General features: G+C 38.2%; 10 protein-coding genes and 2 long non-coding RNA genes across 17 annotated transcripts; 5 read left to right on the top strand and 7 right to left on the bottom strand.

Annotated features, from left to right (window-relative positions):
• Positions 1-27,859: 27,859 nt before the first annotated feature.
• Positions 27,860-28,387, bottom strand: LOC126601985 (uncharacterized). The gene has a single exon (XM_050268755.1). It carries the CDS (start codon positions 28,385-28,387, stop codon positions 27,860-27,862), a length of 528 nt encoding a protein of 175 aa, XP_050124712.1.
• A 9,242-nt stretch (positions 28,388-37,629) lies between these two features.
• On the top strand, positions 37,630-39,088 carry LOC126610407 (uncharacterized). The gene is made up of 4 exons (XR_007618513.1): positions 37,630-38,048; positions 38,543-38,600; positions 38,684-38,750; positions 38,871-39,088. It is a non-coding gene; the product is annotated as an uncharacterized LOC126610407 (long non-coding RNA).
• A 15,592-nt stretch (positions 39,089-54,680) lies between these two features.
• On the top strand, positions 54,681-56,676 carry LOC126586611 (AT-hook motif nuclear-localized protein 22). The gene is made up of 2 exons (XM_050251519.1): positions 54,681-55,102; positions 55,189-56,676. Exon 2 carries the CDS (start codon positions 55,335-55,337, stop codon positions 56,286-56,288), a length of 954 nt encoding a protein of 317 aa, XP_050107476.1. The 5' UTR covers positions 54,681-55,102; positions 55,189-55,334; the 3' UTR covers positions 56,289-56,676.
• Positions 56,677-61,986: 5,310 nt separating this feature from the next.
• LOC126605471 (kinesin-like protein KIN-UB) lies at positions 61,987-69,453 on the bottom strand. Its single transcript, XM_050272883.1, has 19 exons — positions 69,113-69,453; positions 68,811-68,911; positions 68,540-68,662; positions 68,261-68,446; positions 67,927-68,148; positions 67,623-67,776; positions 67,283-67,432; positions 66,985-67,073; positions 66,450-66,653; positions 66,091-66,210; positions 65,425-65,556; positions 65,189-65,320; positions 64,714-64,852; positions 64,521-64,613; positions 63,700-63,825; positions 63,429-63,554; positions 62,895-63,038; positions 62,642-62,770; positions 61,987-62,560 (listed from the first exon to the last, which is right to left on the bottom strand). The coding sequence occupies exons 1-19, from the start codon at positions 69,282-69,284 to the stop codon at positions 62,400-62,402; spliced, it is 2,703 nt and encodes a 900-aa protein (XP_050128840.1). The 5' UTR covers positions 69,285-69,453; the 3' UTR covers positions 61,987-62,399.
• An 18,956-nt stretch (positions 69,454-88,409) lies between these two features.
• Positions 88,410-89,003, top strand: LOC126601975 (uncharacterized). The gene has a single exon (XM_050268747.1). The coding sequence runs from the start codon at positions 88,410-88,412 to the stop codon at positions 89,001-89,003; it is 594 nt and encodes a 197-aa protein (XP_050124704.1).
• Positions 89,004-95,838: 6,835 nt separating this feature from the next.
• On the top strand, positions 95,839-98,499 carry LOC126599939 (4-hydroxy-tetrahydrodipicolinate synthase, chloroplastic). Of its 3 annotated transcripts, none has more exons than XM_050266435.1 (4): positions 95,839-96,191; positions 96,395-96,478; positions 97,015-97,943; positions 98,227-98,499. In XM_050266435.1, the coding sequence occupies exons 1-3, from the start codon at positions 96,106-96,108 to the stop codon at positions 97,940-97,942; spliced, it is 1,098 nt and encodes a 365-aa protein (XP_050122392.1). In that variant the 5' UTR covers positions 95,839-96,105; the 3' UTR covers position 97,943; positions 98,227-98,499. The 3 variants fall into 3 exon arrangements, with proteins under 3 accessions (XP_050122392.1, XP_050122384.1, XP_050122376.1); XM_050266427.1 differs by having other exon boundaries at positions 98,182-98,499; XM_050266419.1 differs by having other exon boundaries at positions 98,169-98,499.
• Positions 98,500-100,738: 2,239 nt separating this feature from the next.
• LOC126599960 (uncharacterized) lies at positions 100,739-101,950 on the bottom strand. 2 transcript variants are annotated; one of them, XM_050266457.1, is made up of 3 exons: positions 101,798-101,950; positions 101,597-101,753; positions 100,739-101,486 (listed from the first exon to the last, which is right to left on the bottom strand). In XM_050266457.1, exons 2-3 carry the CDS (start codon positions 101,701-101,703, stop codon positions 101,255-101,257), a joined length of 339 nt encoding a protein of 112 aa, XP_050122414.1. In that variant the 5' UTR covers positions 101,704-101,753; positions 101,798-101,950; the 3' UTR covers positions 100,739-101,254. The 2 variants fall into 2 exon arrangements, with proteins under 2 accessions (XP_050122414.1, XP_050122404.1); XM_050266447.1 differs by having other exon boundaries at positions 101,597-101,950.
• A 7,921-nt stretch (positions 101,951-109,871) lies between these two features.
• Positions 109,872-116,118, bottom strand: LOC126609426 (uncharacterized). Of its 2 annotated transcripts, none has more exons than XM_050277375.1 (13): positions 115,719-116,118; positions 115,327-115,496; positions 115,143-115,246; positions 114,846-114,926; positions 114,379-114,482; positions 114,193-114,279; positions 113,122-113,324; positions 112,339-112,540; positions 112,205-112,255; positions 112,007-112,105; positions 111,842-111,901; positions 111,577-111,701; positions 109,872-111,255 (listed from the first exon to the last, which is right to left on the bottom strand). In XM_050277375.1, the coding sequence occupies exons 1-13, from the start codon at positions 115,932-115,934 to the stop codon at positions 110,052-110,054; spliced, it is 2,706 nt and encodes a 901-aa protein (XP_050133332.1). In that variant the 5' UTR covers positions 115,935-116,118; the 3' UTR covers positions 109,872-110,051. The 2 variants fall into 2 exon arrangements, with proteins under 2 accessions (XP_050133332.1, XP_050133333.1); XM_050277376.1 differs by having other exon boundaries at positions 111,577-111,698.
• A 405-nt stretch (positions 116,119-116,523) lies between these two features.
• LOC126584473 (uncharacterized) lies at positions 116,524-120,595 on the top strand. The gene is made up of 5 exons (XR_007610024.1): positions 116,524-116,582; positions 117,503-117,574; positions 118,561-118,623; positions 119,649-119,712; positions 120,364-120,595. It is a non-coding gene; the product is annotated as an uncharacterized LOC126584473 (long non-coding RNA).
• Positions 120,596-121,516: 921 nt separating this feature from the next.
• On the bottom strand, positions 121,517-123,483 carry LOC126600844 (peptidyl-prolyl cis-trans isomerase CYP18-1). The gene is made up of 5 exons (XM_050267528.1): positions 123,359-123,483; positions 123,151-123,225; positions 122,509-122,670; positions 122,199-122,357; positions 121,517-121,938 (listed from the first exon to the last, which is right to left on the bottom strand). The coding sequence occupies exons 1-5, from the start codon at positions 123,359-123,361 to the stop codon at positions 121,855-121,857; spliced, it is 483 nt and encodes a 160-aa protein (XP_050123485.1). The 5' UTR covers positions 123,362-123,483; the 3' UTR covers positions 121,517-121,854.
• Positions 123,484-124,726: 1,243 nt separating this feature from the next.
• Positions 124,727-129,488, bottom strand: LOC126600834 (uncharacterized). Of its 2 annotated transcripts, XM_050267506.1 has the most exons (7): positions 129,075-129,483; positions 128,073-128,479; positions 127,871-127,985; positions 126,664-127,341; positions 125,918-125,995; positions 125,285-125,374; positions 124,727-125,126 (listed from the first exon to the last, which is right to left on the bottom strand). In XM_050267506.1, exons 1-7 carry the CDS (start codon positions 129,417-129,419, stop codon positions 124,854-124,856), a joined length of 1,986 nt encoding a protein of 661 aa, XP_050123463.1. In that variant the 5' UTR covers positions 129,420-129,483; the 3' UTR covers positions 124,727-124,853. The 2 variants fall into 2 exon arrangements, with proteins under 2 accessions (XP_050123463.1, XP_050123472.1); XM_050267515.1 differs by lacking the exons at positions 124,727-125,126; positions 125,285-125,374 and adding an exon at positions 125,421-125,718 and having other exon boundaries at positions 129,075-129,488.
• Positions 129,489-141,229: 11,741 nt separating this feature from the next.
• Positions 141,230-142,784, bottom strand: LOC126610092 (fasciclin-like arabinogalactan protein 8). Its single transcript, XM_050278064.1, has one exon. It carries the CDS (start codon positions 142,684-142,686, stop codon positions 141,409-141,411), a length of 1,278 nt encoding a protein of 425 aa, XP_050134021.1. The 5' UTR covers positions 142,687-142,784; the 3' UTR covers positions 141,230-141,408.
• Positions 142,785-143,325: the final 541 nt, after the last annotated feature.

Here is a 143,325-nt window from a genome sequence, read left to right as displayed (position 1 = left end):
CTTCTTTTTTTTTTATCCTTTTCTTTTTGGTATTTAAACGGCCGCAAACCATGTCATTTTATGTTAATTTTTTTTTTTTTACAAAGAAAGACAAAGAAAAAAGTGTGAGAAAAAGGAAAAGTAAATTCTGATAGAACATGTTAATCATTTTATGTTGACTGTTGTAGGACATTTGTCAAACTGACATTACAAAACATACATAAAGGTAAAACAAAATTATAAAATTGACGAATTATAATAGAACACATGCATTACTATATATGACAAATGAGTCATATTTATCGTGGTTGTGTCATTGTCGTGTCAAACTCGTAATTTTAATAGGTCATGTCATGACATTCGAATTATTTTAATAAGTTTCAGAATTCAAACTTAAACACGATCCATTAAAATCTACGAGTTACACGACCCAACCCATTTGAACCCATTAAAAACAATATATACTTTAGTTCATAATCAAATAAAAGAATTCATACGAAATCACAAAATATTAGCATGAGTTCGTAAGTTCCTTTTTGTCACATAAACGCCTTAGGTTTTGCCCAACAAACCTTTGTCACACAAAGCTCGTTGCACAAGGTTTGGTTTGACGAAAATTAGAAAGCTTTGGGCAATAGCAATTTGCTCGACAACAATTTCGACGAAAAGACCAAAAAAAATCTGACATGAAAATTTTGCCCAAAAAAATGGTGGGAAAGAACTCTTGCGGATGAAAAACATATGATTCATCGGGCAAACCTTTAAAATGGAGGGAAATTTGACTCTTTTGGTAAAAACTTCGGGGAAAGTTTTTGGGCTTGCCCGACAAAAAAAGTGATATTACCCGACTGATTGGGGTACCTTTGCCCGACAAAATAGTACGTGAAAAATACACAAGGAACATAGTATGTGAAATATACATGCGTGTATGATTCAACAACCTTGCTAAAAAAAATGCCAAACTTAAAATTTGCCCATTTTTTTATTCATACTACTTATTTATTTTTTTACCAAAATCTTAAAAAATAAAAAACTAGTATGCCATTCAATGTATAACTGGAAAAAAAAAATTGTTGGCATTAAGTAATTTTTGCAAAAAAAATTGTTTTTTTTAACATCTACTTATCATCAAAACATATCTCTAATTAAAAAAATAACGATTCAAAATAAAAACCTCCCCACGTTCCCTTTCTCTCTCTGTTTCCAACTCTCTTTCATATATTTTTTTTTCTTTTTAAATCTTTTATATGTACACACATAATATGTGGGCATTCTGACACACCCTGACCCGAAATGTTCAATAGGACTCCAAATCGAGCTGTGTTGACCGACACCTAGAAGGTGACGAAGCCATAAAGTGTGCTGATGTGGAAAAGTGTGAATAAATTTGAACCTAAGAGTGCCTAAATACCAAAGTGCGCTGGTGAGCAAGAATGATCCCACTTCACACGTGACGATAAAGCATAAGTAAGTACAGTAGAGTGGATGAGGATTATACCCTAGGAAGTAACCACCTATCCTAAGATTTGCCAAGAATCCTCGTCGATATGAACTTTCAGCAAATTAAACCTGGAGGGGCGCAAAACTAGAAAGTGTGAGTGGGCAAAAACAAAGCTTTTCAAAACCATTTCAACATCAACGATAGTAACCCCTCGCGCATAAAACCTGTATAATTTCACAGAAAATAGAATATATATATATATATATATATATACATATCTAAAAACCATGCTCATAATAGTAATATTCAAAAGTATGCCATGCCAAATGTCTCAAAATAACTGAATAAGTAACTCAGGTGAATTAACTCATGAGAAATAACATATCAGCCGGATCCACCTAAAGTGGCATGTACAGTTGAATCTATAGCTCAACAAGTATGCCTGCACACGAGTCGGAACCACCTAAAGTGGTCTGTACAATAGGACTGAGTGTAAATAAATACGCTCAAGTGCTACGATCCCTTGAAGACTGTGCGAATAATCGCGGGTCACCTACGAGTCGGAACCACCTATAGTGGTTTGTACAACAGGCTTGTGCACCTAACTTGGATCCAAGGTGAGCGTATGGTGCGGGAGGTGAACATCACGTGAAGGATTGTGTCCTAACCACGAGCGGGAGCACTAACACCAGGGTGCATGTTTATTAGCTCTTAATGCATCTCAACATACTCATCAACTCACATTAACAATCTATAACTTATCTGGTACTTACCTGAGCGTCCACAGCGTCAAATCACAATATGCATAGTATACTAACTCATAATCTAAGTATAAATCATGAGGCATGGCATTTCAAAACATAATTCCATTAAAACGCATTTTCTAGGAAAAATACCAAGCATACATATATATACTGAAAACAAAAGCCCACTCACCTAGAGTTCACGCTACAACTCCCTAGCACAACCATAGAGGCCACTCACCTAGAGATCACGCTACAACTCCCTAGCACAACCATAGAAGCGTCACGAACGATTGGCGCCTAGAACAATTATCAAATCACAACTCAGAATTCTTATCAATAAAATATGTAACTTACATAAAACACATCCCTACGTAGTTTGATTTGGAAGACCCGCATCACAGATTTCCGATCCCTTACTTCCAAAGATTCACATTATACTTCTAAAACAACATCCTAAAGTTCCCTTACAATCCAACGGTCGGATCTCCGCCGATTGCCAAAACCAAGTGGCGGTTAACATTTTATTTTATGAACTTACAAATCTAATTTGGGAAGATCCGTATATCGGATTCCCGATCCGTACGTTCCTATGGTCTCAAATATTATGTACTATAACATATTAAAGTTTGGTGACGATCCAACGGTCGGATCATCGATTCATATAATGACCTATTAACGTAACGTAGAGAATTTACGTTCCACCAATCAACCTACGTCATACAATTACCAAAACTGAGCTCAAAACATCTAATTTAGCTTAAGAATAACATCGACGGCCCCATGGCCACGCGTCGCCGTGCGTGGCGGTCGGCCGCTCTGACTCGCCGGAAAATCCAACTTTTTCAAAAAATTACCAAAATTTACAGGAATGAAGATCTTAATGAGTAGAGTAACTTTCATACCTGTGACCAAGGCCAATTTGGCCGGGAATAGCTTCAATTTCATTAAAACCCGTCGGAAACCCTATACTTATGTGTGCTCGATTCGACCTCCAAACTTGCTCCGACGCCTCCACCACTGCCTGGGCTTTGGTCCTGGATTCTAGGGGAGTGCTCTAGTGGTGGTAATTGGCTGAGTTAGCTTCACGTTTTGTGGATTGCCACCATACACCTACACACGCCACCGGTGCATTTTTCCTAAATTTACCAACAAATTCCTTCTAATTTTGGATGGAAATGGAAGAGTGAAGGCTAGGAAGTTGTTTCTAGGTGGTGGTTTGCTTTGATTTGTCAGAAAAATGACCGAATTTGGCCGTGGAGCTTGTCGGGTCGAGCGGGTCAAGGGGAAACCCGGTTTTCCCCTTCATTTTCTTCTCCCTCCTTTCCCTCCTTTCTCCCTTCTCTGGTTGGACACTCTCTCCTCTCTCCTCTCCCCATTCGTCCACCCTCTCTCCCGGTTCTACATGCTCTCATCCACTCATCTCCTTTCTGATTGGGCAATAGCCCTTCTTTCTTCTCTTCTCCCATTCCCCACTGCTTCTTTCTTTTGTTCTTCAACTTTAAAAAATAACTAAATGATAAATAAATAAAAATATTATAAAAATATATAAATAGTGACTAAAACAAAAGTACTTCTCGAGTTTACAGTTCCGTAAAACTTTAACCGTAATCCCAAATCCTCATCTGCTTGCACCTATGAGTCCATAATGTCGAGTACTTCAGGAATATGCTAAAGGAATAATTCATACACCTCACTATACGTTGATCAATGAAAGTCAATACTCTCGCCTCTAAGGGCATTTTCGTAAAATGATGCTTTTAAAATTTGTAAAAACATAAAATTAGGGACGGATCATCACAATTCTCTAGTTTAAATTAATTAATTATTTATGTCTCTCAAAAAATATGTTAAAAATACGTCTAGAATACGTGAATCCCATGTGTAATATTAAAAATTTGTTATTTTTAACGTGAAAAGTACATATATACGTATATTGCATGTTGGATTTTCAAAAAACGTATAATTTAATTTATCACTAAAATGTGTATGGAAAACAACGTATTTTTTTAAAATACGTAAGTATATATACAATACGTGTATTATACGCAAATTTACTCACTACGTTTATGAGAGAGCCAGGATTTTAATTTAACAAATTCAAATGGGTTGAAACGGATCACTCGCGTGTAGACTTGAATCAACAAATTATTTAACGGGTGCTTACAGGGTTGACCCAATAACACATCCAACCCGTTGAAATCCATTTTTTTCATAACATTTCGTATTGAATTAACCGGTCGTGTATGAAGTTGTCAGCTCTTATGCACTCTTAAGCGTAATGTTTTCTTTTGGGCATTATATTAAGAGATTACTTACCCCGTAAACGAAGTACTTGTTTTTTGTATGTTAAAATTGAATTAGTATCCACTCAAATTTTGGACTCTAAAAAAGTGACTATTAAAATATAAATGTGTGGGTTTGATTCTTTTCATGTGCTCTGAAGACTTGATAGGGGTTCCATAACTTGTTGTCTTTTGAGATTTTTGTCCAAGAATAGAGTACTAGGGCATATAAGCCCATATATAATTGGTCATTAGGTCTTGGCCCCATAGTGAAAGGTTGGTTCACGGTTAATCTTAAGTAGTCCATATACCTAGGCCCACTGGTAATCAGCAATTTGAATTGGAAAAGGGTAATAGAGAAACTAACTATTTGGACCAAATTTTGTAATTATATGACGTTGTTGTAGATTATTCAATTATTAAGTGTTTATTAAAGTACTTATTTCTTGTTGGTGACACATTATATAATTTGTAAATTTAGTTTAAAAAGTTGATCTATCTATCATTACTCTTGTGGAAACATCTGTATCACTTACTAAGGTTCTATTATTTCTTTTTTGGTGGGTATTTTGGTCTTGATATATGGTTTTGATAATTTTTTTTTTAATTTTTTATACAAGTGATATTGGAGGAGGGCGAATCAAACCTAGCTAGAATCTCAGATGTAGAAATAAATGACCTCAACCACTTGAACTACAAGACTCTTACATAATTTTGGTCTTAATAAACGAGACTAAAACTTGGTTGACACAACCAATTTTGCATTCAGAGTTGAAGGCCAGCTGAACTTTGAATAGCTACATTTAGTTTTTTTTTTTTTCAGATTATGCCCATTTTGCATTTAGAAGTGGTACATGTTGCCAAGCTAAGAGCTAGAAAACCAGTAAACGGGCACAGTATGATGAACAAATAATGCTAGTATATATATTGGGAGTTGTTATTAACATGTTAAAAAGTCATTATGCACTTTTCGAAAACTAAAAGAAGGGAGAAGTGTGTGATGATTTTTTATGAAGTGTAATAGTAAAAGTTTTCTATATAAGGAACCAAGTTTTGAACATGTTGATCTCCCATTAACCAATCACGAATGAATTGTTCTTGAAAGCCAAGATTGTCTAATTCTTGGTAAAAACTTCCATGACAGTCTCATGAATCTCACTTGATCTAAACAAAAACATACAAATACGTACTAAAAAATTGTTTCCATGTAAGTTTTTTCCCAATCTTTACGTGCGGAATTTAACCGTATAATGAAATCTTTTCATTTTATTACATTCCTGTCAAAACCGTTTAGCACTTCTAAGCAGTAAATTTAATTAAGCACGAAACCCCAATTGCAGCTTTGGAGATAATAAATACACTAATAAGTTAATTATATGAATCATCTGCATGTTTATTTCAATCTATGTATATATTATCACGCTACGATGGCTATTATACTAGCTAGTTACCTTCACAGTTCAGACAGATCCTCACTTTGGGTTCCTTCTTTTTAGAACAGTAGACATGTAACCCATAATCCCAACATAAATACAATATATTGTTACTGTTACAGTTACAGTATTTGAGTAACCTGCTTGTCACACAGTACAAACTACATTAAATTAAAAATATGTTTGTCATTTGTTAATTAACACAATTTTTATTCAGAACATCGTAAATCTAAGCATAGTTTTTCTATCCCCAACTTCCGTTATCCATTTTTCAATAAATTATAATTTGTAAGATAAGCTACAACACTAGTGCTAGTGGTGTAGTCCTTCAATCTTCTTGTACATGGCCTAGGTTCGAGTCCTTGTAGAACTATTTTGAGACTCTAAGAAAATACTTAGAGTACTTGGATCTAACGGAGGACATGACACAAAACCGAGCGCAATGGCGTTCTAGGATTCATATAGCCGACCCCACTTAGTGGGAAAAGGCTTTGTTGTTGTTGTTGTTGTTGTTGTTGTTGAAGCTACACTTAATTTCTAGTAGTGACTAGTGACCATATGTTTATTAATTGTTTTTTCTGCCGTTAAAATACTGGACTTTCTAATTCCAACGTTTATCATGTTGCATGTATATACAGATATGTATACAAGTAATCTAATTGATTAGTGTATCGTTTAATTTAGCTGTCTAGTGTCGGGGCAATTTATTTTTTATTTTTTATGTGTGTACGTATTAAACTGAAGAATATAAAAGTTACTTTTCTCCTAGCTAGTCTCCCTAATATATTAATCTTACCAAAATCATAAAAATGTTTAGTTGGACTTCCAAATATGTGGGAGACAATACTTTTTACACATCTTAAATTTAAGATATAAATTAATACTTTGGTTAATAATACAAAAATTCACTTGTTTCATGGGGGATAATGTTCTTAGGTCATCTCCAAGGCAACAAAAAGTTCGTTCCTCAGCAAACTGTCCACTTCTTTTTAGCCGTTCCAATGTCGCATGATCGATGATGGTGGTTCTCATACTCATAAATGCGTTCCTTTTTTTCCCTTTGTATCTGATAGTTATCCTTGCAAAGAAAATATCAAGGAGTATATAAGAAATATAATGTAAGAATATAAATTTTGCACTTAAGATGACCTTAATATTAATCGAGTTTTGGATCCACTATTGTGAACATGTATGTTGCCTTGATGTGTGGATGACATTGGATGTGGATATTACTTATGTGTTGATTAACGTGCTTATTTTCTATTAGTAACACATAATTTGGTTTAAAAATTGATATCCCTACACTACTAGAAAATATTATTTTGCCGACAAATTCTTAGCCGACAAAGTAAAATTTTATCGGCACAAGAGTCCTCTACCGACTAAAATTTTAATTTGTCAGCTAAATATTCAAGCAAAACCCAATTTATAGCATCAATTTTAACCGAGAAAATTTGAATGTTAACTTATGATCATTTTGTAGGCATAAATGCAATGTCCCGACGAGTTTAATTTTGATGGGTAAATTGTCCTTCCCTGCTATCTTAGAATACTAGACGACGATTTTGGGGCAACAAAAAATATTTCCTCGGCTGAGGAAATAACTATTAACCAAAAATGAGGCGTGGAATAAAAGCACGGTTTCAAAATAGAAGCATGGAGTTAGAAAAAATGAAAAGAATTAAGCGCTTGAGTCAAGAACGAAGCTGTTGTTAAAGTCAAAATTTCTAGTAGTGCTAGCATTATCCTAAAACAAATGGACGGTTAATCATGACTATGCTACTTAATTGTTACTACAACTGCCGATTGGTTTAACATGTACAGATGATTAAACGACCTATCTGAATGACTTTTTGCAGATATAATCTTTAGATAATGATAAAGAGAATGAGAGTTTCTGATTATAATATTTGTACGATAAAGATTCGTTAAGTGGGGGACAAGTCCTCCAATGGGTACACACGCATTAACAATCTTCTTCTACTATTGATTTGGTTCTTTTTTGGAGTATCATTTATGTCTTTTTGGATTTTTTTTTTCTTTTATGGTTTCACGCTTGTGTCAACCAATTTCAGTGGCGGAGTCCAAAATTCATGTTAGAAGGGGTACACTTTAGGCTGAAATGCACATTATATATATAGAAACAAAGTCTTGTTCGTTTGGTCATCCTAGTGCCCAAGGATACATGGTCAACTAAGGTTGGATTTGATATATAGGGTTAAGAATAAAACATTAAAGGCACTTTCATTTGTTCACTTTCATTTGTTCTTCTTTCTTGAAATTAAATTCCAACGTGAGTACTGAGTGACCAATATGCATTCTCTTCTCCTATGACAAAAAAAAAAAATTGTAAAAACATAGAGCATGAGAGTTTTTTTGGGCTAATTTGGACACAAAAAATATTTTTCTCTTCTTGATTTTCTAGATGATATAATAAAGGGAAATGAGAAATTAACCAAAATAATATAGAGTTTGCAAGCAAAGGGAAAAATATGATCAACTGATATTATTGAAGAACTGTAGTTTCGAATCTTCGTTAAAGGCTTTTGTATTTGTTGGTACTTTGACTGACCCAATACAAATTCAAGTTGGTAGTGGTATTATAGAATTGATTAATGGTAGTAGAGCTTTATAAGAAAAAAATGTTGGTGTTATTCACATACCTCTTTTTATCTTTTGCACACTCTTCTTAATTTTCGGCCGTCAGATTGAATATGTTGAAGAATATCAAATGACAGAAATTAACAGAAAAAGTGTGAGAAATAAAAAAGGATGGGTGGATAACACCATCCAAAAAAAAAATTGGATAGCTTGCCTAAGCCAACTCTGGCAATAAGACCATTTGCAATGGAGATGTCAAATTAAAATGTTAAATTTTATTTTTATAGTTGATGTGGCAAAATACTATTTTGTAAAATCTCTCATTCCAATCGAGATGTTAAATTAAAATGTTTTTTGGTTATTTGTAAAATCAAGTAAGTCATAATTTAATAATAAAATAATTAATAAATGAAAATAATTAAAGAAATATGTGGGCCTGTAATTAAATAAAACAAAAAAAAATTGACATTGCTTTCAAATTTGGCAACAAAGTTGAGAATGTCAATCCATGTAGGATTTTAACATCTCATTTGAAATTAGAAAACCATCCTTTTTTGTTAAAATAGTCCACATAGGATTTTCGACACCTTCGGAGATGCTCTAAAGTGGCTCCCCGACTGACCAATTCCATTTCCTTTTCATGGGGTTTCGATTCTTGTTCTCCTTGTAGTACTTGTTTTTACTTTTTATCAATAAAATGATTTAGAGAGGGAGACGGCGAGGGGTGGGGTTTCCAGAGTGTGTAGGACACCTCGCCTTCAGATTTGAAGGCAGACTTGTCACGTCTTACTCTAAGGAGCTAATCTAGCTTGATAATATATTTAATTTATATAAGAAAAAAACCGTTATATATAGGAGCAGAGCCATATGTTTATGTTCGGGGGAGTCTTAACATAAGATACAAAGCTTAATAATCTTATTTACAAGAGTACTTGGTGTAACAGATGAGTGATTATCATTTTCTGTTCAGTAATTTACCACATAATCATGTTGAAAAATATGATGTTACCTCGTACCTGCGGTGCGGGGATAAGCTTAACTAAAGCTGCTTAGCTATTTTCACATTTGTAGTTATACATTATATATGAATTACAAGGGATGTAAAGAAGTGGAGGGGGGCCAAGGCTGGCTTGTGGTCCCTGCCTCCGCCACTACTTAAAGACTTTTTTAGATTGATATATTAGAGCTCAGAGTGTAAATTATTGATAACGAGAAACACCACTATTTAAGAGCTAATCGGTTTGAAAGTGATTCTTAAAATATCATATGTCAAAATGGTTCTTTGTTGTTTTGTTTTGGGGCTATTAGATCCAGGTTCAAAAACATAAAGTGTTTTTAGGAGTGACTTGAGTTATCTAATTATATGTTTTTATTTCTTTTATAATCTTTTTATATTTTCTAAAAATATTAAAAATCAATTAAAATATTTTAATATTATGCATTTTTTCAACTCCAAAATATCTAATTAATATCTTATAAACAAAAAAAAATTAATATACTAACATAAATCTATCTGCAAAACATTCTACCCCTAACTCAAGTAGTAAATATATGAATGTATATTATACCTATACGTGAGATATGAAACCTAACTAAAAGGTAGAAAAAAACATAATATACCTACAAGTAAGACACATTAATCTGTGACAGGTTGACTATGAAAAAGAATATATCATATAGGTAGATAAATACAATTAACCTGTGATATAGGTTGATTATAAAATTAAAATAAAAATCCATAAATGGGTTAAAACAGGAGGAAGAACAAGAAATAACAAAAAAATAAATAAAAAGAAATAATCAAAGAGATAATTAGGAAGAAATTTGATTTTTACAATAAGTTTTTTCTTTTAAGAGATAATTATTGATAATAAAATAATTAAATTTAAAGAATTGGATTTATTTTAATAAACTGGACTATTCCTACTATTGGCTCAAAAAATTGGAGTCATATCAAGTTTCCCCTTTTGTTTTTTCTTTTTTTTTTTTTTTTTTGTGAAAGGAGAAATTAATTGAAAAGCAAAGTCTCTAGGGCATTCGGTAAAAACAGTATCTAATAGAAGTGCATTCTTAGGCCATCTCCAACCGATGGCTGGCCAGAGGGCTCATTTTAGCCCTTTGGCCCTTCTAGATTCTCCAAGATATTAATATTTGAATGAACAGTACAGGGCCATATTTGCCTCCATCTCCAACCGAGGGCTAGAGAGCTAGATGGCTCGTTTTAGCCCTGTTACAAAAAACCGTCTCCAACCGAGGGCCAAAGGGTCATAGGAAACATAATTTATTATTTAAAAACTACAACTTAAATTCAAATCCAACGGCTAAGTGACGTCAGCTAGTCGTTGGATTTGAATTTTTTTTTGCTATAAATAGGGTGGATATTGGGATATAATTCACACAACTTTGAATTCAATCTATTTCAATTCAATCTCTTTCAATTCAAGTTTGCAATGAATTCCAACTTTGGATCCTTTTCAGATTCCAACTGGGGGTCCTCATCCAATTCCAAAAGAGAAGCAAAATGGGCGCAAATGAGACGAGAAGATGAGGAGTTTAATGAAGAAGTTCAAGTAAGGCGCAATAAACAAAACATAGCAGCAGCCATGGCTGCGGCCATGGTGTGTCAGCTAACTGAGGAACAACCTCAATGGGGTGGCCCTATTACTGGTCGCTCTTACAAACCAAGAAAAAGAGCAATGACGCATGCCAATCTGATGAACAACTACTTCGACCCCAACTCGGTGTACACAGAAGAGGATTTCAGACGTCGCTTCCGGATGAGGCGTCATGTCTTCAAGCGTTTACTTTGTGATGTCTAGCAGGTCAATTCGTACTTTCGACAGATGCGGGACAGAGCAGGTAGCCCTAGTTTCTCACCTCACCAGAAGGTTACTGTTGCACTCTGAATGATGGCCTATGGCTCCCCAGCTGATTCGATGGATGAAACCTATGGTATGTCTGAGTCTACATGCCTTGATACTCTTGAAGAATTTTGTGACACAATTGTTCAGCTTTACAAAGACGAGTACCTCTGCGAGCCAAATCAAGAAAATCTGAATCGGCTCATTCGCAAAGCTGAAAACCGTGGGTTTCCGGGCATGATAGGGTCATTAGACTGCATGCATTGGGATTGGAAGAACTGTCCCATCGGATGGCAAAGAGGCTTTAGCGGAAGGTCGAGAAAGCCAACTGTTGTGTTAGAGGCGGTTGCCTCATATGACACATGGATCTGACATGCTTTCTTTGGAGTCCCTGGATCCCAAAATGACATTACAATTCTTGGGCGTTCACCCCTCTTCAATAACTTGACGGAAGGTAAAGCACCTCAACTTGACTACTACATCAACGGCTGTCAATACAATATGGGGTATTACTTGGCAGATGGCATCTACCCAAAATGGGCGACACTTGTCCAAGCAATTCCAAACCCCAGGAATGATGCGGAAAAGTTGTTTACCTTACACCAAGAGGCATATTGCAAAGATGTTGAGAGAGCTTTGGTATTCTACAAACACGGTGGAAGATCATCAGCGAACCGACAAGAGGGTGGAGTCGATAAAATTTGAACTCCATCATGATGTCTTGCATCATATTACACAATATGATAGTGAAGGATGAGTGAGATGGGTATATTGATGGAGAGTCTGATGACAACCAAGAAGATCCAAATAGGTCAAGAAGGGCTCGTGCAAAAATATATGATGATCCTAATTTGCCTTTCAATCCAAGAACTGGTAGTATCTCTATAGATGAGTACATGAGTCGCTATAGAATGATACGTTCTCGTGCCACAAACAAGTACCTACAACAAGATCTTGTTGCACATCTTTGGGCCCAAAGAAGCATGGAGTAGGCATTTACATTTTATGTTTTTAAATGTTTTTTAAAATTTTGTTTAAGTTTCATGTTGTATAATTTTTATGTTGGTTAATGTTATTTAATGTTGTTTCATACTGTTTAATGTTGTTTCATGTTACTTAATTTAATTTAATGTTGTATAATGGCTTAGGAAGTTATAGGAAAAAAATAGAATTTAAAAAAAATATGAAACAAATTTTGTGAAAAAATGGAATTTAAAAAAAATATGAAACAAATTTTGTGAAATAGAAGTTATAAGAAAAAAATGGAATTTAAAAAAAATATGAAACAAGAAACAAATTTTGTGAAATAGAAGTTATAGGAAAAAAAAGGAATTTAAAAAAATATGAACCAAATTTTGTAAAATATAAGATATAGAAAAAAAGTTATAGGAAGTTATAGGAAAAAAAAAAGGTTTAAATTCATAAAAACAAAAAAAAAATTGAATACAACGGCTAGTGACTGGCTAGCCGTTGGAATTCAAATTAGTGTCGGTTTTAACCGACACTGTTCAAACTGATATTATATTAACATTGCTATTAGTGTCGGTTATAACCGACATTAAGGCCATCTCCAACCGAAGGGTCCAAAGGGCCAGATGGCCGAAAATAGCCCTAAAACCGTCTCCAACCGAGAGCTAGGCCAGAGGGCTCGAGAATCTGGGAGGGCCCCAAGGAATTTCAAAGGGCCAAAGGGCCAAAGGGCTAGCTGCTTCTGGCCAGCCAGCCAGCCCCAGGCTGACTATTTTTTTTTAATGTTTTGTTATTCCTGTCGGTTATAACCGATAGGATTTATTAAGAAAAAATTCAAATGAAACGGCTACTAGCCGTTGCATTTGATTTGATTTTTTTTTACATTATTATTATTATTTTTTATTTACAAAAATTTTCATATAACTTCTATTTTTTTCTATAACTTTTATTTCACAAAATTTGTTTCATATATTTTTTTTAAATTCCATTTTTTTCCTATAACTTCTATTTCACAAAATTTGTTTCATTTTTTTTAAATTCCATTTTTTTCCTATAACTTCTATTTCACAAAATTTGTTTCATATTTTTTTTTAAATTCCATTTTTTTCTATAACTTCTATTTCACAAAATTTGTTTCATATTTTTTTTAAATTCTATTTTTTTTCCAATAACTTCCTAAGCCATTATACAACATTAAATTAAATTAAGTAACATGAAGCAACATTAAATAACATTAACCAACATAAAAATTATACAACATGAAACTTAAACAACATTTTTAAAAACATTTAAAAACATAAAACGTAAATGCCTACTCCATGCTTCTTTGGGCCCAAAGATGTGTAACAAGATCTTGTTGTAGGTACTTGTTTGTGGCACGAGAACGTATCATTCTATAGCGCCTTATGTACTCATCTATAGAGATACTACCAGTTCTTGGATTGAAAGGCAAATTAGGCTCATCATATATTTTTGCGCAAGCCTTTCTTGACCTATTTGGATCTTCTTGGTCGTCATCGGACTCTCCATCAATATACCCATCTCACTCATCCTCCACTATCATATTATGTAATATGATGCAAGACATCGTGATGGAGTCCAAATTTTCTCGACTCCACCCTCTTGTTGGTTTGCTGATGATATTCCACCGTGCTTATAGAATACCAAAAGCTCTCTCAACATCTTTCCGATATGCCTCTTGGTGTAAGGTAAACAACTTTTCCGCGTCATTCCTAGGGTTTGGAATTGCTTGGACAAGTGTCGCCCACTTTGGGTAGATGCCATCTGTTAAGTAATACCCCATATTGTATTAACGGTCGTTGATGTAGTAGTCAAGTTGAGGTGTTTTACCTTCCGTCAAGTTATTGAAGAGGGGTGAACGCCCAAGAACTATAATGTCATTTTGGGATCCAGGGACTCCAAAGAAAGCATGCCAGATCCATGTGTCATATGAGGCAACCGCTTCTAACACAACAGTTGGCTTTCTCGACCTTCTACTAAAGCCTCCTGCCATCCGGTGGGACAGTTTTTCCAATCCCAATGCATGCAGTCTAATGACCCTATCATGCCCGGAAACCCACGCTCTTTAGCTTTGTGAAGGAGCTGATTCAGATCTTCTTGATTTGGCTCGCGGAGGTACTCATCTTTGTAAAGTTGAACAATTGTGTCACAAAATTCTTCAAGAGTATCAAGGCATGTAGACTCAGACATACCATGGGTTTCATCCATCGAATTAGCTGGGGAGCCATAGGCCATCATTCGGAGTGCAACAGTAACCTTCTGATGAGGTGAGAAACTAGGGCGGCCTGCTCTGTCCCTCTTCTGTCGAAAGTACGGATTGACCTGGACATCACAAAATAAACGCTCGAAGACATGACGTTTTATCCTGAAGCGACGTCTGAAATCCTCTTCTGTGTACACAGAGTTGGGGTCGAAGTAGTTGTTCATTAGATTGGCATGCGTCATCGCTCTGTTTTGTGGTTTGTAAGAGCGACCAGCAATAGAGCCACCCCATTGAGGTTGTTCCTCAGTTGGCTGACACACCATGGCCGCAGCCATGGCTGCTGCTATGTTTTGTTTGTTGCGCCTTACTTGAACTTCTTCATCAGACTCCTCATCTTCCCGTCTCATTTGCGCACATTTTGCTTCTCTTTTGGAATTGGATGAGGACCCCCAGTTGGAATCTGAAGAGAATCCAAAGTTGGAATTCATTGCAAACTTGAATTGAAAGAGATTGAATTAAAATAGATTGAATTCAAAGTTATGTGAATTATATCCCAATATCCACCATATTTATAGCAAAAAAAAAAAATTCAAATCCAACGGCTAGCTGACGTCAGCATGATGTCAGCTACCAATGGCTAGCTGACGTCACTTTGCCGTTGGATTTGAATTTAAGCTGTAGTTTTTAAATAATAAATTATATTTGGCCCTATGGCTCTTTGGCCCTCAGTTGGAGACGGTTTTTTGTGAAAAAGGGCTAAAACGAGCCCTCTGGCCTTCTGGCCCTCGGTTGGAGATGGAGGCAAATATGGCCCTATACTATTCATTAAAATATTAATATCTTGGAGAATCTTGGAGAGCCAGAGGGCTAAAACGAGCCATCTAGCCATCGGTTGGAGATGACCTAATAATATAGTATATATTATTTTTGTCGGCTATAACTGATAGAAATAACAAAACATTATAAAAAAAATTGGTCAGCCAGCCAGCCCTCCAGCCTTCTTCGATTCCGTGGGGCCCTCCCAGATTCCAGAGCCCTCTGGCCTAGCCCTCGGTTGGAGACAGTTTTCGGGCTATTGTCGGCCCTCTGGCCCTCTAGATCCTTCGGTTGGAGATGGCCTTAGTACACTCAGGAATTACATTGATCCAAACATGATCAGAAGAGTAAGAATGACCGAAATTAGCAAGACTATAAGCAACAAAATAGTTCTTAGTTGTTTGCTGTAAAGAAATTAATAATTTCAAAATGGTTCCAATTAAATTTAATTAGTACCCCACTGGTGTTAATGTGTAATTGATCATAAAATGAAGGAGCATGGCCAACAAATTATCTAGTGTTTATAGAAGAAACCATATGTGCACCCACGATTTGTCTACCTACCAATTAAGTACCAACCAATATCATCACCGCAAACAAAATGAAGCGTTGACGTTAATACTAAGCCAACTGCAATTAGCATTAATTCATTTCAATAAGACTAAACAAGCAGGTGAAGAGATGACCACAATGATTCCAAATCCATCGCCATCTATCACATGGCAACCTCAGTTTGGTCGGCTGTTTAGTCCCTAAAATATTCCCAATGCTCAATGCAACTTCCATTAATTTAATTAAACCAAAGTCTCAAATGGATTTGGATTGGCTTTCAGTTCCATCGAGGACAAGAAACGGTGCAACAATCTCAAGCCACTTCCGAGTGAAAAGCAGCTTGTGGGAGAGTGAGAACATGCAACATTGTGGTAGATTCGAATCCCCATAGCCATAGGTGCTCTTCACATGGAAGATCGCAAGTGAGAGTACTTTTTAACTAATTATTTCTTAATTAACTTGTTGATGCACAAAACCGGGGTGGTCTTGGAACAACGTAAATCTGACCGTGAATCTGCAATGAAATGTAAATGACACAAGATGTATCGTGGTTCACCCCAAGGTTTGGGCTACGTCCACACTGAATATGTATTTATCTGAGAGTATTTGTGAGAGAAGGAACTCTGTGAGTGAAGAGCTTTGAGAGGGGGTGAGAGGCTTCAGAAATGGCATCTGAGAGTGAGAGTGAGAGTGAGGCCTCCTCAATTGTGAGGGTGAGGGGTCCTTTTATAGAATAAGGACTCCTCACCTATTACATATTTGCCCCTTCCTTTATCCCATAATTACATTTAAGTCCCCTGAGTATTTGTACGAGATCTAAATACGAGGCCCTAAATATGGTATAAACAGTAGTCCCCCAAGTCTTCAGTCAAGAGAGTCTTTTGGCTGGAGACTTGAAATTCAGTCCATGTGTGGGCCGAAGTAACTGATGCTCGATATGAGGCGGTGCCCAATCTGAAATGATGCTCAACTAGAAGTAGCACATGTTGTGAGGCTGCTCGGCTCGTGGCTTATGTTGCCTTGGTTAGCTCGACTTGCGGCGTTTGAAGGTGAGGGAGTCCCTTTTATAGAATAAGGGTTCACTCCTCAATACATAAGTGATGGGCTAGAGTCCCCCAAATATTTTTCATGAGGCCCAGTTGAGGCCCAATATATGGTACATAATGTAGTCCCCCAAGTCTTCGGTCAATAGAGTCTGTTGGCTGGAGACTTCAAATTGAATCCATGTATGGGCCGAAGTGGCGGTTGTTCGGAGGCGGTCTTTGTAGACCATGCACTGAAGCTTTGTAAGTGAAGCTTTGCAAGTGAAGCTTTGAAGCTATAGCTCTGTAAATGAAGTCTTTGAAGCTAGAGCTCTTGTAAATGAAGCTGTTGAAGCTAGAGCTCTGTAAATGAAGCTTTTGAAGCTAGAGCTCTTGTAAATGAAGCTTTTGAAGCTAGAGCTCTTGTAAATGAAGTCTTTGAAGCTAGAGCTCTGTAAATGAAGTCTTTGAAGCTGATTGACATGAATGATGCTCATGAATGTTTATGTTGATTGACATGAGTGATGCTCATGGATGTTAACATGAGTGATGCTCATGAATGTTAACATGAGTGATGCTCATGAATGTTTATGTATGATTGGATGAGTGATGCTCATGAATGTTTATGTATGATTGACATGAGTAATGCTCATGTATGACTTGAAGTACTGGGCGTACTTTTGATCACCTGGTTGGTGGTAATAGCGGCGGGTTGCCGAATAATTGTGGAGTACTGGGCGTACTTTTGGTCACCTGGTTGGTGATAATAAAGGGTCTGGCTCTTTTGGGCATATGGGCCTTCGCCCTCCACATGACATTGTAGCCCATTATTTTAGGCTTGCATTTTTTTTTTTTTTTTTTTTTTTTTTTTTTTTTTTTTTACCCTCTGATGGGGTTTATACATATTATCCTCTGATGGGATTTATACAGATATCTTCGAAAGATACGAAAAATAAATTACATCATTCAAAAATAAAGGTTTAGACAGTTGCAGATCGTTGGTGTGTACTGCACCTACTGCGTACTGGGCCTCTCTTTCTGTCTCTGTCATGCATATGCACCCAATTAATCATTAATCTCTTCTTTACCGTTTGTCCCTTACCACTTGCGGTCCTGCTCATTCAAATCATAATCTCTCAGATTTTATTCTCTTTTCTGCTTTGCTCTTTTTTCTTTTGCTTTTGTTTTCTGTGTCTCTTTCTTTGTTTCTCCACCTCCACTCTCTCTGGCAGACTTGCTTTTGCTTTTGCTGACTCAAACATATCTATAGTTTTTCTGTGGGTGGTCGACAAAAATGGTGTATACCGTAAAAAGCAATTATATAATTAATCTGAAAATGGTGTATACCGTTCCGGCAGGATTCTGAGGTCATTACGACATCAGCTCCAAAACTGTGACAACATTCTCGAATGCTCTCGTCATCTGTCGCCACAACACCATGATCCAATGTACTTGCAAGTTTTTTTTTTTCGAGACGCTTGGACCGATGGTTCAACCCAGTTCTACCCCTTTCGGTCTTTAGGCTGAGATAGGAAAGTTGACCGCCCAAGAAATCATGGACGCCAAGGCACTCGTCGTTTCTAAGAGTCATAGCGAGACTAAAAGGAGACGAAGAGAGAGAATCAACAACCATCTCGCCAAGTTGCGCAGCTTATTGCCCAGCACCACCAAACGGATTTACGTTGCAAGTTTTGCCATTTCCCATGTTCTCTGGATCATGGGTTTTCCGATGATCTCAACGACATGCCTTAGTTGCAGTGACAGGAGCCTCCAGCCTCCGATACTCGTCCGGGTCTGATCAACGGCGACTACGTCGTTGAAGTCGCGATCGTAGACTTGGTCTCTACACGAGCAGCAGAAGAGCTCCGCTCGGTCAAGGTGAGGACAGAGCTGAGGCAGGATCTGGCCGTTGATCTGTTGGCGGGGGTGATTGATCTTGGCCATCGGCGATATGGACGGCTGTAGAAATTGGAAAGATCTGATGAGGACAAAAAGAGAGATCTTTGCTGCTCACCTTCGCTTTTTCGAAGATATTGAGGAGGATTGCGAGCCTCTCGACTTACTGAATCATTCTTCGAAAAAAAGGGCAATCGCTACTCCTTTTTTTTCTAAAAGCAGCAATCACGTTTGAATCATGATGACTCGCCTTCTTCGGCATCAGCAAACTCGAGGACAAGATTATCATCTTCCTGAACTTTCTTCTGTCTAAGCAGCACAGATTCAGGGAAAGGCTCAGTGGCCTCATCCGGTTTCGATGCAAAGCTGTGATTGTCTTCTTTATTCTTCTCCTTGTTGCTGTTATTCCTCGCATTAATAATCACCAACCTTCTCACTCCGACTGAGAGCTTCTGAGCGGGAAATGGCCGACGACAAGAAAGCAACGAGTACCCATTTGAGAACTTAAAGCTCGAATTTTGGTTTCTGGATGAGGACCCATTTTGTGCCCACCGATTTTAGAGCCATTGGAGTGAGAGAAACTCCAGAAAATGAGCGTGTGAGTGCCTCCCGTTCAAGCAGTATTGAAGTTGAGACTCGGTGAGGATATCCGATTTGTGGAGGGCTGGAATGTTAATACGAGGGGGAGAGAAAGAGAGACAGAGATAGGGGTTCTGTCTCGGTGGATTTGCAGATCTGGGTTCTTATCTCCCTTAAATATCTGGGTCCTTCTCTGCCATTTTGTTGGTGTTTTGTTTCTTGGATTTTGCAGATCTTGCAGATCCACGACGGAGGTGAAAAATGGAAAGAGAACCGACATAGCTTTTCGTGTCGTTTCCCACAGACGGCGCCAAATGTTGATGCACAAAACCGGGGTGGTCTTGGAACAACGTAAATCTGACCGTGAATCTGCAATGAAATGTAAATGACACAAGATGTATCGTGGTTCACCCCAAGGTTTGGGCTACGTCCACACTGAATATGTATTTATCTGAGAGTATTTGTGAGAGAAGGAACTCTGTGAGTGAAGAGCTTTGAGAGGGGGTGAGAGGCTTCAGAAATGGCATCTGAGAGTGAGAGTGAGAGTGAGGCCTCCTCAATTGTGAGGGTGAGGGGTCCTTTTATAGAATAAGGACTCCTCACCTATTACATATTTGCCCCTTCCTTTATCCCATAATTACATTTAAGTCCCCTGAGTATTTGTACGAGATCTAAATACGAGGCCCTAAATATGGTATAAACATAACTAATTTTTCTTTCGCGTGGTCCGTATATCTTTATGTATTAACTTTACTAGTATCTCCAATTTTTTTTGGGGATTAGATAATGGGGGGTTCAGTTACTTTAATCAAAAGGGATCGAGTTGATTAAGATAAGGATCACAGTATTATTGCTGCACTGCTGCCAAAGCTTAGCTAGGGCACAGCAACTAGTACAGGTTTCTAAGCTCCCTAATTACATTCATTTCTTCGGAAGATTTTTCAATGTGTCCATGTGTCTGTTATATATCATATATTATTAAATAAGTGGAGGAAACGTTTTTTTTTAAAATATCCGTCAATTTGAATAATGACATAAAGCGTAGCACCATTTCTTCCATTTCTTCTACTTTACCCTCTTAAAGGGAAGACTAAGTCTTTCTTGAAGACTTAAAACTTCATCTCATATGGTCACTAAATTCAACAAAAAAAATCATTTCTTAATTTTGTGATTGAAATTTTGTTTCAATCAATCCCGTGAACGGAACGCTGCTTTTGGACTTGGTTGCCCTTCACGTATGAACCCTAGAATCTTGGTCTTGCACCAACTACTCTTGGCTAGATTATGACACGATTCCTTAAAAATCATTATACAATAAAACAACAAAATCAGTATTGTTATTAAGGATATATATATATGTGTGTGTGTGTGTGTGTGTGTTATGCATGGATCAAGAAAAGTTGACAACGAAATACATCTAATGTACGATTGCTATGATATATATACTTTAGTAAACTGTACTTGCAAAACATGATTTGATTAAAATTAGTGCCTCTCTTTGTTCTATAGTTATCTAGTTCTAGGTAAGTTCTCACTGAATAAGCGTATATAGGCGCATGTAAAGATTATAAAAAAGAACAAAAAAAAAAAACAAAAAACAAAAAACAAAATCACATCCTAAATACAACTCCAAATAAGTGAATGGTAGTTAATATGGATTCATTTTTAATTAGTTGAAGATTTGAGTAAAGCTTGTTAAACAGTGATCAGTGAGAGAAAATGCGTTGAATCTAGCCAATAGACTCACTACCATAAATTATCATTTGTTTGGCGAAATTTTACCTGACAAATCGTATTTCTTCGGACAAAGTGACTTTACCCAATGGAATAAAACAGTTCGTTGGGCCAAAGTGGTCAACGTTTTGGTTTTTCCAAAGCCCTTTGCCCAATGAGCATCATTTGACGGGCAAACATTTTTCGACAGGCAAAGTTTTCGCGCCAAGGGAAAAAATCGGTGCTTAATATGCACCATTTGCATGACGAATCCTTCAAATTGTCGCGCAAAGGTATATTTTATGCTTTGAGTTTAGGGATAAGGGTTTACTGTTTGTCGGGCAAATTTAAAATTTTCGTCGGCAAAGGTGAGAGACATATTGGCATATTAAATTTATTTGTTAATTTTTCGCAGTCTGCATAATTAATTTGAACAATCCACAATCCAACCGTCATTATAGTTGGTATATACACCTGTTGACCCTAAAAACTACCAAGCCTTCGTGGCGCGCATGCCGAGTAATCTATAAGCTAACTACGTCCTTCGGTGAATACGGGGTGTGCCAACTCGTCGGCTGAGCTCGGCCGAGGAATAAATTTGTTGATGTTGCGTTGGGTGCGCGGCTGACTTCTGCGTCTTGTGATTGCAGCCGAGGAAGGAACACGGCTCAGCCTCTTAGGTCTTCGAACCTGAAGACAAGGCTACTATTCTTATGAAGTTCACGAATCGTCGTCGTCGAATTCGGTCACAGTGATGGTATTCGTCAGAGTAAACTCACGCCGAATCGACACCAAAGTGTAAGGGCATAAATACTCAAAGCAGATATGAGTCTTAATAGTGAACGTGGTTCGGCCGTCTGAATGCCAAACTCTAAATCCTACTTGAGAGTATCTAATCATAAAATAACTAGGCGTGCAATGCGCCGAGCTTAGTAAGCTGTAACACCTCACTTCGCCGAGAAGGCTAATGAGATGACCCTAATCAATAAGGATTTGGAAACCCTTCTCGACCGAGACTTGGATAGGTTACCAACCGTCCTTGCCGCAGTGTTGTTAATGCCAACGGAAGATGTTGCGAGATCGGTTGATTCTACGGCGATAGAGCTATCTATGCCGACTGAAGATTGCTTTCATAGTGCTATTGATGCCAACGAAAGATGTGTCAGCGAAAAGAGAAAATAAAAATCTCAAGTTGTTGAGAGAGTTTGCGCAAGGCAGTTGTGTGTTGAATTGGTTGAGGTTTTCACGCTGCACAGCGCTTTGTATTTATAGTAGTGTACCTTCTAGGTCGAGTTAACACGGTACTCGGATTAGGATTTCTTCTTCTAATCAAACATCCCCTCGAGTACTCCTGCTCCCATCAGGATTTTGAACCTATCTTTTCATCGAGCCGGATTCACTTCCGGGTTATTAATCTCGCCGAGACTCCTTATTGTGCCAGGATTCTACTCATCTTGCAGTATGGCTTAACCAATCTAGGTTTGAAAGCCCACGAACTAAACGCTCCATGGTAACTTTGCAGTAAAGCCTCCTGGGCCGAGAATGACTCTACACTCGGCCCAAACTAATATTTTGGGCCCAAACATTGCCCCCTCGCTTATGAGGTCTTTGGCCTGAATCCTTTGGTCGAGTTCCGACCTTGAAGAAGTGAAACTAATACTCAAAATCCAAATACTCTATTTTCGAGGTGCATTTATTGAGCACGATTGCACGATCTTGATCCTGCTGACCAATACACCACGTGGCATCCTTTCACACAACTCATCCTTAATGATGACGTTTAAAGTGTGCGGCTCCCTGAACCGTCATACCATTATGACCTTGTTGCTAAGCACAAACATGTCACCTTTATCCACGAACCATTCACCATCGTGCAGACGCCAAAACGTCTTTCACCATAAATCTTGCCGCCACACGCAATTATGCGCCCCCCAAAACACGAAACCCTCAATCTTTTCAACTGGATTCTCTGAATGTTCATAATGATTAGCGAATTTTTTGGTCGATTTTACCCTTCATTTTGAATTTCAAATGATTGCCCTTCCTTCCACAATTCTATAAATACCGAAATTCTCTCATTTGCACTTTACACTTTCGAACTCTCTAAAATTTCTTGCCCTCATTCTCCAGTGAATCCCTTTCTTCTAGATCTTCTTCTTCAAACCCCCCAACCCAGAAAATTCATCTCGTGTCGTATCTTCAACCCACATACAATGGCCTCTTTCATCTCCAAGCTTTCCAAGGAATGTGACCAATGCCAGAAAATTATTGATTGAAGTTCGATCAAAACCATCAGTTTTGAAAGTGACATGAGCACTCCTCATCAAATCTTGGGTCCTCTCTTCAAAACGGCAGTACCACCAACCATCATCGGACTTCTCAATGAGCACTGCCTATCACCCTTGCTGCAAGGGTTTGAATGGTCGAAGTGGGACCTGGCAAAGCCTCAAAGTTCATGGCCTTCAACCACTACAGCCTGGGCAGCTTGGGTCGTGCGAATGGAAAAACTCTTTGGTGAGCAATGGAAAGCCCTAGGCATCTACGACGCCATTCACCTTTCATCCATAAAAATCATCATGGACAAGGAGCTCCTCTTAGCAACCCTATGCTTCTGGTGCTCAGCTACCAATACCATTGTCCTCCCTCTCGGCCCCATTGGTCCCACCATCCTTGACTTTACTGCCACTCTGGGGACTTCTCCAACTGGGATCCCAATCGACGCCGCACTCTCTGGGTACCCGTCGAACCTTGACCTGAAGACGCTTTTCGACAAACGAGCCCTTGAGACGCTGAGCGGTGAAGACCAAGCACCCTCGAAAGAAGAGGTTCACAAACTTCACAAGAACTTCTTCAACTATAACACCCTCTATCTCCATTTTGCCGGCCGAGGAGAAGAGGCTCTACGAGAAGGGGAACACAAGGCTTTCCTCTTCTATTGGTACAACAAATTTATTTGTTGTACCAAATCCAATAAATTTCTGGTCGAGAACATGCCAGTAGCCAAAGCCCTAGCTAGTGGTCACACCCTAGCACTCAGCCCGGCCATTCTCGCCCATCTCCTACGCTGCTTGGCCGAAACGACCCTTGATAAGATTGACCCGCACCAAAATGGTCATCTCTGGGTCTTCCAACTTTGGTTGCAGGTCTACTTCGCCCCTCTTCGGCCAACACTCGCTGATTTCTTGCCTACGGAATCGCTCGGCCCTCAGCTGGCTTCTTGGCCAACACCCCTCCACCAAGCTGAAGAGGTGTTCAGATACTTTTTCGCTCTCAACGATCTTTCTAATGACGAGTTCTTGATTTGTTGTCGTCGCGAATACCCTTTGTCGATCAGGCTTCCTACATCCATGTGGGGCACGGATGAAGATGCTGACCTTCGTCAATCCTGGAGGTCTTTCGTGCTTGCCCGCGACCTACATCTCGGCTGTGAGGGTCGCCGAGCAGGTTGGGAAGTGTATCATCCCAACTTCCTCGCTCGGTAGCTTGGCTACCTCCAAGGTTGCCCGGTCCCCCTTCTCTTCTCACGGTCCATCCTGAGCCGCGGACGTGAACTTGGTTCTTCAGAGAAGGAATGCGATGACGCCAAAAAGGACTTCCATGAGCGATGTAAAAAATTCCGCCTTCGACCGGCTACTTCAGAACCTCTTAGCACTGATACCTTCGGCGATTGGTGGGAAGAATACACTCATAGCTTCTTCAGCGCACCGGTTGAAGATGTCATTAACAAGATCTTCGGCGATCGTCCCCACAAAGCTCCTACTCCCCAACCTAAAGAGGCTACCCATGGTATATAGCTTCCTTTACATATTTGGATATATATATATATATATATATATATATATATATATATATATCCTTACTGTTATTGACTTGGCTTTCAATTCTCAGGCAGCCGAGCGTCGAAGAAGGTAAAAGCGGTGGCTGCAATTGCAGCCAAGAAAAAGGCAATCCCCTCTTCCAAGCCAAGCAAACGACCCTGACAAGAGACTGAGACGGCCTCCGCAATCTCTCGTCCTACAAAATACGTCAAGAAATTGGCAAACAAAGGGCAACGAGACATTCACGTCATCTCTAGCCAAACGTCGAGAACGGCCACTCCTGATGTTTCTCCTTCCACCCCAGCTGTACGCATCTCGACGATCGTGCAGCTGGCTCCGACAAGTTAGGCTCCCAAAGCTCGTCCTGACCCTCCAGTCGTGACTAGGCCAAGGACTGCTCCATTGGTCGAGCCGTCTGTAGTTTCAGGGTTGGCCGCTGCACCTGTCGTGGAAGAGGCGGCCCCTTTGACCGAGAGAACTCTCTCTAAAAATCCAAAACACGTGGCAGTCGTTCTAGAAGAGAGTGACGGGAGTGACGAGATTCCGTTGGCGGGTCGCCTTCAACCATGAAATCAACCTCCTTCTGCGTCCGAGGCAGCTGTCCAAGTCGGCCCTTTTGCGGCCGACCGTGGCAAACGACCTGTCGTAGAACCAGAGGAGAGCGATGAGAGCGACAAGATTTCGCTGGCGAGTCACCCTCAACCTCGTAATCAACCTCCTCTTGCGTCCGAGGCAGCTGTCCAAATCGGCCATTCTGCAGCTGATCGTGGCAAACGACCTGCCGTAGAGCCAGAAGTGACGGCAGAAATGCCCATTCATCCGCAGGACCAGGACTTCAACATTCCTCCCTAAGAAGCCATTTCGGCCTTCGTAAGTAACCCTACTACTTTCCTTGGTTATTTTTCTGTCTTAGAGCTCTAAACCAAGAAAATATTAAATGTCAGGTGCCTGCCCATTCTTTTCATCGAAAATTCTACGCGCCGAAGGGTGTTATCGATATTTCTTGGCCGCCTCAGTGGCCATCGAACGTAGATAACCTCCATTGGCCGCCTGAACTGAGGAGCAGTCTAAGACACTAGGCTCGGCCCTTAAGTTCTTTAGGTTCGAGCAATGAACCTGAAGATATGGCCGAAGTCTCATCTCGGTAGGTTTAAAACAAAACCTTATTGCTATCTTTTTCGTGATGTCCTTAAGCTTAAACTGATTTTTGTGTGCAGCCTTCATGGGAAGTCGAGTTTAAAGCTCTCTTATCAAGCATTACCGGAGCGCCTGGTTCTTCGGCCACCACAATTAAACCCACTGATTCAACTGCTCTAGCTTGGTTGTAAGAAGTCTTGTCTCTCTCGTCGTCGCAAGTCCTTAAGCGCAAAGGTCTTGATTTGTTGAGTGCATACCTAAACGATCTCGGAGCTGATGGTCAAATGAGCGTCGAGGCTATCGTTCAGGCATCGTCCACCTTGGAGCGTGTTCGGGAAACCTTTAGTGTCATCGAGAACGCTCTGAGGGCTGAACAAGATCTAAAAGCGTCTGTGGCTGTCCAAGACGCTCTACGACCGAAGATCGATGCCCTAAAGGCTAAAGGAGAAGCCTTGGCCGACCTTGACCGTCAAATAGCCGAATTGGCAAAACGAAGGTTGACTATTGCTTCTAAGCTTGCGAAGGACTTTGAATCGGGCGGCAAAGATTGTATAACCGAGCATGCGGTGAGCGCAAAACGAATCGAACAGTTGAAGATGGACAAGAAGAACCGGCAGGTCGAGGTCATAATGGGTGAAGTGCGGTGGTTGGAGCTGAAGGCCCTTCTCGGCACTCTTCTTCCTTCTTCGCCCTGAATTTATTTAAATGTAAACTGATCGACGTGCTCAATTTGTGTATTCTCTTATCGGTCTTAATGAAATGAGTTTCTATTCCCGCATTTCCCATGTGACCAGATAGTACTTCTTTAAAAACTTCCCATTGATTGGTAATCTGTGAACTAAACCGGTCCGATCTCTAAGATGATATGCATCTTTGCCGAGAACCTTATGTATGATGAATGACCCTTCCTAATTTGGCGACCATTTGCCAAACCTAGGATCTTTAATTCCTACGGGCAACACCGATTGCCAAACTAACTCTCATTCGCCAAATGTTTTCTGCCGGACCTTTTGATTATAGGCTCGCTCGACAATCTGTTTTTGTGCCATCAGCAAGCTATAAGCATCAAGTCGCGCTTCTTCTAAATCTTTTAACTCCTGTCCCATGGATTGATTATATTTGGCGCTGAACAGACTATGTTCAATTATTCGCAACGAATTTATGCTTAACTCGATTGGTAACATTGCATCATGTCCGTAGATTAGTGCATACGGGGTTATCCCAGTCGCCGATCGGGGCGATGTTCGATATGCCCATAAAGCCTTATTCAACTTTAAATGCCACATGCCAAGCCTTTCTTTTATTATTTTCTCGAGAATGCCGATTAACACTTTGTTACTTGTCTTGGCCTGCCCATTTGCTTGTGGATAATACGGTGTAGACTGTTCAAGCCAAATTTTCAAACTTGCAGTATATTCTTTAAACCTCTCGGCTGTAAAGATTATGCCATTGTTAGTGATGATCGTTTCTGGTACGCCAAATCTGGTCACAATGTGTTCTTCCACAAAGTAGCAAACTTCTTTAGACGTTAGCTCGGCATACGATTTTGCTTCGACCTACTTAGTGAAATAGTCGGTTGCTACCAGTATCCATGCGTGCTTGGCAGCCCCGGAAGATGGTGTGATTTTGCCGATTACGTCTATGGCCTATCCTCTAAACGACCATGGTTTGGTGACCGAATGTAATGATTCGGCCATGACTCTTTGTATAAGACCATGAATCTGACACGGTATGCACCCTCGTGCGAACTCGATACAATCCTTTAGTATTCTTAGCCAAAAATAGCCGTGTCATCGAAGCAACCATCGCATTTTACGTCCGGACTGATGAGCTCCGCAAACCCCTTCATGGACTTCTATGATTACTTGAGCACCCTCTTGGGGGCCGAGGCATAGCAGTAATAGACCATCCTCACATTTTCGGTATAACTCGTTTTGAAATATGACATAGTTTGTGGCGTGAACTCTTGTCTTGCGACTATGTTTGCCGTTGGGATTGTCAAGATACTGCATAATGGGCTTTCTCCAATCATCTAGTATTGCCTCGACAGCGCAAACATCTATACGGTCTTGTCGGTCTAACAACGAAGGTAAGGACATGACTCTTGTGCGTATCACGTTGTCGCGTCGGAAGACTTGCTGGTTAACCAAGGTCGGGTATAACTGTCGTAACACTGGTATTTCTCGGCCTGGCTTGCCCCCAAGGAGTTGTGCACCAGAGGCGATTTGAGCCAATTCGTCTGCGTCGGTATTATGAATCCGGGAAATATGTTCAAATGTAATACCTTCGAAGGATTCGGCCAAATAGCTGGCGACCATGTGATAGGGTGCCAGGGTACAACTCATGCATCGAAAAGAACCATTAAGTTGGTTAATCACAAGTTTGGAGTCACCGAGGATGAGGGCACGGGTCGCCCTCAAGTCATGAAGGATTCCAAGGCCGATGATAAGGGCTTCGTATTCGGCTTGGTTATTTGTGCATTCAAAATCCAGCTTGAGCGAAAAGTACCAACGATCGTGGTTTGGAGATTGAATGACAATTCCAACGCCAGCTGAAGATGAAGTACGTGAGCCGTCAAAGTACATCGTCCAGTAGTTATCGTGCGTGTCAACCATGCCGATTTCAACGTCGTTGCCCCCAAAACCATATGGGGAAGGTTGTTGAGCAAGGAAATCAGCCAGTGCCTGGCCTTTAACAAATTTCTGGGCACGTATTGCAAGCTAAACTCGACAACGCCATTGTCCACTTCCCAATTCAGCCTTTGACGATTGGTCAGGTGAGCATATAGCGGATGACGTCGGTCTGGGCAATGACTTGGGTGACCGATGGGAGTATGTAATGCCTAAGCTTGGAGGTGGCAAAAAATACGGCTAGGCAAAGCTTCTCGACGGCGGAATAATTGATCTCCGGTTGATTGAGATTTTGACTTAGATAAAAAATAACCTGCTCTCGTTCGGCATCGTTGTCTTGCGCAAGGAGGCAGCCGATGGACTCTTCGGCCGCCGAGATATATAGCTTGAGAGGCTTACCACGCCGGGGTGGGACAAGGACAGGTGGTGTCGTGACGGAGACTTTGATTTGCGTAAACGTCGCCTGATGCTCGTCTTTCCACTTAAATTTATCTGAGTCCTTGAGTTTCAAAAGCGTAGAGAACGCTTTCATTTTACCCGCCGAGTTAGCTATAAATCGACGGAGAAAATTTATCTTACCGAGTAAGGACTGTAGTTGTTTTTTCGTCGTCGGGGGTGGAGCATTGATGATTGCGCGTGCTTTATTTTCATCCACTTCAATCCCACGGTGATTCACGAGGAAGCCAAGAAAATTACCGGCCGACACACCGAAAGCACATTTGGCAGGATTCATTTTGAGGTTGTGTTGACGCATACGGAGGAAAACCTATCGGAAATAAGCCAGATGTGCCTGCCGGCGTTTAGATTTGATTACAACATCGTCAATGTTGACTTCGACAATGGTTCCAATTAAATCATGAAATATGGTGTTCATTGCTTGTTGGTATGTGGCACCGGCATTCTTGAGGTCGAATGGCATGACCACCCGTTCATATGTACCGAGTGCCCCCCGGCAGCGAAAAGCAGTCTTGTGCACATCGGCTTCGGTAATGAAAATTTGGTTGTACCCAGCATGTCCATCCATAAAAGATAAGATCGCATGATTCACCGCAGCGTCGATTAACAAATCCGAAATCAGCATCGTATACTCATCTTTGGGAGTTGCCAAATTCAGATTTCTAAAATCGATGCAAATGCGCAATGCACCACTTTTCTTTAAAACATGAACGATATTGGCCAACCATTCAACATATCGAGTTGTCCGAATGAACCCTGCTTTCAAGAGACAAACCAGTTCATCCTTGATGTCGAGTTGCACTTCGATCGAGAATCGTCGAGGTGGTTGACGGAAAGGTTTACACCTAGGTTTAATACGTAACTCATGCTCGACGAGAGTGCGATCTAAGCCAGGCATCTTGTGGTAGCTCCAAGCAAAACAATCTTTGAACTCCTCAAGCAGGGCACGAAGTTCGGCTTTTATAGGTTGGGGAAGTAAAGCACTAATAAATAAAGTTCGTGGGTCATCGGCTATCCCAACATTAATTTCTTCCAATGGGTCCTTGACTTGGGGCCGATTGTCTTCGAGCTTGGCCGGGGCAGCTTGAATTTTGTCAAGAGATAAGACAGGACCATTGTCTCATTCGGCGAGGAACTTTACGAGGTTAACGCCTGAATTTGGTTGCTTAGATATAGTATACCAATGAGCCAGCAGTCGTTCCATAGTAGATGAAACCGCGGCCAGACATTTTTCCCGATCGGTGTCAAACATCGGGGTTGGGGATGAAGTTAGCTAACCCGAGTCTCGTCGAATCCTGGTGGACAGTTTCGACGCCAACCTCGATAGCTTTCTGAACAAAAATCTGAGTTGGTCATCCTTCATCATTAAAACCTTGTAGGGTGATGTAGCCGACGTGGTCATCATAATACCGTGCTTGGATCATGTTAGCTTCGAAGGGCTGACTATCGGCCCAGTGAACAATGACCGATTTACCGTCCTAAAAGACGAGCACTTGATATAATGATGAAGGAATATAGCTGGTTTGATGAATCCAGTCTCGATCGAGCAATGCATTATACTCGATCTTGGAGTCGACGATGAAAAAGGCAGTCATTTGATTACGACATGTAATGTTTACCGCTAAAGGAAGCACCCCTTTGGTTTGGAATTTATCCCCGATGAAACTGCTCATTGTGATCCCAAAGGGAATAAGTTCGTCATTGGAGCGACGTAACGCCTTCATGACGTTTACAGGAATGATATTGACAGTGGCTCCACAGTCGACAAAAACTTTGGAGACTGGATACCCTTCGATATGGGCTGTTACATATAATGGCTTCAAATGATGAAGTTTGGCCGATGATGATCGAGGAAATAATTCGGCTAAAGCTGCCTTGAGGTTGTCATCTTTTGTTGTTGACTCAACTTCAGCAACAGTTACAAAATCAATGTGACTGGTTTCCTCGGCAACTACGTCGCCATCGAGGAAATTCGGTTGAGATGTGCTCGACTGAAAATCAGCGGGCAAAACATGGACCATACTGATTTCCATGTTATCCAGGACCAACGGGCCCATCGGGTTACGATCATCGTCTTCAGCCTCTTCTCTTTCCTGGTCACCGACTATGGCATCTGCTTCCGTCAGAGTTGTACTAAGAGACTCCTCTGCTCCTTCTTCAATGGTTTGTTCCCGCAGTGTCTCTTCGGAAGCCTGTTTGTTCTGTGTAGGTGCCTCAGGTGCGTCTGAAATCGGAATTGTGCCTGAGATTAGTGCCAGGATACGAGCTTGCTCTTGGTACATTATACGGGCATCCCTGGTGTCGAGATAGGCATCCAACCGTGCGACTCGTGCTTCTCGTATGTGCTGGAACCTAGCTTTCAATCCTGGGTCTGAGGTCTTCTGAATAATTCGCTCGGCATCCGAGCAAGTTAGGACGAGATCGATTGTATCTTGACATGCTTTCGGTAAACCATATAGATCGTTGGCCGAATGCTTTTTATGAAACTCTCGCATATATTCCAAGGCCTCCCCGAGGAATGGTGGATGTAAACTCCGTTGAATTTTGATCAAAGGTTCTTGTGGGGTTGGCGGAGACAGTTTGCTTTCAGCTTCTTGCCTGAAATGCTCGAAGCGTACCTTCATTTCCCCGGGCTGAAAAAGAAGTTTGATCCATTTATCAGCCTCCTCAAATGTGGTTTCGACATCTCGATTGACCAGCCGTTTCCTTTGAACCAGCTCTGTCATAATAGTTGGAGATGGTCGTTCATCATCATTGGCAACTGTTTCCTTCGGCCGCCATTTAGGGACCGAAGTTTCTTGGGATGCCCATCGGCGGGCCATGCAGTCTATTCTTTGGTGCCAATGTTTATGGGATTTGGACAGTGTAGTGTAGACGCCTTTTGAAGAGTGATATGTATACCAACGCTGGTCTCGAGGTTCGGGAGGTTTGAAAGTTTTTTGGCTCTGCGATGATTCCGAGCTGCTAGAATTACGTATGTAATAATCTTCGTCATAAAATGGAGCATCAAAATCGAGGCGTCATCTGACTGAATGTGTCTCTTCCACCCGCACTTTAGGGTCGAGCCTATCAAAAACCCCTTGATGTTGGCCTGCGTTGAGCACCTTTTGCTGTGTTGCGTCTGTAAGGATCTCTGCCTTCCTTTTTCCTTTATCCCTAGGTAGGCAAGCATCTACCATATTTACTGTTGCCGTCGGAAATGGGTCGGTATCAACACTCATCTTCTTCTCCGAAAATCTGAGTTTGCCGTTATCAATCCAGCTTTGGACGTTGTCTCGAAACACGACGTAATAATTTGTCGTATATTTGCTTGAATTATGGTATTTGCAATATATCTTTCCTTTAAGCTCTTCGGCCTTGGGAATGTTATGCCCGGGCCGAAGTTTGATGATCTTCGCTGATAACAATTGATCAAAAATTGCATCGGCCTTTGTAATATCAAAAGTATAAACTTTTGACGTTTTCATTGTTTCTTTAGTGGCCGAGTGGGTTTTGACTTCCTTAGAGTCAATTTGAGTCAGTGCCTTGCAAACGTATGGCTTATCTATGACTATCTCAGCTGCGTCCACGCTGACATATTCGCCTTCGGTCGATGCGTAACTGACAGTGGGATTTTTGTAGATCGTCCCTCTGGATGGAGCTTTCAAGATCTTCTCTTCGCGGAGTAAATAATCATATTGCTCGACATGCTGGGCTAGTTCATACATATCCCGAAAGTTTGCCCCCAAGAATTTCTTTTTGTATTCTACGTCAAGACCATTCAGAGTAAGTCTGACAAATTCGACTTCGGGGAGAGGTACTCGACACCAATTCCTGGCTAATTTAAATCTGGTAAGATAATCCATTGGTGACTCATCGAATGCTTGAGCCATCCTTGTTAATGAGGACACTGACATTTCCATCCCTGGTCGATAAAACTGCTCATGAAATTTCTCGACCAACTCCTCCCAGCTCTGGACAGAATTCGGTGGGAGGTTGATATACCAAGAAAATGCTGAACCGATCAGCGAAAAGTTGAAAAGTTGAAAAGTTGCAGCTTGTGAAAATCGTTATTGACATCTCCGCATTGCGCGGTGAAACGAGCCACATGTTCTAATGAGGATAAGGATGATTCTCCGGCAAAAAGGCTAAAATCTGGGATTTTGAAATCTCTAGGGTATTCGAACTGTTCCACATAAGCTGGATACGAATGTATAAATTTAGGGAACTTCGGCTCTTTCTTCATGGCCGAATCGATCATCCGTTGGACCTCGGTCATATCGACGGGTGTTGCTTCCACTCTCTGGTCAGATCCGTCTGGCCTACTATTTGATCCTCCTCCTTTTTCCAAGTTAATTGGTTTGAGCCGAGCAGGGATTAACTCGGCCGGTACAATTGGTAACAGATTATTTCTTGGTGGCAAGTGCTGGGCAAGATCGAAAGACCTACTATGGCTGACCTTACTAACCAGTATTTTGAGTAATCTGGTTTGTGCTTCACTGGTATTGTGTATCACGTCATGAAGTTTATCAATTCCTCGACTAAATGTCTGTTCAACCGTCTGAGACTGCTCGTCAAGTCGTTTTCGAAGAAACGATCTTGTTGGTGGATCAGATCCTTCACCACCATCCTTGTCATAATCCTCTATTATCCCTTCATTGAGAATGCAGGTGTTCCTGTTATGAATTTCTAGACTGTGAAACTGACCGCCGAGATTAACTTTCTTTTCTCGACGAGTCACACTTGTGGACTTAGGTGTCACGGTGCTAAGGGGATTCTGCGCCTGCGGCACACTTTGTTCTATGCTCTGAATTGGCAAATCGGTTGTTGATTTTCCCATAGCTGTTTTCTTTTTTACCGATCGCGTTTCAATTGGCATGAACTTCGTAGTTTAGCACTAGGTCCCACTGGGCGTGCTAAAATGTTGACCCTAAAAACTACCAAGCCTACGTGGCACGTAGGCCGAGTAATCTATAAGCTAACTACATCCTTCGGTGAATGCGGGGCGTGCCAACTCGTCGACCGAGCTCGGCCTAGGAGTAAATTTGTTGATGTTGCGTTGGGTGCGCGGCTGACTTCTGTGTCTTGCGATTGCGGCCGAGGAAGGAACACATCTCGGCCTCTTAGGTCCTCGAACCTGAAGACAAGGCTACTATTCTTACGAAGTTCGTCGTCGAATTTGGTCACAGTGATGGTATTCGTCAGAGTAAACTCACGCCGAATCGACACCAAAATGTAAGGGCACAAATACTCAAAGCAGATATGAGTCTTAATAGTGAACGTGGTTCGGCCGTCTAAATGCCGAACTCTAAATCCTACTTGAGAGTATCCAATCATAAAATAACTCGGTGTGCAATGCGCCGAGCTCAGTAAGCTGTAACACCTCACTTCACCGAAAAGGCTAATGAGATGACCCCAATCAATAAGGATTTGGAAACCCTTCTCGACCGAGACTTGGATAGATAACCAACCGTCCTTACCGCAGTGTTGTTGATACCAACGGAAGATGTTGCGAGATCGGCTGATTCTATGGCGACAGAGCTATCTATGCCGACTGAAGATATCACCGGTTGCTTTCACAGTGCTGTTGATGCCAACGGAAGATGTGTCAATGAAAAGAGAAAATAAAAATCTCAAGTTGTTGAGAGAGTTTGCGCAGGGCAGTTGTGTGTTGAATTGGAGGAGGTTCTCACGCTGCACAGCGCCTTGTATTTATAGTAGTGTACCTTCTAGGTCGAGTTAACACCCTACTCGGATTAGGATTTCTTCTTCTAATCAAACATCCCCTCGAGTACTCCTACTCCTATCAGGATTTTGAACCAATCATTTCATCGAGCCGGATTCACTTTCGGGTTATTAATCTCGCCGAGACTCCTTATTGCGCTAGGATTCGACTCATCTTGTAGTATGGCTTAACCAATCTAAGTTTGAAAGCCCACGAACTAAACGCTCCATGGTAACCTTGTAGTAAGGCCTCCTGGGTCAAGAATGACTCTACACTCGGCCCAAACTAATATTTTAGGCCCAAACAACACCGAGAAGGCATATGCCAAAAAAAACCCAATGAAAGTTTCAGTATTAGGTAACGAGACGAAATCCTTCGACGGTTCTAAACGTATCATCACGGTTTACCGGTTATTTTAATTCCGATTTTGATGATTTTTTACTACTAAGCTCCTTGACCTCATAAGATATAATGAACAAACCCGATCGTCAATTTTAAATATTTACACTCGTGCTTAACACAAAATCTTACATTCTACTTAATGGAAGTATAGAATAAACTCTAAGTGTTTGTTAGGTCTATCGTTTTGATGGGATATGCAATCTACGAAACAAATTTCAACAATTCAAAACTTGTTTGAATATAAGACAAGATCTCATATGCCAAAATCACCAAAAACAAACTTTCAGGATTAGGTAATAGGACGAAATCCTTCAATGGTTAAAAATGTACCATCACGATCTAATGGTTAATTTAGTTTCGATTTTGATGATTTTTTACACCAACGTTCTTCGACCATGGAAGAAAACAATGAACGAACCCAATCATCAGTTTAAAATACTTACACTAGTGGTTACCACAAAAGCTTACGTTCCACTAAGTGGAAGTGCAAAATAAACTCTTAGTGTTTGTTGAGTCTATTGTTTTGATGGGAAACACAGTCTACAAAACAAATTTAACAATCCAACCTTCAAATTTGTTTGAATATAGTGTGAGATCGCATACGCCAAAATCAAAAAAAACAAACTTCAGGGATTGGGTAATCCTTAATGGTTACAAACGTATCATCACGATTTAACAGTTATTTTAGCTTCAATTTTGATTATTTTTTACAACTACGTTCATCGACCATAGAACAAAACAATGAACAAATCTGATCAGCATTTTAAAATACTTACACTGGTGGTTACCACAAAATCTTATACTTTGCTTATTGGAAGTATAAAATAAAGTCTAAGTGTTTGTTAAATCTATTGTCTTGGCGAGATACGCAGTCACGAAATAAATTTCAATGATCCAACCGTCAAATTTGTTTGAATATAGTACGAGATCGCATCTGTCAAAAATCATCAAGACAAACTTTCAGGGATTAGGTAATTGGACGAAATCGCTCGACTACTACAGACGTATATCATCATGATTTAACGGCTATATCACCTTTGGCTTTGATTATTTTTTTCAATGACGCTAACTATGGGTAAAACTACACACTGAATTAACCTGATCATCAAATTGGATGATCTTTTAACGTTTAAAATAAATAAATAAAATAGGAAAATTTTTGAATTTTTTGCATTTGCACGACGAAATTTACATATTTCATCGGGCCAACATATCTAACTTCATCAGCAACCATGATTAATTCGTCAGGCAAGCCTTCAAACTTAACCAATTTTATTTCCAGAACATTGGCCGACGACAATTCGTCGGCTAAATAAAGTTTATTTGACCCGACGAAATTATTTAGTCTAGAAAGGAAGTTATTTTGTAGTGACTTACGTGTGTGTGTGTGTGTGTGTGTGTGTGTGTGTGTGTATAAAACAGTGGGTAATAGTGCAAATTGTTAGAAGGGTTATTGGTGATGAAGAGAATATGAATTAATAATGAAATACCTAGGAAATTTATAGAGTTGGTGCCTGAATGGGCAGTTAATGCCTTAAGAAAACGATGGTTTTGTTGTGTATGTGTATATACATTTATATATTTATATCAAAAGTTCAAGGTCCTATTTTAATTTTGAGAGAAAGAGAGGGATAGTTTGCGGTCTTAGATATATTCATTTTCTAATAAAGGTTTTTGTTGATTTTTTCCTGAACTTGTTAGGAGTTGTTTCCCTCTTGAATTTTAATTTTAGCGGATTATCTTTCTGGACTTTTACAAAATAGCCAATTTCTCTTCTAACATTAGATTTTGAAATTTTTCATCTAAATGTCTATCCATTATGGTCACATGGCAAATGTGTGAGGATAATAAAGTAGTTTACCTTAATGTGGACAATAGGGGTGGGTTCAAAAAACTGAAAACCGAAAAAAACCGAAAACCAAACCGGACCGAGGCCGAAAAAAACCGAACCGAAAAAAAACCGAACCGAAACTGTCAAACCGAACCGAACCGAATCTGGTCAGTTCGGTTTCGGTTTTTGAGGTTCGGAAACCGAACCGAACCAAACCGATATATATATATTTAATTATTTTTTTCAATATTATAAATAGTTTAATCATACAATCATAACAAAACAAAACCTGTTGCCAAGTTGGTTTCAGGGAAAATTTTGAAGTTGCAGCGCAAGAGTTCGAACCCTCATGCCTCCAACATTTCAGAAAAGTTTTTTAATTTTTTTGAGAAATAAACAAAACCCTTTAAGTTAACCCTAGCCACTAGCAGCCACACCTTTTATTCATTCCCCTCTTCTCTCTCTCGTTCCCTTCCCTGCCTCCAGTGTAACCCTAACCCAGTAACCTTCTCGCGCAGCCAAGCCTCCTCTCTGTCTTTCTTAAACTCTCTGTCTCTCTTGGTCGTGAATCCCAGGCGACCCGCGACAGCGCGACCCTTCTCACTCTCAATCTCTCACACCTCGCCCTCGCCGTGAGCTTCTTCTTGCCGTTTTGAGCCCCAAAAATCAAACGCCGCGGCAAACAGGCGCTGAAAAATGGATGGGGGAGTTCTGGCGCTGCTTCCGACGCTGCAATCGAAACCCTATGAACCAGAGGATGGTGCTTCGGCGACCTCGAACAAGTGAAGGCGATGATCTTGATCCACTCCGCCTTGTCCGATGACACTCGTACTGTGGTGGATTCGATGGAGTTGGAGCTCACCAACATGGAACTCAAATCCATCTCCTCCAGGTCCTTGCCCGACCCGCATACCCTCCGAAAGTCCTCTCACCTCCTCGGCCCCAAAGTCCTCCAGGTATTGACTCCTCACAAGTTTTTCTTTCTGTATGTTTACATATTCTTTTTTCTGTGTGTGTCGAACTGGTGGTTAAACATGAGATTTTTTATAAAGTACATACTTATATCTGGTGGTTGGACTATGTGGTATTCAATTTTGTTCTGGATTCTCGAGGAAGGTAGACCTGTTTAGTAGCATGCTGCTTTTATGTGACATATAGCTAAGATTTGTGCTGAAGCAATGTTGGTGAATCAGAAAAAGCTTTTGCAGTATGGTGCTAAATTTTTACTTTTACAGACAGTAATGATGATCTGATAAGGAAATTTTAGCACTTGCAAAGGAACATAGTGATAGTATAAGCATGAGCAACTCTTGTTGAAGTTTTCTGGTTTAAGAGACCAAGAAACGCTTTTAAATTCTGAAATCCTAGTCATTAACATTATGTAAATTAGTTAAAGTTTTCGTATTGAATTTGAATGCCATTTCCCTACTTGCCCCTGTTTTGGGATCAGAACTCACTTGTTCCAGGCTTGTACCGGTGATAGTCACTGGCACTGCATCAAAAGACAGGTATAGATTAGAAGCTATTAAGTTAAACTACGTTTTTTGTTTGATTTAGTTTGCACAGTAGGGCTGAGAATTTCTTCTTGTAGGGTACCAAACATCAAGTTCAATGTGGCTAAGGTGTTGCAGTCGATTATTCCGATAGTTGATCAGTCGGTAAGTAATAGAGATCTTTTCATTTGATAGTCCTTACGCAAAGGACCATAATTTTCAAAATACAATACTGAAATCGAGTTAAAGCACTGAAAGCACTTATGCGTAACACGCTTTGCACAGGTGGTGGAGAAAACTATTCGTCCTTGTTTGCTTGAGCTTAGTGAGGACTCACACCTCAGTACAACATAAACCTGATGTTTATGCCCAAACAAATATCTATGACGAGCATCAGCGGTCACAATAGGCATGGTGTGTGTGTGTTGTGTTGTGTTGAATAACCGAAAAAGGATAACTCTTAAGTGACTTTGAATGTAAACTTTCATATTTTCAATTTTTTTTTTAAATTTTTGGAGGAAGAAAAAAAAACCGAACCGAAAAAAAACCGAAAAAATTTGAACCGAACCGAACCGAACCGAAATTTCGGTTCGGTTTCGGTTTTGGGAAAAAACCGAACCGTTGAGAACCAAACCCAGCCCTAGTGGACAATAGATTGCTATGTTCTTATTATCTTCCGCTATTTGACTCTGTACACTTTTGTTTGAATTAGCCATGAGAGTCCAATTAGCAGCTGCAAAGTATGGATTTTGCATCCAATTTACCAATAAAATTACTTTTTTGCCTTTATACAGTTGACATGTGTTGTCCACGTGACCTGTTAAAAATATAAAGCTGCTAGGGTTTAGGATAAGCAAGGAAGATATCATGGTAGTGTTATTTCATTCAAATTCTGCTTTACATGGAGTACAAGATTTATACAATAATGCATGAGGCTATTCTAGGAAGTCAACTATAAATATCAATACATGATTTACACAAATCAATTTATTCCTATAACTAAGGAAGACAAGCAATCTTCAATGATACTCCAAATATTGTCGTTCAATACTCCCCCTCAAGGTGGAGTGTGAATGTCAATCACACCCATCTTGCCAAGTAAGGATCGAAACATAGCTTGTCCAAGTGGCTTGGAGAATATGTCAGCTAATTGCGCTCTAGTACGAATGTAAGTTGTTGTGATGATCCCTGATTGAATGTGCTCACGAACAACATGACAATCAATCTCTATGTGCTTGGTGTGCTCGTGAAACACAGGAATGACAGCTATATGTAGAGCAACTTGATTGTCACAATATAGTTTTGCTGGCATACGATGATCAACTCATAGGTCAGCTAATAAATATTTCATCCATGTAAGCTCGCATGTTGCAGAAGCCATGACATGATACTCCGCTTCTGGTGAAGACCAAGAAATGGTTGTTTGTTTCTTAGTTTTCCAAGACACCAATGCACCTCCAAGAAATATACAATAATTCGTGATGGATCTCCTTGTAATTGGGCATCAAGCCCAATCGGCATTGCAATAACCAGTCAACATTAAGTCCTCTTTTGAAGGAAATAGAAGTCCTTGTCCAGGTGCCTCTGTATCGCAAGAGGCAATGAATGGCTTCTAGATGTGGTTTTCTTGGTTGTTGCATGTATTAACTGAGTATATGGACTACGTATGAAATCTCTAGCCTGGTGATCGTAAGATAAATGAGTTTACCAACATGCCTTCTATACTTCGAAGCATTGTGAAGAACTTGTCCCTCTGTTGGAGATAACTTCAAGTTTTCTTCCATGGGAAATTTTGCAGGTTTAGCACCAAGTAAGCTAGCTTCATCAAGGATATCAAGTGTGTATTTCCGTTGAGAGATGGAGATGCCTTAAGAGGACCGAGCCACTTCTACTCCAAGAAAGTATTTTAATGGTCCAAGGTCCTTGATTCGAAAATGAGTATGAAGAAATTGTTTGAGGCCATGAATGGCCACTTCATCATTACCTGTGATGATCATGTCATCGACGTAAATTAGTACGGTTGTGAATGAATGATCACGTACCTTGGTGAATAAAGAGTAATCAGCTTTGGATTGTTGATATCCGGCTTGGTGTATGGTGGTGGAAAATTTGTAAAACTAACTACGATAAGCTTGTTTAAGCCCGTATAGTGACTTGTTAAGTCAGCATATATTATGCTCCCCCTACCGACGAAGACCGAGAGGCAATTGCATATATACTTCTTTCCCAAGGTCCCCATGGAGGAAGGCATTTTGAACGTCCATTTGGTGAATAGACCAATGACAAACAGAAGCCACGACCAAAAGACAACGAACGGTAATGAGTTTGGCAACAAGGGCGGAGGTCTCTTTGTAGTCGATACCTTCCTATTGGATAAAGCCTTTAGCAACAAGGCGAGCTTTATAACGTTCGACGGAACCATCTGAATTGTACTTGATTTTATAGTCCCATTTGCAACCAATGGCCTGATGACCGGAAGGAAGGCGAGTGAGAGTCCATGTATTGTTTTGTTCCAAAACAAGGAGTTTGAATTGCATGGCAGCTTTCCATATAGGATCACTATTAGCCTACTCAAAAGTGGTAGGTTCGACAAGGGTAGAAATAACACAAGCGAAATAGCAATGGGAAGAAGAAAGATGAGCATAAGAAACATAGTGAGATAAGGGATAACGAGTATCTGACATGGATAAAGAGTTGGCACCGGGAGCAAGAGACTATATATGATATAAATGGTAGCCTTGGAGTCGCACAGATGGTTTAGTGGGATGGTGAGATTGTCTGGTAACCAGGGAAATGGGGGAAGGTGGTGTCGGGGAGGTGGAAAGCATATGGGTAGACTCGGTGGGAAGTGGGTCCGTGGGAGGTGGTGGGTTTGGGGGTGTTGTAGTAGGATGTGGCAAGGTCATGGCAAATGTAGGATCAAAGGTAGGGTCTGAAGGCGTGGAAATGGTAGGATCAGTAGGTAGAGGTAAGACAACACTATCGGGTTGGTGATCTGGTGACTAGGAAATAAAGGAAAATTGATCTTCATGAAAAACACCATCACAAGTAGTGGAAATTTTGTGGGTAGTAAGATCATGAACACGGTAGCCTTTTGACCAAAAGGGTATCCAACAAATATGCATTTTTGAGCACGTTGATCAAACTTGTGTGCATGGATGAGATTCATGGCATAGCATAAGCAACCAAAAACTCTGAGGTGGGTAAAATCTGGAAGGGTATGATGCAAAAGTTCGAAAGGGGTTTTGTGCTGGAGGAATGGTGTGGGTAAACAATTAATTAAATAACATGTTGTTTGAACTCTTCCCCCCTCCCCCCCCCCCCCCCAAAATGTTAAAGGTAAATTGGCTTGAAATTGAAGTGCTCTCCCAACATTTAAAAGGTGACGATGTTTCCTTTCAACTACCCTTTTTTTTTAGGGAGTTAAAGGACAAGATGTGTGAAACATGATCCCTTACTATCAAATAATGATTGTAAAGAAGTGAATTCAACCCCATTATCTGCCCTAAGTGTTTTGATCATGCAATTAAATTGTGTTTGAACCCAAGCAATAAAGGAGCATAACAACCCTTGTGTTTTAGACTTTAAACGCATAAAATGAATCCAAGTATAACGAGAATAATCATCAACAATGGTAAAAAAATATCGAGCCCCTGAATGGGAATTGACTCGATGGGGTCCCCAAATATCACAATGTATTAAACCAAAAGGTGCTTTAGATGAAATAAAACTTGATGGAAAAGATAAACGGGTTTGCTTAGCAAGAGGGCAAATATCACACGAATGACTATAGTCAAACATAATAGTTGGAACTTGCTTGGTCAAACTTGTAGAGGGCTGGTGGAAGGATGTCCTAAGCGTTAGTGCAAAAGGTTTGAATGGTGGCTTACGTTGTGGGCAAGGTGTTTGTGCTGACAATAAGTAATAGAGCCTATTATATCGCTTGCCAGGACAATTGTCCTCCTCGTATCCATGTCATGTATCACACAAAAGTGGGAAAGAAAATCACTATGCATTGTAAGGACTCGGTGAGTTTGCTAACGGATAACAAATAGACTTAAAAATTAGGTACATGTAACACATCATCAAGTTTAATAAGAGGAGTGACTTGGACGGAACCAACATAATCTATGGTGGCCTTTCCCCCATTCGGCATTTGTATAGAATCAAACATGGATAAGGCTTTCTTGTCAAGTAAGTGAGGTGAAGGAGAGATGTGGTCTGTTGCCCCACTATCAATGATCCAATAGAGGGTTTGTTGTGGTAAAACTTCTGACATCTTAGACAAGGGTGTAAGTGTACCAGTGGCATTTGCAAAGTGTTACGGATTACCGTCAAGATTGTTTTTCTTGAGCATTTCCATGATTTGATTGTACTTTTCAACAATGAATTTGGGCCTATCACAGGTGGTTCCCTTATGGTGCCGATCAACAACTTTGGCGACTTCATCGCCAGTCTTTACTTGGTTGGCCGCAGGTTTCCTCTTGTTAGGAGGTGTTACCTTCTTGCCATGGTATTTGTGCCCTAGCGAGAAATCGTAGAGATAGAAGCAGCGATCCACGATGTGTTATTTTTTATCACAATAGGAGCATTTAAGAGACCGGTTACCTCGTTGTGCAGCAGGTTCCCTATTGCTTGTTACATTCATAGCATGTAAATTGGTATTATTATGAGTGAGAGATACCTCCACTTGTTTCTCTTGTTGTAGAACAAGAGAGTATGCCTTCCGAGTGTCTGGAAGTGGCTGCATCAATAAGATTTGCCCACGTACCGCGGCATATGATTCATTTAATCACATGAGAAACTGCATCACCCTTTCCTTTACATCTTGCTCATTAATCTTCTTCAAGCCCCCATAAGTGCATGTTGGAGGCTCATGGTAAGATGTCAATTCACCCCATAATGCTTTCAGCTTTGTGTAGTAGACTGAGATCGATTGTTGCTCCTGTCTGTGTTCAACAATTTCACTCTTAATTTGATAAACATCCGAATCGTTTCCCTAGGACAAACAATCAAGCAAGTCTACCCACACATCTGCTACTGATGGCTAGTAAGAAACACTGCTTGTGATGTCTTCATGCACAGAGTTCAAGATCCACGCGAGGACCATGTCATTGCATCGTTGCCACAATGCAAATTGTTTGTCTGTTTTAGCAGGAGGGTTAATGGTTCCATCGACCAAGCCCAGCTTGTTCTTCGCACTTAGACTGATGCACATAGCATGGCTCCATGTGTTGTAGTTGTCTCCTTGAAGAGTTTTGGAGACCAAAATGTTACAGCTTGATCAAAGGGATGTAATACGAATGGGTTCGAGATGTCAATAGCCATCTCTGTTGGTTTTGGATTGGTTGCTGATTCACTTATGATGATAGTACCGTTTGTTTAATGTGCGGAAGCGTTGGGTATTCAGAGTCACCAGAAACGGTGCTCTGATACCATGTTAAAAATATAAAGCTACTAGGGTTTCAGATCTCTAGGGTTTAGGATAAGCAAGGAAGATAATAATGGTAGTTTTATTTCATTCGAATTCTGCTTTACATGGAGTACAAGATTTATACAATAATACATGACGCTATTCTAGGAAGTCAACTATAAATATCAATACATGATTTACACGGATCAATTTATTCCTATAACTAAGGAAGACAAGCAATCCTTAATGATACTCCAAGATATTGGCTATTTATAAATTACAGGAGGTAAATTAACTAAATTAAAATTTAGAGAAAAAATTGGCAGCTCTATACAAATTTGGAAGGCAAATTATCAAATAGGTGTTTTCTAATATTAAGGTGGTCCTTTGTTTTCTTCTTAGAGAAAGAGAGAGAGGGCGCTTGGACAAATTTTTTATTACAGGGGAGACCCATTTAGATTTTCCTTTGGCCAAAGAAGCCTTATTTTATCTGTTTATTTTCTTCTCTGTCTCTTTCTTTTTTTCTCTCTGTCAAGAAGTAGAACCAGCTTGGACGTTGATATAATTTATAACTTATAATCTATTTATTGTTAGAATGACAGCTTGTATCCACACACGTAAAGTATATATTGATTTTTGTTTAACAAGTTATGGATTCATGAGTGTCATATGTTTCAACTTTAAGTAATTAGGATTGTGAAAAAATTTAAGGACATGTTTGGTTTTCAAGTTGAATTCAATTTAGGGGTTTTTTTTAACTTTAATCCTTCAAGAAAATTGAAATTTAAAATAAACCTTGTGTTAGATTAAATATTAATTATAATCTCTTGATCTATCCTTAATTCAAAATAATCAATGTGCATTTTATTTAATGTCTCCCATTAAATATTTAAATTTATTAATATATAAAATTTATTTTATTTTTTTACCAAAAAAGAGTTTTTTAATTTATTAATTTTATTTAACATTCTTCAAACTTTAAAGACTCAATTAATGTACCTAAATATGTGTACTGAAATGTATTATACTGAACTAATGTATTTAAATGTTAGTACCCGAAATGTATGTACCGAAATATAAGCACTGAAATGTATTATATTAAATTAATGTACTTAAATGTGTATACCAAAATGTATACACAGAAATGTATTATATTGAATTAATGTACCTAAATGTTTGTATCGAAATGTATGTACTGAAATGTGTGTACCTAAATGTATGCACCTAAATCTATTATAATGAATTTAATGTACCTAAATGAAGAAGACAAAGTACATCGAAATATGTTGTATAACAAAAATTAATTTATCTAAATGTTTACAACAAAATATATTCCGATAAATGAAATGAAAATTATAATGAAATAAAATTCATACATTAAAAATTAGGAAGAAAAAGAGACATAATTAAAAAAAACAAAATATAATTAATAAATGAGGTTATTAATGTATCAAGTGTCACATCCTGGTCCGGGCCCCCACCACATCCCGGGCTCGACTCTACCATAGCACGATATTGTCTGCTTTGGGCCCCGACCACGCCCTCACGATTTTGTTTCTGGGAACTCACACGAGAACTTCCCAGTGGGTCACCCATCCTGGTAGTGCTCTCGCCCGAACTCGTTTAACTTTGAAGTTCTGATGGAACCCGAAGTTAGTAAACTCCCAAAAAGTCTCATGCTAGGTAAAGATGGGAATATACATATAAGGCTTACAGGATCGTCACCCCTAGGTGATGTGGGATGTTACATCAAGGGACTAAAATTAGATTTTGATCTTACTCATGGTTTTAATCTAAGAGTCATCTTTGTCAAGAATTAAAATGAAGTTTTCTATTCAATTTATTTGACACAAAAACAATTTTTGAGTTTCAAGCCAAGAATCTTTGTTTAGTAGGACTACTTTTAGAAATTGAAATCAAAACCAACTAGAAAAAATAGCTTATATATTGGAGTAAGTTTTAGCAATGATCTCTTAACTTTAACTCAATTAAAGCAATGGTCCCTCAATTAAAAATCAATTACCATTGGTCTCTCAACTCATCAAAATGTGCAACTATGGTCCATCAACTTTAATCCAACTGGAGAAATGGTCCCTCAACTTTAACCCAATTGTAGCAATGGTCCCTCAACTTTAACCCAATTGTAGCAATGGTCCTTCCAACATAACTCATTTTAACAAAATTTTCTGACGAAGTTGACGAAAATGACCATAGCTACACGTTTTGATGAGTTGAAAAACTCCAATTGTAGCAATGGTCCTTCCAACATAACCTATTTTGACAAAATTTTGACGAAGTTGACAAAAATGACCATAGCTACATATTTTGATGAGTTGAGGGACCAATGGTAATAGATTTTTAGTTGAGGGGCCATTGGTCCAATTTGATTAAAGTTAAGAGATCATTACTACAATTTACTCTATATATTGAAACAAAAATAATCAATTTTTAGAGTATTCAAAATCAACACACTCTCCAGTCTCTCTCTCTCCACATCCTATCTCTCCACTCTCTCCTCTCTTATGATCACTTCTTTCTCTCATTTATCTTGACCCTAATGCCAGATCCTCTCTCTCTCTCTCCTATCTTTTGATATCTCTCTCCTCTTTTCCTAATCTCACGCTAGATACTCTCTTACCTCTGTCAGCTCCACCAATAAGTTGATGGTTGCATTTTTTTTATTTCTTTTCTTATTGTGGATACAAAAACAATTTGAATTTTATACCAAATAAAATTTTGAGTCTTATTAAAAATTGTTCCTAAGAAATGGTCTTAAGAAATATTTTTTAAAAAGAGAAATTTTTTTAATAGGATACCAAACGGGTCCTAAAATTTTGATGGCTTTGAGTTGAAGAAATTATAAGAAGGAAATGGTTTGGTAGAGTATAGAGAGAATTATAAGATGAAAGTGCAAATTAACCTCTATACAAAATCGCATTCATAATAAAATGAAAATGCAAGGGAGTCTTAAGTTAGATATATTGTTTTTTCTTATTATTTTATATCTTGAATAATATTAAAAGGAATTGTCATGCTCCTACCCCAAATGTAACAATTAATGTCATATTTATTTACAATGCCAAAATCCGAAATCGTAACACTCAGTGTAAGGTCTTGTGAGTTAAAATAATTAAATCGATCAAAGCAAAACTATGTTTCGACCAAAAAAAAGTCAAAGCATAACTATGGAAGAGTAGTCTTGTGGTAAGTTGAATGAATTTAACTTGTTGTCGATACTCTATATATTACATTAAAAATAGTGGCAAAATATCACTTTTTAGTGTAATACTGATAACATAGTAATGCTTAATATATAAGCTACACTTTTTATTTTTTGTCACTGGGGTTAGTTGCACATATAATCTCTGAGGTTTTTGGTGTTTTCACAAAACCCCCTTAAGTTTGAAAATGACAAAAATACCCCTTGACGTTTTACAAACCTCCCTCGATGACAAAAAAAAAACCCTAACAGTCATGACAAAAGTTGTGAAAATACCAAAAAATCCTTGCAGCGTTAAAATAGTATTTAGCCACAAGTTTTGGTTAGACGGTGCATTCTCCTAAGAGGTCTCCCCAGTTAGCCCCTAACAATAAACCAGTAGAAAGGAATTGTCTGAGGATATGCACCACACCAAACTTTGTTTCAGTTCATACATTTCCGAGCGCCTTTCAATTTTCCGAGGTAAGTATATGATATATTTCAATCTCAATAGTATATTAACAAACTTTGAATCTCATCATAGCTATATACTTCAATAGTAACTAGTAAGATCCACCATTTACTAGTGATTATTGCTTTGTTATCTCTGTTATTTTGGTAATGCTCTTACAATTTTACGTGTATTTTCCTAAACAATTATGAACCTATTATTCTTTTACACAAAGATATACACTATAATACTGAATATACTGTTCACATAAAGAAAAAGTGAATACATTTGACATCAAAATTGTTTCTTTAAATTGTGTGAATCAATAGGGGATTTTGATTTATGGAAGACAGTGACACCCCATACTTCAGTCTCTGGTGCATGTCTACTTACTCCTCTCTTTTCGTCGAGAAATTTTTCAGTGTTTTTCAAACACAAAACAATCAAAACTGTTATTAAATAAGTGAAGAAATATTACCAAATATACTCTAGAGTAAGACATATCAACATTAACATTTACAAGAACACTTGATATACTATTTTATACTTCGCGTAAAAAAAAAATTCTTATATCCCTCTCTCAAACCATGCAAGACAAAGAAAGCCAATAACCGTATCGTAAAACCAAACAAAACAAAGAGCTTTCATTCCATTCGACCTCTTAGCACACAGAAAGGCCGCCCTCTTGGTTGCCTCGCTCGGCCATCACTCTGTCACTGTCAGCAATCACCACCACCCCTCTCTCTCTCTCTCTCTTGTTCACGCCCACACGCTGTGGTTTGCCTTTCAACCTACACCAAGCACCATGGGCGATGAAGTCAAACTGTCCCCATATCATTTATGTTCGAATCTTCCCTCCTTATATTTGGTATACTACTGCAGCCACAACATAAGTCATTATTCATTAGTCGAACAGAATTATTTCTCACCAAAAATCAAAACACATACATTTTGTTTTTAAATATTTATTTAATAAAACCCTTTATAATCTATATATGGCTTTCCACACTTTTGTGATCATCAACAATGAGCTCAGTCCAAATGACATCGCTTCCATTAAATGCTACTCAATCGATTCTAGTTAATTATTGCTAATTTTTTCATCCAAAATATTAGTTGTCAGCAAGTGTTGTATTGCCCCGGTGATTAGGATTTTTTTTTTTTTTTTTGTGTGCTTGAATTCACTTTCCCCTTTTTGTTAATGTTACGTCGCTTGCAAATTATTAATTTTGAAAAATTAATTGAACACAAGAAAAAAAAAAAAGGAAACTTGCATGAGTTGTACTTTTTGTATGGATGTCGAGAAGCATGAAGCAATGGGACATGACTTTGGTTGGAAGGGTTAATTAGTTCCCTTGTTTTCAGGGAGACAAATTGAAGTTCAAGCAAGCGAGACTTTGAACATGCACGTGCGCGTGAGAGCTTACGTGAGTAAGTTAGTCAGACCTTCGCAACTTGCCAACATATTCAACGGTTCATGACTAACCTTTCTTATCCATTTTCTTCATCATCAACTGTTGGTTGTTTTGTGTTCATCGATCGATTCCACTAATGGCAAATTGATTTGCAAGTCCTAATAAATCATTTAGTTGACAAATGAGGATTTGGACTTTTTACAAAATTACAAATTCAACATATGTAATGTAGTTGACAAACATTTAAGGTTACAGTCCATTGAGATATGCATGAATGCCAAAAATTGGGTTCAACACGTTTTTCCTATTGTTGATGTTGATGTCAAAATTGAAAAAATAGGCGTTCCATTATTGGAGGCTGCTAACAAGTGTTTGAGTGTGTGTGAGTTTTTTGAGTAAAATTGACTTCTTAACAAATGATTGTGCACCAAGTGGGACACTGGTTCGGTTAAGTTCTTTTATGTGCTTCGAGTGGACGATGAATTAAAATCCAGTACAAGTTTGTGTGTATTTGCCTAAAAAGTAAATGAAAGAGAAATAGAAACTAAAATGAGAAAAAAAAATGTTACATTTCATGATGAAGTTGAGATGAAAGATGTTTACAAAAGTAAAATCTATTGATGAGTCAAACTACATGGCTTAAAATGTAAATAGACTGAAAATATAAAGAAAGCAAGCAAGGTTCAAGTCATAAAGGGCGAGGAAATGCTAGAAGAGTCCACCAAACCATTGGGTTCGAACTGGACTTAATAGAAAACATGTGCCTCACAGAGAAAATCAAGGTGGCTGAAATTGCACGTCAACCGAATCATACCATATGGTGGCAGAGTTGTAAAAATCTTAGATCACAAGGATCGTAGGCAATGTTTGCTTCGAAAGAAGGCTTTGAAATTGTAGCTGAAGAGCTAAAGGTTTTGCTAAAGAGCAATTGGATTTATGCTGAAAAGCAGTTGGGCTGATTCATAGAGATTGAATTTGACGAAGGTCCCGAGCTTGAAGGCCCTTGGTTTTATTTATAGGCGGTAAAGAAGGAGCAAAACTCTAGCCTTCAGTTGTCTCTTGGGGTGTTTTGCGTGATTGCTGCAGTGACATCAGCTTGTCAAATGACGCGTTCATTGCCATTTAAAGGTGGGTAATAGGTATGCTTTTTATCCTAAATGAAAAAAAAAAAAAAAAAAAGTTAAAACATATCTAGCGTGAAATAAAGAAAAATTGGGCTCTACAAGGGATTAGGATCCTCTCCAGGGACTTGGATTGTCTGCCCTCCCTATCCCATACTCTCCTATTTCAGTGGTCACGGTTAAGCCACGTTAACATTTTATATTTTCATTACTTTTTGTTTTATTATTTATATAAAAAATCAATATAAAATGTTGACGTGGCTTAACCGTGACCACAGAATATAGAAGGGCATGGAAAGAGTATGAGATGGGGAGGGCAGACAATCCAAGTCCCCTCTCCAGATGTTTATGTCCAGATCCTCGTGAGCTTTGCAAGAACTTCATGAACTGGTGATCCCGTGTGGCGCAGACCACAATAGGAAAAGATAACTAACAAAAAAATTGAACTCTTTTAGGCCAAATATTCATAAAAATAAAAAAAATTGATTATACAAAAACTAACTCAAATCTTGTCAATAAAAATAAATAAAGATAAACGAAAGTTAAACAATTTATAAAGTTGGGGTTTTAGTCTCTGTGCATTGGAGGGAAAAAAATGATTGACTCTAAACGTATAAATGAATAATTCAACATGCAGGTCTAAAGTTTAGATTATTTTTCTCTTGCTTGAAGAATCTTTCAAATATTTTACGGTACAATAATGTTTTCGTTAATTTTGGTGAATGTTATGTATGTATGTATGTATACAATATGTTTATATATACATGTGCATATTTTTTATGAAAAAAAAAACATGATTTCTATTCATTTTTAATTTTTTTTTTCACAGGATGGGGAGTATAATTTATCTTTTAATCTTTTCAATCCCACAAACAATGAGTTTTACTTAAAATCTCATTAACTTTAGCAGATACAAATCAGAAAGTAAATGCAAGAGAAAGCAAGCGAAAGGCCGGTGCACCCCCACAAACTTGTAAAGAACGAGAGTAGTCGCCCTCAAGACACGCACTGACTCCACCCCACGGCTGACCCCCAAGTTCCAACTGCCCTCCGTCGGCCCCACTCCAGTTTCCCACGAGACCTCTCTGAAATGACAACTCCACCCCTACTTCTTCCAGTGAAATTACGGGTTCACAGACTCACATGCAGATGCAGTGCTCCCCTAGTTTTCCATATTCTGACTAAAAAATTATGGAACTGCTGCCTGCAGCTGCTAGTGCAAAGGGTTCGTGTAAGCTCTTGGGTTTTTGCTGCGTTTTGTTACTTACATATACTCCGGAAAACGAAAGTGTTTTACTTTACGTCTGTCCTGATGGAATAAGAGATAAATACAAGAAAATTTGTGTTATGAAGGATGTTTTTAGTTGAGAAAAACTTTTGAAACTTCCATGACTAAGTTAGGTTTAGTTACATTTATTTAGTGAAGAGAATTGAGGTTTCACTATAAAATTAATTAGCAATATGAGGGATAGTCAATTTACTTATAAGGACATGTAAGGTTTCTCATTTTTTGGATGTAGGATTCCCTCTCAACATACTCCCTCATGTGTGCCGATGTGGAGAACACAAATAAGGTGACGTGGAGCATGTGTGGCCGTTGAGTTTCACACGCGGGACAACTTGCTTTGATATCATGAAGAAAGTTGAAGTTCTACCATAAAATAGTTGACAATATGAAGAAAACCCAACCTTTTATAAGCCTTACAAGGTTTCTCTTTTTATTGATGTGAGACTTTTTACCTACACATTCTCACATGCCCATTACATGTGACGAATTTTCAAGTCAAACACGTAAACAACAGAAATTGGATGATATGAAGCACGTGTGGTCGTTGAACTTCACACGTAGGACAGCCCGCTCTGATAGCATAAAGAAAATTGAGGTTTCATTATAAAATCAATTGGCAATACATAAAATATCTAAATTACTTATAAACACATGTAATGTTTCTTCTTTTCTTCATATGAGATTGATACTTAGATTCGTGGAATAAGATAGATAAATATAAAAGAATTTATGCCATGAAGGCTTTTCTCAAAGTTTAGCTAGCTAAGCTTCAAAAGCTCAAAAGATGTAGAAATTTTTGTTGACGGCTACAAAGGCAAGAACTCATATAAGAAAGCTAGTTAATTTGTATAGTATAGGGCATGTGTTTCTGATCCGTATTAATTAATTTCTGCTTCGATCAGCGAGAGTGATATATATATATGTAATAGCGAAGGCATGCAGATTGCAGACTGCACTGAGCATAAAGATATGTCTGTTATCTTCAGTTTGTAAGACCCAATTATACATGAAAAGCTTATAGCTGTGCAGTAATATGAGTTTAAATCTTGGTATTTGATGAGTCCATATTGTACCATATATTTTACCTTATTTTTAGTTATAATTTATTGGTTATTTTGCTAGAATTTTGATACTTTGTTATATATTTTGAATGTAGGATATTCGACTTCCTCTGGAGCAAAAACTGATCAAACGGATGAATTTTGGAGTGCTTCGAATTGGAGGATGTTTGTGAGTCTTTCAAGATGATTATGTCAAAGTTTCAGATTTTTTCTACCAAGCCGTTTGACCGTGGCGATGAAATTAAGGCTCAGCGCGCAGCTTTTCTAGATTGACTTTTATAGACGTTTTGAGTATTTTGAAGGTCAAGATGACATATTTTGAGGAAGATTCCTTCTGAGGATTTTTGGACGTCTTCAGCTTTCAAAAGAGACCTTTTGGGACCAAATTGGAATTGAATTGGTCGGTCAAAAGTGTGTTTTCTGAGAAGTCCGGTTTTGGTTTAAATAGCAAACCTTTTATTTCCTAGTTATCTTATTCTATTGTGTTTCCTAGTTTTTAGAAGACCTTTTCTAGTAAAGATTTTATTTTATAGTAGTATAAATAAGGCTTTTTAGCCATTAGGAACGATGGAGAACGCATCAATTTAAAGAACACACGCATTACTTAGGGTGCTTTGGAAGATTCAAGTTTATTTTTAAGGTGTTTTCTATCCATGTTTTTAATAATATTTTGTTTTATGATTGTTAGTAACTAGTTTCGTTTGCTAGGACGAGGCCACGAGCCTTAACAAGAATATGTAGTTTCTTTTCAATTTACTTATGATAATATGCATGCAAGTTTTGAATTATTAGTCACCGTGTTGAAACTATCTAATTGTCTTGATGATTGGCCACCATTAGGATATTTAGAAAAGTAATTTGATGCAATTTTGGCGGAGGGCTATCCCTGAAATTTGCGCTAGCTTCTTATGGTTAATATGTAACTTCTTAGGATGGACGACACGTTTTAAGGGTTATATGGTTTTTCGAAAGGATTTCAGTATTTAAGCTGAAACTAAGGCATATATATGCACATGATGCACGGTGCATGATGATACCTTAAGTTTTCATAAATTTGTAGTTCTGCAAAGGGCAATGCCTTCTTCTCTAAGTTCTTTATATGATTTGAAGAAAGAACATTAACTAAAGCCACATGAATTTTTTTTTTTTTTTTTGAGTGAAATGATAGCGTTAGTGAGTTAAATGTTAGATTACCCACTGACGGGGTTTGAACCCACGTCGCCATGGAAGGGCACAACACCTTTCCACCACTATGGTAAAGGGCCACTTGCAAAGCCACATGAAAGTTAAAATACAACAAATTTATGAGGGGAAAAAGGGTTATTGAATTTTCATTTTTAATTACAAGCTTCTTATAATAAAAAAAATTTTAAATTTTTGAAGAAGAAAATTATATGATATTAGGAAGAGTAAATCGAGGTTCTATCTTTTTTTTTCTTTGAGCAAACAATATAATTATCTACACTAAATTCATTTAAACTCAGAAAGAAAAAAGTTAAACTTGAGTACGGAGAAAAGCAAACTTCTCGAGTCAACTTAACTAAATTAACGTCTGAAAAATCCAGGTTTGAATGAACAAAGAAAACAATGCTACAAAATTTCATGAATTACTAATTACTAATTAAATGATGTTATAAGTTTTCAACTCAGCTGAAGGAGAGATACTCTAATTACGAATTCATCACTTGGTAAACAAATAATGAACGAATGATTTAGTTTTTAAATACGTAATAAGTATATATTGATCAGTTGTGACCACTGGGAATGTGAATTGGTTATAAGAGGAATCTCTGCCTTGAAAGATTAGACTATGGGCTCATAGTTAACTAATTAATTAGTGATAGTCTCATGACTCCCATCTCATTTGTAGCTCAGAAGAAACAAAATAAGAGACATAAAAATGAGGAGCTTAAGGGTGCATGGGGTTCCCCGGCGTTGGGGCCCCCGAGGGAGGGAGAGTAAGAGACAAAGGAGAGAGAGAGACGGAGACGAAGGTAGGACCCACACCCGCCCAGGCGCACGCTGTCTTACCAAAAAACCAAGAAGAGGGTCCAAAACCTATCAGAAAATATATATTCAATCAAAGCCATCCATCAACCGATCATGATACCACATCATCGATCCGGTTCAATTCCTCTGACCTAACCCTAAAACAATTTAAGCCAGCAAGGCAAAGGCACTGCCATCATCAACAAAAACAACATGCCCAAGGCCAAACAACTCAATAATCTCTCTCTCTCGCTCTCTCTCTCTCTCTCTCTCGCTCTCTCCCCCTCTCTCTCTCTCTCTCCCCCTCTCTCTCTCTCTCTCTAAGGTCTCAAAAGTCTTCTCAATCAAAAGCAAAACCCCAAAAGCCCAAATTCCAATCTCAATAGTTCTTCCAACTCTCACTTGTTCTCTTTCAATTTCTTTGTTAATTTCTCCCAAACTCTGAACCAAAACCAACTACTTTCAATTGGTTTCACATGATGAGAAGATGAGCTGATGATGCATGAGAAGAACAAGTAACTAGAAGGAAGAAGAAAGGTGGTTTGATGATATTTCTTCAGTTCTTTCAGCTGAGTACTTGGTGGGTAATTATTTGCCCTAAAATTTAGAACCCTTTCCCTTTTTTATTTTCTGGTAACAAAACCCTTTCCCTTTTCATTCTCAAAGAAAAAAGGAAACAGATCGAAGAAGAAGAAGAAGAAGAAGTCTCTCTCTCTCTCTCTCTCTCAATTCTCAAATTTGTCAAGAGATAGAAAGCTATAGCTGCTTGAGCTAAAATTAATTAGCTAGGTTTGAGAAGGATAGAAGAAGATATGGATCCAGTTGCAGCACATGGTCGTCCAATCCCACCTCCTTTCCTTTCAAGAGATCTTCACTTACATCCTCACCACCAATTCCAACAACACCTCCACCCCCACCACCTCAACCACCAAAATTCCGAGGACGAACAAAACGGCAGCGGAATCAACCGTGGAATCAAACGCGATCGCGGCGGCGGAGACGAGAACTCCGCGGGTGGCACCACCTCTCTGGAGGGAAAAGATCAACTGGGGTCCACCAGTGCCGGAGAGGCCGAGATCACAAGACGGCCCCGCGGCCGTCCCGCCGGCTCCAAGAACAAGGCCAAGTCCCCCATCATCATAACCCGGGACAGCGCCAATGCGCTGCGATCCCACGTTATGGAAGTAGCCAACGGCTGCGACATCATGGAAAGTGTCTCCACTTTCGCAAGGCGTAGACAAAGAGGGGTTTGCATTCTCAGCGGCAGCGGAACCGTCACTAATGTCACTCTAAGGCAGCCGGCCTCTCCGGGAGCCGTGGTCACTCTACACGGCAGGTTTGAAATTCTGTCCCTTTCAGGGTCCTTCTTGCCGCCCCCTGCCCCGCCTGCCGCATCATGCTTGACCATATACCTGGCCGGCGGACAGGGCCAAGTCGTTGGCGGTGGTGTGGTGGGTCCACTCTTGGCCTCGGGGCCGGTTGTTATCATGGCCGCGTCCTTTGGGAATGCGGCTTACGAGAGGCTACCCCTGGAGGAAGAAGAGGAGCCGGCCGTGGCCGGGCAAGTACAAGGAAGCGGAGGGTCCCTCGGTTCCCCAGGGATTGGAGGGCAAGAACATCAGCAGCAGTCACTTCAGCAGCAACAACAACAACAGCAACTACTGCAAGATCCTAATGCACCATCGCTTTTTCATGGGATGCCACAAAGTCTGCTAAACCAATTGCCTGCTGATGCATATTGGGGCACGGCACGCCCTCCTTATTGATTGACTAATCAATAGCAAAAAAAAAAAGAAGCTCACTTGTGTTTTAATTTTTGTCAATCTTCAGATGGATGGATCCCTTTTTTTTACCTCTTCAAATTAAACAGCTTTTGCTCATTTTTCTTCTTTTATAAAATTTAGTTGGTGTTTAATTAAATAGTTAATCAAAGATGTTGATTAGTTGATCATGGTATTAATTCATCGTCAATAGGTGTTTGGATTGAGATTTGGATGTACAAAACCATGTATTTTGGTGGGGGTTTGGTTTACTTTTACCAGTGGAATATTAGTTTCTTTCAGTTCACCGCAAGTGATTGTAGCTGTATAGCTTAGAGATGAAGCAGCAGCATATATGTTATGAAAAAAGTTGGCATTCTAGCTATTTCACCTATTCTTCTTTTTCTTTTTTTTACAGTTCTTTATTGGATGGTTTTCACAGTTCTCGTATAGTACAATACACAGTTTCCGTTTTTTCACTTTTAACAATCATCATTACACGACCCACCTTTCTTCTTCTTCTTCTTCTTCTTCTTCTTCTCTTCATTGTTATTGTCTGAAGAAGTGACTGATGTGTTGTGGAAGTTAAAGTGGTTTGTTTAACAGTAACTTTTAAGTTCGTGACCGTTCAAGGTTAGTGAAAGCGTACTTTAATTTCCTCAATAGAATGAAGGCCTTAGGGTTTTTGTTTTCTCTCTCAGAATCTCTGACTGAGTTATTTAGCCCAGCAGCAGCTAGGGTTTTGTTATGGAGGTGGTCGATCGAGAAGGACATTGGATACTGGGTCACACGTGCATTGCTCTGTAAAAGTTCTTTTTCGAGGCAACAACCAGAACAAACTGACCTCAACTCCACCAAGCGTTAAACTCTCTCTCTCTCTCTCTCTCTCTCTCTCTCTCTCTCTCTCTCTCTCTCTCATTGACTCCACAGAAGTACAGGAATGGAGCGAATCAAGCAGCTAAGAGAAATTAAGGTCAGTAAATTAAATTTTAAAATAAAACTGTAGTTTTTTGCTTGATTTTCTGATCAAATATGGATGCTCCTCGAAACCCTAGCTAGCTCTGTGCTTCTCTATTTGGATTCTAATTCGTTTGCCTAGGCCCATTCTGCACTTCATCGATGAGAGATATCAAGTCTCAATTTCTTCGTGGACATTATATATTTACCAGGTAATTACGTCTCCCTTATACATACATACATATATATATATGATTATAAGTAAATCGTTCCCTTCACTAATTTTTGTAGAATGAAGATTGTCTCTCCCTTATTAATTTTCTTCAACTACTTATTTTTCCTCCTCTTTACATTGCTTAATTGATTTCCCTTTCTTTTCTCCCTCTTCCTGATGACGATTTTCGGAAGAAACCTGGTTTTGATTTTATGTCCCAAAAGAAACTCTATGAGGAAGGTAACTTCTTCAAGGTGCAACTCATATATATTTATATATATATATATATATGACCTATATATATTTATTAACCTTAGATTCTTCGAAAGTGGAATCTGTGTTTACATAATATTCCACACACAACTCATAGATTCTGCACAATCAGTATTCACATCTTATATATGCCAAGAAATTGCATATAATAATATCAGAAATCCCTTATAAATTGTACACGCAAATATATATAGTACGCACAACGAATATTAAAATTGTTATAACTGCATATACCAACACAAAAGCCTAAGCTGTAAGTAAATAAATATATATATATAGCATGTATTTTAATTCGCATTCGTGCGTGAAGTTTATCTATGGTAATATGAATGATTCTTACCCTTGTACATGTACAATTTGAGGGGTGATTATTAGGTGGACCATGCATGCCTACTGCGCTTGGGACAATTCAAATTCATGTGTGTGTGTGTGTATGTACATGGGTAGAGCGATCAGCTCTTTTTTATCCACACACAAACATCTTGCTAATTTATGTTATTTTATCTTTTTCAATTTATTCAATCTGGCAGTCTAAAATTGAGATGTATATGCGGAAGTAAAGGAGTGTGTGGATAGTACCACCCATATAGATACATGTGTGTGTGTGGATATATATATATATATATCCCTTCCAATTTCATTATGATGAGCATCACTTGATCATTCTTTGAAGTGCAATCTGATCATGACAACGTACAAAAACGGCAGGCTTTCACCTTCTCCTCCAACATCAGAAGAGACTCTTTGTATATCATACGTGCATTAGCTTAATACTGCTTCTATTCCATTCCGTTTGATATAATTTCTGGATCGATCGATCTCCTATAAGCTTTTACGTTTTAGGGTTTCGTATCAAGTATCTGGTTAATTAGGCAACCTAGGCATGCCATTTTCTCTTCAACTTAGATCAAGGGCAAGCTAAAGATTTAATATATATGCTATTGTAGGAAACTTAATTTTTTGATAAAAGACATATTTCATTCAAAGCCAGAAAAAGACTACTCAGTACAAGAGATGGAGATATATCCTCTTTAACAAAATCACAAATCAAAGAGGGAGTTTCATTAACCCAACCAAGTACAATCACCTCCAGAATGGAGGGCAAAACAAGCAAGCCTATGGGCTACTCAGTACAAGAGATGGAGATATCCTCTTGTAGGAAACTTAATTTAAAGAGGAAATGGTTGTAGGTCTTGGACCTTGTTTGTACGTGGATGAAAAATAACATCTCCTAATTGAACTCAATGTAATTTTAGTAGCACTATTTCTTTGATTCTGAACTACCAACTGACCAACACCATTGGATTAATGCAAACATTAAAGAATATTGTGCTCGTTTTTTTAATAATATTAATGAGCTTATGATAATCAAGGCTGCTACTGCTAGCTCATTCGGCATATTTCTTTTATGAAAGGGGCCAAAATAAGATTCACAAAAATGAAGAACATATATAATTCAAAGAGGAGAGTACTTGTAAACAAAGATATAAAAATACGAACAATAATCATATGTTTTGCAAGACACTGCTAAAAGAGACAGATGATCCATAAAAATTAATGTTTCCAGTGCTGCGTCATCATGTGAGACATAAAAACTCTTAAAACAAATCGGCGACTTAAGAATTTTAGTACACCAAAGAAATGATACACGGAAGAGGCACGGAGGATTCTACAAAGTGTTGGGCAATGGAAGAATACTTTCGTCCGAAGAGATGCTAATAAGGTGGCTCATCGCTAGCTAGATTAGGCCTAACTTCATATCACCCTGTTTCTTGGTTTGAGGAACCTCCTAATGTAATTTCTGATTTTTATTGGAGGAAATATTAGCTGTTAAGTTTTTTGGTGCGGGACACTCTTTTTTCCTTCGACTGGGTTGAAACCCCTGGCAAGGTTTTTATCGAGACCCGTTTATGCACCTTATCCTCTGTTTGTACCACTGTTCTAAAAATCCTCGCCTAGGCGCTAAGCGGCTGGCCACTGCCCCAATTAATGCCTAGGCATTTGAAAATTAAGAAATTGTGCCTAGACCGGCTGAGGTGCCCGCCTAGACCTCCTAGCCTATCCAGACTAGCGCCTATCATCTTTTAGAACCTTGGTGCATGCTTAAATGAACACACATTATAAGACACTTGTTGCATACTTTGCATACTTAAATCAACACACATGTTTTCAATATGTTCCAATACTTTATAACATATATGTCATTCTATTTTGTAGTTCATGATGAAATTATATATATTTTAAGTATAAGCATACACTTATTTACACGAAATATAATAGATTCACTTAAATCCACCTAGGCACTAAGCCCAAACCCGCCACCCGACTAGCGCCTAGCGTCTTTTAGAACCTTGGTACTTTGTACATTTTCTCCCATAATCAATGAATATCGCACATAAATTCAAAAAATAATAATAAGAAAAAGAAACAATAAATTCATTAATATTCCGCATATTGTTTATCTTGATTTGAATCTTGTAACTAACTTGGCAAGGTTTTTATCGAGGCCCGTTTGTACACCTTATCCTCTGTTACGTTTTCTCTCATATTCAATGAATATCGAACTTGAATTAAAATAAAAAAGGATAAATTCATTAATATTCCACATACTGTTTATCTTGATTGGAATCTTGTAAGTAGTTACTATTGTGCGTACAGATAGATACGTTCAACCAAAAATTGATGATGATAACGGTCAATGTGGGTCTTGTGTTGAATTGTTATTATATTCTAAATAGACACTTCTTGAGGACCAAATGATATTGATACATGCATGTTCCAATCTGTTACGAGGAGCTACCGATTATTTAATAATGATGATGATGTTTAAAGTCCTCAACTTTTACCATAAACCATATTTAAACCTAAGTGGTGCTAAGTCCCCTCATTAATTATAAGTAGTCACTAAACTTCTTTTGTTTTCTTTTTTTTTTTTTTTTTGATAAGTAGTGTTTCAAAGTAATTTTCACATTTTTATTTTATCTTCAGACACCAAGCTTCACATTTTAATTTAAAAAGATGGATATTCAAAAAAATTATCGAGATTATTAATATTTTCCCACTAACACAACGTAAGTTATAGGATCAAGGAATCACGAATCGACACCCTTAGATAAAATTCTAAAACACCACAAGTTTAAGAGCGACTCGATTTTCAATTGTAATGATAATAAGATGATTGAAATACAACCATAATATTTAGTTTAAATTGTCCTAGTGAACTAGTTGCGAAGGAAAATGAAACGGGAAATTACAAAGTTCCAAAAATAACCTTAAAGGTGTTCTTAACCTACTAAACGTCATTAAAATGTCAAAATCCAACTTATATCAACAAAGCGGCGAGCTGTACTCGTCTTGTTGTTCTCTTTCCATAAGTTATCCTCGGCAAAATGGACATAGAAAACGCAAATTCTATTTATGGTAAAATAATTATTCACATCAGAATTCGCATTTTAATATGTTCTTTCAATCCTACGTCACCTATCCCCCACCACCCATTTTTTCATTCGTCCATTTATTTTATATTCTTTTCTCATATCTCAAACGTAAAAAGTGAAAACGAAATCATTCACAAATGGGCCTTCAAGAATTTATTCTTGAGTTTATTGTTTATGTGATAAGCCACAACATCTTTGGCATGTATTGTTTTAACATACCAAAGAGCAATCTACTCCATGTGTCATGCAGAGGCTTGTGTTTGCTTTCTTTACCTCATGAAAAGTAAGCTTATGTCCTTTTTTAAGGTTTGTTCCTCTATCATGAATAGTAACATATAGAGAGAGGAAGACAAAGCTATAACTTACACACTAATAGATGATGATCAAGTTTTCAACAAGACTTGAACCACGTAAACAAAGCATCAACTTAGAATCCTTATGCTATCTCCAATGGAAAGGGCTACAGGTCCAAAAGCCAAAAAAACCAAAAATTGATCTCCAACCGATAACGGGGCTACAATTTTATGAAGCCCACCAAACCATTATTTGGCTAAAGAAGCATCAAGATGGACAAATGTAACCCCCTCTTAGCCTTGTTTTTGGGTTGAGCTCCTCAATTGTAATAATCGATTCAAATGTAACCCCCTCTTAGCCTTGTTTATAGTAGTTAGATATATTCTGCACTATAAGACTAGAGGAGAGGAACCACGTGTTATGAAGCATCCGAAGCGACACATTCTACCTTTGTGCCTTTGTGGTTTCAATGAGAGCATTGAAGAACAAACCTTTACAACTAGAAGGTGATAATCTAAACAAGTTAGCGTTTAACAAACTAAAGAATGAAGATTATCATTGGTTATAGGAATAAATCGATACAACATCGGAAACGGCGTGATGCCATTTCGACCTTATGTACCTTATCCAACTGTACGGGACTCGATTCCCCCTTAAGCCGCAACATATCTCTCCCTTCTTAATTTGTTCGTTGTCACCGATTACAAACAGACGCTAAGCTAAAGAGAAGAGCTATAAAACATGAATGTAAACTGAACCTCACTTACTTTACACAAAAATTGCGAGGAATTCCACCGGTCATGCCCCTTTTTAGCACGTAACAATAGTCAGACTCAATTCTTGACCAAGCTATACAGAAGCATCACGATTTTGCGTGCGCATCTCTCATTGACTGGAGAGATAATAGATATATTCAGAGCAGCCCATCACACTGCTTGCTAATCAGTAGTCTATCCGTAACCGTCGCATTTCAGCACGGAAAGTGGGGCTTGAATTTAAAGTCCGATGAGCAAGACTCCTTATGTCCTCTCGTGAACAGTCTCGGGAAATTCTAACTAGCTCCCAGAGGGCACCTCCACTAATCATGTCCTTTGCATTCACCTCTGTGATTTAAATACCCAATATATAAATGTGGAACGTTTAAGACATAAAGATGTTATCTAGGATCAGACAAATTCACCTACCATGTTGTGCTAAGTGACAGAGTGCAAGCTCAATGTGGCGCCGGATTGGTGCAGCCTCGTCATTAGCATTTTGTACAATCCATGGAAGTGCACCATCTTCTATCAAGAAAGATCTTCCATTCTTTATCCCTATTGTAGGTCGGCATATTGACATTACACCAAAAACGTAAAAATCTTAAATCAGACATTCCACCATAATACTGAGGGAACTATCGCCCACTGTTCATGGAATATTTCTGACAGAGGCTCTTACCTTGAGTGCACGCTCGTGATTCACATTTTGCAAAGTTAGCAATACCACGTGCCACTTGGGAAAGAACATCAGGATGCCCGCACCTCACAATTCCTAGCAATGCCTTAATACCACCTTCAGACCTTAGCTTCATTTGTAGCTTATCTGAGGATATTAACAAAATAATAACAAAGCAGGATTTAAATACTCAAATTTAGGAAAAAAATGCAGAGCAAACGAAGACAAATTTAAGAACAAACAACAGAAAATCCTTCCTCTGAAGCATAGAATTGGAAAATGGACATGTTTCCAGGGACTAGTGTAAAAAAGTTTGAATTATATATAATAAACCCGAGAACTAAATAGAAAAGAGGAGTCTTCTTCAAAGATTTTAAAAGGACCTTTATTATGCACTAATAAGCCAATGAAGCCATTTATGCTTGATTACTACAGATAGTTATACACATTTTCTTTTAAGACCATCAGAGAAAAGAAATGAATAAAAGGCAAAGGCTCTAATAATAAAACAAGTAAAGAAAAGACAACGCAGTATACCATTGCCGCATAAATTAGCAATAGCTCCAGCAACCATGCGTAGGGTTTGAGCATCATCAGCATCAGCGGCTGTCGTTGCTAACAAACTAATCCCACCTTCCTGCATTATAATTTCTTGATTGGCTTCTGCAATTCCAGAGAGGAAGTAACGTAAAAAAAACCAATATTTTGAAAGTCAGACAGATACTTCTCAACCCAAAAGTAATAACATTCAAACTAAAGAAGAAGCCCTTGCACATTAAGAAAGAAGAATAGATCATTGAGCACTCACCATTCATTGCAAGATTTGCAATGGCACCAGCTGCCACTCTTCGAACGGTTTCGTCCTCAAAGCTTCTAAGAAGCATCAGCAAGGAAGTAAGACCACCAGCTTCAACTATCCTTTTCTGATTTGCCTCTGCTTTTCACATACAAGTGTACAACAATTCTCTGAAAGTTAAAACTACAAAAAACGAAAAAAAAAGTAACAGTGTATACAACTGCAACTTCAATTACTTTTGTATAACAATCAAACCAAGGTACAAAAAGAAAAAGTGGTTTTGGAGAAAGAACATACAGCTTCATAAAAAGAAAAAAGAATGGTCTCCTAAGAAACCAATTGTGCATTCAGTATTCAGAGACAAAGTGGTTTTGGATAAAGCCAAGGATTAGCAAATAGCAGTAACTCTACTACAGATTACCTATTCTTCAACATAATAGTTATTAAACTTATTATATAAGTAACAAAGAATGATAAGGCTATCTTCAAGAATTGCATCAACCATTGCCGTTCCTCCACTAGCAAATGGGAGTACAATTCACATCTCCCGAATCAAGTAAGAATTTACTTTTCTGTATTTGCATTTTACAACTAAAGAACCAAAAACATGAAAGCAACCAACTGGATTGATCATTCCAATGCACCTATATATTAGAGATAAACAAGATGAATAAAGGTCACAGGAAAATAAAGGAGAAATACAATAGAAAAAGATCAAGAACTTGTGTGCTGCAATAAATAAAATCTTAAGATTGCTGTAGATAAAACATGAAATTGGAAGACATGGAATAATTGGCCACAAGAAAAATTGCACCAGATATACATCTACACACCTTCAGCCGCTAAGTTGGCTACCACTTTTACAGCATGAATGCGAACATTAGCATCATCCGACTCAAGTAAGGACAAAATCTTTTGCAATCCAACTGTTTCATTGATTGACAAAACCAACATGAGAGATCCCTATGGATTAAAATGGTTGGAACAAATATTGCCTATGCATTAAAATGCAATATTTATCATTACCTTGTTCAAAGAGTGTGGAAACTGGTGCCTTGTGTCCATTCCCAGTGTCTCTGGGATAGGAATGCCTAACTGAAGGTGCAGAAGAATCTATACCAGTAAACCCATTTCCAGACCCGCCTCTATCAAGACACCTTCTCATCTATAAATACAAATAAAAGCAAAAATGATTAAATTCCTAGGTGTGGGACGAGAATTGTTGAACTTGTTACATTATATGATTCCCAACGCGAACAGTTCATTCATGTTCAGCTGAGGCTTTCTCAAATATAAGCACTCCAAGAAAGCAATTTTATTTTTTATGAACGAAAGATAACTGAATAATCAACTTGGTTTGTGAAAGCAAAAGGCTCAGATACTTTCAGCACTGAGTTGAAAGGACACGAAGTAGTTATGACATTTATTTACAGTTTCACAAACCAAATATAACTTTAGCGTGGAGGAAAAACTTTTATGTTAACTTCTATGAATTACATACCTGCTCAGCTTCAAAATTCGACTGCAACAACTGACTGCGTAAAATTACTATTTCTTCTTCAAGTTTCTTCTTATGTTCAGCGTCCTCCTCCAGAAGTTTATGAACCTTCAAAAATTCCGCATCTCCACCAGCCTAGTACACCAAGAATAATCCCATAATTAATATCAATCCCATGCTTAGGGATTTTGAGAAGCCAGATAATGCTAGCAATACATAATCTACGAAAGAAGTCATACTTGTGATTGTGAATATAGCCCTAGGCTTTTGAGATTTTTCAGCTCCTCCTCAGCCTTTTTTCTGAGGTCAATTTCTTTTTTAAGCAACTCTTGTAACTCAGCCACTTCCTTAGAAGGAGAAAGCCCGGACCCCTAAATAACAGGAAAACAAATCAACTGTATTATGTATTTGGTATTCCAAAAGTAAGGATGCACTTGGTTTGACAAACTTCAATTCTTCATTTTCAGTTCCTCTTTTTTTTTTTGTAAATGCCTTTGGTTAGAGAGACTTTTTTAAGAGAACAAAACAGGTGAAAACACATTTTACTAGAGAATTTTAAACGATTTAAGTAAATAAATTTGACGAACTTCAAGAAAATCCAGAAATTTATAAACATCCTACTGATAAGTTACAAATATTTTGTTGCAAGCGTGATATGTATCATGTTATTTACAGATATATGACAAACCAATAGTTCATAATAGGGCAATCCACTTTACAAATTTCACTCAATGAGAAGATAATATGACTACTTGGGAATTGTAAAGTCGTTACGCAAAAGATACATAAGTCCAAGATGATATTTAAGTCAAATGTCTAAGAGCTCTTAGTAAACAAACAATTAACTCGAGAACTTGCTTTCAAGACAACATATTTTAGCACATAATGATTATTCAATGGACTACCTCTCCGTTACATTTAATATCAATCAGGCCCTCATGGTCTGGCTTCTGATTTGACACCAACTTCTCCTCCAGCTCCTTAACAGCTTCCATATAATCCATTTGGCATTTTCGCCTCTCCTTCTGCAGAAAGGATAAAAAAAAACACTTAAAATGTAGCACACCAATATGATTACTGAATCAACAAATCTCTGTCAGACGCATGGTAGTATTAAAAAGTAATAAAATAGTATTAAAGAGAATCAATTAAAGAAAAAAATGTAGTAAAATAGTTTCAAGTCCATCAAGACCACTTAAAGAATTATAGAGCATAAAAAAAGAGTGAAGTTCATTCTGTAATAATAAAATAAAAGCAGACAAACCTCTAATGCATCAGCAAAGTTTCTTTCAACATCAGAGACACGTTTTTGTGCTTCTAGGTTTATTCTTTCAATTTCATCCTCAAAATTTTTATGCTGCCTTTCATTTTCTGCAATAAGCTTGTCCACTTGTACTTCAAGTTTTCTTGACAAACTTTTGTAATCAAACTCTTCCTTAATTTTCAACATATTCTCCACCTTCATAGCCTGCCAATAATAAAATAGCACATCCATTCATATCCCAAGTAATCAAGAAACATTAACTGACAAAAAAATTCATTATCGAAGAATAACTGCTAATATCGATAGAAGATGAATTAAATGGAATAATGTGGATGTTGACAGATAGTGAGAATAAAGTACATGATTCATGAATAGCAATGTTGCATTTCAAATTTACCCGTCTTTTATTGGAGCTTATACAATTAGTACAATAACATGAGCTTTGATTTTGGTAAAGTACATATGATATCGACAACAAAACAATAATAGATGCTTCCTAATTCAAATTTTATGACCTCCAACTATAAAAACTGACCCTTTGTCCAAATAGTATGGTACTTGTAGTCTCTCCCCGATGACGTGGAGAAGGTCCAATAGTAACAATTAATGAAGTCCTCGCTGATCCTGCAATTTGAATTAAATGTGAAGCCAAAAAAATGGTAAAACAGAAATTCCATTTAGCAAACATGAAAATAATTCTAAACAAACAAGAAAATGAACCAAGCTACAAATATTATGAGTATTCACATGTCAATGGCAGTCATGGGCCTCATGGCTAGCATATCAAGTACTCTACTCAGCTCAAGTTTGCATTGACATGACAAACAGCCTACCTCCAAACGAATCTTTAAGCAATCTTGTAAGCTTTGAATCGCGAAATGGAACATGAGAACTATTCTCTGCTAGAGAATTAATGCACTTCCCTAGTGCACTAAGCGATAGATTGATACACTTAGCTTCCTCTAACATATGTCCCTCACTTCCTGCCATAAAGGAAAAACAAAAGTTTCACCACACAAGTGGGACTGGCCTCCATATGGATAAGGAAATCACACAATGACTTGTGAGATACACACATGTACACAAACATGAATGAACATCTGCAGAGACATGCTGACATATGTATTATAACAGTTACGGAACTGATAAAAGGTCACAAGTTGGGATGTACACCTGATTTTTGTATACGTTCGGAACCTGCCAAATCTACCACCACAAGTTTGCTTTTCCGGACTAGTGGCTTGAAAGGCTTGGTCAAGTGAGTAGGGTCACCATTTTCACTTGCAACATCATCTTCTCTTCCTAAGACAGACCTCTTAACTTGTACCTACAACAAGGCACTATTAAACATCAAGATTCCAGTTATGTTATCACGAAACAACCTGGTTACCAACAAGAAACTATGACATGATCATGACTACAAAAAATTAACTATATGAATGAAAATAAACAGATACTAGACAGTCAACTATTTTACCATCAAAATCGCATGACTACGAGATGATTCAGTGTTCAATTTTGTGTTAGCAGCTATACGGTGAGCTTCCCCACATCTTAACAACTCCAGAAAACTTTGCTGATTTTTTATCTCTACAATAGTGGCCCCAGGTACTGAAACATCTCCAGTTCTTGGATCTTCCACAATGGGAATATTATCATTTGCCGGATCAAGCAGATCCTGTAGGGTCTCCATATAAAGCTATAAAAAAAATCGGTAGATGGTAAGAATGTCAAACTTCTGAACAATGACGATTAGATATAAACAGAGAGCATTAAGAAGATCAAACCAATAATGGTATGAGGGTAACAACCTGCAGGTACGATACAGAGATAGAATCAGTCTGGGGAGATATATCTGCCAAAATGTCCTCCATTGAACGAACCATGATTCCACGCTCAGATGTATCTTCTTCTCCAAGCTGTCCAAGAGTAAATGTTTTCCCTGTACCTGTCTGACCGTAAGCCATAACCGTGCCATTGTAACCATCTAAAACACTCTACAATAGTAAAAAGGCAACTATTCAGTTGTTGCGTAATGTCAATAAAAGATTGTAGGAAAATATGACAAGGACTATAATAGAGAACAAAACCTCCACGACAGGCTTGGCAACAACTTCATAGACACGCTTCTGCGATGCATACTCCGTGAGCACATCATCAAACTCATAGGTATCCAAATCCCAATTGTTCTTTCTAAGTTTCAACCTTTTAAGCTGCAGTTGAAGTAGAACAATATCAAACACTAATAGGTACACCACAAACACCAAAAATCCAGAAATAAAACCTTTAAAAGATACAAACCACCGGCATTCCCAAAATTAAACTTTGAAAAACGCATCAAAAACAAATATTAGCAACTACCTCTGGCTGCAACTCCACACAGTCAGCAAAATCGGCATCAGCCATCATCTCCTCCGCATTTCTGGGCCGCAATCTTACAGCTACTCGAACTCTTCCGGGTACTAATCGCTTCGAAAACACACAATCAACAGGCATACAAGCAAAATTTCATCCTCATTTGGATTTGCATTTCTTATTCTATTTATCCATTTTTTCCACTTATAATCCAAATTTCAAACATTTATTTAAATGATTAATTGCATTAATGTTTCCATTTCCCCACAATTTGAATCGAATCCCACTTGGGGAAAACAAAAACTGACCTCCGTCGTCCTTGGAAGCTGCGGTGCCAAACAGCGCCGGGCTGCTCCGGCGCACGGCGGATCCGGGAGATTGAGAAGGAGGGAGCCTGGACTTGAACGACGACGTTCTGAAATTGGCCGGGCGATCCAGCTTCACGGAACCCCTCAGCGCGACGCCGTTTCGCGAAGACATCGACTACAGTACTGCAGCGAGATTTCACAGGCGCATTCAGTGTGCTGCTCTGCTGCGTGTGTGTCTGGTGTTCCGGGGGTTTGATGATTTCAAAGTGGAGTGTTGGAGGAGACCGAGAGGGAGGGAGAGAGGTGGGCAGTGGGGGCAGTGTAAGGGAAGAGACAGAGAAAGTTGCAGATTGGCGGGGGTCCCGCTGCTTTTTATTTTTTTGGGAATTTAACAAAAAAATTATCTATTCATTTTAACGAAAAATTACATTTTTAAATTAAAAGATCAATATTGATACTATTCACTTTACCCTTTATTTTGTCTTAAAACTCAAAATTTTTAAATCCTTATCATTAGCTTTTCCTTTTTTTTTGTTTGAAAAATAAAAAAATATGTTTTGGGTTTGAAGGGGGGATAGGTGAAATTACAAAAATGTCCGTGTTTGTCATTACCATGACATTGCTTGTTCGGGTGTCTAGATATGTGATTGATCATCTACCCTAAAAAGAATCATGCAACTCTCTTTTAGACCTACTTTGATCGATGGGTTAAAACTTAAAGTTTAGATTTTAAACTCTCCCCAAACTTTCTCCAATATTTGGGCTTAAAATTAGTTTTGGATTAAAACTGATTTTCGGGAAAATTCTTGCCAAGATTTAGGCCTGGACTAATGGGCTAGGCCACAGTGCGCGTGGACGTGGCTAGCAAAAATGGGAGACACAGCAAAGCAACACGCCCGACATGCCAAACACGCGAAGTGCTGACAATGCGGAGGCCTTACACTGCTACGTTTGTTGGCCACGTTAAGGGCTGGTTTGGTATTACTGTACTTTGAAAAAAAAATTGTTGTGAGAATAAGCGGTTGTGCTGTGAGAATAAGCGGCTGTGAAATAAATCAGCAGAGTGTTTGGTAAACTTTTTTGTAAAAGTGCTTTTGGAAAGAAAAAAAAAGCAGTCTGATAGTGGGTTTTTCATTAAAGGAGCACTGTAGCTCCCAGTGCTTTGAAAAAAGCTAGTTTTCCAAAGCTGCAAATAGCAGCTTCAGCTTTTTCCTTTGATTTCAGCTTATTCTCACATCAGCTTCCAAAATAAACCTTTTTTTTTCAGTTTACCAAACACCTCAAACCCTCACAGCTTTTTTTCATGGGTGCTTTTTTTTTAAGCACCTCACTCCCAAACCATCCCTAAATGAGCCCAACGGCTCTTTGCTCGATCTGACGACCACGATAAATGGACCGCCAACGATAAATCGAACGCTGAGATATAATATGATCAAATCTAAATTAAATCCAACAGCTAAAATAATTATAAAAAAATTATTTAAATCAAAATTCATCCAAAAACTCTATAAATGCCTACGTATTTGTTCAAACATCCATACCAAATTCACTTTTCTCATACAATTTTTCCATTTTTTGTTCTTTCTACCCACTTCCAAAACTATTTCTTACCATTTCAAATTTTCAAGATGGAAAGAGATCATATTAGATGACCTAATTAGTCAAATGATGAACATGTTGCTTTGTGCTTAGCATGGGTTTGTAATAAAAGATGGTGTCGTTAGAATGAATCAAACTAAAATAGTTTTATGGCTAAAATCATTGAGAATTCAATTCCAATTACAACACCAACCAAAGGGAAGTTGGTAGTGTATAGATAGGTGAAGATTATCAACAAAGCATGTATTTTATGGAAGGGAAGCTTAGAGAGAGCCGTGGTTGACATGGCTAGTGGAATGAGCGCCCAAGAAGTGGTGATCATCTCCCTTCATAGTTCATTTCTCATGTACACAATCTTATTTTGTAACTAATTGGTCTTTATGTATTCCTTACATAGGATGACAAAGTAATGGCGATTTACAAGACAAGAACTAAGCCCAAAAACCAAACTTCTAAGTTGCATCATGCTTGGGGCGTCTTCAAGGATTATCCCAAGTGGGGAGCCAATGTGAATCAACAATGGAAAAAATTATTTACTAGTGAACCCTCAAGCGTAATGTTGGCAATCAAGGTGACGATTTGGTGACCCCATCTTCTTCTATTTCAAGGTCCTCGGAAAGAGATAAACAAAAGGAAGCAAAGAGAAAAATGAAGATGCAAGATCTGATTGGTGCAACGCTTAGTTCCGGAGTTGAATAATTGATTGCAAGCCGAGGGGAGACCAAGGAAGAAATAGTTCGAATGCACTTGCTCTTTGAGAAGCAATCGGAAAAGGAAGATGCAAGAGACCGTTTAGAGCAAGAAATGTTCAATTTTAATGTAATGATGAAGGACCTCAACAAATACACTCCAAATAGGAAGAAGTTCTTGCATGATAAGCAAAAAGAAATTATGCAAAGGAATGCGCAAGAAATATCTTTGAGGATGATGATCCATTTCATGTATATATCCGAGGTCTACCATGAAATTCACCACCAAGTCAAGGCACAAGTGAACTAAATGATGATGAATATTATTGTGATTAGTAATTGTTGTAAATTTTATGTAGTATTTTAATTATCGTTTGTATTAATTTTTATGTAATATTTTAACTATCATTTATATTAATTTTATATAGTATTTTAATTGTCTATTGTAAAAAAAAATTATATAGTTTATTGTCTATCGTTAATAATTTGTAATTTTTATTTTGTGCTAGTGTGATTGAAGCATAATTAGTGATTTTTCAATATTATTGAAATGTAAATATTCTTAGGTTAATGTTCATAAAAATAAATTAGGATAGTCTATATAAAATTTATTTTTAAAAAAGTTACTTTAGCCCAAATTCATTTTTAGTAATATCGGACTAATAACTCAGATCATCTCTAACCCTTGGGTTAAAACCTAAAATTTTTATGTCACAGCCCGTCCCGAATTATATTTTTATGGCGTGAAATGACTAAAGTACCCTTGAACGTTTTGTGGGGTTGTGGGGTCTAAGTTTAGGATTTGGACCCATTTCTTTTATTCCTAAGTGTTTGGAACTTAAGTTATTTTCTTGTTGTTGGTTAGGGACCAATCCGGACCACACATACGCCCACACACACACGTTGACTTTCTCTCTCTCTCTCTCCTCCCTCTCTCGGACTTCTTTCCATTTCCGTACAATTGTACGAACAAACTTCAAACCAACCTTTGCAAGCACGGATCAAGGATGTGAAGGTAGTCTTTGTATTCTTTGTGAGCTCAAGAGCTCATCCATACCCTTAGTTCGGCGTGATAGCTCGTAAAACCCGAAAACCAGATAACCCCGATCGTGAGCACTGTTCATGCAGTCGTAAATGTGGACCCTTCAGTGAGTTTTAAGGTCATATGAAGCCTTAAAACATCTTCACGAAGCTCGAGGGGTAACTTTGGAGTGATTTGGATGTTGGGAGGCTCGGGTTCGACGAGTTGTAGAGGTAGCCGGATTATCGTGCCTTTTTCCGGCAAGATCCCGTGGATTTTAGGGCTCAAAATTGGTAAGGTTTTGTTCTACTCGTTGTAAGCTTCATTTTGGTACAAATTTCATGAATTTTGGTTGAGAAATAAAGAAGATATGAAGTTTAGCAATTTTTCCCAGTTTCTGGTGACGGTGACAGATCTGGTGACTTGCCGGAGAAGAAGACGAATATTCCGTCAACTTTGACGGAATATTCTTAACGACGATTAACGGCGTCAGGTATAATTAACGGTATATGTTTATATTTAACGGAATATTCTCTAACACCGTTAGGGAATCCGTTTGGTGTGCTAGGCACGTGCCTGAGCATGAGCCGCACATCTGGCTGTGCCTTGGCTGGCGCATGAGGGCGTGTGGGTGCTCGGAAAATTTTTCTTAAAATATGGGGATGTTCCTAAGGTTGAGTAGGTCATGGTGAGCAATGTATGAGAAATTATTACCTAGTTTTGTGTATGTGCTTTAAAGTAACGTTTATATAGTTGTTTCGCATATAGGTGAGATCTATCCTGAGGACGAGCGCCATCAATCAAGGCTCAGGGGCTATGACCCTTCAACATACCAATGAGTGGGCTTTTGGTTTTTCCGTATATACCTATATATATATTTGAGATTTGTCCCAGAAAATGAATTTGAATGATTATACATTTTGAAATGCCATGCAAAGTATCTGCCTATTTTATTTATGCATTAGTAGTTGCATACATTTATGATTGGCTCTGCAGACGCACAAGTAAGTGTCAGGTAAGTTCATAAATTAAAGATATGAGATTGCTTCAGTTATGCGAGATATGATGTGATTATGTGAGATGTGTTGAAAGCTCATAAACCTGCACCCCTGTGTTAGTGTTCCCGCCCAGAGTTAGGGCACAGTCCTTCACGTGATATTCACATCCCGCACCATATGCTCACCTTGGATCCAAGTTAGGTGCACAGGCTTGTTGTACAGACCACTTTAGGTGGTTTTGACTAGTAGGTGACCCGCAATCATTCGCACAGTCTTCACGTGATCGTAGCACTAGAGCATATTTATTTTATACCTAGTTTTGTCGTACAGACCACTTTAGGTGGTTCCAACTCGTGTGTAGGATTTCATATGATTGAGATTGGTTACGAGTTATAGACTCAGCCGTGCAGGTCACATAGGTGGAGCCAACTGATATGATATCTGGCATTGATATATTTCAACTGAATTACTTATGGTATTTCATTGAGATACTTTGGCATGGTATATTTCTATGGATTTTCATCCTGAGCATGATTTCTGTTATAGCATATATTATTTTCTGAGAAATTATACAGGTTTTACGGCGAGGAGTTAGCACTTTTAATAAATGAAATGATTTTGAAAAGCTTTGTTTTTGCCCGCTCACACTTTCTGTTTTGCACCCCTCCAGGTTTTAGGTAGAAGTGCTTTGGTGGCTCACGGCGATTTTGACGGTGGTTTTGATAGAACATCATAAATGTAGGATCACCTTTGGGTGTAGTATAATTAGTACTTGTCCAATTAGATTGCACTTAGGGTATTTATGCTCTAATTGTGTATTTCACACTTAATCTCGCACTTGCACCTTATCTTAATTAGTGCTCTAGTTGATTTGATTTTTAGTTATTAGTATTTTCTTATATCTCTATTGCTTCCGCACTATGCACATGGCTATGTCACCCTCACGTGACGGCCAGCACGCCCTGATTTAGGTCGGGGTGTGTCCTTTTAACTCAGAAATAGTTTTTCTGCTCCAACCCTTCTAGTTAGATTTTTAACCCGAGATTATTGAAGAATGAATTTAGGCTAAATTTTTTGTTAAAGTAACTTTTTCAAAAATAAAAATTATGTAGACTATCCTTATTTAATTTTATGAACATTTTAACTTAAAAATATTTAGATTTTGATCTTTTTTTTTTTGGTGAACTTTGATTTCAATAATTTTTTAATTGTTTTAGCCACTGGATTTAATTTTGGACTGTTAAATTTTATTTATTTTTAACCTTAGATTACCTGTGAGTAAATCCCTTCAAAACTAAATGTTTAAATTGTTTACTATTATATGTCGATGCATGTGAATATTATTATTAGTCTTTGAAGAGACTGATATCCAGTTAAATTATGATGATATCTTAAGTCCATTGGTGATTTATTTCACCACATGGTTATCATACATATCGTATAGTTAGCTACAGGCATAGATTATTTGCAGTTACTTATTTTCTAGTAGAGGCTAGAAATGCTAGTAGACGTTACTCACCAATAAAGTAGACGCCACTTCACCTACTTGCTATTCATTTGATTTACTTCGATTAAGTGATTGTTATTACTTTTTTGGATATAACGAGAGATATGATTTGAGCATGTTCACTATTATGGTAGTATATTATATGTATTTAGTTTTTACCATATATGTGATTTCAAAACGAGGGTTATTATATTGCAATGGTTTTAATTAGATAAACTTGATCCACTCACGCTTTGTTTTTCAATCCCTCAGGACATAGTGAGAATAAGGAGAACCCCGGAGGTGACGAGTGGGCTTGGCAGTGAGGCATCCATCCTTTGGACTTTGGGTGATGATTCCTTTACTACAATTTATTCTAGTATGTAATAACCGTATGATCATATTTTCGATTATGCATACTTTTATGTGTTTGCTGTTGTGTGAAACTTCTAGTTGCTCTTATATGTGTGATAATAATGAGATCTTATCCATGTACTTGTGTCCCCAAGTGGGGAGGTTGATTAGGAGACTTTGTAGCAACTTTTATTCTATTAATAATGAACATTTTGGTTCAAATTATTTCACATCATAATTATCTTACCATGACTTCGTTATTAAGTTGGCTCGTGATGTCATCTCTTGATGGGCATGTGGTCCATTTAGTGACAGCCAGCACATCACGGCCTCATAACTAGTGCTATTTGGGGTCAGGGTGCGTCAAGACCTTTACTTGTCACTTGCCACCAGGTTCCTCTAGTCACAAGGAATTTTTACTCACATAATCACTAAGACATGAGAACAAAACAACAGTTTTCTTCTATAAATGAGTGTGAAGATTCAAACAAGATTTTTTTTTCTATATTAAGAAAATAAATATCACTAGTCAATAGATAGATGGTTACTTTAAGTTCACTTAAAAGTGCTTGTTAGAAACAACCAATCACGTAATGCTACAATGACATATAAACAAAGTATAATTGTTGAATAGTATAACGCTAAAGATAAAATAAGAGGGAAGGTGTTTGTAACTCATTTGCTTAAGAACATTCACCCTTACGCTTCAAGTTCCAAGTTTTATTCTCCTTCACCATATCCTTTCAAGTTTTGGCAAGAAATGATATGTGAAACAGTGAACTTGTGTCGCTTTCCATGCTCATGATGCAGTAGTCTGCAAGTAGCCAAGAATGGTTCAAGTTTAAGGAAGTTCAAGATAAATCCAAATACTTGAAAGGCACTAAACACATCTGCCCTTGAAACTGAAAAAATGGGTGAACTTTGGAGAAAGCTCCAGAAAAACACAAATAACAATGAGGAGCAAAACTAAAATAAAATAAAATAAGAACTAAGTTATTTAAAATTGTGTTAATTTGTTAATCATGAGGACTGATCTGTGGTTTGATTTCTAAATTATATGATTTTTTTAGTACAATGATATATTTTACATTAAAAAGATGGGGAATATGGTTAAATCATACAATTAACAACCTAATTTAATATAGAATTTGTTATCTATGAGATCCAAACCAAATATTTCTCACTTCAAATGAATACCACAAAACCGTGGTACTGAATGACTCTAAATTATATGATTAGTAGCAAGTACAATGTCAAGGTAGAAAAGGAGGGGACCATAAGGTCCAGCAAATCACATGTAATTACTTTACATGATTGTAATTTAGAGATCTCCTTTGACCAATGATTTCGCCCTTAAAATATTGCTAATAAGTTCACTCTTAAATATTGCTAATAATTTCCCTCTTAAGAGCCAGAATCCTCGCCTGATTATCTTCGTGAGGATTTTGAATATATGTGAATCGTGTCCGTTCATCGTACATCGTGCGATCAAAAATTATTTTAAATATTTTTATTTAAAAATAAACATAAACAATACTTGATAAAAACTGATCGCACGATGTATAATGAACGGACACGATTTACGCATACTTATAATCCTCATCAAAAGATCCGAATAGGATCCTCACCAAAAGGATCCGGAGAGGATCTTGGTTGGCACTCTTAAATATTACTAACACGTATAGGCCAGTTCCAATTTCACCATGCATAAATAGGACCAACAAAAAAAAGGGAAGAAAATGGAATGATTGGATTGAAAACTTTTTTTCCTTTTCTTGGTCTGACTGGTCCATTATACAGTTCAAATTAGGCCTAGTTAAGTTGTGTTGGTGTTAAAACTCGAATAGAGTCCGACTAGACTCAACACGTGATTTGCCCCGAGCGTTGCTTTCGATCTCGGTGCCACACAATAAGTCGAGAGAAAGAGAAAATAGGCTTGCCACCATTGGAGGCTGTCAACAAACAAGGTGTGTTTAGATTTCTGAAAATATGACTTTAGTCTTTGGAATTCAATTTTCTCCACATAAAACCCAACGTAAATTTTTTGCTCGAATAAAACTCATTGACTAGACTCCACATAAGCAAATTTATTAATTATGTTTGACTTTACCCATTTAAAATTTTTCGGATGCCTAAAACACCCTTATTGAATGTTTAATGTACACAATTAATTCTATGTAAATTGTAAGGGGGAATTAATGATTTTACAAAAATATTTGCATATAAATGTAGAGATTTGTTGGTTAGTTTGGCTCTCGAATTCCAATTTACCATTACAACGTGTCCATATTATATATAGGCAAATTATTGTACCTTAAAATATATAAAAAAAAATTTGTTGTCAAAGTAAAAATATATAAATAAAAGGAGATAAAAATTGTAGGTAAATTAATTTGACAAAGAAAAGGAAAATAACCAACTATAGGTAAATTATTTACATATACAGTCTAGATATCTGATTCACATAAAAAAATGTAGGTAAATCACGTACATAATTTACCTACTTGCATAATTTACTTACTATTATTGAAATTTACCTACTATTATATTAATTTACCTACTTGCATAATTTAGGAAAAATGCCAACAAAACATGAGAATATTTGCATATATCATAGATAAATTGCCAAAAGAAATATGAGAATATTTTGTTTATATATTGTAGGTAAATTACAGACAATAGGGCGATATTCTTTATATAGGTAAAGTAGGGACATTTAACTATTATATATATGGAGAATAATTTACACCGAATAATAATGTAGTCATGATATAAAGTAATGCACTAGATTGTTGTAGAAATTATAAATAAATAAATAGAAAAAATAATAGGATGATTAATCAGATTTTAAGGCCCTTGATTGAAGCTAATTTTCAAGTGTGGGTTGTGGCAAAAATTGTAAATAATTTGTATTAGTAGATTACTTATATTCTCATGTGGCAGTTTATTTGACTATTGGGTTTTTGTTGGATGTTTAATTATATGTGAATTTATGTTTAGAAATCATGATTTTTCAAGACCAATATCTAATGAACCCGTTTAGATTTATGTTAGGTTTGGATGTAGATATGACTTCTTAACGAAAGTGACTAATGTACTTCGAATGGGATGTTAGTTCAATTGAGTATTTTTCTCATGACTTGAGTAAATGAGGACTTAAATCCAATGCGAAATGAGTGTTTGCCAAGTTGTAAATGAAAATGTGATAATAATAACCGTAGAAAACTGAATGTAACCATTTCATGATAAAATCGTGATTACAATTGCTTACAAAAGAAATTTGTGGTTGATGAGCCAATTTTCATAACTAAAAAGTAAATAGACTTCGAAATGGTAAAAAAAAAAAAAGTAAACTCTAAAATCGATATCACTGATGTCAGACTAGACTAATGGGAAACATTGCCTCAAGGAGATGGTCTAGGTTGGTTGGAATGTTCATCAATAGAATTATCAAACTAGAGGTGTTTTTTCAGAACGATTGGATCAAAAACAACGCTTCCAATTTTCGTTATAAAATTTCAAAATTGGATCACAATTTTTTTCTTCTAAACAAACGATATTATCTACTCTAAGGGGTAGGAGAGTAGGCTAAGCCTCATAATGGGCTAACAATAATGTGATTCAAAATTCACCTATGGCGAGAATTGAATTTAAGACCTCTTAGCTATAAGTTAAAAGTGAAGAGGGATATTACTAGTGACACACCCCGACCTAAATCAGGGCATGTTGGTCGTCACGTGGGAGTGACGTAACCATGTACACAGTGCGGAAACAATAGAGATAAAAGGGAATTACGGATAATAAAATCCAAATCAACTAGAGAACTAGCTAAGATAGAGTGCTAGAGAGATATTAAGTGTGAATTACACAACCAGAGCATAAATATCCTAAGTGCAGTCAAACAGGACAAGTACTAATTATACAACACCCGAGGGTGATCCTACATGGTGATATTCTGTCAGAACCATCGTCGAAATCCTAGTGATCCACCGAAGCACTTCTACCTAAAACTGAAGGGGCGCAAAACAGAAAGTGTGAGTGGGCAAAGACAAAGCTTTTCAAAATCATTTCATTTCTCAAAAGTTCTAACCCCTCGCCGTAAAACCTATATAATTTCCCAGAAAATAATAATAATAATAAGCTGTATCTGAAATCATACTCAAGAAGAAAATCCATAGAAGTATACCATGCCAAAATATCTCAATGCAATGCTATAGGTAAACCAGGAAAAATATATAAATGTCAAATATCGCATCAGCCAAATCTCTCTAACTCAAACTGCATTGTTGAGTATATAGCTCATAACCAATCTCAATCATATCAAATCAAATCCTACACATGAGTCGGGGCCACCTAAAGTGGTCTGCACGACAAGACTAGGTGTAAAGTAAATATGCCCTAGTGCTACGATCACGTGAAGGCTGTGCGAATGATCGCGGGTCACCTACGAGTCGAAACCACCTAAAGTGGTATGCAGGACAAGCATGTGCACCTAACTTGGATCCAAGGTAAGCATACGGTGCGAGAAGTGAACATCACATGAAGGACTATGCCCTAACTCTTGGCAGGAGCACTAACACTGGGTGCAAGTTTATGAGCTCTCATCACATCACATCACATCATATTTCACATAATTGAAGTAATCTCAATCTTTAATTCATGAACTTACCTGGCACTTACCTGTGCGTCCGCAGTACCAATTATAAATATATGCAACTACTAATGGATAAATAAAATAGGCATATACTTTGCATGGTATTTCAAAACGTATAATCATTCAAATTCATTTTATGGGAAAAAATCTCAAGTATATAGGTATATACAGAAAACCAAAAGCCCACTTACTGGTATGTCGAAGGGTCGTAGCCCCCGAGCCTCAATTGATGGCGCTCGTCCTCAGAATAGGTCTTACCTATATATGAAATAACTGAATAAATGTTATTTAAAGCACATACACAAAACTAGGAAATAACTTCTCATACAAAGCTCAAATAAAGTATTTGAATATACCACCATGATCTACTCATCCTCAGGTCATATTATCTCTGAAAACGGTATTGAGGTTGATAAGTCAAAGATAGATCTTGTGCGTTACTTACCCTCTCCTACTTCGGTTAGAGAGGTTCGTTCTTTTCTTGGCCATGCAGGTTTCTATCGTAGGTTCATCAAAGACTTCTCAAAGGTTGCCCAACCTCTTTGCCGACTCCTACAAAAAAATGTGACGTTTGAGTTTAATGAGGCATGCACGGCATCATTCAATCAACTCAAGGAGTTGTTGACCACGGCACCAATCATTGTCCCACTGGATTGGAGCCTACATTTCGAGCTTATGTGTGATGCGTCCGATTACGCTTTAGGAGCTGTTTTGGGCCAAAGGAAAGACAAGAGGCCGCATGTCATCTACTACGCCTCACGGACGTTGAATGATGCCCAATTGAACTATTCCACTACGGAAAAAGAACTTATTGCCGTTGTTTTTGCTTTAGATAAGTTTAGATCATATCTAATTGGTACTAAAGTAATTGTTTTCACTGACCATGCAGCTTTGAAGTACTTGCTCACTAAAAAGGAAGCCAAGCCACGGCTAATTCGTTGGATGTTGTTACTTCAAGAGTTCGATATTGAGATTCGTGACAAGAAAGGAAGTGAAAACGTGGTGGCTGACCACCTAAGCCGAATGGTGCATAATGAGGAGTCCCTACCCATTGCCGAGACATTTCCCGATGAACAATTGCTGTCCATAAAGGTAAGTGAGCCTTGGTTTGCCAATTTGGTCAATTTTTTGGTGTCAAAACGAATTCCTTGCACTTTCACTAGGCACCAACGTGATACTTTAAAGCATGATGCACGGTTTTATGTGTGGGATGATCCATATTTATGAAAATTTTGTCTGAATCAGATTGTACGTCGATGTGTGCATAATTCTGAATTTCATTCTATTCTAAGCTTTTGTCATACATATGCATGTGGTGGGCACTTTGGCACACAAAGAACAGCCCTCAAGGTATTACAATGTGGATTCTATTGGCCTAGCGTCTTTAAGGATGCTAGAACGTTTTGCTTAACATGTGATAAATGCCAAAGAATGGGTAACATAGGTGCTAGGGATCAAATGCCGCAGGTTTCTTTCCTTAATGTTGAAATTTTTGATGTTTGGGGTATTGATTTTATGGGTCCCTTTCCTTCCTCATATGGTTTCATGTATATTTTGCTTGCCGTTGATTATGTGTCGAAGTGGGTGGAAGCTAAAGCCACCCAGACTAATGATTCTAAAGTGGTTGCAGATTTTATTAGAACTAACATATTTGCAAGGTTTGGCATGCCACGTGTGATCATTAGCGATGGAGGGTCTCACTTTTGCAACCAGACCATTGAGGCGTTATTGAGGAAATTCAATATCAACCATAAGGTTTCTACACCTTACCATCCTTAAACAAATGGCCAAGCCGAGGTTTCCAACCATGAGATCAAACAAATTCTAGAGAAGACCGTTGGGCCTACAAGGAAGGATTGGAGCTTACAGTTAAATGATGCACTTTGGGCGTATCGTACGGCGTACAAGACACCCATTGGAATGTCGCCATTTAGGCTCATCTATGGCAAGCCGTGCCATCTCCCCGTTGAATTGGAGCATAAAGCTCACTGGGCCGTCAAGAAGTTCAACATGAACCTAGATACAGCGGGAAGTCATAAGAAATTCCAATTAAATGAACTTGATGAGCTAAGGCATGACGCGTACGAGAATGCTAGCATTTACAAGGAGAAGACTAAAGCATTCCATGATAAGATGATTCGAGTCAAAACATTCTCCATTGGGCAGAAAGTGCTATTGTTCAATTCCCGTTTACGTTTGTTTCCCGGTAAGTTACCTTCTAAGTGGATTGGACCGTTTGTTATTACTAATATTTTTGTTCATGGTGCAGTCCAAATCCAAAGCTTGAAAACGGGACATGAATTCAAGGTGAATGGGCATCGATTGAAGCCCTACTATGACAACTCTGTGGAGCATGTCGTGGATGACATCCCCCTGCATGTTGTGGGCTCCAATGAGGAATGAATGAGTTCTTCGTCCGGTTGCACGACGTTAAAGCAAGCGCTTCTTGGGAGGCAACCCATGTATTCAACAAAGGAAGACCAAGAAAGCACTCCAATTCCAGATTTGCGTTCCTAAACCCTTATCTTTGTTGAGTGTTTTGTTTCTGCCATGTTTAGTGTGTTAGTTTCTGTTTGTTTGTTGGTTTGTTATTTGTGTTAGTTTATGCTTGAAACATTGAGGACAATGTTTGATTTAAGTGTGGGGGGGTAATTGAGGACAATGTTTGATTTAAGTGTGGGGGGGTAACCAAAGTGTTTTAATGCAAATTCGTAGGGTTTTATCACCCATAACTTCCAATGTTGTTCCTTGCTGTTTTTAGGTGTTTTTTAGGCTGTTTTGATTCATTTTAGTGTGTTTTACATAAAAATCCGAAAATCCCAGAAAATTTGAAAAATTGTTTTGAAAACCCAAAAAGAGTCGTTTTTAAGTTGTTTTGTGTGTTTGCTTGTGTCTTAGGGTACCTTCCAACACAATGATGAGGATTCGGTTTTTAATTGCATGATGGTTAAAGAGAGCTATAAACATGGAAGGTTGATTTACTCTTTGGTTTATGCTTGGTTGTGGTTATAACTTATGAATTCACATGTAATCATAAAGGGAAAAATTAGTTTTTGTAGCATGCTTGAAGGAAGGAACTCAAACTAACGCTACAACCTTGTGAGACTTGAGCCTAAACGTTTATTTGGAGAGTTAATAATCTGTGCATTGTTGTTTTCTAAAGTTTGCATGATCTCATTATTCTTTGCTTGGTTACTACTTAGAAGGCGTTTCATCATTTAGTTCCAAACACTAGAACTCATGCCCATTTCATTCAAAGCATGCTATTGATTTGCATAACACATATTCAAGATGAAGTTGTGTAGTGACCACCATTTAAGCCAAATTGCCGTGTCCCCCATGTTCATTTGTTTTGTAGGTTTTAACCCTGTTGAGCCTTGTTTAGCCTATATTGTTTGTTAACCCACATTATCCTCACCTAGCCTAGATTAGGACCATCCATACCCTTGTTCTTGAAGCATAGTAAAGCATGACTCAAGATGAATTCCTTTTGATCAATGTATTGTAGAAAACAAGTGTGGGGGAAGGGATGTATGTGAGTGCCAAAGTCTCTAATGAGGCACGGGTTAGAAAAGAAAAAGAAAAGAAATTTCGTGGAAAATAGCAAGAAAAAAAGAAAAGTTGTGAAAAATATGAAAAAGAGTTGAAAAAGATGTGGAAATGAGCTCTTAAGTGTTGAGTGTTGAAGAAAGGGTCCAAAACATTGAATTCAACCCTAAGTATTGCATGAATCTTCCCTTGTGTTTAAAAGTTGATTTATGCGCTCTAAAGTGAATTCTAAGTTTCGATTTCATTGCTTTGCTTGCTATTGCTTAAAGAACCTTTGTTATCCTTATCCGTTCTTTGTTAGCCAATACCCCAAGCCCCGTTACAACCCTTGACTTTAATCTTGAGTGTTGTGTGTTTCAATTTGTGCAGTTTAGAATTGGTATGAGCATATGGTGTCACTGGTTCTCGCATCTAAGTAGTAGCATTCCATTCATGAGATCATATCTAAATGCTTATTAACTCCAGAAAATGATTTCTTTGTTATATATATATATGTGAGCGTTCGTTTTTATGTCTACATCAATCTTCTCACATATAACTAGTATAGGGTGTGTAGTTAGAAAATCTGAGTGAAAATTAAGTGCATATCTTGTAAGGAATTGAGCAAATTCTCTAAGGCATGTTACTACATTCAAAACATCGTTTTAATTGGTTAAATGTGAACTAGTAAGTAGTGACTATGATTAAGCATGTGCTTAAGTGTGAAGATGACTAAAATCTGTGGGAATGATGATTTTTAATATGTCATGTGCATTGGAAATCCTTGAGGTAGACGTTGGAAGCTTTAGGTTTTGTTTGTTTGTTTTGTTTCGTTTTGTTTTTCTTTGTTTCTTTGTTTTGCTCGAGGACTAGCAAAAGCTAAGTGTGGGGGAATTTGATAGGAGCATATTTATGCGCCTTAGTTAGCTAGTTCTTATGCATTTTCGTTATGTTTTCTTAGTTAAAGTAGTCTTTTAAGCTATTTTCATGTGTTTTCAGGTTTTAAGGGCATATTATACAAAAAGATGCAAATTTGAGCTTTTTGGAGCAAAAGTGAGCTTGGATTGAATAACACATGCTTGGAACAAAAGGTTTGGACAAAATTGAAGATTTGAGGATTCCTAGTCCAAGAAGGAGTCCTAATTGAAGAAGGATTCCTAATCAACGAGGGATTCCTAGTTGAAGATGGATTCCTAGAAGAATGAAGATTCCTACTCAAACAAGGTTTCCTACTTGAAGTAGGAAAGTTAAGCCTAAAAGTTGCTATTTTGGGTTGATCTTTCCTAAACCTAAATGGCCTTAAGTTTTAGCAACATTAGAAGGTTCCTAAGCGTTGGAAGACACAAAGAAAGGTTTTAGAGCATTTCCTTATCCTTGCCGTGGGTTAGGTTCTATTTCCTCTTGGTTTTGGGTTTCTAGAAGCCCTATCCTTTTTCCCCTAATCCTTGCCGCACTTATCCCTTTCTAGAACCCTTTTCCTTGCCTTGCAAGGCTTTCTAGAAGCCTTATCTTACCCTATCCAAACCTGCTGCACCTTGTGGACTTTTTCCCTTGTGGATTCTGATTTCTAAGCCTTTTTCCTTGTGGATTTGGGTTATCCAAGTCCATATCTGATCACCCTAGGGTTTTATGTGCCCTTGGCTGAATTACCACCTCTCATACACATCATTCACCCCAGAAACAAAGAGCCTCTCTTTGCCGCAGCCTTCCACCACCATACTCCATAATTCCTGCCAAAAACCACCCCTTGCCGCACCACACATCCATCCTAAACACCACCATACATCCTTCATCCATTCCACACCATTCATAACCCCAAAAACCTGTCCAAAATCTATGTGCCGCAGCAAAGAGGAAGGAGGAATCGTGGATGCACCTGCTGTCCAAGTTGGAGCGTCTAGGTGTTCTCTTTCTTTGGATTTCAATGTTTAAATTTATTTATCTTTGCTTTGTGCGTATGAGGAACTAAACCCCCCCTTGGCTAGGGGGATTCGAAACCATGTTTATGCTTGCTATATGATTTGATTACTTCTAATTGCGTTTCATAAGTTGTGAATTCAATTTACTTATATATATGAATTAAAACTGATTTGTGTGTGTTGGTTGAGAGTGCACGCTTAATGTTCATGCATAAGTTTGATGCTAGGATATAAGGGAATTTCACCTAATCGTTATAAACTCGTATTCAAAAGTAGTAAAGGTTGTTGATCACAATCGTGTTAAGTAAATTCTTGGCATAAGTTTCATGCCGTTCATAGTAACAAGTGCCTCGCCAATGCTTATGATTTTCATAGAACTTAATGATCTTTGCTTGTATCTTTGTTATGCAATTCATGCAGGGAACTTGTGAGGAATGCTTTGGGTTTTCGTATGCAATTCATCCAATTCGATAACTTTAGGAAACTCTGAGGGTTAATTAGTGCAATTCACGGTTAATCTAGGGCGTTGGGAATTCATGGTTTATTGAGAAGCAATTGGAAATTGTTTTGTATGCAAGTGTGACATTTGTGGAGAAGAACCCCTTAGCTAGCTTTCCATCCATTCACTTTAACCAAATTCGTTTTACAATCTGTTTTAGTTTACAAAGTTATGTTTTTGTTTTCAATTTTCGTCAAAACCAAATCCCCATTTATTTTGAAGTGTTAGATTAGTTAGAAATCAATTTAGTTTGTGTTTTTAAGTATCTTGAGTCAAGTTATAACCTATTTTCGTCCAAATTGTGTTTTGTGTTCAAAACTGCCCAGATTGTGTTTTTAAGGCAGTTTTGAGTGTTTCTGGGCTGTTTTGAGTCTTTTGGTTTGTTTTAGTGTTTTAGAGTTTAGTTTTGCATTCTTTGAGTCTAGTTTAGTGTTTTAACCTTTGTTTTTACGTTTTGAGTCAGTTTTCAAGTGATTGAGCAATCCCTCCTAATCCTCGGCCTAGAACGATCCTTACTTACATACTTTGCTACAATTGATAAAAAGAGGGTTTAATTTGTGTGCTTATATATTTCGCATCAATCATCTAAAGCCTCTGCTGCCGCATCTCATTTCTCCCATGTAGAACACTCTTGTTAGTGGTCACCAAATCCAGGATAATATTGGAGTTGCCCATGAGCTCTTTCATTTCCTCAAATTGAGGAAATCTAAGAGTAGGTTTGAGATGGGAATTAAGCTGGACATGCAAAAGGCGTATGATCGGGTGGAGTGGGATTTTCTGGATGCCGTGATGGAAAAGATAGGTTTTCATTCCAGGTGGCGCAAGCTTGTTATGAGGTGTGTGACTTTGGTTTCCTTTTCGATTCTGCTAAATGGGCACTCGGGTCGTAAGTTTGCTCCTTCACATGGTTTACGTCAAGGTGGCCCGTTATCTCCTTACTTGTTCTTTTTTGTTAGTGTTGTTCTTTCTCGGATGATTCAAGTGGCTGTGGATCAACAGTTATTAGCTGGTGTAAAGATGAACATGCATTCTCCAGTTATTTCCCATATTTTCTTTGCAGATGATATTCTTCTATTTTTTAAGGCCAATCGACAAAATTGTTATTCTTTGGTCCAGCTTATTGATGAATACTATGCTGCATCGGGCCAGGCGGTTAACTTTCAAAAATCGTCTGTGTTTTTTAGTTCTAATACACCATCTGAGGTGTCGAGGGAGTTAGGCCACATTCTCCATATGCAGGTTGTTAATGATCCGGGTACATATCTCGGGGTTCCAGCTTTGTGGGGTAGATCGAAGAGGCAAGGTTTGGCTTTTATCAAAGGTCGGATTTTGAAGAAAAGTCATGAGTGGGCGCTTAATAATCTCTCTCTAGCGGGTAAGGAGGTCTTAATCAAAGCTGGCGTTCAGGCGATTCCTGCGTACCTTATGAGTGTTTTTAAATTTCCTGTGGTTGTTTGTCATGAATTAGATTCTTTAATTGCTAAGTTTTGGTAGGGATCAGTGGGCGAGCACCGGAAATCTCACTGGTTGTCCAAGCATACTCTGGGCCTCTCAAATAAGGAATGGGGTTTGGGATTTAGGAACTTTTCGGATTTCAATGATGCGTTACTGGCGAAACAATGTTGGAGATTGATTCACAATCCGGATTCGTTATGGGCCAAGGTTCTTAAGGCCAGATATTTTCCGAATTGTTCGTTTCTTGATGCTCAGAAGGGCAGTAGGGCGTCTTAGGCTTGGATTAGTCTATTGGTGGGCAGAGAGATCTTACTTCATGGGGCATACTGGCAAATTATGGATGGGAGGTCTGTTCGTATGTGGGTTGATCGTTGGTTACCTTCACTTCCTTTGGGTCATCATCGGTCGGGGTAGGTGTCTGTTACTAGAGATACTATGGTGGCCTCTCTTTTGACGTCTTCTCCCCGTTCGTGGAATATCGAATTTCTTCATCTGTTTCTTTCGGCGGAGGAGAGGCATGCGATTTTAGAAACCCCTCTTGGAGATGATTTGCAGCTGAACCGTCTTGTTTGGCCTCCCACTCAAAATGGGATGTATGTTGTGCGATCTGGATACCATTGGGCTCGTTCTTCACGACAGTACTCAGTGTCTACCCGTGCGTCCTCGTCGTCCACGGTTCCATCGCAGATTTGGCAGCTAATCTGGAGTTTAAAAACTCCTCCTAAAGTTCATCATTTTATGTGGAGGATTGCCCATGGTGCCTTGGCTACGTTGGAGAATCTCTTTGTGCAGAAGATGGTGTCGTCCCCTCTATGTCTGATCTGTCATAAGCAGGAGGAATCTCTGGAACATATTTTCTTGTTGTGCCCTTAGGTGGAACCTATTTGGTTTAAAGGCATGCTTAATCTCAGAATTGATCGATCTTCCATCTCTTCTTAGTTGAATTGGATTATTTCCGTTGCTTCCCGTCGTTTTGGGTCGAAGAAGGAGCGATGTGTGATTCTTTCTTATATTGTTTTTTCCTGTTGGCGTATTTGGAAAGCTCGTTGTAATTTTTTGTTCAATCACGTTACTCTCAGCCCATCTCAAGTTCTTATGGCCATTCGCACTGCCAGTGGGCTATTTTTTGAAGCTAATGGTGTTCCTGCCCCTGTGACCACTGCTTCGTTGTCTCAGGTCAGTCAGGAGGTTCGATGGTCCCCTCATCCTTCCCATTTTTTTAAGGTTAATGTTGATGCTAGCTGGTCTCTTTCCTCTTCATCAGATTTTGTTGGGGTCGTGATCAGGGCGAAGCGGGGCATTTTTGTTGCTGCCAGGCGGGAGCCTAACTCTGCTCCTAGTGCTGCCACTGCCGAAGCTTTGGCTTTGGTTCAGGGTTATGAGCTTACTGCGGAATTGGGTCTTGGTTGTATCATTGTGGAGTCTGATTTTAAGGATTCTATCTCTGCGTTATCGTTTTCGTTGGAGACTGGCAGATGGGAGGCCTTTCCTACCTTAACTGTTGCTAAACGGTTTGGAAAGTCCTTTCAGGACTGTCGCTGGACTTGGGTTCCAAGGTCAGCTAATCGGGCGGCCGATCTGTTGGCGTCGCGTCTTTGTACAGAGATGTGCAATTTCTATTGGGTCATCCGACCTCCGTCTTCGTTGGTTCATGTTCTAGATAAAGACGGTTTGCCTTGTCCCCCTTGATTTGTTGGTAGGAGTGGGGTGACAGTGGAACTTGGTTCTACTGTCTGTTTCTCCATCCCCTTTCCTGCTTGGGTTGTGTTTGGTTATTTGTTGGCCTTTCTGTTGGCTTGCTGTATTCTCTTCTGGCATCTTTGCCCTGGTTATCTATTCCAGTTTTCAAAAAAAAAAAACATCAATGTTTTTGTGCATTTTATCTCCAAATTTAAGGGACTCTTGTGTTTAATATAAAAATAATGAACAAACTATTTCCAAAACTAACCTTAAAATACAAAAGTTAATGAAAAAATTTATAACTTGAGCAATTAACTATAAAAAGTTAAAATACATTGGAAGTTTTTTATATTGTAACACTTCGGAAAATTTAGGTCAGAAATTTCGAAATCTCTAAATGCATTCCATTTTTTTTTTAAATATTTGGATTTGAAATAATGTAGTTTGTGATTTGAAAAGTTTGCTATATGAATTGGGAACACCATCCCAACTTGCACTCTTATATTATATTCATTTTGAGTCAAGCTCAAAGTCTCGCTCGGCCCAAGCCCAATATTTTGGGTCCAAACAATATGCTTAATATAAAAATAATAAACAAAATTTATCCAAAACTAACCTTAAAATACAAAAGTTGATTACATAATTAATGATTTGAGTAATTATCTATAAAAAGTTGGAATATCTCGGAAGTTTTTTTTTTTGTTGAAATAAATTTGGAACACTTTGAAAAATTTCTGATCGAAAATTTGAAAAATTTCGAAATCTCTAAATGCACTATAATTTTTAGAAAATATTCGAATTTTAAAATTACAGTTTGGAATTTGAAAATTTTAATATCAGAATCGAAAACACGGTCCCAACTTGCACCATGTCAACTATTGATAAAAGAAAATGTTGATGTGACTCCCCTCTTGCATTATGAGATAAAGAAGAAAGGAGAAAAAACCACCAATGATCCAAATTAGGGCTAGTTAAGTTGAATTGGTGTTAAAACTCGAATAGAGTCCGACTAGGCTCAACACGTTATTTGCCTCGAGCGTTGCTTTCGATCTCGGTGCCACAAAATAAGTCGAGAGAAAGAGAAAATAGGCTTGCCACCATTGGAAGCTGTCAACAGACAAGGTGTGTTTAGATTTCTGAAAATATGACTTTTGTGACAACCCGTCCCGAATTATTTTTTTTGGTGGTGTGAAAAGTCTAAATTTCCCTTGTGCATTTGGTTGTGTTGTGAATTAAGCTAAGGTTTTGGACCAATTAAGTTCATTTCCTAAATGGTTGGACCCAATTTTTAAGTTATTTGTCTTTGGTTGGGGACCAATCTGGACTACACACACACCAACCGTTTCCCGTTGACTCTCTCTTTCTCTTTTTTCTCTCGGTTTTCTTCCATTTTCCATACACTCGTATGGACAACACCCAAACCAGACCCTATCTTCACAGATCGACGTCGAAGAAGGTGTTTTTGTGTTCCTCGTGAGTCCAGGTGGTCATCCATGCCCTTAGTTTGAAGTGAATACCTTGTTTTCCCGAGAACCAGAAATCTCAGTTTCAATGCACTGTTCATGTGATCGTGAATGTGAAGTTTTTAGGAGATTTTAAGCTGCTAGTGAGCCTTAGGATGTATTCGCGAAGCTCGGAGAAAAAAAAACGAAGTGTTTTGGACGTCAGGAAGCCCAGGTTTAGTGAGTTGCAGGTTTGGCTGGAATATCGAAGGTTTTTCAGGCGACTTTCCATTGGTTTTAGGTCTCCAAAGTGGTATGAATGTGTTCTTCTCATCCTAAGCTTCAATTTGGTATAAATTTTGTGAATTTTGGTTGAGAATCGAATGAGATATGAAGATTTTAAAATTTTCCAGAAAACGGCGAGTGCAGCGGTGATCGGCGCCGGACTCCGGCGAACCAAGAAAAGAGAAAGGAATATTCCGTCAAGTTTGACAGAATATTCTAACAGCATCATGTAACGCCGTTAATTTCTGTTAAGGTTTTAACGGAATATTCCTAACGGCAGTTAAGTTTCAATTACGGTTTGGCCGTGTGTGGGGGCGCATCTGGCAGTGCCTTGGCCGACGCGTGAATGGTTGAAATTTTTTTCTAAAAATATAGGGATGTTCCTGAGATTGAGTAGATCATGGTGGTATATTCAAATACCCTATTTGAGCATTGTATGAAAAGTTATTTCCTAGTTTTGTGTATGTGCTTTAAATAACGTTTATTCAGTTATTTCGCATATAGGTGAGACCTATCCTGAGGACGAGCGCCATCAATCGAGGCTCGAGGGCTACGACCCTTCGACATATTAGTGAATGGGTTTTTGGTTTTCCGTATATACCTATATACTTGAGTTTTTCCCAGAAAATGAAATTGAATGATTATACGTTTTGAAATGTCATGCAAAGTATCTGCCTATTTTATTTATGCATTAGTAGTTGCATATATTTATGATTGGTGCTGCGGACGCACAAGTAAGTGCCAGGTAAGTTCATAAATTAACAGTTGAGGTTACTTTAGTTATGTGAGATATGATGTGATGTATTGAGAGCTCATAAACCTGCACCCCAGTGTTAATGCTCCCGCCCAGAGTTAGGGCATAGTCCTTCACGTGGTGTTCACCTCCCGCACCATATGCTCACCTTAGATCCAAGTTAGGTGCACAGGCTTGTCGTACATACCACTTTAGGTGGTTCCGACTCGTAGATGACCCGCGATTATTTGCACAGCCTTCACGTGATCGTAGCACTAAAGCATATTTACTTTACACCTAGTCTTGTCTTACAGACCACTTTAGGTGGTTCTGACTCATGTGCAGGATTTGATTTGATATAATTGAGATTGGTTCTGAGCTATATATTCAGTCGTGCAGTTTGATTTAGAGGGATTTGGCTGATGCAATATTTGACATCGATATATTTTGCCTGCATTACTTATAGCATTGCATTGAGATACTTTGCATGGTATACTTCTATGGATTTTCATCTTGAATATGATTTCTGATGCAGCTTATTATCACTATTATTTTCTGGGAAATTAGACAGGTTTTACGGCGAGCGGTTAGAACTTTTGGGAAATGAAATGATTTGAAAAGCTTTGTTTTTACCCACTCACACTTTCTGTTTTGCGCCCCTCCAGGTTTTACGTAGAAGTGCTTGGTGGATCATGAGGATTTCGATGGGGGTTCTAATAAAACATCATTAATGTATGATCCTGTTAGGTGTTGTATAATTAGTACTTGTCCTGCTTGACTACACTTAGGCTATTTATGCTTTGGTTGTGTATTTCACACTTAATCTCGCACTAGCACTCTAACTTAGCTGGTACTCTAGTTGATTTAGTTTTTGTTTATTCGTAATTCCTTATATCTCTATTGCTTCCGCACTATGCACATGGCTACGTCACCCTCACGTGACGGCCAGTATATGCCTTGATCTAGTTCGAGGTGTGTCAACTTTAGTCCCTGGAATTCAATTTTCTTCACATAAAACGCAACATAAATTTTTTGCTCGAATAAAACTCATCGACTAGACTCCACATAAGCAAATTTATTAATTATGTTTGACTTTACCCATTTAAAATTTTTTGGATGCCTAAAACACCCTTATTGAATGTTTAATGTACACAATTAATTCTATGTAAATTGTAAGGGGGAATTAATGATTTTACAAAAATAATATTTTGCATATAAATGTAAGGATTTGTTGGCTAGTTTGGCTCTTGAATTCCAATTTACCATTACAACGTGTCCATATTATATATAGGTAAATTATTGTACTTTAAAATATATATAAAAAAAAATTTGTTGTCAAAGTAAAAATATATAAATAAAAGGAGATAAAAATTGTAGGTAAATTAATTTGACAAAGAAAAGGAACATAACCAACTATAGGTAAATTATTTACTTATACAGTCTAGATATCTGATTCACATAAAAACATGTAGGTAAAAACGTACATAATTTACCTACTTGCATAATTTACCTACTATTATTGAAATTTACCTACTATTATATTAATTTACCTACTTGCATAATTTAGGAAAAATGCCAACAAAACATGAGAATATTTGCATATGTCATAGGTAAATTGCCAAAAGAAATATGAGAATATTTTGTTTATATATTGTAGGTAAATTACAGACAATAGGGCAATATTCTTTATATAGGTAAAGTAGGGACGTTTAACTATTATATGTAAGGAGAATAATTTACACCGAATAATAATGTAGTCATGATATAAAGTAATGCACTAGATTGTTGTAGAAATTAAAAATAAATAAATAGAAAAAACGTTAGGATGATTAATCAGATTTTAAGGCCCTTGATTGAAGCTAATTTTCAAGTGTGGGTTGTGGCAAAAATTGTAAATAATTTGTATTAGTAGATTACTTATATTCTCATGTGGCAGTTTATTTGACTATTGAGTTTTTGTTGGATGTTTAATTATATGTGGGTTTATGTTTAGAAATCATGATTTTTCAGGACCAATATCTAATGAACCCGTTTAGATTTATGTTAGGTTTGGACGTAGATATGATTTCTTAACCAAAGTGACTAATGTACTTCGAATGGGTTGTTAGTTCAATTGAGTATTTTTCTCATGACTTGAGTAAGCGAGGACTTAAATCCAATGCGAAATGAGTGTTTGCCAAGTTGTAAATGAAAATATGATAATAATAACCGTAGAAAACTGAATGTAACCATTTCATGATAAAATTGTGATTACAATTGCTTACAAAAGAAATTTGTGGTTGATGAGCCAATCTACATAACTGAAAAGTAAATAGACTTCGAAATGGTAAAAAAAAAAAAAAAAAAAAGTAAACTTTAAAATCGATATCACTGATGTCAAACTAGACTAATGGGAAACATTGCCTCAAGGAGATGGTCTAGGTTGGTTGGAATGTTCATCAATAGAATTATCAAACTAGAGGTGTTTTTTAGAACGATTGGATCGGAAACAACGCTTCCAATTTTCGTTATAAAATTTCAAAATCGGATCACAATTTTTTTCTTTCTAAACAAATGATATTATCTACACTAAGAGGTAGGAGAGTAGGCTAAGCCTCACAATGGGCTAACAATAATGTGATTCAAAATTTGCATATGGTGAGAATTGAATCTAAGACCTCTTAGTTATAAGTTAAAAGTGAAGAGGGATATTACTAGATGTAGTACTAAGTGGCAAATCAGATCACAATTTTTAAATTTAAAGTTTTCGACATATTCTCTGAAATTTTGGAACATAATTCAAAAAATCATATATTTATAATCTTTTAATATTCTCTTTCATATATGCAATTTATTGTTCTTACTTAGGATAAGTGTGTGAACAACAGCCCAACATCAGATTAATCATGCTAACTCTAAATACTCCATTAATTTTATTCTCTGCAACAACTAAAACAAATTCCAAGCTACCTTTCTTTTCCCAAATGGAGCTGTTGGTGAGGAGTCCTATGAAAAGCCAAGTAAAACCTCAAACCATCCTTCTCTATTTAGTTTCATTTTCCTTGCATTTTCTCACCAACCAAAAACATCAATGTTTTTGTGCATTTTATCTCCAAATTTAAGGGACTCTTGTGTTTAATATAAAAATAATGAACAAACTATTTCAAAACTAACCTTAAAATACAAAAGTTAATGACAAAATTTATAACTTGAGCAATTAACTATAAAAAGTTAAAATACATTGGAAGTTTTTTATATTGTAACACTTCGGAAAATTTAGGTCAGAAATTTCGAAATCTCTAAATGCATTCCATTTTTTTTTTTAAATATTTGGATTTGAAATAATATAGTTTGTGATTTGAAAAGTTTGCTATATGAATTGGGAACACCATCCCAACTTGACTCTTATATTATATTCATTTTGAGTTGAGCTCAAAGTCTCGCTCGGCCCAAGCCCAATATTTTGGGTCCAAACAATATGTTTAATATAAAAATAATAAACAAAATTTATCCAAAACTAACCTTAAAATACAAAAGTTGATTACATAATTAATGATTTGAGTAATTATCTATCAAAAGTTAGAATATCTAGGAAGTTTTTTTTTTTTGGTTGAAATAAGTTTGGAACACTTTTAAAAATTTCGGATCGAAAATTTGAAAAATTTTGAAATCTCTAAATGCACTATAATTTTTAGAAAATATTCGAATTTTAAAATTACAGTTTGGAATTTGAAAATTTTAATATCAGAATTGAAAATACCGTCCCAACTTGCACCATGTCGACTATTGATAAAAGAAAATGTTGATGTGACTCCCCTCTTGCATTATGAGATAAAGAAGAAAGAAGAAAAAACCACCAATATTCCAATTGTTGGTACTAATTTTTTATTTAACAAGTCCATGATGCAATGGTTGATAGCATAATAACATTACACTCCTTATCTGTATGACTCGCACACACTTTTCAACATATATAATTAACTGTGGTGTGGAGAGACATCACAATGGACCAAATTTATTTTTTCAAAAGAAAAAAAAAGTATCAAATTTTTTTAACAAACAATATTATTTACATTAAAATAATTGTGGTGAGCCAAACTTCATAATAAGTTAGCCATAATAATGTGATTAAAATTCGCCTTTGGTTGGTGATAATTGAACCTACGATATTTCTCTTACAAATGAAGTGAAAAACTACAAAACTGTAGTGCTAAGCAGCAAAATGTACCAAATTTAGCAACCTAAAATAAATATAATGTATTTTCATAAAGAAAATAAAATTTGACAAAAAAAGAAAGAAAAGAAAAGGCCAAAAAAAGAATATAAAATAAGCAATAAAGAAATAAATACACGTGTCGGTCTCCCAGTCCACTCACCGCCACCCTACAAAACCCTAATAAACAACCCACAGACACAGAGATATACACAGTCGCGCAGCCTCCATTGTCGGCTTATCGACCGTGCCCGAATACATGCCCCGCCTTTCCAACCTCCGCTCCTCCCTCCCCCAAACTCCTTCCACCTCCACCACCACGACGATTATCACGACCATTTCCATTGCCATTAACGCCACCACCATTTACTGAAATTTCAACTCTGACATTGCGTCCTCTTCTTCTCACAGAATTTCTAGCTTTCGAATTCGAGCTATCTCTCCGTCGGGTCCGTGTTAATGGCTACGTTGAAGAGCTGCAGCGTGTGTTTGCGAGAGTCTGCTCTCCAGCTTCCGCGTCACCATCTTAGCGATAACTACAAGAGGTTTATTTTCTTAATATTTAATTAATTAGTTGTTCAATTTGCTGATTATTTTTTTCAATTTTGTTCTCCATATAGTTTTGTATTCTGCTTTATTAAATTAGATCAGAATCAATTAAATATGTTGGATGAAGAAAAACAGAGTGTACAAATTGATTGATAATTAATTATTAATTTCTTGTTTTTTATATATTGGTGATAAATAGGCGGAATACAGAATGGAGGTGTCCACAGGCAGCTGTAATTCCCAATTTTCATCTGCCAATGCGTAGTTTTGAAGTTAAAAACAGGTAATTTTCCATGCATGTTAATCTGGGTTGAAGGATTTGAAATTGGAGATTGGGTTCCAAGAATCTTTGATGGTTCTAAGAATCTGGGTCAATAGAATTAGTCTATTAGATTTGATTAGAAGAGCAAAATGCATGAAGAGTTTAATAGATTAGTCTGTCAGATTTGTTAGAAGAACCAAATGCATGAAAAGTTCATGAGAATTGATTATTGCTCTTCTTTTCCGGGTTTTGGAGTAAAATCGTATGTTATAGTTCTTTCGTAGTGTTGTGTGTTTTTAGAGCTCAGAAGAGGTGCTATTTTTAGCACGAACTTGTAACTTTATTCATATTTGTATGCCCCCTGTAAATACATATGATTAAATGGTTCTGGCTTTGAGCAAGTCCTGCTAGCCTCAGTCTCATACTCTATTTACCATACCTATTGAAAAAGGTGCCTGGTCCACTGTTAAATTCATGTAGTTATCGTGTTTTTCTGTTGTTACAGTACTGTGGTTGATAAGGAATCGTGTGCTTAGAACAACTACATTATTTTTCAGGACATCGGTGGATGACATAAAGTCCATTAGGTTGATAACTGCCATCAAAACCCCATATCTACCAGATGGCAGATTTGATCTTGAAGCATACGATGCTTTGGTCAATATGCAGATTGAAAATGGAGCTGAAGGTGTGATTGTTGGTGGCACGACTGGTGAAGGCCAATTGATGAGCTGGGATGAGCACATAATGCTCATTGGCCACACGATCAACTGCTATGGTGGATCGATTAAGGTAATAGGAAACACAGGAAGTAATTCTACTAGAGAAGCAATTCATGCCACCGAACAGGGTTTTGCAGTTGGAATGCATGCTGCCCTTCACATCAATCCTTATTATGGGAAAACCTCCTTGGAGGGATTGGTTGCGCACCTCGATAGTGTTTTATCTATGGGACCCACAATTGTTTACAATGTGCCATCACGAACCGGCCAAGATATCCCTCCAAGCGTGGTTCACACGTTGGCACAAAGTCCTAACTTTGCAGGTATCAAGGAGTGTGTTGGAACTGATCGGGTTCAAGAGTACACTGGGAAGAAAATTGTGGTATGGAGTGGGAATGATGATGAGTGCCATGATTCTAGGTGGAGCCATGGAGCTACCGGAGTCATATCTGTTACTAGTAACTTGGTTCCAGGTTTAATGCGTCAGCTCATGTTTGGGGGGAAGAATCCGTCTCTGAATGCAAAAATTATGCCTCTGGTTAAGTGGCTTTTCCAAGAGCCAAATCCCATCGGCTTAAACACAGCACTTGCCCAACTTGGTGTTGTGAGGCCGGTCTTCAGGCTGCCATATGTACCTCTTCCTCTTGCAAAGAGGGTGGAGTTTGTGAACTTGGTTAAGCAAATTGGGCGGGAGAATTTTGTCGGAGAAAAGGATGTCCGAGTTCTTGATGATGATGAGTTCGTCTTAGTCAGTCGATATTGAGGTAGTTTTCTTGTCTAGCACATTTTTTTTTCCTTGGGATGCTGAGTCTTTTTCCTTCAGAGTTTATAAGTGATGTTTTCTTTGGTTTTTGCTTAGCTTTAAATTACAGACATGAATGCTTTTGGGAATGTTATTATGTGAAGTAGTTCTATGTCGCAATAAGAATTGGTTCTTTGTTTATCACTTCTACTCCTTTTTTTTTCTATAATTTTTTTTTTGTTACAAGCGATATTTTACAGTAATCTACACTAAGTGAAGAAGGATGATTTGAACCCAAAACGCAGTTGGTTGAGAAGCCCTAACGACCAGGACAATCCACCGCCTGCATTTCTCACATCTACTTTGGCAGGAGCCTTGTGACTGAAATAGTTGTAGCTGTTGTTTCCTTGTCATTCACATGCCATTAAACCCTATCGTTGAGCCGTGACATTCACATGATTGTTGCTTTAACTTTAGTTGATATGTAAGTGTGACACTACATCCTTTAGTACTTGTAGATGCAAATTTGGGCGGAATGATTTCAAATCTAGGGATTCGGTTCAAATTATAAGGTTAAATTGTTCTTTCGGACCATGTACCGTTCATGTATGCCAAGATTTGAAATAACAAACAAGGAAACGAATGGGTTTCAAATAATTCCTTAAAAGAAACTTTTGTAGGCTGCATGAGTAGGGCAGTTTTTTCACCGGGGGAGACCAGCGTGAGGTCGGGCCCTCTCCACAAGTGAGAGAGATGTAAGAGTTTTTCGCGCCCATACGAGTCCAAATGGCGGGAAAGGGAAGCTCAGTTTGTTAACCAATTTAATGATGCTTAATTTTCTTTTAATTTCTTAATGTGCAAGCTAATAAGGGATCAGTTAATAAAGCTTTGAGATAACTGAAAGTACTTGCACCAACGTTTGGCATAAATAATTGAAATGTAACTATGGCATTCAATTTGCCTTTAGTTTTCTTTCTTTTTGGCTGGACTTGGAAAAGTCTCATGAGCAAAAGACGATGGTTGAGTTCTTCAGTTCTCCAACAAGTAATTTTGTAAACCATCTTCACTTGCCACCAATAAGAGCATGTCGGGTGCGTACTTGCAAAAAGACGCTCCGACACTTAGGTACCGTTTGGTACGCGGACCGGACGGGACGGGACGCGACGTAATAGTAGTTCCATGTTATGTTTGGTATGCGCAGGACAGAACGGGAAAGTTGTTTCGTTCTGTGTTTGGTAAGCGCATGAACGAAATCAAAATATTAAAATGACTAACTTACCCTAGTCCGTACATCTCTCTCCTCAATCACCTCCACCCTCCGAACCAATCAACCCACCGTCTCTCTCCTCCACTGCCCCTCCCTCATCTTCTCTCCGCTTCCTTCCAACCAAGGTACTCTCTCTCTCTCTCTCTCTCTCTCTCTCGACACTCATACACACATTTCTAACTCAATTTTGTGATTTGAATTTGAAATTAGCCCTCAGGCTTGCTCCGTACAATGTTCCTTCGCGGCCGTACGCTTCAATTTCATCTGAAGCAGCTGCCGCAGATTTCACAGACGAAGCTCACTCCGCGGACTCAACCCTAGAACCGCCGGAGAACCCGACTCAGGAAACCGTGGAGGAGCTTCTGAGGAAGAAAAACGAGGTCGCGAAGGGAGATTTACAAGCAACAACAAACACCAAACCCGTTCTAGGGATTGGAGGATTTACAAGCAGCATCAAAATTAATTAAAGATAAAGATTGGAGGATTTACAAGCAGCAGGGGAGATGGGCAGGGATGAAGAGCTGAAAGTTCGCGAAGGGGAGATGCGCAAGGATGAACGTTCACAGCGGCAGAGAGAAGAGAAATGATAGTTGTAGGGTTTGTTGGATGATATAGATGGTGTAAATATTGAAAAAGTTAAGGGGTATTTTTGTCTTAAATTTTATGATTTTTGTGTTCCACGGGATGGAAATACCCGTTCCAGGGGGGAGCGCGAAAAAAAAATTTAGCCCATTTTCGTCCCGCGGGACAGCCGTTCCACATAATTTTAGCGCGCCAAACGTAGGACGGAACACGTCCGTTCCACTCTATTCCGTCTCATTCCACGTACCAAACGCACCCTTAGTGATTGCTGTAGAATTTAAAGCGATTGTGATCCCTTCCCTCCTGTGCTAGCGAGTTAAATGGCCTTTGTATAGACATTGAATCTTGGACTCCTAGGCCCATGATCCTTAATTTTCTCCATAATCCATATGTAATTAACTCCATCACGGACATATGGTGGTGGACGATCAAGCAGGCTTTGCTGTTGTTGAACCCCACATCTAGAGGAGAAGGAGAAAAGCAATTTAAATAGAATTACCTCATTTTAACTAACATTAAAAAAATTTGTGGTAAAACTTCACACTTGACGGATTGTGCAAGTAGTTACTACCAAATTGGAGATAATATCGGTGTTGTTGGAAGTGGATCTTTGACCACTCTCTGATAATTATTTTTTCAACCCATGTATTTTTTGGTTGCTGATAAATCAAACTCAAGTATCAGAAGATATTTATGCAGACATAGGGTTGTGATTTTTTTTATCAAAAAGACATGCATCAATCTCCAAGTTATATAGTTATATATATATATATATATATATATATATATATATATTATTTTAATTTAAAAAAAAACTATATTATTCACAGTAAAGGGAAGCGGTGGACTAAGCCTTACAATTGGTTAACAATAATGTGATTTAAATTCGTCTTTAGCGAGAATCGAACATAAAACCTCTCACTTACAAATGAAAAGAAATATTATTAAACTGTAATACCAAATAGCAATGATCTCACTTTATATTAACCCTTTCATTAAATAGTAGACACAGTTGTATACAACCTTGTAACAGTCAAGAATCTTTCGTTTGCCCCGGGCCCCAAGACACATCAAAACAAAAACAAAAAAAAGAGTAGGAAATAAATAAAACATTGCAGTTACACAAGGATACTAGCGAGGATTTGTATATACCACTATTCTTAATTTGGATCTTTTTGGAGGCACATAAATGGTAAATCATCCATACCATACCATACCATACCATACCATATTTTATTATTTTTGCAACGTAAACCAAAATTAACCCCATATTAAGTGAGGTGGGGGAATTAATCCCTCAGCAAGGAGATGAAAGAACAAATTAAGGATAAAAGAGGCCCCCTATTACTCAATTTCCTTCTTGTTTAAGTTTTTCTCATGAAAATTGCAAATTAATTAAGCATTAAATACGTGTTTAGATAATTAGTCTAGTACTGATGATCGTGTCTGACCTTCATGGGACTCCTAGTGCATCTGCATGCATATTATACTGCTGCTGTTGTTTTGTTGAGAAAAAGCTGCTTTTGTTGGAGCTGTGAAAACAAGGCTTGGTTTTCTTGGACAAGAAGAAGTGCTTTTCTCCTCAGCTTAATATTCTCTTCTATAATGCTCTGGTTCTCCATATACAGCTTCAAGTTCTTCATTTCCATCTCTACCTTTGCCCCTCCGGTCTCTGCCTCTTTTGCTGCTGGTCCAGCTGGTTTTCTCTTCCAGTTCCTGTGTTAACATAACAAACAAAATTTAAACACCTTCTGTTAATCTCTTTGATGATAAGAACAAAGAATAATAGAGAGAGATAGAGAGAGATGGGTTGTGAAAGAACAAACCTGTTAATTAGGCGGCGAACTCGAAAGCTGTGTTGCTTTGATGGCCTTCGAAGGCGAAAAGAAGAGTATAGAGGACTAGACGGAGACAATTCTGAGTTCAAACACATTGTTTCCTTTACAATTCAGTTGCTGCCTCTGTGAGAGAGAGAGAGAGAGAAAGAGAGAGAGAGAGAGAGAGAGAGAGAGAGAGAGAGAGAGAGAGAGAGAGTTTAAACTTGGAGAAGAGAAGGCTAATAAAAATGTGGTTTGTGAAAAATAGAGTTCTTGGACTTTAAATAGAAGAGAAGTCTGGGGCAGAACCTAGGAGGAAAAGATGAGCCACATAGCTATTTTCGTGTATCTGTACTTGAGAGAGAGAGAGAGAGAGAGAGAGAGAGAGAGAGAGAGAGAGAGAGAGGGCTTTCCATGGCAATGATGGCAAAAGGAGTCATGATTACAAAGGCCTAGTATAGAGATTGAAATTAAAATGCAGAGGAGAAGATAAGAAAAAGAAATGATGTTAATAAGTGATAGTCTAAATAAAGTTAATATATTATAAGGTATCCAACTCTGGTGTAAAATGGAAGATGTATTGTTGTGGTCAATTGACCTAACTTGTATGTGTCGATAAAGACACAATTCATCCAATATATATTTGTTTTTTTTATCATGTGACTTGTGACATTAAAGCTTTATCACATAAAACTCTGATAACGTCACTGGAATGAGAAATATAATTGTTTAAAACCGTTTGTGAGAAAGTATTTCTCTCCCTCCCAAGGCTGGCTAAGAGTCGAAGACTCTTTCATGGATGGGGATCGATGCTTAAGATTTGGGTTTTGTTGAGGCACATGGGAAAGTAACTATTACCCCAACTAGGGTTAGCAACTTTGTTGAAATTCAAAAGTTTCCCCCTTCAGTTTCAACTAATACGGTTTTGGTCCCTTTTCACAGAGTCCTGAATGTGGAAGATGACTTGTTATGTCCATAGTCATGTGCTGCAATCAGTAAACGAAATCATTACTGCAGAAATCAGGAGTTTGAATAGTCTTGCTTGGCAGCTTGAATTCATTCCTCTCTTCTTTGTGTACTGAGAGGACAATGGATGAATATTAATCTTAAAACTACAAGAAGGTAAATAATTTGTTTAAAATGCTTAATAATTTTATTTTTGAAACTTAAACCAAATTACAAAGAAGATCCTTTGCGGATTATTAAACTATACACATCAAAATCAGTTCTCGGTATAACTTTTCTTGGATAGGGGGCCAACTGGTGGCTTGGCCATAACGGTCCATCCTTCCAGGGGGCCAGAAAGACTTACAAATGCATTTTAGTCTCTCTCTAGCCACCATCGTACGATTCACAAGTGTCAGAAATCGAATATAGGATTTACCGTGTGGAATACAAGCTTGAAATTCATACTAACCACTAGACCACCCTACTGTTAATGTCATTGATGCTTTAAATAAAAAGAAGAATGGGAAACCCGAATACATGGACAATTGCTTTAATTAAGTCAATGGCTGAACTGAATGGGTATGTGAGTATTATGTAAATTTCTACGTGAAATTATGACGGATAATTAGCTGGATTTTGCATTTGGTCAAAAAGTTGGTGTTTGTCTTAATTAGTTGTTATCTTAATTAAGGTTTTGTTTTGAAAGTAAAGGTTGTGTTTGAAAAGTAGACGTCACCTTTAAAATGCTCTTTTGCTTTTACACGAGAACAAAATGTCTGCAATTTGCATGTCGTGGGGTCAAATATTCAAACGTGTAAACTCAAACTTAGGGATAATGTAATCATTTCCTTTTAGTATAATTTTCCCTAACAAGAATATTCTATCCTAATTAAATCCCCAAGTACCAAATATTTTGGGAGCATTTTTCTCACCATCATAAATTAAGATGTGTGCTCATTATATATTTTATCATTAGTCACATGTCATTTCATCTAAATCTAGCTAACTTTAATATTATATGTCTTTTTTCAATTTTGAAAAATATTGTAAACACAAAAATTCTGTGACAAATGAAACAAGAACACGTGTACAAAGAATATTTGTATTAATGAGTTTACGGTTACAATCTTTTTACAATTTGAATCCTCTGATTCTATCTCCAAACATGTAAAGTGTGTATGGTTATTGATCCAAGGGTCGTAATGACTTGATCTTGGATGAACGATTGCCTCAAGGATTTGCCTTGTGGTGAGGGAAAAACCGACACGTGTGGTGGTGTTTGATGATTTTTCAAAGGTTTTGGCGAAGAATGTAGATGGCGTTTTGAATTTTTCTGAGTATTTGAGAATTTGGATGCTTGAAAGCTTTAGAGTTTCAAAGCTTTAGCGTCTGGGCATGAAATGATTTCTGGACCCCTTTCGTTGTTTTGGAGCCTCCTATTTATACTCTCCAAGTTTTGCCTACAAAAGAACCAAGACTTGATTTGTGTCTTGGTTCGTAATTTGTGATTTTACTCCTTTAATTAATATTTGATTTAATCAAATAAAAATTAAATAAAATTAAACAAATCAATCTTTCCAATTTGGCATTTTCACCAAGTGTTGACACGTGTCATTGCATGCCACGTAATCCCTCGCATGCCGGAATTTAATGTTTTGGTGACTTTATTTTCACTGAAATTTGCGTGTCTATAATATTAACTAGTGTTATGTGAAGGGACATGTGGCAGGTGATGAGGTTGGTGAGCATACAAGATAGTTATGTTGAGCATACATTATAGTTATGGTGATGAGCAAAAATGCTCCAAATATTTTTAACTAGATGTACGGTTTTGTCTCTAAATATTGGTTTTTGATTGCTTAACCTTTTATTTATAGGAGGGAGTGAAAAAAAGCTGGACTCCAATTTGTGTTTGGTAACCCAAGCAAACCCAAGTTTTTTTTTAAATCACGGTCATTCAAAGTAGAAAATGGAAATATCTCTCATCTACTTTCAAAAACCAGCATTTTTTTTTTTAATCAAAACACTGGTGAACAAGAGTCACTAATAAATTTCCAATATGTCAATCGTACCATCCCTCTCCGTCGCACTTTCTGCACATCAAACATATTTCTTCGTCTTCCAGGATCCCAACTCGATCTCTTCCTCCCTCGTCTCCCACTCGAGAAATCAATGGACGCCAAATTCAATCAAAAATTGAGAGAGGCATAAATTCAATCAAAATTGAAAGAGGCATAAATTCAATCAAAATTTGGGGATTTGAGAGAAGCATAAATTAAACCAACTGAAAAGAATATGAACCGAGAATTTTATCGACCTTGAACTGGTCGCTAGCTCTTGCTTCCTTCGGTGCGGATATTTACCGAACCGGACATGCTCTCCAACACTCACGCTGTTCCAACACTCACGTTGTCCCACCACTCACCCTGTCTTTGGCTTCAAACTCGACACCGTCCCAACACTCACGTCGTCCCTAGCTTTCTTTTTTTCTTTTTAGATCTTTTATTTTTTGGAAGTGACACAGAACCGACTGCAACGATGTTTTAGAATTTATACAGCCGACCTCACTTAGTGAGAAAATGCTTTGTTGTTGTTGAGGATGAAGTGATGGATTGCTGGGAGAGAAGCAGGAGGAGGCAACAGGATTATGAAAAAAATTTAAGGATAAACATGATAATATCACAAAATCAGTGTGTGAGTGCTTGATCAACTTTTATGTAAAATCGTTACGCCTTCTATCAATTATATTAGGCTAAGAAAATGCACAACCACTTGCAACTGCAATTTCATTTTAATTTATATTATTATATATATTATAGTATATCTAAACTTTCTAAAGTTATCATGTTGCTTGATCACCTAAAAGAGAATCAATTAAGCAATCAATTAATTGACAACTCATCAAAAGTTTGTCTATTTTTAAAACAAGGTATATACTATAGAGGAAAGAGTTACATACACCCCTCACAACGCCACGGTGGTGTACTGAGTGCATTTAACTCTCTCCTATTGTAGGGTTTTGAATCAATTAGTCTAAAATTTATGCCCTAAACATTAAACTTTTTATTGTTTGACATTTATTTCGATGTTCGGTTTGGTTTTTTTTTTATTTTCGGTTTTTTAAACCTACCCCTAAGCTAAATGCAAACCAAAAAGTAGCAGCTTTTTTCAACATAATATTCATGCCATATGATTTGATATATCTGATGAAGTTAGTTTGTCTAAAGCCACCTTTCCCCAAGTCCAATTTATGACAAAGACTCATATGAACTGTCACGTGCAAGTCACATGTGGCCATTTTGTGTAGGGCCTTTGAGAGAAGCCAAAGGAAAATGAGCAGGTTATCGGAAGGGATGCCAAGCATGGAGGATGAAGGGAGGGAGTAGTCAATGTTGTTAGGTCCTCCCCTTTTGTCTCTTTTCTTGGTGTAATTGAGTACCAAAGCCATACTCATTTATTTGGAAAATGAACCCCATTTTTGGCTTCATCTTCTTCTTCACCATCATGATCATTTTCTCTCTTTCTCTCTCACCCATTGGATTGGTAATATCATCATTATCAATGGTAGTGGTGGTATTTTGTCCAACTTCAGCTCAGCCACTTCACATGGCACCCTTAACTCTACGTGGTTGGAGACACTTAAACTTGACAGCCCATAATACAACTGGGGACCAAAACTCTCACATTCTTGTCACAACCCTTATGATTTGCTTGCTACAAGGAGCTATATTCGATGGATGGATCAAACCATATGCTTTTGTTTTGTTTTCACAAAAATATCAAGCTATACATACCATCATCATTCTTCACGATCTTCCCTTGCTAAAGAAAGAAATTCCGTCATTGGAGCAGAAATTGTTCTCTCGTCAGACTATAAATTTGAACCTAAATTTTGTTGATTTTGATCAAAATGTATTGTCTAAATTCATTGTCTAACAATACAAACACAGATTTATCTGCATGCAACATAAGTCTGAAAATAGACCATTACTGTATTTAAAATACAAAAAAAAAGGGCCAAAACAAAGGATGTGTACTACTTACATTGGACCATAGGGTGTATTCTATGTTATCATATCCTTTGTGTAGGTGGTACACAGTGTGAACATTATAGGCATGTATTAGAGTGGGCATAGAACTGGGTACTAGTCCCTCATGATGCCCCTTTGGACATGGGATATGTTTAGCCATTTGATTATTAGGGCTGCGACCAGAGCAAGCTTCACTCATTTCTTGTGTTACTATCTCCTCAGTACTTATATGCTACACAATGAAAGGATGAGATGAAGATAGTCAACAAGCAAATGAAGCTCCCACCATTTTCAAAAATGATCTGATTACTTTCACTTATTGGTTTTTTTTCTTCTTACAACTTTCGAATCTTTTCTTGTTTTTCTTTGGAAGTTTATATTTGGGTGATCGATGGGCATGATGCATTTCAAGTGTCATATATACCAATTCATCACCTTCAATATTTAGTTTGCTAGACATGGCTCCACTATTGAGAATAGTTTAGTATACTTGGTAATTAATTGATGCACAATAGGGACCCCAAGATTTGGTTTGGATCATATATATCATGAGACAAATGTGGTGACAGATGATTCTGCTTTAGTAAGACGTACTTATAATCATCTTGTGCATGATTTAGGAATTTGTTTGTTTTGTACAAATTTAAAGTCCGACCTAAATCTTCTTTATAATATGTTTTCCAATTAAAAAAGAAATTAAACTCTCTCTTTTCAGTTGTTTATTTTCTTTTCTGAACTCTCCCTTGGCAATCCTTCATGTGATCAAAAAGGTTGAACACATGTGAGATGTTGGGTTCTAAATAACTACCTTTTAACTACTTCAATTTTTTTTTGGTAAATTCTATTGAAATTTGTGGTCACATAATGAAGTTTTTGGTACAAGTTATAATTATTAACCTTATAGTTTTCACTTTGTAGTGTAATGTAATTTCACATGCATGAACTATATAAGTATTATGATCTATGAGTGTTCAGACACGTCTCACCATCAAGCAATCTGGTCCACATCACCATCGACATTTTCTTGCAATTCATATTCGATCCATCTCCCACTCAATTGCCTACTGCGCAATCGATTGCCCTTAAGATTGCCACACTACATACTCATCATGATACACACACACACACACACACCATTCAAGGGAAGGGATCCCTATTTTGTTCGAAAAATGAGGATTAGTTGTGAGATCCACTTCACATCGAATTTCAACAATCTGAAAGGTCTATTTTGTAATTCTTGATTCATAGATCATCATTGCAAAAATTCAATTCAATCCGAAACCATTTGCTTATTTAACTGTCACGGTGAAATTTCAATGTTTTTTAGATAATAAAGTGTTCGTCAATTTCTTTAAACTCAATTATATGCTTCAAATATAACCAATTTGGCAAATATTTTGTAACAATGATCTATGAGGTGCAACTTGAAAAATAAACTGTTCGAATCGTTAAAGTTCGATATAGTGTAGGTCTCACAACTAATCATTATTTTTATAATAAAAATGGAGATCCCTTTTCTTAAAAGCTTCCTATGTGTGTGTGTGTGTGTATGTGTATGTTGTATATCTCTCTCTACCTCCTCATTACAATTTAGAAGAGACGTACAGAGTACTTATCCACTAGACTATCTCAGTTCATAAGAAAGAGATGCCACTACGAAAAGAAAAAGTGGTATCTAAATTATACTGTTGGTCCTTATAGTTTTAGTAGTTTTTCACTTCGATCCTGTAACAGCAAGATGAGCAAACCTCGACTTGGTGTTGGCCAAGCCCTCTCACGTTCTAGTCAATTATTTGTATCAATGTCAAAGCAGTAAGTTTAAGTATGAGACTGAAGCATATACCTTTGGTTTTTAATGAGGAACTTATTTATAACGTGACTTTTACCACCTTAATTAGTGGAGTTAAGGTCAAAAATACTGAAAAGATATGTGGTCATCAACAAGAATTAAGTTGAACATAAATGACTGGAAGATAAAGAGTCGTGGAAATACATGTTTCTTCTATATTTTTTACCTTAAAACTCCATAAAACAACGTACTAACTACAATAACCGATGAGAGGGCATTTCCTTGTTTTCATCATCTTTGTGGACACGTGGTGAGACCCTTATTTTTATGGCCTTATTTACTTGTGCAGTTTGTCTCAATTAAAATTATAGATTAAAATTTGTAAAGAGAGCACTCACATGTCTCATGTGTGGCTATTTCAACATTCAAAATGTTGTGACTTTTTGAGAGTGCACGAAACCACAATTCAGATGAACAGATGCCTATACATAAAACATGCATGTGATGTCACGTCAAATTTATGTTCTCAATTTTAATGGGTTTAGCGATTGTGAACTAATTGAAAATGCAAGAAAATTACATGACAAAAATTACCAAAGTTGAAACTACGGGAGTAAAGTGAAAAATTACTCAAACTACAAGGACCAAAACTGTAATTTGGCTAAGACGAATAAGAGGTTTTATGGAGTACTATTTCAGTTAAGAAAGTACGACATTATATTACTTTTCGTCCCAATCTAAATGCAAACGTGGATTAAAAACAACACAAAAACAAAGAGTAACATTTAAATAGAACTTACGTACAACTAGAATGCTAGTGTGTGTGACGATATTTTGAAATGATGACATGATTCATGCACGTAAGTTAAGATACAAGGTAAAGCGTAATAAACTTTGAATATCGTCACCTCAACGTTCCAGTTGCATATAAATTTCTCTGTGGTATGTAGACAAGAGTTTCAAGATTAGGTTTTGGGGTCTTGCTCAATGAGAGAGAGCAAGTTACATCTAATAATTGAAGGGTGCAGAAGGAAGAGCATTTAGGACTGTGCCTAGTGGGAAGATGTATTTGATTGCTGGCCTTGACAAATTTACTTCAAAAAATATTATCTACTTGGTTGACAAACTAACTGCTTCTGACTTCTAAGCCAAAAATGCTCATTACTTCGAGATCATAGCCAGCTTTTAGCAACTAACATTGGACTTTCTGAACAACATGTTGTTTAGTATACACGAGTACATAACTCATGAATAATCATGTAAAGAGAGAGATAGAAAATGAGACATTTAACACCGGAACAAAGAGCTACTCAGTACTACGCTAACACTGGGATAGGGAAGTTCCTATCCATTAACTCCTCAGGGAAAAAGCGATCACGTGCCTCGTCACACGAGGGGATGTGATTGGGAAGGTGGATTGAATCTCTCTAGTGTTCAATTTTCAGTCCAGAGTTGGGGAAGGGGACTCTAGAGCCTCGATGAACATCAACTCCCAAGTTTAAGGAAAACAAATCAAGAAACAAAATTCTTTGTGAAATTGGTATAAAGGAAAGCTACAAATATAAACCGTGAACGTAACTACAAGAGCAACAAAAAGACAGACGCAAAATCCAGATATGTCTGGAGTAGTTACAGGTCATACCAGTCCGAACCAGATAGGTGTTGGAGTACTTGTGCTCCCATACACGCCTATTATCTAAAGAGAATCTTCTGTATCTTGATCATCTTCATCCATTGCATCACCAGATTTTTTATCTTCATCACCCCGATCACTGCCCTCGGTTTCTGAATCTGAAATTGATCCGCTTTTGGCATCAGTTCTGTTATCTTCTTCATTGTTTGAACAGCTCTCAGTATCTGAGTCGGATGCAGAACCTTGTTTTTCTTTCGCATGATCACAACTATCATCTACAATACCACCGAACTGTTCTTTTAAGTCCGGAGCAACAATCCCAATCATTTCACTTAGGGCATGTTTACTAATTTGGAATTGGGGTGAAGAGGAATTGGGTGCTTGACATTCAAGATTTCGTCTTCTGGCAACAGCATCAGAAGATGGAGTACTTTGGCTCTCGGCCACCTGATCGGTGGAGTTGTGTGGTGCAGCAGCACCTTCCTCATTGTTGTCTCTGCTTCTTTGAGAGCCATTATCTCCATGCACAGAAGGGGCTGTGCTGTAAGCCCAGCTACCAATAACTTCAGAAGCTAAAAGGTCTGCTGTCCTGATCGTACCACAGGCTTCGGTATCTTCCATACCTTTGAGAGTGTCTTGGGGGCTATTTGATTGTGAGTGACGCTGCTGACAAATCATTGGAACCTGCTCATCATTTTCTTGTACGTTGGTTTCATCATCAAGTTGCATTGTATCCCCTTCTAAAGTGACAATTCTATTCAAATCAATATTCTGCTCGCCATTGATTCCAAGGCTTTCAGTTTCAGGAACATGCTCGGTGTCAATGCCGTCTCCCTCCATAATGGGTGCTGTGCCAACACCATCAATTTCAGAACCAAAGGCACCCTTGACACCAAGATCTGCACTTGTAAATTCTGCCTCTTCGGTATGTTGACCTTCTTGGCTTCTGATATCACAGTCATGTTTCTCGGTCACACTAATTTCATCACTAGAAGTTACAACTTGATTTCTGAAAGACCTCTGGGATGTTGTAGCTGACCCTGCCTTGGCAGTAATGTTACTATGGTATCTGATTGCTTCATTTCCTCTGCCTTCAGGTGCAGTTACGTCATCAATAACCACATTGAGGTCAATATCTGCTGATGTGTTGTCATAATTTTCCTCGTCCTCCAGCGTCTTCTGCATTGATTTCAACTGTTCCTGCTGTTTAGTAAACAGTACAGAAATCTCCTCGGTTGTGGAATAAAATGCTCTTAGTTGTGTCTCCCTGTATGAAAAGCATATCTTCACGGTTTATAATGTTCTAAGAAAATTCAGCGTTTGAAAAAAAAAAGTAACCAACCCCACCCCTCCCCAACACAAACACAGAAAATGGACCTCCATTTGTGTCATTTGAAAAGAACTGACTGATTCTAGGGCAAAAATTATTTTACAATTGGAAAACTTGGGGGGCTGATCCACAAAGAGTTTTACGTGCTTAGCAATGACATAACAGGGAAGAAAGGGTTAGAAAACATAAGCAAAAATAGATTACTCAAGAACTAAGCTACCATGCAACGAAATTTCCTACAGGTAAAGACATCTTTACCTAAGCATAATTCTTTCTCTGGCAGCTTTTAGCCTTCGTCTCTCAAAATCAAGATCTCGCATAGCAGCATTTATCTCTAGTTCAAGTGCAGAAACTTTAGCCCATGCTTCTTCTCGAGCTGCCTGCTACCAACAGCAAGAAATATGTCAGCTTAAAAAAGTAACAAGATAAATGCCTACAGAAACCTTGCCTACAAGTGGATACATTTAGCGTGTTGTACCATTTACAACACTGTAGAAGGCAAAAGAAAAATTTTCATGTCTACCTTTTCACTCTCAAGCTCCTTCCTCAGTCCTCTCATCTCATCTTCAAGTTCTTCAACTCTCTAAGCAAACATCCCCCAATATGGTAAGGAACTTAACTTCAACAGCTATTTGCAGGTGAAGATAACTACAAAAATATTTAAGCAGGCATGAAAGAGCATAATTACAATTTTTCGACTTTCAGAGGTTGACTGCTCTTCGGAAAGTTGGGTTTCTAGCTGGCGAACTTTATAGTCAGAGACTACCAACTTTTGCCTAGTGTCTTCCTGCAGAACACAGGGGAATCAAGACAAGGGCCTCCAATGATTCAATCGATGTATCTAATTATGCAGCATGTACAAATATAAAGGTAGTGCCAATATTACCAATTTGGTTCTCAAGGTTTCCACTAACAAACATGTTTCTTTCTCTGATTCCTGAGACCACAAATCTCTATACATCATTCCTCAACACAATCAAAACATTATATCATATACGAAAGTTATAAATGCATTCATACCTGAAGCTTATTAATTACTTCTTGTTGCTCTCTTTGTCGTCTTGTGGCATCATCAGAAAATCGTTTTAAATCCTCTTCAGCCTCTGATTGAGCTTTCTGCACTGCTGCTTTCAAATCTGCTGCAGCCTTTTCTCGTTCTTCTTGTCTCTGAGCACGCTCTTCATCCAACTGTGCCTTGAGTTCAGCTATAGATGCTTTCTGACTACAAACAAGGATAAGACTATCACTATATCTTTCTACATAAATTAAATTTTCTCTCAACTTCTGCAACCTAAGGTGGGCAGAGAATCAGTCACCACTGTTCTTGACAAAACAAGTCAGGCATAGACATGCTCAAATGAAGCATGATATCAATAAGTTAATAAGTAGATATATCTTAAGCAAGAAAAGATAATAGCCATCCCAGCTACAGCCATATCAGGTATAGGAAACAAAGTTAGTGTATATTTTAGTATTTGAATGTATTGTGAATGCCAAGTTCCTGCAGTGCTTTTACCAATCACCACAACACCCTTATCAGAAAAAGCTGGCCACCCAAACAAAGTATCCATTTTCTTCCCATGCCTTGGCTCAGAAAGCTTGGAAATTTAGATTTGTGTACGACGTAGAATCAAGTAAAAGTTATAAGCGGAAGCTACTTGAACTGCTAGCCAGAAAAGCATGGGAGACAGCTACTCAAACAATATTGCTTATTACTTAATACTAATACAATAAGAGACTCCATTGAAAAGAAAATATATACACTCAATAGGCAAGCACATGACCAAATAATAAGTGCCTTACCTATTCACAATTTCATTTGCTTCAGAACATGACTGCACAGAAGCACCAAGCCTTTCATTAAGGTCTTCGATAGCATGCTTTGTTTCTGCATATATTCTATTAGCTTCCGCCAGCTCCTTCTGTTTAATCTCCAGACCACGTTGCAACTCACTGAGTTGATCAAGGTAAGGTCTTGCCACCAATTCTCTCAGTTCTTTCTTTTCCTGCAGGACAAAACATGTCACTTGTAAGTAGATTGACGTACCTTGCTTGTCAAGGAATAACACAGAGAATGTCAACCTGCACCAACATGCACTCACTTATACCAATTCAATGTATTCAAAGCAGTGTTTTAAAAAACACGCCTCAAGGCATGCCTAGGGGGCCTTCGAGGCCGGGCGGTAGCAATTTCGCCTGTGTTCTGAGTAGGCGGAAACTCGCCTAGGCTTCAACGGGTCACACCTAGGTAGCCGAGGCACGCCTGAGGCATTTGACTGGGCGTTCCCAGTACCCTTCAGCAATCCAAAATCTTGCTTGAAATTTGAAATTTACTGGAAACCTGGCTCCGGTTCTGTGTTGCAGCGGCGTCTTCACGAAGAAGACGACCGTGCGAAGAAGAAGAAGGGTTTTATAATTTATTTATAAAGACTTGGCCCAAAATGACCTCATTTTGGCTAAGTCTACTTTTTATTTATTTTTTTTATAAACCCCAGCAGCCAGCAGGTCTCCCTTCTTCCCGATCCAATACCCGATTCTACCTTTCAAAATTCACCCAATTTCCATATTCCTCAAACCCTAAATTCTCCCCAATCCCATATTTCAATTTTGGCCCAATCTCATACCTCAATTTGTTTCAAAATTATCCACACCACCAGAATTTGTTTCAGAATTTAAGTACGTTTTTTAGTATTCTAATTTCAATTTGGTCACTGGTAGTTTGGTTGCTTGTTTGATTGTTGATTAATTTGTTTTACAAGTATTGATTCAAAAACAGGCATGGTTGTTTCATGGAAAAGGATGGAGAGAGAGAGAGAGAGGATAAGGAAGGGAGGGAGAGAGATAGAGAGAGGTCACAGGTCACCAGGAGCATACGTTTTCATGACACTCAACAGCCAGACGAGTCTCATTGCGCAATGTATCAATTGTAACGACTTGGTTTTCTAATTGCTTCCTCAATTCCTGAAGTTTCAAAAGGAAGTTGATTATTCTGACTTTCCATCATCATTTCACATCAGTTCTTCATTTGTAATCAATACTGTAATATCATCAATAAGGTACCGTGTTTGACCGTTGAAGACTTCGAAAGTCATCAAGAGATATAGGACCATCAGAAGAACCAATGCCAATCCCTTTAACTCTCTTATTATCAGTGACAAAATCCTCTGTACTAAAAAGAGAAAATACGTCAATAAAATAATGAGAGCTATCACATTCAAGAACAAGTAATATTAAATAGTCCAAATGAGCCACATTCACAACCATGAACACCATCAGATCTATGAATCTATTATGACCTGAGTAAAAATAATTATTATAGTGGTATTTTGCAAATGAGCAGTGTCCCCTGAAAGACTTGATTGATTCCATGGTTGCGAGTTGCAATAACCACAAGAAAGATGTGATAACCAATTATAGAAACACCACAAGTACTCAGCATCCAAATCTGAGAGCCGGATGAGCTCATTAAAAGAAAATAAAAATATAAACAGTATTATAGCATACATAATACATTGTCATGAATATACCTGCTTTTCTTTTTGCAAATGCACCATCTGTACTGGGACTGGACAGTGAAACATCTCTGTATACGAATGCATATGCAAGATCTGTAATTATAGACAGATTAAAAGATCAATAACATTCTGTCGTAGAGACTATGGGGCTTCTTACAAACTATAAAACACAAACAATATCTCTATACAAATACTAAGAATTAACAACTCCTCAAATTCTACTTTAGAAGCCTATAAATAATAAAAAGGGTGTTACTCTCATAAGTGCAGCTTAGACTACAAGATGGTTATTGGCCACTGTAGTATTACCATGCTGAGGAGGTGCTGAAGGTGATATAATATCTCCATGACGTACTTCAGCTTCAGCGCCAACTTTTGTCAACTTCATCCAGTTAAGATAAGTCCCATTTGTGCTGCAAAAATCTCAATTCAATCATTCATTTTATAAGTTGACTGCGAAACTGAAAAATCTCAACGCATAACAATAATAAACCTCATGTCCTTCAAGCATACGGATGTATGCTTCGTATCTTCATTAGCAGCCCTCTTCCTGTATATCTTGCAATGCCTTCCACTAACCGCAGTCGAATCAATCTGGAAACGTACATCGTCCACGGTTCGACCAATCCAATGCTCATCCGCAGTCAACAGGATGTTTATGCCCTGCAATAAAAAATTTGATTCATGTTTTTAACCAAAAAAAAAAAAAAACTACATCAAAACAGCGTATAATAAAGAACCAGAACAGCCTCAATAAGTTCAATTATTTGATCAGCAATCAATTAAACCTAATAATTTGTACAAAGTTCATGTTTTGAGCCCACAACCAAACAGAATCAACAAAAATAACAATGCCCAGAGAGAGGGGAACGAAATGCAGGGTACCTGGTTGCGTTTGCGGGCCTGGGTGGAAATGGCGGTGAGGACGCCCCAGACGCCAGGGTCGTAATTCTGGAGGGGCTGGGAGGCGATCTTGGAGGCGACGGAGGTGATGAACTGGCGGGTGCACTGGGAGGCTTGTGGAGGTGTGGTGGCCGCAGCGACATTGGGTTTGACTGGAGTGGGTTTGGAGGAGACCTCGCTTTCGCCTACGGCAGACATTGAAGGACGCAGGAGGTTTTTGGAGACCCTAATTAAGTAATTATGAACAAATTTGGGGGAAGAAGGAGAGATTGGAGGGTGGAGCGGAGAGAGTGAGTTGGGAAGTTTGTGAAGTTTGGGACTTGGGGATTTGGGTCTTCTCGGTGCAAAATACTAATGACTTGCCACAGTTGAGATTTAATAGAGTGTTGAGGAAGCCAAACGGATAATACAAATTTACTCACACTAGCTCTTATAGTCTATATGAGTAGAGCCTCTCTCTTTTAAAGTGTGATTTTTCGTAGACTCACTATCATCTTATTTTTTATACGTAATCTATATTTCTATTAATTAATAAAATAATTTTTGTCAATCAAAACAAGGTGAAAAGACTACTTAATTTTCTATCACAAAAAAAAAAAAAAAAAATTATGAACAATAATGTAGATAAATATAGATTACATATAAAAATCCAATATTGCCATTTGTTTCCTTCACAATCAAAATCCAAAAAAGTTTAAAAAATGAGGATAAAATGGTAAAACCAGTATTACTACACAAGAGAGAAGATGAACGTGGTTTGGTTTGGAATTGCTATGAGCACTTGCGTTCGGTTTCTCTCTTTCTTCCACCATCCACCACGCAAAAACTCAATCGTCTCAGTCTCAGGTATTTTTCTTTATTTTCTTCTCTTCTTCTATTCTCTTGCTCTTTTTGGCATTGATTTCTTTCTCCATCATGTCTTATCAAGAATGAATTTGAAGTCTAAATTACGGCTAAAAATATAGAGGAAAAAATCTGGAAGGAATCCATCGATGGATTCAGACGCGACTCTAAAACGGCAGCGATCAAGGTGAGATTAGAAGCATGCTGTAGTGGGCAGTGAAACTCCGATTTCCGGAGCAGCAACAACCTTAATTGGTAAAGTTGAGCATGCGCCTCCTACTCGAGTTGAATAATCTCTACGACGGAGCAACTCGGTTTTGCAAATAACTTACGATGAATTGAAACCTTCCTCCCAATTTTCTATCGCCAAAATCTCACCGCACGCCCTGTGAACAAAGGGGTACATAAAATTGTCTGCTTTCTGTCCAAAACTAAGTATTTCATGTACAAAACCAGAAACTTGAACAGACATCCATTGCAAGCATATCCCCTAATCATGAAATTCCACAGGAACAAGTTTTTCAATAAAATCCCATAAAAAATCTGCTGCGCTTGGGGCATTTTACCGTAGTACGTAGAAAGGGGCGGTGAAGGTGACAGCGTGGAGGTTCTGGCCATTTGGTAAGGATTTGGTTTTAATGAGGGATCGGAAGATGGTACTTTTTAATTCTCCCTTTACGTCAAATGTTGCAGATCCATAAGAAAGTGGTGTTTCGCTTCATTGGTTTGTATATTCGCAATTTTTATATATTTGTAACCGTATGACAGGATTACAAATAGTAATGATCTCACTAAATCTCTCTGGCTTTAATTCTTTATTGTTTTATCCTTTATGTGTGAGATTCTATCTAATTATTTATAATCTCTGCATTCTTATTCATGTGCTTATAACAACCATTTATTGATTATTATTTTTCTTGCAGTTCCAAGCTTTTGATGAGTTAAGGCCAAATCTCACGATCTCCCTCTTTATCCTACTTTCTTTCAATTTCTTGGTATGCAATATTTCTTTGCCTGGATTTTTTATAATATTATTTACTATTATTATATTTTCTTCTTCTATGTATATAAATCCAGAAGGCAAAAATTTTGAAATAACCATAATCCAAAAATACTCTTATATGATTCAGATTTAAAAATATATATATATATTTCAATTTGTAGTCTTCTAGCAAAACAAAACCACCACGTAGAGGGATAAAAAGGTAAAAACATGGGTATAGAGTTTTTTTCCTTTGGTAGAATGGCCATAGAGTTTTCTTTTTGAAGATCAAGGAAAGTGCATTCCAGGGCACAAAGGCCAAAGAGGAAACAAGAGAGCCTACGAATAAGCAAACAACAGACAAGAGAAAGTAAGGAAGGCAGTGTAAGGAGTTACATACAGAGACGCTTCAACTAAACAAAAGCGTCACCCCCAACACTACCGCCTATAACTAATGAGGACAAGGAAGACCATCATTGTTTAAAACAAAAACCAGGGAAGCTGGTGGCCTATCGACCCATACAACATCACACAGCTCCGCACAATCACGCGACGTAAGAGCATCTGCCGCCATATTGGCTGATCTTGGAACCCAAGACCAACGATAGTTCTGGTAGGCTTCCCCCAAAAGCTTCACCCTTTCTAAAGTAGGGAAAGCCTCCCAATTGGAATGGCTATAGAGTTTTGAACGTGAGAGAAGACAAGATAAAAGCAGTGAGTTTTCTATCGTAGAATGGCTATAGAGTATTTAGGGTTTTCATTTAAGTTCGTAATATGCTTTTCAATTACTGAATGATTTATTTCTCCCTCTCCTTCTTATAGGGAAATCTATACATGGAACGATTATTGTTGAACTTGATGCTTGTTTCATTTGGAGAATAGTCATTCTGACTTTTCTCACTTTAATTCCTTTTTACTATTCGTGTTTCTTTTCCATTCTAATTACATGTACGTAAATGTGGATCGATTTTTAGTCATCGAAATTCATATGTTTTGCAGGTTCTTGATCGCGGTGAGAATATTGAGTTGTTGGTGGATAAAACTAATAATCTTCGCTCCCAGGTTAGTCCATAGTTTATGTGTATCAGAATAATATTTGATTTCTTAATAGGTGGCTTCATTCAAATGGAGTTTGTTTTTAAATTGAGTTCTTACAATTGTGGTAGCATAAATTTGACAAAGCAGTTTGCATGCGGAATGGGAAAGGGTAAGATATATATAAGAAATAATAGGTAACATACTATGAAGCCAGAAACCCTATCAGCTCCATCTTTAGCAATATTTAATAAGATAAATTGTTCAAACAAATTTGATAAAAGTCAGTGTATTTTGTGGTACTGTAAGGAAAAAAAAAAAATATATATATATATATATATATATGAATTCTTACTCTTCAACGTAATGTCATAGATTAATTGTTTAATTCATTCTCTTACATTATTATTTGATTCCTTGAAGTATTTTTACCTTTATTTTTTCCTAATCCCTTTGAATGTGCTTCCGCACGTATAAGGAGTCTTTATTTCATCACGCATTTTACACCCAACTTAATTATATTCCAATACCATTTATTTGTAATTGTATGTTGGATTTTATTTTTAGGACGCCATATGAGAAAGAAAACAACTACCACAACACATCTTAAGGAGCTCGTAGCGCCCAAGATTAAAAAAGGCCTCTCGCATGCGCGTGAGCGCGTGCGGAGAGGCTAGTGTTTTATAATATTGTCATGGAATTGTGTAAGAAAAATGAGGTGAAAGAGAGTTCGTAGAGAGTCCAATTTTTTAGAAAGTCTGTTTAGCATTTTATTTTTCTTATATTGAACTCACATAGTATATTAAGGAGAAATGATAACCAGACTTTCTTAAAAGTAGTACTCTCTATAAATTATCTCCCACCTTATGTTTTTTACATAATATTTTATAAAACTGACATAAAAATTGACGTTAAATTGTGATGTGGCACATGCGGGGTACCTAAGGTCCTCCTTTATGTTTTTCGATGTCCTGAATTCGTTTCTGACGTTCATTTCCCGAAATTCAATCGTTATGATTGCGTTTTATTAATTGGACTCTTTATGTGCTTAGGTGTGACTATTAGCAGCAATTATGTCCTTCCTATTTCGCACGACTCATCAATGATGGAGTATTTGTGAGTGGACCCCTTCTAAAATGCATATTTTAATAGTAGAAATGCATACATGAAAAGCATGATTTAATGGTTACGTTTTATGAGTAAATTAGACTTACACTTTTATGATTATCATGCTTTACTGAGAATATTTGGGAATACCATATTTTATCGAATTTATGTTCTTTGTAGTATATATGATGGATGACTATATACTATGAAGACGTTTTGAGATATATGTACTTATGTTGGAAAAATTATATTCAATGTTTTTGTGCGTATCTAGTGGTCATTGTTATGCCTACGGGCATATGTCTTGCCTACGGGCGTATGTTCTGCTTACGGGTGTATGTCCTGACTACGGGCGTATGTCCTGCCTACGGGCGTATATTCTACCTACGGGCACGTGACGATCCTGCCTACGGGCTTATGTCCTGCCTACGGGCGCGTGATGGAGAGCCTTTGGGCAATTATGATACCACTAGTTTGCACACTAGATATGATATATATTTTATGACATGTTTTATGGTATCCTAGGGTTTTAGGAAACCTATTACATATTATGCTATTAGTTTTCATAAACTTTGGTGGGTTAGTACGTTATTGAATAACTATATTTGTACTACTTATATATCAACTTGGTCCACTCATGTTTGTTTTGCGCCCCCTCAGGACATAGGAATTAGGCTTACGATCCGAGCTACGAGGCATTTCCCTACCAATGACATCGTGTCATCCCTTCTGCTTTGACATCATTGTAATAGCACATTCCGCTTGTATTCTGAATTAGATGTAAGCTCTGAACATGTCATGCATTATCACTATCATTATCATTGTTGGTAGTTGAATAATATCAATGGCGGAGTAAGAATTTTATGTGAGGAGGGGCCTCACAACATGAAAAGTTGTAGTAAATTGCACATTTGGAAAACCAATCAAATTTAGTACAAAGAACTAAAAACATTGTACAAACTCAAACACTTGAATACAAGGTAAGAGTTAAGCATGAAAGATTTGAAAATATAACAAAATGACTAAAGAAATGACAAAGAAAAGTTGATAGCAAAAGGAGGGGAAAGGAAGTCTACACTTAAATAAGAGAGATAGAGTGAAAAACGGGGTATGTAAAAGGAATAGAGAGTTTAGATTACGAAGGGGCACACTTGAATTTAATGAATATTATTATTTTATTTTATAAGGATTATGTTGGAATATTACATTGCGTTGTTTGAGTGAAATTTAATATTATCTATTATAAAGGGGGTGAGGGTGGGCTTTAGTCTCATAAAGGGCTAGTAATAATTTAATTCAAATTCGCTTTTGCGCGAGAATAACCTAAGATCTCTCACTTACAAATGAAAAGAAATACCACTAGACTGTAGTACTAAGTAACCACATTGCACCATAAGTTTTAAATTCTCATAAAGTTGTGTTTGCCGTCATTTGGACTATCTAGCCCTTTTTAAATTAAATCGTCATGAAGCTTCAATATCTCCTTAATCAATGTCTTGTTTTCGAAAACAGCCCATCATACATTTTTGGTCCCAGTAGCCTGTGTAGCTTACACAACCCACGTTTGCAACGTCATCAATTTCACGAAGAATCGTTAAACTTACAAGGCATAATACAATTGTAAATTAATACCATTTCAAAACCTCAAATTGAAATCTTGAGCGAAGCAGTTAGCCCAAAAGAATATTTACATTAGGAATTTGAATTGCTGCATTCAAGTTACATTTCCAACTGCTTCGGTTGCCATTGTGCACATTTTCCTTTAGAATAAAATGCATATGCTTCACAAATTACCAATACAAGAACAGAAAAATTGTCAAACATTCTTGCAACCCAAGACAACAATGCTTGTTCATTAGGAGCCGGAAAAGCTCGGGTCCAACAGAAACACACACGTACAAGCTCTGTTAATTTCAAGTTAAACCCTACATCGACAGCGTAATTATCATAAAATGAAATAGCATCTCTCAGAAGTTCAGAACAGTATAACTAAAATGCTCGATCTAGAAATCAAGTTACGAAGCGACCAAAATTACATATTCTACTGGTGATGACAGTGCTCGTGAAACATATAGCTGTGTCTGATTGCTAGTGTACGTCCTCAGTACAAGACCTCCAGAGAGTGTGATGTCCACTGGTCAGCAGTGGACGCTAGCCAGCAAGCGGGTTAGCATGTATGGTCACTCGATTGAGCCTGATCTCAGCAAGAGGACGATCCCCAGGTCCAGTTTGAGTCTGCACAAATCCCAAACACCGGTGGATATAATAATATTGTAAAAAAATAAAAGAACACCAAAGACAATGAACAACTCAAATCAAACATTGGCAATTCAACTTGATATCTTTTGCACATATCACGGAGGAACAGTTGTGTTAAAGAAAAAAAAGGTTAACATCAGATGAATTGAAAGAACCAATATCCCAATTCATAAGCTGCACGATGCCAAATTTAACTTTATTTCCACAAACGGAATCTTGGCCTAGCTAGCACATACCTTTTCCATGATGTCAAGAACTTCAAACCCATGTATAACTTTGCCAAACACGGTGTACAACCCATTTAGATGTGCCGCCTTTGCATAACTGATGAAGAACTGACTTCCATTGGTATTGGGACCACTATTTGCCATTGATAGTATCCCCCTTGCATTGTGCTGGAATAAAACACGGAGAAAATTATGGCAATTAGGCATAAACTGTTGCACAATAGAGCAAACCATTGACCGATGGTATAAGATATCCGCTCGAGACAACGTAATAAAACCGAGCTTAACCCAGCAAGCTCAAGCTTCAAAACATGATTACCTTGAGAGACTCTCTTATCTCATCATTAAACTTCTTGCCCCATATACTCGTCCCCCCTTTGCCTGTACCCGTTGGGTCTCCACCTTGTATCATAAAACCTTTGATGTTTCTATGAAATATCGTACCATCATAATACCCGCTGGCACATAATGCCAAAAAATTCTGTATCGAAAATAAACACGAGAGTGAGCACAAAGGTATCACCACCATGAACAAAACAGCATTTCTGTATCTCTAATTTACTGCCAAAAAATAAGACTTAGTTGTGTGTTAACAATGCAATGCATCAATCCAGCACACTCTTAGCTGAAAATCAACGATACAGCACTCAGAACAAAGCAGTCGGGCAAGTCTTCCATGAACGTTTCAAATAACACATCGATTCATAAACAACTTACAGAAACGAAATTTTGGGCAATCCAACATAATTGTTTTGAATACATAAAATATTAAAGATTTGATTTTTAACAAAACAATATTCAAATCAAACAAGCATTCCCCCAACAAATTCAACAATAAATTTCAGGCGTAATAAAATTTTCCAGTAGTAGTCCCAATCAACCAAAGCCCAGATAAAATTTTCCCGGGAAACAAACAGAAAGTGAATCAGAATCCTCAGGTTACAAAGTTTAGTTTACTGACCTCGGCGGTTTTGGGGACCTCATCGCAAAAAATTTCGCACTTGATGTCGCCCAGATTCGTGTGCAGAGTGACCGACTGAAACATACAACAAAAATGATCAAATAGCAGAAAAAAGAAAGGGGAAGAAATCGAGGAAGGCGGGCCGTTTCGAAGTAGAAATTTTACGGAAGCGAAGGTGTTGGACGGAATCAGGCGGAGAAATACTTACCATTGCGGAAGAGGACTTTGTGTTGTGTTGTGCTGCTCCTGCTCGGGCTGTATTTATCTCTGCTCAAGGGGTTGCAGTGTCGGTTTGTACACTTGATTATTCTTAAGCATGATGGGGTTGTACTTTGTCATTAAAATGATTTTTTTTTTTTTAATGGACAACCGGTGGCAAACTACAGTTATCTATCATTTCCGGGTCTAGAGAAGCTATGGAAATTTTCACCATGTCCGTGGTTTGGTGGTAAGCCACAATTATCTACCCATTTTTGGGCCCGAAGAGGCTATGAAGAATTTTACCATGTTCATGGTCACAGTCAAATAGACTCACCAGCTCGGAGCATCGAACCTGAGACCTCCCACATCTTTTGTTTATTGGGAACTGCAGTCCGTGCTCTTACTACTGGGCCACTTGGTCTTCCTAGTTGTCGAAAGTGGTGGATAATTGTAGCTTACCACCAATTGTTCTCCTTTTTGAAAAAGAAATAAATAAAAATTCAAATTTTGATAACGGCTGCATCGGTGCCTTGCACAATAAAATTGATGATCATTATAATTTTAATTTAAAGGTTGTTTTGAGGCAAACATTTGGTTGGTGTTGTAAAGTCGTTGATAATGTGTATCAAGAAAGAAAAAAATATCTAGAAAGGCTTTATGGACATCCTTGATCAGAATGTCAACCCACGGTTTAAGTTGCTCTTATTTACTAGGTATAGTCTCGGTAGTAAAATGAAATCGGTAGTGCAAGTGCGGTGAGTGATGTTGGCAAAAATCAGACGGACGTATTGGTCGCATAAAATCCGACGTCAATTTGCAAAACTTGAGTTGGAATGGTCGCGAGCAATCAAAGTCTTGGAAATATTCGGATCAAGTGCGAGATACTGAAAAATGATGAGATGGTTCATGCTGCATAGCTATTAGAACCTTACAACATTAAGATCGATACTGGAACACGATGATCATCGCTTTGCAACGTGTGAATGATGCGGACGGCCAACATAATATTGGTGTTCTCACCACAAACAACCACAGAAATTGATAAATTGATAAGAAATGCAACTCATTCATAAGTTGTGTTACTTATTGTGAAGGAACATACTTGTTACAACTTCATGGAGGAACACCGAGATTCGACAAGGAATTCGCGCCATTAAACTCATCGTTGATGGCTGCAAATCATGTAATCAGAGGGGGAGGGAGGTGTGATTAGACTACTCAGGGTTTCCGTCATCTAATTCAGGCAATGACAAAGGACTTTGGCTCTGTTCAGGGGAGTTGGTCTCCCATCGAGCTAATCAAAATAAGGACACCAGCCGAAATCTTTCACAGATAAACCCTTTGTTGTTGCAAAAGCAATTATAACGCTTTAAAATCGGTAAAGGGCTTCAATTACTTCAATAATGTAGAACGACGGAACAAGATGATACACAACGAGGGAAATGAATGCTTTGTAATTGAGGTAGCAACATGAAAGTAAAGTGACACCAGTAGTTTCTATGTCATTCATCCTCAAGAATCTCATGGTGCACATGCATGCATGATGTGCTGCAGTATTTGTAATTGTACCTATGAAAAGGAACTTTACCAGCCAGTGATACATTACAACAGGAGCAGTTAATGTCACCAGCTACCCCGCTCTTGGGCTGAACAGTGCTCGGTGCAACGCTACTGCTATTGCCTTGAGCGCTAAGAGCTTCAGCTGCTGCTCTTCTCCTCTCCGCAGCAGCTGCTCTTTTCTCCCTCTCAGCTGCCTGCACCCTTTTCAGTTCCTCCTGATAAGGGATCAACAAGGGGGAAACAAACTTAAAGTACGGTTCTCACATTAAACAGGATAAATAAAGAGCAGAAGGTAAAGAAAGAAGATATTGAGAACATGAGCCAGCATAGGTTAAAATGGTATACATAAGCAGTAGCAAAAAATCCAACTGACCTCTTTAGAGATATGTGATCCAGAACTAGGTTGAGGCTTTCCCTTAAGACTAGAAGACGTCGAAGCTTTTTGGGAAGCAGCAGCCTCAGCCTGCATATTCATATGACGAAGATTGTAGTATACCAAATGCCATAGAGAGATTGAAGAAAGAAAATAGAGACTAAGAAAAAAAGAAGAATATTATGCATATTACATAGCTAGTTTACAGAATGATGTCAGTTGTTGCTTCTGCATTGCAATCGATAAAACCTTCCTTACAACTACCCAAAATAAACCCTAACATAAACGATTCCAAAATTTACTCAAACTTTTCACTTTTTAAATGTAACCAAAAAAAGAGAGATGCACAAAATAGAAACAGAAATTAGAAACTCTCTGTTTCCAGTGCCACCAATCGATGAATGCTGAGGAAGGTGTGAATCAACTGATGCAACCTACAAATTAATTTCAAAAGATCACTGCATGAAGGCTATAACAACCATTGCAAGTGCATCATCCACATGATTGAAATTGTCATCCTAAAAGATTCTTCAGAAAATTTAGAACCATAGCCAAGTCCCCAGGAAAAAGAAGATAATCTCTAACATGTTTTGAGGGTAAAAAACAAAAAGAAGGAGCAAGTATAATACGCACCTGAGCTTTCTTTTCTTTTTCTTTTCGTAATTTCTTCAATTCTTTTGCTCTTACTTTCCTTTTGGCATCTTTTTCAGCCTGAACAACGAAAAAATGAAGGCGGATCATATTCAATTTTTCAGGTATCAACATTTAACCAAACACTGCTGGAAAGAGGCTTCACAAAATTAACATAGGCAAGATGCCACAACATTGAGAGGACAATCAATAACCAAATCAAAGGTAAGCAGGCACATAAAATAGAAGGGTTTAAATGTTGTACTGCATATACACTTCCCTAAGAAAATACTGTTTGTGCTCCGATCACAATAAATGACAGAACCACAAACTCTTTAATCTTTATCTAAGTTCGTATTTTCAGTATAACACCATGATTATAGTAAATAAAAATAAAATAAAATAAAAAATAAAAAAAACAACCTGCATTTAACTTACCAGCAACACAATCTTTCTCAAAAAACATGCAAGACTTAATTGCCTAAATCAATGGAAAAATCAGGGGGCTGAAGAATTATTTTAATTCTCTCTCTTTTATAATTAAGGAGTAAAATCAGAAAACAAAAAATATTTAGTGATGAGAGGGCAGGATAAGGGAACAAGCTTTGGGGTATAAATAGAATCACTGAGGTAATTACACTGCTGAAAACAAAGAATGACAAAGTTTTCTTTTCTTTCCCTATTTGATCTGAGTTGGCAAATGCATCAAACCATTAACAGAAACTAGGTAAAGTGCTGCAAAGGATTACCTGCTTAGCAGCTTGAGATTCCTCCAACTCTTTTGTCAATGGACTAGGTACCTTAGCAGCATTCCAATCCCACTTATCCGGGTTTGAGGCCATGAACCGTCTAAATGTGTTTCTGACCTCTTTATCACTTGCTAGCATGTATGGAGTCAGTACCCTTTCATCTTTGATGCAAGGATCCAGGCCTTGTTCCAATAGTTCCAAAACCTTAAGAGTATTTCCAGAATGCGCTGCTTCGTGCAAGGGTGTTGACGAACATATTTCCTCACCATCACTGTCACTTGATATAGGGAATTCATTGGACTTTCTACTATCTAGGCAAGCTTCAGGTCTTTCTCGACAATCTGAACTGTCAGCAATATCGACTTTGTTCATTCTTGGGATGAGGTCGCTGTTAATACCTGAAGTAAGTGGCTGGTCCTCTTTGAAACTTGGTGGAGCTACATTTTCATCTAGTTCATAAACAACTTGGGTCAATTGCTCATATATACGCCGAGCTTCCTTATAAGTAGGTCTCCGAACAGTCATTGGAACATTTTGAACAACACAATTCTGATGACTAAAATATGGTTTGTTGTCCCCATTAAAAAGCAGCTGATGATTGCTAGAAGGAGCATAAACAAAAACGCAAGAGGAAGAATCAAAGTATTGCTTCCAAGCAACAAGCAGCTCTTGAATTTCCTAGAATGTAGAATTTTTGGATCAGTCAACCTTTACAATATTCAGTAGGCAATTTAAAACATAATGCATGGCCTCAATATAATTCCGTCCAACTAAGGCAACAGTTCTTATTGCTTTCAAGATCTTTTATATAATAGTATGACACAACAAAAAATTTGAAGGAAAAGATCCCATTGATATATATTACAAATGTTGAAAATAAATACCGACTCAGAGATGGTAAAATTTGTATTTGGATTGGGAAGTATTAGCAAGCAAAATTTCGAGCAACGTGCAATTAATTGGAAGGGAATCTTTATATTCGGCCAAATGAAATGAAGTGTCTTGAAAATGCTACACTAAATTGTACCCATATTTCATCAAACTAGGTACCGGCAATTAAATCAAAACTTGCAACAGGTTTTATCAGTGACCTCATTTTGACAATAAACAACCACGTTATCATAAGAATATCCATCGTAAAAAGTCAAAAACTATTTTGACATAGCATTGTCACAAAATCAAATAGAGATGTCACCAAGTCGAATACCTTTTTCAAAGCAAGTTCATTATAACGACGCATAGAAGCTCCTGCAGAATGAGCAAACCTGCCACCTGCATCTTTGGATGACTGTTTTTTTCCAGACTTGCCCCTTACAACATATCTAAATAAAAAAAATAAAGAATTATAAAAATCACAAATAAAAAAATAAAAAATTTAACAGAAATATAACCAGAATTAATAATCCAACCTGTGGAAGGTCTTGTGATCCACAACCAAGTTACCATCAAAGACACAACCGGCAAAGTGCCCACCACTTGCAAGCAACATGATTCTTAAACGGGTCTTATCCCTAGGTTCATGAACCAACGTTTTCAATCTCTCTCTCACTTCCTCATCTGACAAAGTACCTTCAGGTCCAGAATCATTTGTAACTAAACACTTCCAAACTGAAACCCTCTCACCAGTCGGAAGGTGGAAAAATAACTTCTGCCTGATATTTTCCCTTGAAAACTTCAAAGAGCGAACTCCCCTTTCAGGTTCATCTTCATCTGACCCCGATATACTTGAGACATCAAAGTCTTTAAAAGAATCGGATGTTAACTCATCAAAGTCATCCTCCTTCACAATACTCTTTCCAGCAACACTTAACTTCACCTATGATCATACATAATGAAGTAATTACCATGTGCCCCAAACACACTCATTCACATTACAGCTGAGAATTGAACTACCGAGTAACCAAAGAGTGTAAAGTAAAAGGAAAATGCTAGGTAACCATCTTTTTAAACCATATTTGTTAACTACATGATGTGACAGTTGATGGTTGAATTTTTTTAATGATTTAAAAGAAGACAACCATCAACCGCCACTGGTTTACAAAATATGGTTAAAAAAGATAGTCTCTTTAGCATCACCCAAAGGAAAATAATAAGTATAATCCTCCCACATATCAAACAGGCGAATCAGATACGCAATTTGATTGGATAAAAACCAAAATGTTGATTGCAAAAGAGCAAAAACGTATCCATTCAAAGCACAGTAAAGCTTGAAAATTCAAGCATTCGCTTTTACCAAACAGAAATTTGATTAAAAATAAAAAATTTAAACGAAATCAATACAAAAAATATTTAACAATTCTAAACAAACAGTGTATCAAAGCCCCAAAATTTCGAGGTTTTCCTAGTATTCATTGAATATACCAAACGGCGGGAATTGAAAACTATAAACTTGTATTGAACAATTAACTTACGTTGAATCGGTGAATGTCGGATTTGAAGTGCGAGCGCTGGTCTTGGAGGGAGTCGAACTCGGCCTTGCAAGTGTTGCAGGTCCACCGGGGTCCTGCTACGACGGCGTTTTGGGAGGGGTTTTGTTCACTGCGCTCTGGCTCGAAGTCGTCTAGGGTTTCGACGGCGGAATTGTAGTTGGAGGCATCGGTGGTTGAGGCAGCAGAGAGGCCAGAAGAATGAAGGAGCTCGCAGGAGTCGAAGAAGTCGGCCCCGACGTCGAAGATGGAACGGGGTCGTTTCTCTTTTGTCAGCGCCGCCGTGTGAGTTGCTGGGGTTGCGGTGGTGCGAAGAGGCTCGGTCGCCATGGATTGGTCGTAGCAGATTGGCTTGCCTTGTTCCTGTTATTGTTCTTTTTGCTTTTTATAAGCAACAATATTTTGCACCAAAGGGCACTCTTTTTTATTTATTTATTAAGAAATGAACGATATTCATTGACATAATTTAGTGAATACTGCAAATTGGAGGATAGGATGCAATTAAGTAGACTTTGAAAAAAACCTTGCTTGACATTTCAACTCAATGGAAGGAAAAAAAGAACGTTTCGCACCAAAAACTATAAAACAATACTATACACAATTAAAAGATGAGTGATTATATTGGGGATTCTTCAAACAACACCACATGTTGTTCCAAAGATAGCCCAACTCTTGCCAATATGTGAGCCACACTATTAGCTTCTCGTCGTGCGTAGAGGATTTTGGTACGAGGGAAAGAATGGAGAAAAGTTCGGACAGTCTGTTGGTATTTTTCTTCATTTGGAAGTGAAATGTCTTAAGTTCGAATTTTGTGGATGACGAATTCAATAACAAATTAGATTATTCAGTAACTCTTTATTTTATTAATGTAAAAATATATCGATGTACTAAAAAATTGCTATAATCATCTAGAGATTCTAGAATATCGTATGACTACTTATTTTCAGTAGGATTGTATTTTCCCTTGCCAAACCCAATCTTCCCACAATCCAAATTGGGTTTACTGGAATGAAACATATATGTGACAGGTTCGCATCCTGCTCTAAGTGGGCTAGGTTTTACTATTTGTTTTGGGCTAATCCAAATAACACCTTTGTTGCATCCATTATAAATAGAGAACACACTTTCTATTTTTCAAACATAGAGCACGCTTTGAAAAAAAAAACCCTGATGTTTGCAAAACCTCATCAGCGCACGATTGAAAGACAACGTTCTCCTCATCTTCTCCTTCTTATGCTCCACAGTCTCTTAGGATTAGGATTATTTTCCCTCTGTTTTTTCCCTCCCCTCCTATTTGAACGGTCACGGTTGATGTAAATAGGATGAGAGAGAATCCAAATCCTCTCTCATATCCTCCTTTTTCGCTTTCGCATGCCCAAATTCTTTCTTCTCTGGCCCCTTTTTCTTCTCTCCTTCCAACTCCGTCTTTATTCGGAGCAAGAGAAGAAACTGTATTCAAATCACACAAACTTCGTCTTTATTGACAACTTTTTTTACGCCTTATACAACTGGCTTTAGGTTTGGTGTTACTACTATTTCAGCACCAACTCGGAGCAAGAGAAGAAACTATATTCGGACCCATAATTTATTTCTCTCTTCTCACTCTTGTTGTTCCGCACCTCCTCCCTCTCTCTCTATGTCCTTTTAGGCCATCTCCAATAGAAGGGGCTAAACATAACCACGTCCAAAATTATAGCCCTGCAAAAAATTAATTTTTAATAAACAGTGTTAGGCCATACTCATGTACCATATCCAACTGAAGGGGCTAAATATAGCCCCACTTAATAATTTATTAGTTTTAAGTTTATACTTCAAATTTATTGGTAATTTAGTTAAACTACCGTTGGATTTTTTCAAATATAACCGTTGAATTTGAATCAATTATTGCAACTGAGGAGATGAGTCCCAAAAAACAGCTAAGAGCAAGTTCGCTGGCACCCACAAAACCCACTCCACCCCACAAAATAGTCCAGCCCAAAGTCCACCCCAGTCTGTAGGCCGGCCCAAAATGGACTGAGTGAGGAACTGGTCTATCTGACGTCAACAAAGACCTGATATTTTTTTTACGTCAGGCATGTGGGAAACATGCCTGCGTGGGCGCGCTTTCCCGACAGCCGATAGATGGCAAGCCCCGCGTTGCAGGTGCACTAAAGGGGCGCGGGACATGGGCCACTTGGCGAGTCTTCGGCCGTTGGATTCCAACGGCTAGTTTTATCTGACAAGGTTAAAGGGGGCCGACGGTAGAGGAAGAGAGATTGAGAGAGATGTGTTTGTAGAATTGAAGGGGAGTGTGTGTTGTTATCCCTCCTACATTGTGCCTTTATTTATAGTAGTAAATGGAGAGAAAATATTCCTTCTTCCCCAAGTAATACAAGTTGTAATAGGAAATGATAAGTAGAATCAAATATAATCTAGGATTTACACAATCACACTTAAACTATAAATGCTTACAATTGTTGTAAACATTCCTAGAATAAGTATGATTGTGTAAATCCTAAATTAGATTTGATTCTAGTTATCCTTTCCTATTACAACTTGTATTACTTGGAGGAGAAGGAATATCTTCTCTCCCTTTACTACTATAAATAAAGGCACAATGTAGGAGGGATAACAACACACACATTCCCCTACAATTCTACAAACACACATCTCTCTTCTCTCTTTCTCTGCAACCGGCCCTAGTCTCTCTGTCAGATAAAATAGACCACAACACGTTATCAGCACGCTCCTACCGCTGCGCTTAGGAATCTGACGTTGAAGAATTTTTCTGCATCAAACCAGTTCATCCATATCATCACGCAATCAGGTTCTTTCCAAACAACGGCTTTTAACTCGATATTTTGCAAGCCCTGATAGCATGAACATTCACCATGATGCATGACCCAACTTTACGTTTAACGTATTTTAGATTCTACATAAATTGTGTATGCTTCATAACCAAAATTGCTACAATTATGTGAATTTGATATTTGCCATGAATTGAATCTTACATATGTACATGCATTGAAACTATTATTTGCATATGCATCAACGTAAATATGTGATTCATTAAAATTATACATGCATATAATATAATTGAATTGAAAAAAAAACACATTTTTTTTTGCGATTGGGACCTGGGTTCTTTAGAACCCGTGACCACCATCCTGCAGATGGGGTCTCCACGCAAGCAAAGAGCATGCAACTATCCTTGTTCCCAGAGAAAAAAACCCACGAAGCCAAGCCCCAAACCCAAAATCCCGACACCCTTCCTGGTGTCCCCCGACCATGGCATGGCCTGCAGCCACAGCCTTGAACCTTTGGTTCATATTCTCGACGACCTGAAGTCGTCCCATGTCGATAATTGAACCGAGATTCAACGGAATCTCGTCGGAATTTTTTGAAAAATCGATTTCAATTTTTAGGGTTTTGATATCACGTCGAGATTTCATCTCTGTCTATGGACACTTGGTTCTCCAACGAACCATGGCTTGCACACACCAAGGACAACCACCTGCAGTGGCGCCGTCCTAGTTTTTTCGGCCTTCTTCCTCGGCCACGCACACCCAGCGCCGCTGGGTTTGTTTTGTCCTGCACCCCGAAGCCCTAACGGGCTCCAGCCTCTCGGCCCGTGTGACAAGAAAAAAAATAAACAAATTTTTTGCTGGGCTCGCTTGCAGCGGCCCAGCCCGCAAAGAAAAGAATTTTTTTTTTTGATTTCCTAGGCGCGCCTGCAGCGGCCCAGACCGAAAAAATATTTTTTTAGTTTTTTTTTCTAGGCCTGCTTATTGCAGCCCGTATCTGTGAAACAAAAGATTTTTTTGGGGGCTGCACACAGCAGCCTATTCCCTCTTCTCACCCCGTGGGCCTGCAGCCTACACCCGAGGGTTCTTGGCCTATATTTTTAGGCCCCGAGATTTTATTATTTAATACTTTTAAATAACATGGGTTTTTATATTTTCACCCACACTTTAATTTGGCCCCGAAGACCAAAAATAAATTAATTCAATTATCATTATACAATATTTTTGCATATTTGTTTGCATATATATTTGTGTTTGCCTGCAGGAATATATGAACCTGAAGTTCATAATTACTTTGAAACCCGAAGTTTCTTATAAACATGCCTTGTTTGAAAACCTGAAGTTTTCTCTTAAACATATCACCCATGAAAACCCGAAGTTTTTCATGCAAACTTTAACCAATACATGTCTATTAGAACCTGTATGTTCTACTCCTATGTGAATGGATTGATTTTTCTCCATTACACTAACCACATCTTGTCCATCTATTTGTGATAGGAACATGTTGAATTTGAGCAAACTCGACTTCACCGCTTTGGAGGTCTCTGGAAGGAACTACCTCAAGTGGGTTCAAAATGTGAAGCTCCACCTCACTACCAAGAACTTGCGTCCTGCTATTGAAGAAGCAACAACTGAACCTGTTGGTGAAGCTGAAAAAGCCACTGCTATGATCTTCATCCGAAGACATATTCATGACGCTCTGCAAACTGAGTACCTTGCTGAGGAGGATCCACGTGCATTATGGGTCGCTTTGGCTGATCGTTTCGATCACCAAAAGGACATATTCTTGCCTGAAGCAAGACACGACTGGCAGCACTTGCGCTTCCAAGACTTTAAGTCTGTGAATGAATATAATTCTGAAGTTTGTTGAATCCGATCACTTCTCAAGTTTTGCAATGAAACTTTGACTGAAGAGGATCTCCTGGAGAAGACCTACTCGACCTTCTCTGCTTCTAATATTGTCATGCAGCAACAATATAGAGCTCAGAAGTTCACTAAGTTCTCGGATTTGATCTCTGTTTTACTTCTTGCTGAAAAGCAGAATCAGCTGTTGATGAAGAATCATCAAGCTCGACCTATTGGGGCTACTGCTGTGCCTGAAGCACATTATAGCACTCATCAGCACCCAAAACGCCAAAAGAGGCGGGGTAAGGGTGGCCAGAAGCAATCCCACCAAGGTCAACAGAGCCAAGGCCCATCCAAGGGAGGAAACAAAGCCCAGAAGCGCCCAAACCTTGCTCTCAAGGCCCCGAACTTCAAGAATAAGGGCAAAGCACCTGCCACAATGAATGACGATATGTGCTATCGTTGTGGTTCCAAGGACCATTGGTCCCGTATTTTCCGTGCTCCCAAGAAGGTTGTAGATGAATATCATTCTCGTCGTAAGAAGTTTGAATCAAACTTCATGCAAGTGGACGAACCGGAGACTACAAAGATGGAGGTTTCTGACTTTCAGGAGGATACCACTCCTATAGAAGATTAGAATCTTAGACATAGACTTATTTTTCAGTTAAAATAAGACAATTGAGGCCGAATTCCACCAAGTGGCCGAACCCCACCTTGTTTTTTGGTTGATTTTGAATAATTTTCCTTTATGTTTTGGATTATTAGTTGGCGATTTATTTTGGATATTAAGTTTTTAATCCTTGAATAAATAAAATTATTTTGAATTGATACTTGTTTTTTATAAACTTTTATGCATGTGACCAATTCAAATTAATTTTTCATTCTAGGTATGACTAGTGGGAAAGTTAGTTGTCTGGCAGATAGTGCAACCACGCATACTGTTTTGCGTGAACGCATCTATTTCACTAACTTCGTACCTAAGAATGCACCTCTAACAACCCTCTCAGGCCCATCCAACCTGATAGAAGGATACGGTAAGGCACGTATAATGTTGTCCAATGGTACAATCTTGACCATTGCTGAGGCACTCTATTCTCCACGTTCCGGCAAAACGTTACTAAGTTTCAAGGACATTAGAGATAACAATTACCACGCTGAAACCCACGTAGAAAACGGAGTTGAATTTCTGTGCGTAACTTCCTACGAATATGGCCAGAAGCGTATTCTAGAGAAGATGGAGCGTAACCCGAGTAGTCTATATACTACGACCATACGCCCCATCGAATGCCACTATGTGGCCGGCTCTACCACAGGGACCGCGCACGAAATTACACTTTGGCATGATCGTTTGGGACATCCTGGACGAATAGCGATGCGCCGTATCCTCAAAACTTCACACGGGCATCCACTAACCCGAAGCTTAGGTTCGATCCATGAAATCGCATGTCAAACATGTTCTATGGGAAAGCTTATTACTAAGCCTTCTTATGACAAGATTCGTTCGAATCCTCCCATTTTTCTACAATGGATTCAGGGGGACATTTGTGGACCGATTCAACCTCCCTACGGACCATTTAGATATTTTATGGTTTTGGTTGACGCTTCTACACGTTGGTCACATGTGTGCTTGTTGTCCATAAGGAACGCTGCATTCTCCAAACTATTGGCTCAGGTTATCAAGCTCAGGGCTCACCACCCTAATTATCCGATCAAATCTATTCGATTGGATAATGTTGGAGAATTCACATCTAAAACTTTTGATGACTATTGCATGTCGGTTGGGGTTGAAGTTGAACATCCTGTATCTCATGTTCACACCCATAACGGCCTGGCAAAGGCTTTCATTAAGCGTTTACAAATGATTTCTCGATCGTTGGTCATACGTACCAAGCTCCCGATCGCTGCTTGGGGCCATGCAATATTGCACGCAGCAAAGTTGGTCCACCTGAGGCCTGTTGCGACACAACCATTTAGTGCCCTTCAGTTGGTCACCGGATGCGAACCCGACATATCACATCTGCGCATTTTTGGTTGTGCGGTCTATGTGCCGATTTCGCCGCCCTTACGTACAAAAATGGGGCCTCAGCGAAGGATGGGAATCTATGTCGGATATGATTCTCCTTCGATTATTCGTTACTTAGAACCTTTGACAGGCGATCTGTTTACCGCTCGTTTCGCGGATTGTCACTTCTATGAGACAGTCTTCCCGCCGTTAGGGGGAGATAAGAACGTCAATGTTCCTAATGAACGACGTGAATTATCGTGGACGACTCCCACTTTGTCTCATTTAGATCCCCGCACCGCTCAGTCTGAAGCTGAAGTGCAGCGCATATGAGATCTCCAGAGCATAGCTCAGAGCATGCCAGATGCTTTCACCGATCTAGCGCGCGTGACAAGATCACATATTCCAGCTGCGAATACGCCTGTAAAGATAGATGTACCAAATGTACGACGGACTACCCTCCTGGAAGCCCGAGACGCCAATTCTGGTGATCCACGTACATTAGCGGCTAGCCAATCATCTGCCCCTACACAAAAGCGTGGCAGACCCCTTGGTTCAAAGGATTTACACCCCTGGAAGAGGAAAACCACGGCACAAGGTCCTGAAGAGCCTACTGTGAATCCGACTATTGCTTACTCATTTTACCCAACTCATGAGGAAATTCTAGATTATGGAAGCGTCCTTGAAGAGACGAATCCTCCTCCCGAGAATCGTGAGATTTCGGTCTATTATGCTAGCTTAGATGATGTGTGGCGTAGAAATGAGATGATTGTCGACGATGCATTAGCATTTGCAGTAGCTACTGAGATCATGTTGAGCGATGACATTGAACCGCGTTCCGTTGATGAATGTCGACGTAGAGCTGATTGGTCAAACTGGAAACAAGCAATCCAAGTCGAACTTGATTCACTTGCGAAACGTAAGGTGTTTGGACCTGTAGTTCCTACCCCTCCATATGTGAAGCCCGTTGGCTACAAGTGGGTTTTCGTTTGGAAGCGTAATGAGAAGAACGAAATTGTGCGTTACAAAGCTCGTCTTGTAGCACAAGGTTTCTCACAACGTCCCGGGATTGACTATGACGAAACTTACTCACCCGTTATGGATGTGATTACTTTTCGATACCTTATCAGTTTGGTAGTTTCCGAAAAACTGGATATGCAGCTGATGGACGTAGTAACCGCGTATCTCTATGGGGATCTTGATACGAAAATTTATATGAAAGTTCCCGAAGGACTTACATTGACTGGTTCAAATATTTCCAAACCCCGGAACACGCTCTCAATTCGGCTGAGGCGTTCACTATACGGTTTGAAACAATCCGGAAGAATGTGGTATAACCATCTGAGTGAGTATTTGACTAGTCAGGGATATGTGAACAACGAACTATGCCCTTGTGTGTTCATTAAGAAGTCACATTCTGGATTTGCGATTGTTGCAGTATATGTCGATGACATGAATCTCATTGGAACTCCGGAAGAGCTCGCGAGAACTGCTTCGCACCTGAAGTCGGAATTTGAGATGAAAGATCTAGGTAAGACTCGATACTGTCTCGGTCTCGAGATAGAGCATTGTTCGGATGGAATCTTAGTACATCAATCGAACTACACCCAGAAGGTGTTGCGCCGTTTTAATGAGGATAAAGCGAAGTCTTCGAGTACTCCTATGGTCGTTCGTACGCTAGATGCAAAACGAGATCCCTTCCGTCCGAAGGAGGATGATGAAGAGATTTTGGAGCCTGAAGTTCCTTATCTAAGTGCGATAGGCGCTTTATTGTACTTAGCTCAATGCATTAGACCCGACATCTCCTTCGCTGTTAATCTTTTGGCAAGATACAGCAATGCACCAACACGCAGACACTGGACTGGCGTGAAAGACATCTTCCGTTACCTTAAGGGTACTACGGATTTGGGCTTGTTCTATCCCTACGAATCCTCGAGTGATGCCGCACCCTATGCTCATCGGGTTGATTCTCGCCTTGTTGGTTATGCCGACGCTGGATACTTATCTGATCCGCACAAGGCGCGTTCTCAAACGAGTTATGTCTTTACCGTTGGAGGCACCGCAATATCTTGGAGGTTAACTAAACAGACCTTAGTTGCCACTTCGTCTAACCATGCTGAAATTCTCGCCTTACATGAAGCAACTCGGGAATGTTTTTGGTTGAAAGCAGTAATGGGCCATATTCGAAGCTCCTGTGATCTCATCCCGCCGTTAATGCCCCGACGACGATTTTTTAAGATAACACAGCTTGCATCGAACAGCTCAAGAAGGGTTACATCAAAGGAGACAACACCAAGCATATTGCACCGAAGTTCTTCTTTACACATCAACAACAAGAGCATCAGAAGATTGAAGTCACGCAAATCCGATCACAAGACAATCTGGCCGACCTCTTCACCAAATCACTACCGAAGGCGACGTTTAAGAAGCTTGTTCATGGAATTGGTATGCGTAAACTTTCTGAGTTGTAACTTTGCTATTTCTCTTTGGAATTATGTCAAACTCAGGGGGAGTATCTTCTGGATACTTGCTTGATCTTAATGTACTCATTTTTCCTACGATTAGGAGCATTTTTCCCACTGGGTTTTTACTACCTAACTAGGTTTTAACGAGGCACTCACCTTGGGCTGGTCATATCCCTGATGACGTCCTGTAGACGTTTCTTTTGACTTTGCATTTCTCACGCATTTTTCCTTAGACTATGGATTTTGTCCCTACTCGGGTTTTTGCCATAGCCTTAGGGTTTTTTAGTGAGACTTACTACTTATGCAAGTTCCTACCTTATTGAGAATAAGCGTTGTTCCTTGGAATCAGTGCCGACGAGTCGACTTCCTCAACTTCTGCATGATACTGAATCTACCTTGAGTATTTACACACTCAAGGGGGAGTGTTGTAAACATTCCTAGAATAAGTATGATTGTGTAAATCCTATATTAGATTTTATTCTAGTTATATTTTCCTATTACAACTTGTATTACTTGGAGGAGAAGGAATATCTTCTCTCCCTTTACTACTATAAATAAAGGCACAATGTAGGAGAGATAACAACACACACATTCCCCTACAATTCTACAAACACACATCTCTCTTCTCTCTTTCTCTGCAACCGGCCCTAGTCTCTCTATCAGATAAAATAGACCACAACAACAACATTTTATTCATTTAATGAATATTTTTATATTTTTTTAAACCATCGAAATAGTCAAAATTGCTAACTTTGAACAACACAGTGACCAAAGTAAATTTTAACCTACAAAATAGTGGTTTGTTTAAAAATAAAAAACACCTATAGTATAGTGGCAAAAATAGGTTTTATCCCTTAGTATTAATATACAGGGTACCCTATACACAATCACCATTGGCATTCCTAGCATGGTCATTCTATTCAAAAATTTTACATTTGGGATTTACTATGGCTTGGAATGCTTTTCGTTTTGACTCGACTGGAACGGGTTGTGTTCGTGGTTTCTTGTCATAAAGTTTTTATTTCCCAAGTAAAAAAAAAGAATGAGAATCCTCCTCAGATTCACTTTGTAAAAATCCTGAAAATTTATAAATCGTGTTTTTTCATCGTAAATCGTACGGTTAGTTTTTGTCAAATACTCTTTATGTTTAATTTCAAATAAAAATATTTAAATGATTTATGATCGCACGACGTACGATAAACGGACACGATTTGAGGATTGATGAGTCCATGTTATACCATATACTTTACCCCTAATCTTAGTTATAATTTAGGGAATTGCTATTAGCACTCCAAAAATCTTATTCAACACTCCTCTTAAATGTATTTTTCTTTCTAATTATAGAAAGTTTAGAGTGCTAAATGTGATTTTTGGAGTGCTAATAACAATTCCCATAATTTATTAGTTATTTTGGTAGAATTTTGATACTTTGTTATGTATTTTCAATGTAGGACATTCGACTTTCTCTTAAGCAAAAAGTATTCAAATCGATGAATTTTGGAGTGATTCCAATTGGAGGATGTTTGTGAGTTTTTTAAGATGATTATTTCAAAATTCCATATTTTTCTACTTAACCATTTGACTGTGGCAAAGAAATAAAGGCCCGGCGCGTAGCTTTCCTAGATTGACGTCTGGACGTTTTGGGCAGTTTAGAGGTCAAGATGGCATATTTTGAGGAAGATTCCTTCTGAGGATTGGTTGGGGACGTCTCAAGTTTTAAAAAAAGACATTTTAGGACAAAATCGGAGTTGATTTGATCAGTCAAAAGCATGATTTTTTGAGAAATCTGAATTTCAGTTTAAATAGGGAACTTTTTATTTTCTGTTTTATTATTTTATTATGTTTCCTAGTTTAATTCTAAGACCTTTTAGGGTTTTATTTTGGAGTAGTATAAATAAAATATTTAGCCATTAGAAATTTTTTTTGTTGGGGGGGGGGTGTGGGGGAAGAGAGGAGAACGCATAAAATTTAGGGACACACTACTTTGGAGTTTTTGACAATTCAAGTTTATTTTCAAGGTGTTTTCTATCCATGTTTTTAATAATGTTTTGTTTTATGATTATTCGTAGCTAGTTTCGTTTGCTAAGGCGAGGCTATGAGCCTTAGCAAGAATATGTAGTTTCTTTTCAGTTTGCTTATGATATTATGCATGCAAGTTTTGAATTATTAATTAAACTATCTAATTGTCTTGATGATTGATCACCATTAAGATATTTAGAAAAGTAATTTGATGCAATTCTAGCGAAGGGCTGTCCCTGAAATTGGCGTTGGCTTTTTGTGATTAATATGTGTAACTTCTTAGAATGAACGACTCATCTTAAGGGTTATATGGTTTTTCAAAAGGATTTCAAAAAACTTAGTGTTCACATTCAATATGCACGCCACGGACGAGTTGCATGTTAGATATGCATTCTATGTTGGAGCTTCCAAGTAGGATATATATTAAGAAAACCTAACTTTCAAATACTCATGTGTAAATCATAAGTAATTGGAAGAACTGCGTAAGATTGTTAAAGTGACGACGGAACCCTAGTGTTCAAATTTATTTTCAAAACTATTTTCTTTTATTTTCTTTACTTTCTCAATCTATTTACTTGTTTTTAATTAAATTCGTTTTTAATATTTTAGGTCATAAAATAAACTTCTTCCAAACTTATTTTCAAATAATTAATTTTTACATAAATTATTCATTTAATCAAGAACAACTTTGCTTGTGCGAGTATTTTTAAGTATTTTATCTCTAAAGATTTTATTCCTACTTTTGAAGATAGTAAAATCCCTATCAAAGATCCTCAAAATCCTCACAAACAGGATCTGGGGAGGATCCTCATTCTTAAAAAAGCACCATCACCGTGGCCCATGTCTGCTTACTGTCACATCCACGAATCGATGCGCTTGATCTTAAACGAACACATGCGCGAAATCAAATCCTCATATTTATAGCACGCCCACGCGACACACACGATTGTTTCCTCTCCTACACACAAACTAACAGCCACAACTGCTAAAATGCGCAACCCATAAAATTAAAAAAAATAAAATAAATTAAAAAGGTAAAGTAATAAATAAAAATTAACAGATAAAAACCACTCTGGTCTCTTTAACAGCGAGTAAAGAAAAGAAAAGAAAATAAAATAGTAACAATAATACGTGAAAGTACTACAAAGTACAAACAACCAAAAAATTAAAGATAAAATAAATTAAAACTGACATGAAATTACCGTTCAGGACAAGACAATAGAGGAAATAGCAGCAGCCGAGAGGGTGACAAGTACGGTCATCAGCAATGCAGGTGAGGCCACGTGACCAGCTCCGTTCCCGGAGGTGCTGTTCGCCGACTCAGCCGACGGAGCGTCCGCGGGAGATCCCCCCGGCGTCTCGGAAGGCGGCGCAGGCGGAGATGCGGCCAGAGGCGACGGCGCTTCTACTGAGGCCGGTCCCGGAGCGAGTACCGGCGCCGGGGAAGGGGCGGATACCGGGGCAGGGCCCGGCGCCGGCGAAGGAGACTTGCCGAAGAGCTCTGATGGAAGCAGCACATTGTCGACGGTGAAGATGGCGACGGGAGTCGCGTCCAGAACCGTGTCGGCGACTCGGGACGAGCCGACTCCGGTGTGGAGAGTGACCTGGTCGCCGGCAGTGGTTACTGTGAGATCGTACTTTCCGGCTCCGTTCGTCGCGAGAGTGCTGATTGGAGCCTTGGAGGTCTTAAGAGACCCGATCGGAGAGTAACCGGCAATGGCGTGGTACTGTAAGATGGAGACGAGCTCGGCATTGGTAAGCTTGCTCAGATCGGGGACGCCCTTCGCCTTAAACGCCTCATCGTTTGGAGCGAAAATCGTCAGTCCCTTGTCCGCCGCCGATTGGTACGTCTTGATGACGCCGGTGGAAACGATCAGCGACGCGAACTTCTTCGCGCCGGCTTTCTCCAGCAGGGCGGTGATGTTGGTGTCGGAGGCAGACGGCGCCGGCGCGGTCAGAATCCCGGGGGCGATGACCGGAGCGGAGATCTCCAAAACAGAGATGTTGTAGGGGATTTGCTTGACGGATTTGGTGTAGCTGGAGTCGAGCTTGGAGCCGGGAGCGGCGGAGCCGAAGCCGACCTTGCCGCCTTGGAGATCGGTGATGTTGACGAAGCCGAGATTACCGGGGGCGTGGCCGGTGGTCTGGTAGAGAGTGGTGGTGAGGACGGAGCCATCGGAGATTTTGTGGAGTTTCGGGGCGTCGTAGTAGTCGAGGAGGACGTGGAGGCTGAGGGCGTTTTTGATGACGGAGAGGGGGTGTTTGGCGGCAAGGGCGGAGATGGCGGCGTTGTTGAAAACGAGGACGGTGATTGTTTGGTGGGTGTTGATTTCGTCGGCGAGGCGTGTTTGGGTGAGGTAGCTGTTGTAGAGGGAGTAGTCCGGGAAGGCGGAGAGAATGTCGGTGATGTTGTGGGATTGGATTGTGGCGGCCAGGGACAGGAGAGTGAGGAGGATTAGAGTCCTGCTGCTTAGTGAAGCCATGGTTGGACTGAGTGAGAGTGAGAGTGAGAGAGAGAGTGTGAGAGAGAGAGATTAGATAGACAGAGAGAGAGAGAGAGTGAGGGGTTAACGACGGTTAAGGATTTAACTATGGTTGGGTTGACAGCTGGAAGGAGCAGGCAAGGCCATGTGCTTCTTATATTCTGTTTCTTTTGCGGGTGAAATGACCAGAATACCCTTGTCGCTTTTGGGGGTGTTTGGTTGGGAGATAAGGATGGTTTGTGATTGTGATTATGTTGTGTAGGGTTGCATCAGAAAAGGGTAAAAGTGGGATGGGAGGAGATTAGTATGATGTGTGGTGGATAGAAACGGATAGGTTTTGGGTAACGGCTCTAAACCCTAGGTGGGAGAAGTTGATAAAACTCAGGGTTTGGATATCCAAGCCTAAGATATTGAAAAAAATTTCAAGTTCGATTGCTAGTTTTTTTTAACGGACGAATTTTTAGTTTAATGATAACTTTCTTTCGAATGTTAAAAGTTTGAATGCATGTGCATTAGTTTGGTGAGTATTTTCGAGCATTTTAATTTTTATTCAACTAACTTTTAGTTTGATCTAATATTCATCCAAACATATAAGTGATTCTAACTTCGAATCTTTGTTTTATGGAATTTTTTCGTTAA

This window comes from Malus sylvestris, chromosome 2, assembly GCF_916048215.2.
Source record: "Malus sylvestris chromosome 2, drMalSylv7.2, whole genome shotgun sequence".
NCBI lineage: Eukaryota > Viridiplantae > Streptophyta > Magnoliopsida > Rosales > Rosaceae > Malus > Malus sylvestris.
The sequence above is the reverse complement of the archived record's forward strand: the minus strand, read 5'-3'. Positions and strand labels throughout refer to the sequence as shown.

What these genes read in the sequence shown, in the direction of transcription:
- LOC126600834 (XM_050267506.1), bottom strand. Translation starts at nt 129,419, where the DNA reads ATGGCGACCGAGCCTCTTCGCACCACCGCAACCCCAGCAACTCACACG. An exon ending in GATCACAAGACCTTCCACAG is followed by an intron (nt 127,986 to 128,072) that starts GTTGGATTATTA and finishes TTTTTTATTTAG; the next exon opens with ATATGTTGTAAGGGGCAAGT. An exon ending in AAAAAGAAAAGAAAGCTCAG is followed by an intron (nt 125,375 to 125,917) that starts GTGCGTATTATA and finishes ATGAATATGCAG; the next exon opens with GCTGAGGCTGCTGCTTCCCA.
- LOC126601975 (XM_050268747.1), top strand. Translation starts at nt 88,410, where the DNA reads ATGGCCATTCGCACTGCCAGTGGGCTATTTTTTGAAGCTAATGGTGTT.
- LOC126600844 (XM_050267528.1), bottom strand. An exon ending in AGATAAGAGAGTCTCTCAAG is followed by an intron (nt 122,358 to 122,508) that starts GTAATCATGTTT and finishes GTTTTATTCCAG; the next exon opens with CACAATGCAAGGGGGATACT. An exon ending in TTCTTGACATCATGGAAAAG is followed by an intron (nt 121,939 to 122,198) that starts GTATGTGCTAGC and finishes GGATTTGTGCAG; the next exon opens with ACTCAAACTGGACCTGGGGA.
- LOC126609426 (XM_050277375.1), bottom strand. Translation starts at nt 115,934, where the DNA reads ATGTCTGCCGTAGGCGAAAGCGAGGTCTCCTCCAAACCCACTCCAGTC. An exon ending in GTCTTCAACGGTCAAACACG is followed by an intron (nt 114,280 to 114,378) that starts GTACCTTATTGA and finishes TTGAAACTTCAG; the next exon opens with GAATTGAGGAAGCAATTAGA. An exon ending in CTGTTGAGTGTCATGAAAAC is followed by an intron (nt 113,325 to 114,192) that starts GTATGCTCCTGG and finishes TTTGTCCTGCAG; the next exon opens with GAAAAGAAAGAACTGAGAGA.
- LOC126599939 (XM_050266435.1), top strand. Translation starts at nt 96,106, where the DNA reads ATGGCTACGTTGAAGAGCTGCAGCGTGTGTTTGCGAGAGTCTGCTCTC. An exon ending in CTTAGCGATAACTACAAGAG is followed by an intron (nt 96,192 to 96,394) that starts GTTTATTTTCTT and finishes GGTGATAAATAG; the next exon opens with GCGGAATACAGAATGGAGGT. An exon ending in AGTTTTGAAGTTAAAAACAG is followed by an intron (nt 96,479 to 97,014) that starts GTAATTTTCCAT and finishes ATTATTTTTCAG; the next exon opens with GACATCGGTGGATGACATAA.
- LOC126605471 (XM_050272883.1), bottom strand. Translation starts at nt 69,284, where the DNA reads ATGTCTTCGCGAAACGGCGTCGCGCTGAGGGGTTCCGTGAAGCTGGAT. An exon ending in ATATTAAATGTAACGGAGAG is followed by an intron (nt 65,557 to 66,090) that starts GTAGTCCATTGA and finishes CCTGTTATTTAG; the next exon opens with GGGTCCGGGCTTTCTCCTTC. An exon ending in TGCAAATCTTGCAATGAATG is followed by an intron (nt 63,555 to 63,699) that starts GTGAGTGCTCAA and finishes CTGGAATTGCAG; the next exon opens with AAGCCAATCAAGAAATTATA.
- LOC126586611 (XM_050251519.1), top strand. Translation starts at nt 55,335, where the DNA reads ATGGATCCAGTTGCAGCACATGGTCGTCCAATCCCACCTCCTTTCCTT.
- LOC126610092 (XM_050278064.1), bottom strand. Translation starts at nt 142,686, where the DNA reads ATGGCTTCACTAAGCAGCAGGACTCTAATCCTCCTCACTCTCCTGTCC.
- LOC126601985 (XM_050268755.1), bottom strand. Translation starts at nt 28,387, where the DNA reads ATGGTCGCCAGCTATTTGGCCGAATCCTTCGAAGGTATTACATTTGAA.
- LOC126599960 (XM_050266447.1), bottom strand. Translation starts at nt 101,703, where the DNA reads ATGTGTTTGAACTCAGAATTGTCTCCGTCTAGTCCTCTATACTCTTCT. An exon ending in GTTCGCCGCCTAATTAACAG is followed by an intron (nt 101,487 to 101,596) that starts GTTTGTTCTTTC and finishes ATGTTAACACAG; the next exon opens with GAACTGGAAGAGAAAACCAG.